Genomic DNA, 144,179 nt, shown 5'->3' with positions numbered 1-144,179 from the left:
ATATTCATTGGAAAGTTATTAGTGATCACTGCTATGGAGTAAGTGAGGGATATAGATTTGATGTATTTTGGAAGTGTAATTGCTCAAGTGGTGGAAATCACGTACACTAATTTTTGTGTGAAGTTGCTGATTTTTTGTGCCTATTGTGGACACTGTTCTCTGAGCAAATTAATGAAGTTTACTTGGTAAATATGTGAATCATTTAAAGTTGAAGTTGGAAAGGGTAGTGAAGAGGTTGTGAAATTTGTGTATCAAGTGTGTACCAAGATATTTGGGAGCAGCACTAAGTCATTGAATTATTTATATGAATTTAAGAAGCTCGGAATTATTGAAACAATGAAACAGTGAAGGAGATTTAAGGAACTGGAACTGAAAAGTGAGTGAGCTATGGCATTAAAAGAAAGGAAATAGGATTGGGATCTTAATTGGAGAAGTTCTGGTCCATTCAAGAAGCAAAATGCATTACAAGCTTTAGAAGGCAGTGATTTAGTGAAAAGTAGTCACTTGGCATGTAAAAAAAACAGCGATGATGAAGGCAAGTTGTTGAAGCTTGTTTGATCGAAAAGAGTGCTAATGGAATTGGAAGTTGTTTGTACTTGCCGTTCACATGAAATGAGACCATGTTCCTTCCAATAAAGGAATGAGTTCTAAAGGCAGTAAGCTGGAAAACAAAATGTAATAGTGGCTGGAAAGCAAGCAGAATCCAGAATTACAGTTGTGGCAGTAATAAAAGGGAAACTGAGGTGGCTCTTCAGTGCAGTAATTTAGAGATGGAAATGCTATTTGTATCGGAGAACAAATATGTTGGTTCCTTAACTATTTAGCATTGGAATACATTTTTGAGCTGATTGTGAAGCAAAGGTTAAAGTTACATGAAAGAACAAAGTGTTAGATGCAAGATAGATTTACACAGTAAGAAGAGATGTCATGAATAGAGAAAAAGAATGAAAAGGAAAGAAAAGAGAAGCTGTAATTTCAGAAACTGGACTTGTTGGATCTGTGTTGATTGTTGCTGAATTCTGTAATCAAAGTTGTTGTTGGTGTTCAATAGATTTTGATTTGGTTCTCTACCAATGCAATAGAGAGGCACATCTCTAGCTAGATGGCATTGAGTGTTAGCTGCAAACAAAGAGAAAGAAAATCCGAATGGAAATCCATGTTAACTGATTGTGCTAACATGGCTTTCCCCGTAGAGGGAACAGTAGGCGTCGGGTCGACCTAGGATTTCCGGACGAAAATCCGAAGTCATACCCGAATAGTCCGGAGACTGTCATTACTCTATTTTCTGTTTTATTGTGCTAACTTTGTGTTGCAGGATATAGTTTGGAACAACATATCTTGCAGGCACAAAATAATGAAGTTTTCCCTCGGATGAACAATGTCCGAGGTGCCTCCATGGAGCTTGGAGGCGCCTCGGGTGCAAGGCAGGAGCTGGCTGCGAAGCATCCATGGAGGCGCCTTAAAGGGAGTATAAGGCGCCTTGGAAGGCGCCTTGGGTAGGGTATAAGACGCCTTAAGCAGATGAAGTTCGACCAGTTCAAGCCTGATCCAAGCGGAGGACTCGGCAGCATGGAGGCGCCTTGTGTTAGGATCGATGATCGCGGCTAGAGAGGGGGGTGTGAATAGCCGATCCCAAATTCTTCGTTTCTTTCTACAAGTCGAGTTATCGCAGCAGAAATAACAAATAGAAAGGAGAAAGGAGAAAGGAGAAGCAAACCTCAACACGAAGATGTAATGAGGTTCGGAGATGATACTCCTACTCCTCGGCGTGTCCGTAAGGTGGACGAATCCGATCAATCCGTCGGTGGATGAGACCCCGGAGAACCGGCTAATGTAACACTCCTTATGGGTGGAGAAACCTCGCCACAATGTTTTGCAAAAGCAATACAGGAGATACAAAGAAGAGCAAGAACAAAATATACAATGAATGTACAAATACTCGCTTGCCTTCTCGTCGACTGAAGTCCCGGATGAAGCACCAACTTCACGGACGAATGCCAACAAGCAACACAGTCGAAGAAGCTCACACGAAGCTTCGGAGCTCAGCAAAGCTTAAGAGCCCAGCAGTTCAGAGGAGGAAGAAGCAGATCTGTAGAGGCCCTCGATCTCGTTTATATGGCCTCTGATATCCTGAGTCAACCTGCGAACCTGCAAGCAAAAAGGCCAGAACACAGAAGCCCGAAATAGCCTAGTCGTTGAGTCACAACGGCTAGGCCTGGACCGATCAGGCTCCACCCTGATCGGTCCAGAGCCTATCTGATCGGTTATGGGGACCGATCAGGCCCTAGGCTGATCGGTCCCCGGACCGATCAGCTGTTCCTTCCCGAGCCTGTTGCCTCCTTCTGATCGGCCTTCTGATCGATCACTGATCGGTCTGTGGTTACTGATCGGTCACCAGACCGATCAGCCGTATCACTGGATCGGTCCCCAGATCGATCCAGAGCTTGGTTTTTCCCAATACCAAGTCCCAAGTCTCCCACACCAACATCCGGTCAACCTTGACCTGTTGGTACATCATGCTTAGCGTCCGGTCACTCCCTTGACCTGCTAAGACTCCCCACCAAGTGTCCGGTCAATCCCTTTGACCCACTTGGACTTTTCTCTTCGTGCCAAGTATCCGATCACTCCCTTGACCTACTTGACCTTCTCAACACCAGATGTCCGATCACCCTTGATCCACCTGGATTTTCCCTTGCCCGGCTTCACTCACCAGGACTTTCACCTAGCTTCACTCACTAGGATTTTCACCTGGCTTCACTCACCAGGATTTCCAATCTGCCCGGCTTCACTCACCAAGACTTTCCAACTGTCCGGCTTCACTCACCAGGACTTTCCGTCTGCCTGGTTTCACTCACCAGGACTTTCCAATTGCCCGACTTCACTCACCAGGACTTTCCAACTGCCTGGCTTCACTCACCAAGACTTTCCCACTGCCTGGCTTCACTCACCAGGACTTTCCCGTCTGCCTGGCTTCACTAACCAGGACTTTCCACATCCGGTCCAGAGAACGAGCTACCGAGCCCTCTCTGACCTCAGTCCGGAGAACGAGCTACCGAGCCCTCTCCGACTTCCCATGCCAAGTTTCCATACTTGGACTTCTCCGTGCCAAGTCTCCATACTTGGACTTTTTCCGTTTCCCGTGCCAAGCTCCCTGCTTGGACTTTTCACCATGCCAAATTCCCTGCTTGGACTTTTCCCATGCCAAGCTCCCTGCTTGGACTTTTCCCATGCCAAGCTCCCTGCTTGGACTTTTCCCGTGCCAAGCTCCCTGCTTGGACTTTTCCGAGTCAGGTCAACTCACCTCGGGTCAACCAGGTCAACCTTGACCAAGGGTTGCACCCATAAACTTCCATCAAAATACAACTCTTCTGTTTTCGTCAAACATCAAAATACAACTCGAGTCAGGTCAACTCGAGTCGGGTCAACCAGGTCAACCTTGACCTAAGGTTGCACCAACAATCTCCCCCTTTTTGATGTTTGACAAAACCATAACCTAACTTAGGTTTTCTAATGTTCTTCCTTGAACATTCTCCCCAAACCTACACTCTCCCCCTTTTTGACACACATCAAAAAGAGTGAATCAAGGTCAAGAGTTTCTTTCTAATGAAAGTCCCATACCTTTCATTGAAACTCTTAATTTCCCCCTTGATACTAAGGTTCAACAATTAACTTAGTGATAATCTCATATCACTCAAGTCTTTAGGAGTAAAAACTCCCCCTAAAAGTCAACTCCCCTTGACTAATACGTAAAACTCCCCCTAAAGATCAACTCCCTTTTGACCATTGCACCAACAATGTCTTGGAGAGTTTCAAACCTTTAGAACTCTAAAACACCACTTCCACAGCTGCAATTTCAGACAAACAGTCGAAATTCAGCAGGTTGGCACTCCCTGATCGGTCACCAGACCGATCAGGCTCCCTCTAGATCGGTCCAGTGACCGATCCACACAGACCTGGACCGATCAGGGAACCTCCTGATCGGTCCACAACTCTGATTTCTGATTTCTGAATTTTTCTTCTCCCGAAATTCAGAAACCTCTAGAAAATCACAGAAAATTCAAAAAATTGTGAAATTTTGATGATACATTCCTCATAACATATACTATCATGGAAAAATAATTTTCTATGAAAATAACTTCCATTTTTCAATCTTGATACAAAGTTCAAAAGTCTTTGAAATAGCTCAAAGTTAACTTATCTTTGTATCAACTTGTTCAATGATGAATGCTATTACTAGAAAAGCTCCATCAAGGTTTTTCAAATTAATTTTGAAATGATTTTAAACTCTTTAATTTAGGACCATAATCTTTGGGCTAAATGTACATGACTTGTACATAAGCTTTCCCTATGATCCTCAATTTCGAATTAGGCTCATCTAGGTACAAGAACTATGCACCTTGATCCTAACTCATCATCCTAATATCTCACACACATCTAAGGTGTATCAAAAACACATCCAAGTCAATTTTGATGTGAGATATGGATTTAGGTTAGCTTATTCTAAGTTCTCATGCATTTTTCTAAACAACAATTTGATCTCCATATCAAATTGTGTTTCTTATCCTTAAATCAAGTTAATTGATCATTAATGTACAAGATGATGACATGGCATATAATTGTATCATAAATGGAAACATGTGCCAATGTCATAATGTCATGGCATAAAGTATGAAACTTAAATAAAGCATGACATTTAACTAACCTAAGCATTATCATGACATTTTAAATGATCATGAATTAAATATGATGTCATGACATGGCATATGACAAACAATATATGGCAAATAACATGTCAAGGTATAGAAAATACCTAATTCTAGCCTTAGTTACCATTTTTAATAATTTTGATCATTTTGCCATAAATTCTATATTCCTAAGTGTAATAGACCTAAAATCACATACCAAGGATGTTTAGATCACTATGTGCCAATTAAATTGACCTAAGAGAACTCCTCAAATGTGATTGGCACATCCTAATCACCTTAGGAATAATTTTCAATTTCATTTTCAAAGCTTGATTGCACCTTGAAAATTCCTAAAGTGCCACCTTTTGCCATGATTAGGTTAACTACCTAGTCAAGTAAGGTTGGCACACCCTAACTCATCTAGCGTGATGAAATCACGCTCCTAGGAACCCAATACCTATTGGAGCTCATTGGGTTCACTAAGTATTCACTAGGGATGACTTCCCTAGCAACCCTTCTAATGACCCTCCTAGGCTTTGAAGCCTTGGTCATTTGGGACTCATCAAGATCAACTCTAGGGGTGACTCCCCTTGTGACCTTGGTGATAGTCTTCCTTGCCCTAGATTTTGTTCCATAATCGAATGGAACATTGTGATAAGTGGGCTTGACCATTTGGGACTTAGGTTTGTGACCCAAACCTCTCTTGTCCTTTGACATTGGTTTTTGACCCTTAAACCCTAGAGATGACTTCTCCAAGTTCTTAAGAGCCTTTTCCAAAGTATCAAGTCTTGACCTCAAGACTTGATTCTCCTTCTCTAATACCTCAATTTTTAATTTTTCATTTTTCTTTGAGGTATTCCTAGGCATGTGTCTAGTTGATTTGGGATTTCTACCTAGGTTCTCCTTAGCCTTAGATGAGTTAGTCCTAGGGTTGGCTTTCCTAGTGTTATCCTTATCTAGGCTCACATGTTTGGCACCTAAACATGTGTATTGATTCCTATAACATGCTTATCATTATTAGCAATTGCAATAAGGCTACTAGCATGTGTTCTATTTGAATTGCAAAAATGAGCCTTAGAGATTACCTTAGGGTTTGCCTTAGCTCCCCCTATCGATGTGCTCGTCTTCTTGTCCTTGTGAGGTTGTCTCCCCCTCGGACATTGGCTCCGATAATGTCCCCTTCGCTTGCATTGAAATCACACCACGTGCTCTTTGCCTTTGCGTATCGGGACTCCGGCTTTCTTGACCTTTGGCGCCGGTGGAGTCTTTCTAACCCTCTTTGGACACTTACTCTTGTAGTGCCCAAATTCCCTACACTCAAAGCACATTATGTGTAATTTGCTAGAAATTAAAATGCTTGAGTTACCTAGGTTTGAGGTGGGATGTATGCTTTCTTCTTCATCCCTTCCGGAGGTAGAAGTTTCTTCCTCTTGCTCCATTCTTGAAGAAGAACTCTCCTCCTCTTCTTCCTTAGATGTTGAGTAGCCCTCAACTTCTAATTCCTCTTCTCCATGATGTGAACTACTTGGCTCACTTAACTCCTCTTCATGGCTTGAAGTGGAGTTCCCCTCATGGAACTTAGCCAAGTTGTTCCACAACTCCTTGGCATTGTTGTATCCACCTATCCTACATAATATATCGTTAGGTAATGAGAATTCAAATATTTTCATTACCTCGTCGTTGATTGTGGATTGGTGGATTTGCTCCTTCGTCCACTTCTTCTTCTCAAGAGGTTTTCCTTCTTTATCCATCGGAGGAGTGAAACCTAATTGTACACAACTCCAATTTTCAATGTTAGTCATAAGGAAATACTTCATCCTTACCTTCCAATACGTGAAGTCGTCGCGATCGTAGAAGGGTGGAATGGTGATGTCTTCTCCGAGTTGATCCATCTCTAGCTTGTGCTCCCTCGGGTGTTAATCCGGCGAAGAGCGACCTTGCTCTGATACCACTTGTTAGGATCGATGATCGCGGCTAGAGAGGGGGGTGTGAATAGCCGATCCCAAATTCTTCGTTTCTTTCTACAAGTCGAGTTAGCGCAGCGGAAATAACAAATAGAAACGAGAAAGGAGAAGCAAACCTCAACACGAAGATGTAACGAGGTTCGGAGATGATACTCTTACTCCTCAGCGTGTCCGTAAGGTGGACGAATCCGATCAATCCGTCGATGGATGAGACCCCGGAGAACCGGCTAATATAACACTCCTTCTGGGTGGAGAAACCTCGCCACAATGTTTTGCAAAAGCAATACAGGAGATACAAAGAAGAGCAAGAACAAAATATACAATGAATGTACAAATACTCGCTTGCCTTCTCGTCGACTGAAGTCCCGGATGAAGCACCAACTTCACGGATGAATGCCAACAAGCAACACAGTCGAAGAAGCTCACACGAAGCTTCAGAGCTCAGCAAAGCTCAAGAGCACAGCAGTTCAGAGGAGGAAGAAGCAGATCTGTAGAGGCCCTCGATCTCGTTTATATGGCCTCTGATATCCTGAGTCAACCTGCGAACCTGCAAGTAAAAAGGCTAGAACACAGAAGCCCGAAATAGCCTAGCCGTTGAGTCACAACGGCTAGGCCTGGACCGATCAGGCTCCACCCTGATCGGTCCAGAGCCTATCTGATCGGTCATGGGGACCGATCGGGGATCGGTCCCGGACCGATCAGTATTCCTTCCGAGCCTATTGCCTCCTTCGATCGGCCTTGATCGGTCTCGGACCGATCAGATAACCTGAGTTCATCTTGTGAGTTCTTGATCGGTCACCGACCGATCGATCGTATCAGATCGGTCCCGGATCGATCGAGCTTAATTTTCCAATACCAAGTCCCAAGTCTCCCACACCAACATCCGGTCAACCTTGACTGTTGGTACATCATGCCTCATCCAGAGCGCCTCTGTGCTCTCGGTAAAATGCCTGGATCGATCAGCTGATCGATCCAGGGCTTATCGTGCGAAATCGCAGCTCCCAATCGATCAACTGATCGATTGGGATACCTGGATCGATCGACCGATCGATTCAGCTCTGTTCTGTGCGATCGCACACTTGTCCCAATCAATCCACTGATCGATTGGGAGGAGGTTGTCGCGAAGACTCGCCCAATCGATCGGCCGATCGATTTGGCATGAGCCAATCGATCGGCTGATCAATCCAGCTCATGATTTCTCCCTAAAATCAAGTCTAACGCCTCCTTAACCAACATCTGGTCAACCATGACTTGTTGGTTCATCGTGCCTAGCATCCGGTCACCCTTAACCTGCTAAAACTCGCTCACCAGTGTCCGGTCAATCCCTTTGACCCACTTGGACTTTTCTCTTCGTGCCAAGTATCCGGTCACTCCCTTGACCTACTTGACCTTCTCAACACCAGATGTCCGATCACCCTTGATACACCTGGATTTTCCCTTGCCCGGCTTCACTCACCAGGACTTTCACCTAGCTTCACTCACTAGGATTTTCACCTGGCTTCACTCACCAGGATTTCCAATCTGCCCGGCTTCACTCACCAGGACTTTCCAACTGCCCGGCTTCACTCACAAGGACTTTCCGTCTGCCTGGCTTCACTCACCAGGACTTTCCAACTGCCCGGCTTCACTCACCAGGACTTTCCCACTGCCTGGCTTCACTCACCAAGACTTTCCCATCTGCCTGGCTTCACTAACCAGGACTTTCCACATCCGGTCCAGAGAACGAGCTACCGAGCCCTCTCTGACCTCAGTCCGGAGAACGAGCTACCGAGCCCTCTCCGACTTCCCATGCCAAGTTTCCATACTTGGACTTCTCCGTGCCAAGTCTCCATACTTGGACTTTTTCCGTTTCCCGTGCCAAGCTCCCTGCTTGGACTTTTCACCATGCCAAACTCCCTGCTTGGACTTTTCCCATGCCAAGCTCCCTGCTTGGACTTTTCCCGTGCCAAGCTCCCTGCTTGGACTTTTCCGAGTCAGGTCAACTCACCTCGGGTCAACCAGGTCAACCTTGACCAAGGGTTGCACCCACAAACTTCCATCAAAATACAACTCTTCTGTTTTCGTCAAATATCAAAATACAACTCGAGTCAGGTCAACTCGAGTCAGGTCAACCAGGTCAACCTTGACCTAAAGTTGCACCAACACCTTGAACAGCCTTCAAGGCGCCTTGAACACCCTTTATAAGGGGGTTTCGACCAGTACTTTAGATCATCAAGTTCCAGGCTTTCTTTCTTCAACGTGCTGCTAACAAAATCATTCTGAAGTACTGCTGCAACATTCCGACGACCCGGAGCTCTGTTTTCTTCTTCTTTAAGTTGTCGGTACAAAGTTATTTTAATACTTTCATTGTAATTTGTAATTCTTATCGAGCTTATAGTTGTTGCCCACCGGAAGTGATCAAGGATTGCGGGCCTTCAGTAGGAGTCGCCTTAGGCTCCGAACGAAGTAAATCCCTTTGCGTCTGTGTGTGTTTCTCTATTTCATTTCCGCTGCATTAATTTCTGAACGAGGTTTTAACTACTCCGATAGTTTTCTGATAATCGAACGAAATAGCCGCAAGCGCTATTCACCCCCTCTCTAGCGCGGTCTCGATCCAACAATTGGTATCAGAGCGGGGTCGCTTCGAATAGGTGAAACCACCATTCGAGCATTTCTTTTGTGGCTTTTTCGTCTATTTAGGCTAAAATTATTTTCCCTCCAAAATTATTTTTGAAAAATTGATTTTCATCTCTTCACGGTTTATTAGTATTAAAAAAATATTGAATTTGGCAAAATTTGAAATACTATTTTTTAATATTTTTTTAATAATATTTTAATATTATTTTATTATTTTTTTCCCCAAAATTCATGAATTTTTATTTCTATCCTTATACCGCACTACTAATCCAGGATTAAGTCCTGGGACAAGTTTTTTGTTCATTTTTGTGCTAGGTTTTTAAATGGCCTATGAAGATGGATACAACACTGCAAGCCTATCACTCTTGTCCAGCGAAAATTTTAGTTACTGGAAAGACCAGATTGAGCACCAACTAAAAATACAAGAGGAGATATGGACCATAGTTCAGATCGGACTCATTTCCCCCATCGAAGATGGAGTACCCATCACCTGTGACAAGTGGGATGCACAAGCGATAAGAAACTTCGAGACAAATGCAAAAGCAACCTGTATTCTCCTATGCGGGCTGACAAATTCAGACCTTGATCGAGTTGGAAGGTTCAACACTGCTAAGGAGCTTTGGGAGAAACTGCTCAAGCTTCATGAGACTCCTTCAGAAGTTGAACAAGACTGCGAACCCGAATTCGAATATCTAGAGTCAACCTCTGAACCAGACTCAGAAGAAACAGATCAGACCGATTTCATAGCACTAATGGCCAAAGAGGAAATTGCTGAATCTGAGTTTGAACTCGAGACAGCAACAGTCAAGGGGGAGGATCCTATCATGTATCTAAAAGGTAAAATTGTAAATTCAAATTGTAAATCTCGCATAATCTGTTTTAAGTGTAGGGAGAGAGGGCACTATAAAAACGAATGCCCCACTCGTAAAACTCGACTGGCACAATCGGAGGAGAAGGAGAAAATGATCAGGAGAGGGAAGAAATACATTAAATGCTCCAAATGCAAACTAATGGGTCACTGCAAAAGACAATGCCCAGAAAGAAGATCCAAGAATCCAGAGGGAGAAATCAAGGTTAGTACATTTACATTATATGAAAATCCAGTTTTTGCAACACATGATTGCGCTAGTTTAACTAATCTTGCTTGCTCTAGTATAGATTTCTCTTCAAAATTAGATATGCATGCTAATAATGTAATGAATAAAATTAATTCAAATAAAAATAAGAAATTAACTCTTAGAAAATTAGAAGTATAAAAAAATATTTTAAAAGATAAAATTGATAAATTAGAGAAGATTGTTAATAATTTAGTCAAGTCATGAAATCTAGACTTGGGTTATAAGTCTAAAGTAAAACTTAAACAGTACAAACCAAGCTATAATCAAGTATACTTTATTTACTAAATAAAACATAAATCAATAACATAGGAGGAGGCTCCAGAATAGCTGGCACCTCCGAAATTAATCCACCCGATAAGGGTAAACAAGAATAAACTACCCGACAGGGTAATTAAGGTTAAAAAAAAAATGGGCTAAGTTTAACATGACCCACGGTACTGGTGAAGTTTTTGGATGATAGTACGTTAGGGAAGCTTGGGCATCGCATGTCTAGGAAGATATGGCTTCCACCTAGTGCATTTGGCCAAGTGGAACTGACCGAAGCTACCCTTAAATGGATCCTAACTAGTTAGACCAAGGTTTAGTATTATGTTCAATGGGTAGGACTATTTGGAAAACCTCGAAGGCATGGTTACTTTAATGAGTTCCTTGTGACTCACCATAGCCCAGAAGTTTATCCAAAGAACGCCTACTTGTTGAACCCAAAGCTAAACCTGAATCTAACACAAAGTTAAACTAAACCATAAAATTGAACCTCAATTCATTTCTCAACAATTATAGGAGTACCTGATTGAAAATTTAGATAGGGTGAGATGATTAAAGATTTTTGAAATTCAAAGTGAAAATTAAATTCGTAATTAATATTATTTTTTCAATTTCAAAATTATTTTCAAATTCAATTACAAAATTATTTAAAAATCCTTTCAAAATTAATTTCAAAATTATTTAAAAATCCTTCCAAAATTAATTTCAAAATTTTTAAAAATCCTTCCAAAATTAATTTCAAATTATTTAAAAATCCTTTCAAAATTAATTTCAAAATTATTTAAAAATCCTTTCAAAATTATTTAAAAATCTTTTCAAAATTATTTAAGAATCATTTCAAAATTAATTTCAAAATTATTTAAAAATCCTTTCAAAATTAATTTCAAAATTATTTTAAAAATTATTTGAAAAATCATTTTAAAAATTATTTGAAAAATTCTTGAAAAATCATTTTAAAAATTATTTGAAAAATTATTTAAAAATCATTTTAAAATTTATTTGAAAAATTCTTTCAAAACCATTTTAAAATTTATTTGAAAAATCATTTTAAAAATTATTTGAAAAATTCTTGAAAAATCATTTGCTACCTGTAAAAAAACCCATCAATAGTAAGAGAATGCCCTTGCAAAAGGCAATATAGGGAGCAGACCCCCCTTTTTCCTGTTTGTTTACTCTTCTTTGCTGCCTCCAACTTACCTTGTAGAGTGACTAAAAGATCTTCATGTGGAACTGCATAGTCATCTCCTTCCAATCCATTACAACTTTCCCCAATGTTTTCAATTAAGAAACTCCCAATTCTAATACATATGCCTCTGTTTTCAACTCAAAAGTTCCCAAGTGAATGTATAACTCCGGGCACTTACCTTTAGTAAACACTTTATGCCCATCACCAAGTTTAATTCCCAATTTCCTTGTCTCTTGCACCTTCAATCCGAGAGCTACAATTAATTGAGGAGAAATAAAATTATGGTTGGCTCCACTATCTATAAGCACCACAATATCAATCCCTATTATTTTGCCTTCTAAATTCATGGTTCTACCTGAATTCATACCCAATAATCCCATAAATTTACACTCTAACTCCTCATCTTCTGAAGTCTTTGCCTCAAGACTCACTATCTCTCCATCTGAATTTAATCTATCATTTTCTTTTAACACTAATAACTTCAATTGTTTCTATGCACATTGGTAAAGGGGGTGGAATTTTTCACCACATTTGAAGCATAATCCCTTGGCCCTTTGTGCCAATAATTTTAAGTAAGAAATGGAATGAATTCCTCTGAATTTTTCCATGAACCCTAGCTTATCTCATTCTCCTTTTTGTGCTGTAGAGGCTTGGGAGAAAAAAGGATTTTTATTGGATGCAGAACCTGCAATACTAGCTTCCTTAGAGTTACGAATCTTTTTGGAACCCCATCCTGATGTTGTACTAGTTCTGCCCATTTGAAAAGACTGACCCAATTTATTTTGAATTGAATTATTCCCAACATATGGTCTAAAACTGCCCGGACCCTAGCCAAAATTGCTCCATAACTTCTCCTTCCCAAATATCTTTTGTGAAACCCCCCTTTCCTCTAACAGTTCCTCTTCAACATCCTTTGCCATACACATTAATTGCCCTCTAGAGAATGGATTTAGCATTCGTACTCTTCTTCGGATATGAGATTGCAATCCACTCATGAAATAGCCAATATACTGCTCTTCTGGTAGACGTGGAACTTGTGAAGAAATCAACTCAAAGGCTTTAATAAATTCTTCTACATTTCCAATTTGTTTTAATGTTGCCAATTCTTCAAAAGGATTTCCATGTCTATGCCTTCCATAATGAGCAATTCGAGATGAAGCAGATATAACCCGTCTATTGTTATAGTATAGAACTCCTTGTTGCATCTCAAAACCTAGATGAGAGAACCTGGATTATTGGTTAAATCAGCCATAATATCTTGCAATTGATGGTCTTGTTTAGTTTATTCAATAAGATTTTCACCTTCCTCCCATGTAGGGTAAGACACTAAAGTGTGATATTCACCTTCTTCATATATTCTAGATAATGAATCAGCAACAAACTGATTTAAATAACTTCAAATTGGTAACCTAATAATTTGGCCATCCAATATTGTTGATTTATGGTTGTGATCCACTGTTGTAGTAAATGTTTAAGGCTCTTTTAATCAGTATAGACTGTTAAAGGTCTCCCAAGAAGATAGGGACGCCAATGTTGAATAGACAAAACCAAAGCCATCAATTCTTTTATATATGCAGATTTTGACAAATTCCCTTTTAATAAAGCTTTACTAAAATAACCAATTGGTCTTCTATTTTGCATTAATACAGTGCCAATTCCTCTTCCAGAGGCGTTACACTCAATCTCAAAAGGCTTGAAAAAATCTGGAAATGCAATAACTGGGAAACTAGTCAAGAGTATTTTGAGTTCCAAGAAAGACTCTAAAGAAGTTGATCTCTAGTGAAAATTATCCTTCTTAGCCAATTATGTCAAAGGCTTAGCTACCTTAACATAATTTTCTACAAATTAACCCGTCAGACCCAAAAAAACTGTCACGCCCCGGAGGAGTCCCTGTCCGAAGAAATTTCGGCAGCATCTCCCCTGTACGGCGGACAATCTGAAACTTTCTACATATCCACATACCTCAGCCACATGCGGCTGGAATAATAGCAGAAATAAAATACAATCACAGACATTCCACGCAGTTTATATAACAAGTAAACAGAACAATAATACTCTGACTCGAAATCAACCCTACTCAACTACACTCGTAAAGCTCAAATCTGATTTTTCCTACTCCACTACACTCATAAAACACAAATCCGACAAACTCACCTCTTCTGCCATCCAGGCAGGCATGTAGTAAAACATATCAAATAAAAATTCATCAACAAGGACAATCCATACAATATCCAGGTATCAAACAAAACCAAGTGTAAACATGGTCAAATAAGAAGCAAAACAAAACCAAAAGATCCATAAGTCTTCGGGGTCTTCAGGGAACCAGCAACTAGAACTCTCTCCTGACAGCATCATCCTGAAATATAACAACAATGGAGGCGGGGTGAGTCCAACACTCAGCAGGTACAATTGATATGCAAAGTAAGGAAATTTACAAGTTGCATTAATTATGTTCCTCATTTGTTTCGGTTAATCACTACCCGATACCTGTTATCTGCTTGATTGATTGTTTGTTTCGCATTTCATGTTGTTATGTACCTGATTACACATGCTCATAGGGGTAGTGATATAACCATGTTTCACCATGTTCAGGACCTAGGTTTGATACCTTATTTGATCAGTGTACTTTGATATGATTTATTCACTATGGTGCACATCATTATATGTCCAGAGATTGGTTTAGTATATTACCATGCTTAGTGACATGCACCATTCGCATAATTGCATGCTGTGTGATAGATTGCTCCATTATTGTCGAGCACTTAGCCAGTTTCATCACTGTTCGGTGCTCCGTTGTGACGCTCACGGGTAGCATGACACAGCGTGGTAGCACGTCAGTTTGGCTCTTCCGGTACTCCGTTGGTCCGCTCACGGGTAGTGTGACGCAGCGTGTAGCACGTTAGAGATCCCTCCCCGTCATAGCGTACCGGAAGATGAGAGCATTGCGCTCCCCCATTTATGATTTGGGGTAGGAGTACGTGTGTACTCCGACAGCATCCCGTCCACTCGGTCACTCATCAGGGGTAGTGATGCAGAGTGCACGGTTGTCACAGCTCTACCCATTCGGTCCCACTTTTGTTATGAGTTGGCTGACTGGCGTCAGGGGTGACCATGACATTGGCATCATATGCATGATGCATTTATTGTTTGTGATTGTGTTTGCTGCATTTATATGCTGCATATTGTTTGGATACCTATGTTTGACATGCATACAGGTCTTCTATACCTTTCGGACTATTTGTCCTTATACCGGGTCCTAGTTAGTACAGATTCTCTCCTGTCTACTTCGGTTTGCATTTATCTTTATTTTTATCAGGAGACTGTACGCATGATTAGTGTTAGGTGTTATTTCTTTACTTTGCATATCAATTGTACCTGCTGAGTGTTGCACTCACCCCGCCTCCATTGTTGATATTTTCAGGTTGATGCTGTCAGGAGAGAGTTCCAGTTGTTGGTCCCTGCAGACCTCGAGGATATGATTGGTTTTCTTTTGGTTTCTTTTATGTTCTAGACTGTTTTGAACTTGTTATGTTTTGGATTATTTTACTTATAGACATTGTATGGATTTTATTATGTCGATGGATTTGGATTTAGATTTATTCTACTACATGCCTGCCTGGACGGCAGAAGAGGTGAGTTCATCAGATTTGAGCTTTACGAGTGTAGTGGAGTAGGGTTGATTTCGAGTCAGGGTAATATCTTTCTGTTTACTTGTTATATAAACTGCGTGGAATGTGTGGTTGTATTTTTATTGGTTTTTATTATTCCAGCCGCCTGTGGCTGAGGTATGTGAGGATGTAGAAAAGTTTCAGATTGTCCACCGTACAGGGGAGATGCTGCCGAAATTTTCTCGGACAGGGACTCCTCTGGGGTGTCCAAAAAAACCCTCTTACTCCTTTGCCATTCTTTGGAATCGGTCAATCCAAAATATATTGAATTTAGAAGGATCAACTGAAACACCTTGTCCGGAAATGATATGACCCAAATATTCCACTTTTGTCGTGCCAAAAGTACACTTCTTGGAGTTAGCCACAAACTGATTCAAAAGAAGAACTTCCAACACCATAGAAAGATGAGACAAATGTGTAGGCCAATTGGAACTGTACACTAAAATATCATCAAAGAAAACCAGTACAAACTTACGAAGGAGCAATCTAAATAAATCATTCATTGTTACTTGAAAGGTTGAAGGGGCATTAGTGAGCCCAAAAGGCATAACTAAGAACTTATAATTTCCATTGTGAGTGCGAAATGCAGTCTTATGAATGTCTTCCTCCTTTACTCTAATCTAATGATACTCCAATTTCAAGTCAATTTTTGAAAAAATCATAGCTCCAAATAACTTATCAAGTAGTTCAACTACCACAAGGCTAGGATATTTATCTAGAATTGTGACCTTATTTAATGATCTATAATCAACACACATTCTCCATGATGAATCCTTTTTTTTACCAATAAAACATGACTAGAGAAAGAACTTACACTAGGTTAAATAACCCCGATTGCAACATTTCTTGAATCTGTCTTTTGATTTCCTCCTTTTGATGGTGTGGGTAACGGTATGGATGCACACTAATAGGAGTCTACACTTCTTGCAACAATATAGCATGTTGTTGACTTCGCTTAGGTGGCAACCTGCTTCCTTCTTTGAAAACTGCAGAAAATCTTTCCAATAACTGCGATAATTCCAGTTGTTGTGATGCATTCAATTCTAATTCTGATAGTAATGTTGTGTCAGAAGGAACTCCCTCTACTACATCAATAGTAAGAGAATGCCCTTGCAAAAGGCAATATAGGGAGCATACACTGATGTGAGCTTGAGTGTCGTGCTACAGGAGCTTATCAAATTACAATTAAAGTTTACCGAACCTCTCGACACTAAAGTAGTATAGAGATAACTCGGGTCGTCTCCCAAAGAATGTAACGATAGGATGATAACTTCAGGATTGGTTATGGCTTTTGGATTTTTGATATGAAACTGGGGTTTGGGTTTTGAATTTTGACCTATGATATGAAATAACAAAACAAGTACAAAATTAAACCTAAGGAACAAAAGAGCAAAGCAAGTATGAAATCTAATCCTAATTAATGAAAGACATCTTATCTATCCATTAATAGTGATCTCATAGTGCATTGTCACTCTACGCTACGATTTCACCATTAATGAATTAAACTACGGAATAAAATAGCAAAGCATTAAATGAAACTTAGTCTAGTAAATGAAAGACAGTGCATGTAAGAAAACCTAGTCTAGCTTAAACTATGATTGCAAGGAAATTAGAGACAACATAGAGTAAACAAATAATGAAACTAAGCATGGAATGTAACTTAGAGCATTAAAGAAAGCTAATCTACCCTAACCTAATTGCATTCAAACGAAGAACAAAACTTATAGCAATTGCAAAAGACAAGATAAGCAAACATTAAGTGATTAAAATGCACAAATTTAACCCTACTGTTGTAAGAAACATTTTGTCAAACACCTTACGAGCATAAATCGAAATGACATGAGTACGTGCACTAAAACATGGGAGAACAATTTAGTACAAGCATCAAACAATCAACCACACAAATCAACATATCAATACGATTCAAGTGAAGAAATGCAACAATCAAAAGCTTATGGAATCTGTCCGGAAGAAGAATCTTCTGCTTGGAAGAAAAGGTGGAGCTGTGACTGGCCAAATCTGGTGAAGATATGCTGCTTGGACTCGCCGGATCCCTTAGAAGAAGTCGCCGATAGAATCTGTCACGAACCCTAGCCACGCGAAGAAGAAGAAAAGAGGAAGCCGAGAAGAAGATGTTGCTGTTGCGATCTGTGAAGATGTGGAGGAAATCGCTGATGATGGTGGAAGAGATCGAACCTTCCTCCTCTAACCCGAAGAGGAAGATGGTGACCGGCCGGCGGCAGTGGTTGAACGGAGGTGGCCGCCGGCCGTTGGTGAAGGAGGAAGAAGTAGAAGGCGGTGTCGGCGAGCCCTAGCTCCTGTAGAAGTCGTGATCGGGAATCCGCAGAAGAAACGAGAGAGGAAGAGAGAAAAGCTTATTTCCCCCAAATCTGATCCAACGGCCGTGATGACTCCAGATCTGATGGACGGTTGAGATCAAATATGAGTAAATGGTCGAGATCAACTGGAACCCATTGAATGGTCAGGATGGGTAGATCAAGATGAGCGTCTCAGATCATGCCAGATCTACACAGATTGGTCAAAATCAATCAGATCTTGGTGAACGGATAGAATTTAATCAGATTCAAATCTTTCATTTAATTTACTTCAGATTTGATCCAATGGCTCAGATTTCTTCAGATTGGACTTCTCATTAACTCAAGATTTTATGTTCAATTTGGTTCAACTTGAGCTCAATTCCAAAAAAATAAAAGTACACAATTATAAATAGAAATCCATAAAAATAGGAAGAATTATAACAAAACTCATAACATGAATCCAACTCAATAAACATGATAAGAATCAACAATTAATCATATGAAAGGATTAAAACATGAAAATTAAGGACAGAAATAATACATCAAAATGTTAATTATCAGACACCCCTTTTTCCTGTTTGTTTACTCTTCTTCATTGCCTCCAACTTACCTTGTAGAGTTATTAAAAGATCTTCATGTGGAACTACATAGTCATCTCCTTCCAATCCATTACAACTTTCCCCAATGTTTTCAATTAAGAAACTCCCAATTCTAATACATATGCCTCTGTTTTCAACTCAAAAATTCCCAAGTGAATGTATAACTCCGGGCACTTACCTTTAGTAAACACTTTATGCCCCTCACCAAGTTTAATTCCCAATTTCCTTGTCTCTTGCACCTTCAATCCGAGAGCTACAGGTAATTGAGGAGAAATAAAATTAAGGTTGGCTCCACTATCTATAAGCACCACAATATCAATCCCTATTATTCTGCCTTCTAACTTCATGGTTCTACCTGAATTCATACACAATAATCCCATAAATTTACACTCTAACCCCTCATCTTCTGAAGTCTTTGCCTCAAGACTCACTATCTCTCCATTTGAATTTAATCTTTCATTTTCTTTTAACACCAATAACTTCAATTGTTTCTCTGTACATTGGTGAAGTGGGTGGAATTTTTCACCACATTTGAAGCATAATCCCTTGGTCCTTTGTTCCAATAATTCTAAGTAAGAAATGGAACGAATTCCTCTGAATTTTTCCATGAACTCTCGCTTATGTCCTTCTCTTTTTCGTGTTGTAGAGGCTTGGGAAAAGGATTTTTATTGGATGCAGAACCTGCAATACTAACTTCCTTAGAGGCACGAATCTTTTTGGAACCCCATCCTGATGTTGTACTAGTTCTGCCCATTTGAAAAGACTGACCTAATTTCTTTTGAATTGAATTATTCCTAACATATGGTCTAAAACTGCCCGAACCCCAGCCAAAATTGCTTCATAACTTCTCCTTCCCAAATGTCTTTTGTGAAATCTCCCTTTCCTCTAACAGTTCCACTTCAACATCCTTTGCCATGCACATTAATTGCCCTCTAGACAATGGATTTAGCATTCGAACTCTTCTTCATATATGAGGTTGTAATCCACGCATGAAATAGCCAATACACAGCTCTTCTGGTAGATGTGGAATTTGTGAAGAAATCAACTCAAAGGCTTTAATAAATTCTTCCACATTTCCAATTTGTTTTAATGTTGCCAATTCTTCAAAAGGATTTTCATGTCTACGCCTTCCATAACGAGCAATGAGAGTGAGTTTATTCAGTCTCCTTAAGAAGATTAAACCAATGAATGATAGGGCCTTCCATACTTACATGTGCCAACTTGACCTTAACTTCCTCAAAAGTATTTTGGACTTCTAAAGAAATTTCAGCCCTAGTAATCCATGCCACGAATCCCAACCATCGAACATTGATAATTCTACTTTCTTAATAGACATCCTGTTGTAACGACCCGCCTTCTACTGACTAGGCTGTGAGGCCGATCGCTACATTATGCTGTGCTAAATTACTATTGCGGAAATCTGGATTGATTAAAATTTTACTAAACTGATTACTGTAAAATCTGAACTTAATATTCTAGGTGTACCTAGGAGTTGTACACATGCTAGGGAAGATAATCTATGCCTCTCGGATGTCCTGCTAGCTGTAATCAGGCATTTCAATCGATCCATGAATCGATTGGGCTGTCGGATCGATCCAAGGAGTTGATACACATGCTACGGAAGAAAATCCAGGTCTGAAAGTGCATAAAGGTACTTGAGATAAGAAACTATGTTCTCGATTGCTGAACTCCCTAAGGATCTTCATTCCAGGTTCCGCCACGCACACCATCACTTCATTGACCGTCAGCTTCCTCTGCTAACTCTATTTTCCCTTTACCGTATCTGCAGTATACACTTCTGATCGATCTGTAGATCGATCAGGTTTCTGATTTCGAATCAGAACCCCGGATTTCAGCACTTGTTCGTGCCAAAATCTCACACAACAATTATATAATGCATGGAAAACGTTCTAATATCTATCAACTAGCATTCTAACATGATATAGTGCGAGGTTTATTAATTTATAGCATTTAAGCCACTAGAAATGCATAAAGGTATCTTAAGAAAAGAAACTAAGTTCTTAATTTGCTAAACTCCCTAAGGATCTTCGTTCCAGGTTCCTGCCACACACACCATCTCTGCATTGACCTCCAGCTTCCTCTGCTAGTCCATCTTCCCTTTACCTTTATCTGCAGTATAAGGGAAAATAGTATCTGTAAGCTTTAAGCTTAGTAAGAAACCAACTACCTCACTAAAACATGCAACGATGCAAACATGTTTTTAAAGAATGCTATTTAAAAACATGCACTGAATTTGTTAAAGCATGGCATACTGAAGTTACATGGCATAAATACTGAAACATGGCATGCATAATAAAATCTAAGCATGGAGCTATTTCATGGTATCAACTAGGAGAACTAAACTGAAACTGAAACTAAAACTGAGCTAACACTATATTCACATAACTAGATTACGAGTTTGAAAGCTATTATCATAATAAGTGAAAATAGTAATCATGCTGCTGTTTGGGCCCGACAACTGTACCGGGTTTGCAAGTCCCGCATTTAGTAGGGTTTACTAGGTTATCTAAACCTAGGGACCGACTATGGGAGTCCATCCCAATGGATATCTAATCCTGTACAGTGCCCCTAAATAAAATACTGAATCATAACTAATTAATTTATCTTGCTTTTACTAGGTTATCTGAACCTAGAGGCGACTGTGGGTGCCCACCCATTGGACCGTAGCCCCATATAAGCTGTAGCAAGACTAACTAAATTATTTAAATGCTTCTATTGCATTTACTGAGCTATTAGAAATGTCTACTGTAGCATTTTACTGAGCTAAGCATTTTATCGAACACTTGGTGTGCTCCAACTCTCCTCTCTATTAGGGAGACCACCTCTAGGCACCCGACAAAGTCTAGAATCTCCAACTGAAAGGAGAAAACGTGTCTGGCCCATCTAGAGGTGCTCAACTAGATCCCTAAACCTGAAAAGGAGGGTTAAATACATCCTATGCGTCGAAAAGTCTACATATAGCTAATTTAAAAACATTCAATCGTACGAAAAGCTACTTATACTGCAGGTGAGGGGTTTCTTACCTCCTGTTTGGATTTCTTACGATTCTAATCGCTGGATTTCTGGAGGAGACGATCCTTTCGACGATCTTCTCGCGTCTATGCGTTCCTCTCGCGGAGGGGAGCGTCCTCGTGTCGAAGTCGTCGCCGGAAAGTGTCCTTGGGCCGAACCTCAGCCTTCCTTGTGGTTGGCGCCGAGAGAGGGAGAGGAGAAGTGGGCGGCGGAATTAGGTTAGGGTGGAGAAAGCTACGATCCAAGAAAATAACTCTTCACCTAATTATTTCCTATTTATATTAAGTGATAATTCCGGCCCAACTCCAACTTAAATAAAATTATTTCCCTTTCCTTTCAGCACGGCTCTGCTGGGTTCAACTGGTTACTAGAGTTATCCGTAAACCATAGGTCTCGGGTTCAATTCCCGCTTAGGCCGTTTTTGTTTTCTATTTGTTTTTGCTACCTCCGCTACTCTAAAAATTCTGTAAAAATATCCTAAAATTCCTGAAAAATCATAGAATATTTCTAAAATAGTTTTGAGAATTTTTGGGCGTTACAATCCCCCATACCTTATAAAAAGTTCGTCCTCAAACTTAGAATAATTCTGGGTACTTCTGTCTCATGCTGGCTTCTGTCTCCCAAGTTGCCTCTTCTATTGTGTGACTGTGCCAAATAACCTTGACTAATGGTACTTCCTTGTTCCGTAATTTCTTAACTGCTCGGTCTATTATCTGAATAGGTCGACTGTCATAGCTGAGGTCTTCGCGGATCTGTACCGACTGGGGCTCAATCACCTGGGTGACATCTGGAATATGCTTCTTCAGCATAGAGACATGAAATACATTGTGGACAGCTGACATTTCCTGGGGTAGCTCTAGCTCATATGCTACCTTGCCCACTCTTCTGCTGATAAGGTATGGTCCCACATATCGGGGACTTAGCTTGCCCTTCTGCCCAAAGCATTACTCCTTCATGGGAGCTACTCTAAGAACACTTCAACTGAAAACTCCAAAGGTCTCTGTCTCGATCAGCATAGCTTCTCTGAATTGTCTCTATCCTCTGGCGGATCTGGTGTATAGCTGCTGTGGTATCTGCCACTAGATCTCTCTGAAATTCTAACTCTTTCACCACTCTCATACCACCAGATTGGAGATCTACACCTCCGCCCATAGAGAGCCTCATAAGATGCCATACCAATAGTGGCACGATAGTGTTGTATGCAAATTCCGCTAAACTCAGATATTTGCACCAACTTCCTTGAAATCTAGGGCACATGCCTGGAGCATATCCTCGAGTACTGATTTACTCGCTCGTCCATCTGCGGATGGAAGGCATGCTAAACTTTAACCGTGCCCAAATGCATACACACTCCCAGTGTGCGTGAACTTCTTGTCTCGTCCGAAATAATGGTTCGTGGGACTCCATGTAATCTAACGATCTCCTTGAGATACAAGTGAGTTGTTCCATGGAGTAGGATATCACGATAGCTAAGAAGTGGGTGATTTAGTCAATCTGTCGACTATTACCCGGATGGTATCAAAACCATTCGTGGTTCCGGTAATCCCACTATAAAATCCATAGAAATGTCTTCCCACTTCCATTACGGTATCTCGTATGGGCGCAAAACTCCCCAGTCTCGATGTTACGCCTTAACCCTCCGGGTTAGGCGGTCTTGACATATCGGCGATGTCTCTCTTCATCCAGGCCACCAAAACGTTTCTTCATGTCCTGGTACATTTTGGTGGAGCCAGGATGCATCGCATAGGGAGTCTTGTGAGCCTCGTCTAGGATTTTCCTCTGTAGTTCCTCCTGATCCGGAACACATAGTCTGTCACCAAAATACAACACCCCGCTATCTGATATTCTGAACTCTCCACCTTCTGATTCTGCTAAACCTTGCTTGATCCTCTGAATTTCAGGATCCTGCTCCTGAGCTGTCTGGATGTCACCGAACAAGGTAGACTCTAATGTCATAGTAGAGAGCTGTCCGACTATGAGCTCGAGACCGAAATCTAAGATCTCCTTCTGTAGGGGCGGTGACATGGCTGCTAGAGATAATAGGGTAGCGCTGGACTTCCTGTTGAGGGCGTCTGCTACCCTATTCGCTTTTCCTATGTGGTAGAGGATATCTATGTCGTAGTCTTTGACCAATTCTAGTCATCTGCGCTGTCGCATATTCAGATCCTTCTGAGTGAAGAAGTACTTCAGACTCTGATGATCTGTATACACTCTGCACTGAGCTCCATACAAGTAATGTCTCTAAATCTTGAGAGCGAACACCACTGCTGCAAGCTCAAGGTCATGAGTAGGATAGTTCTTCTCATAATCCTTAAGTTGTCTGGAGGCATAGGCGATCACCTTGCCATCTTGCATCAGCACTGCTCCTAATCCCAACTTCGAGGCATCACTATATATGTCAAAGCTATCTGCGTTCTCTGGTAGAGTCAGAATAGGTGCACTAGTCAATCTCCTTTTCAGCTCGCTGAAACTGTTCTCACAGTCCTCTGTCCACTGAAATTTTCTGTTCTTTCTGGTAAGAAATTTTCTATAATAACCTGCTAATCCCAGAAAGCTTCTGATCTCACTGGCGTTCTTGGGCCTTTTCCAGTTACTCACAGCTTCTATCTTACTGGGGTCTACCATGATACCATCCTTTGAGATGATGTGACCCAGGAAGGACACCTGATCTAGCCAAAATTCACATTTGGTGAACTTGGCGTACAGCTGATTCTGCTGAAGGGTCTGCAATACTATTTTCAGGTGCTCTACGTGTTCTTCCTGAGTTCTGGAATAGATAAGGATGTCATCGATGAACACGATAACGAACCTATCTAAATATTCTCTGAATACCCTATTCATAAGGTCCATGAAAGTAGCTGGAGCATTTGTCACGCCAAAGGGCATGACTACGAACTCGTAATGTCCGTATCTGGTCCTGAATGCTGTCTTGGATATTTCCCCTTCTTTAACCTTCACCTGATGATAACCTGATCTGAGGTCTATTTTAGAGAACACTGCTGCTCCCTTTAGCTGATCAAACAGGTCATCTATTCTGGGAAGAGGATACCTGTTCTTGATTGTGACTTGGTTCAGTGCCCGGTAGTCTATACACAGGCGCATGCTCCCGTCTTTCTTCTTCACGAACAATACAGGTGCTCCCCATGGTGAGTGACTAGGACGGATGAAGCCCTTGTCAAGCAGCTCCTGTAGTTGCTCATGAAGTTCCTTGAGTTCTGCTGGAGCCATGCGGTAGGTGCTTTGGAGATAGGATTTGCACCGGAATGAGCTCTATCTCAAATTCGATGTCCAAGTCTGGTAACTCTTCAGGAAAGACTTCTGGTAGTCACATACGACTCGGACCTCTGCTAGCTATTGGTCCTTGTCTTGACTACGTGTGCTAAGAACCCGTACATCCCGAATCCATCAACCTCTGTGCCTTCATAGTGAGAAACTTCTTGGCCTTTCTCTTGGGTTCTCCGATGAACGTGTTTCCGCTTCAGGTTGGAATATGACTTTCTGTTTACGGACTCGATGGAGGCACCGTATTTGATCAAAAGTCCATCCCGAAAATGACGTCGTAGTCGGTCATATTAATCACTATCGGATCGCAAAAGAGCTCTCATGCGCTATAGTGAACCGCCTCGAGCCGCGTAGAGCGCCATGATTTCTCCCGAGGGTAACGTCGTAAGAAACCTACTGAGTACCTCGGAGGTCTTGCTAACTTCTCGGCAAATGTCCCGGATATGTATGAATGGGTTACCAGTATCGAATAAGACAGTTGTACTTTGCTGTAAAATACTAATCTGACCTGTAACAACTGTCGAGGTATTTGCTGCGTCCTCTCCGGTGAGTGAGTAGATCCTCGCATTGGTCGTAGTGGAGGGGCTTCTGCCCTGGCTGATATGTGGACCATCTAAAGCGGCCTGCATCTGATGTAATCGAGTGGTGGCCTCCATACTGAATCGGTTGAGGAAGACTGGTCTTGTTTGGACACTGCTTGGCCATATGCCCTTCCTGTCGCATTCAAAGCATCCTCGTGTGCCCTTACGACAAACTCCGGATGGAATTTCCCCAAGTAGCACATTTTGGATAATGGGTCGCTTGTTGGCTGACCCTCCTTTTGGGTAACTCCACGGTTTGCGCTTGTTGCCTGGAGTTCCTTTCGATTAGAGCCATGGGGCCAGCCCCTGCTTCGAGTGCAGAGCCTCCTTTGACCTTTAGCTTCGAGAGGACTTGCCTGCTTGATGCTATTCGGTAATGCTCGGTGATTAGAGCACTGCTCACTAATTCTTCTGTGGTTTGTGGCTTATGAACGCCACCAGCCACGTTCATTGCTATTTCCGGCCTAAGCATCTTGAGCATCAACCGGATTCGTTCCCTTTCTCTGCTGACATAGACGAGCCAACTGTTGAATTTCTTCACGGCTTCCTCAATTGATAGGTTGCCCTGACGAAACTCGTCGTAGTGGTGGTTGGTGACCCGCACGTGAAAGAATTCCTCAAAGAATTCCTTCTCAAAGTCATGTCATCCGGTTCACTGGGTGCTTCGCTCTAATTCTCTCCCACCACATCGTGCATCTCCGCCGAGGCGACTTCACCTTCTCATGTTCGCCAGGTCCGAGCTCCATCGTACTTTCCGAGTTTTGAACCATGCACAGGCATCCCATGGTTCATTCGCAAGAAATTCTCCGGCTTGACTCCGCCTTTGGATCGATAGGCTTCTCTGCGTTCCTCGCCTGGGCTCTGTGCCAGGGTGGATGTGGAACTCTAAGACCACCGTGTCGCTAAGTTAGGCTCCGGGGTGACGGTGGAGGTGTTACGACTAGCCTTTAAGGTGGCTATTTCTGTTGCTGTTCAGCTAGCTGCTGCTGTAGGCTGGGGCTCAGTGGCTGGTGCCCTTCTAGCTGGGCGTCCTCGTGTCATTTCTAAAGACATGCAGGACATACATGACTAACACAAGCATAATAGAGAAACTATTGTTATCATGTTAACTACTATCATAATCAAGCATGCTTTAGTTATCAATAACAGAAAAGCAATAAACATACAAAGTGAGAGGTATTCTTACTTGGAAGCTGCAGGTACAATGCTGATGTGTGTGTAGGAAGTATGGAATCTCGCTCTGATACCACTCTGTAACGACCCGCCTTCACTGACTAGGCTGTGAGGCCGATCGCTACATTATGCTGTGCTAAATTACTATTGCGGAAATCTGGATTGATTAAAATTTTACTAAACTTATTACTGTAAAATCTGAACTTAATATTCTAGGTGTACCTAGGAGTTGTACACATGCTAGGGAAGATAATCTATGCCTCTCGGATGTCCTGCTAGCTGTAATCAGGCATTTCAATCGATCCATGAATCGATTGGGCTGTCGGATCGATCCAGTGATCGATCCAGCTTGATACTGGCACGGAGAAAAACCCTGGATCGGTCGGCTAACCGATCCATAAGCTATATTGCTTCTGTATGCGGCTGGATCGGTCGGTAGACCGATCCAGTGGCTCACTGATCGGTCGGCTGACCGATCAGTGAGCTTCTGTACTCTCTGCTAACTCTCTGTTCACGACTGGATCGGTCAGCTGACCGATCCAGTGGCACTACCCAATTCTGATCGATCTGTAGATCGATCTGGGTTTCTGATTTCGAATCAGAAGCCCGGATTTCAGCACTTGTTCGTGCCAAAATCTCACACAACAATTATATAATGCATGGAAAACGTTCTAATATCTATCAACTAGCATTCTAACATGATATAGTGCGAGGTTTATTAATTTATAGCATTTAAGCCACTAGAAATGCATAAAGGTATCTTAAGAAAAGAAACTAAGTTCTTAATTTGCTAAACTCCCTAAGGATCTTCGTTCCAGGTTCCTGCCACACACACCATCTCTGCATTGACCTCCAGCTTCCTCTGCTAGTCCATCTTCCCTTTACCTTTATCTGCAGTATAAGGGAAAATAGTATCTGTAAGCTTTAAGCTTAGTAAGAAACCAACTACCTCACTAAAACATGCAACGATGCAAACATGTTTTTAAAGAATGCTATTTAAAAACATGCACTGAATTTGTTAAAGCATGGCATACTGAAGTTACATGGCATAAATACTGAAACATGGCATGCATAATAAAATCTAAGCATGGAGCTATTTCATGGTATCAACTAGGAGAACTAAACTGAAACTGAAACTAAAACTGAGCTAACACTATATTCACATAACTAGATTACGAGTTTGAAAGCTATTATCATAATAAGTGAAAATAGTAATCATGCTGCTGTTTGAGGTGCGCATCCCTAGCTAGACCCGGGTTTGCAAGTCCCGCATTTAGTAGGGTTTACTAGGTTATCTAAACCTAGGGACCGACTATGGGAGCCCAACTCAATGGATATCTAATCCTGTACAGTGCCCCTACTGAAAATAAAATACTGAATCATAGCTAATTAATTTATCTTGCTTTTACTAGGTTATCTGAACCTAGAGGCGACTGTGGGTGCCCACCCATTGGACCGTAGCCCCATATAAGCTGTAGCAAGACTAACTAAACTATTTAAATGCTTCTATTGCATTTACTGAGCTATTAGAAATGTCTACTGTAGCATTTTACTGAGCTAAGCATTTTATCGAACACTTGGTGTGCTCCAACTCTCCTCTCTATTAGGGAGACCACCTCTAGGCACTCGACAACGTCTAGAATCTCCAACTGAAAGGAGAAAACGTGTCTGGCCCATCTAGAGGTGCTCAACTAGATCCCTAAACCTGAAAAGGAGGGTTAAATACATCCTATGCGTCGAAAAGTCTACATATAGCTAATTTAAAAACATTCAATCGTACGAAAAGCTACTTATACTGCAAGTGAAGGGTTTCTTACCTCCTGTTTGGATTTCTTACGATTCTAATCGCTGGATTTCATGAGGAGACGATCCTTTCGACGATCTTCTCACGTCTATGTGTTCCTCTCGCGGAGGGGAGCGTCCTCGTGTCGAAGTCGTCGTCGGAAAGTGTCCTTGGGCCGAACCTCAGCCTTCCTTGTGGTTGGCGCCGAGAGAGGGAGAGGAGAAGTGGGCAGCGGAATTAGGTTGGGGTGGAGAAAGCTACGATCCAAGAAAATAACTCTTCACCTAATTATTTCCTATTTATATTAAGTGATAATTCCGGCCCAACTCCAACTTAAATAAAATTGTTTCCCTTTCTTTTCAGCACGGCCCTGCTGGGTTCAACTGGTTACTAGAGTTATCCGTAAACCATAGGTCTCGGGTTCAATTCTCGCTTAGGCCGTTTTCGTTTTCTATTTGTTTTTGCTACCTCCGCTACTCTAAAAATTCTGTAAAAATATCCTAAAATTCCTGAAAAATCATAGAATATTTCTAAAATAGTTTTGAGAATTTTCGGACGTTACACCTGTACTCCTCCAATTGATCACTTTGATGTTCTTGAGGGTCAAATTGAGATGTCTCATCAACAGAAATTGATGCCTCCTTCAATGGTGTTGCTTCAACCCTTATTCCTAATTGCTTGCTGATCTCTTGTAAAAGAGAACCATGTTGTTGTACTCCATACATCAATTGTTGCATAATACCTCTCATTTCCTCTATACTTCCTTGCGTCGTCACCCTCTCTTCCAAAACATTAATCCACATCTTTGGCATTCCTTCTAAGCATACAACCCCTCTTACATCCAGCAGGTCGGATCAATGTTAGGGTTCCAAAACTCAGAATAAAGGTACACATAGAATTGTATTAGAGTTAACAAAAATAGTACAATAAGAACACTCAAATCTGATAGAGAAACTCTCTCCACCAGCCAAAGACCATACTCGCTTTTAATAATAATTCTTAGATCCCTTCCCCACTAACTTATAATCACACACATACTCTAAACATGAAAACATAACTACCACAGAGACATAACTGGCTCTACAATATAAACTGCCTACTGCCCTTTTTGGTGTTTTAGCCCTCTTGGAATATACAATTCATGTTTTAGGTCTGTTTGCCTCATGATCCAGATAATCCAGCATATTTCCTCCAGAAGCCAGGTTCACATTTGGAACTGGGTTTCTATCACAAACACAATGGAAAAAAAATTAAAAGAAAGGGCATCCTACGGCTCCCATCCTGCCATGATATTTGACATGTAATCATCATAGAGATATGGATAGACATTATCCTAAATTTCAACTGCACAAGGAATCTCAATAATCAAATAAGAATTAAATTTAAAATCATAAATTATTAATGCATAGAACGTAACAAAGCCCTCAGATCAGAGTTCCTGCCTTCAGATCTTGCTTCTTCACCTCATATGCATCAACCTGAAGATGGATTTAGAGAATTGAAATACTAGTAACTAAAATACCCAACAATTTTTGCTTAGAGATGTTGATATTTCTCTTACTAGCATCTTATGAAAGTCACTGTCAGCCTTCTTTCCATTCCATGTCCCATGCTAACGTCCTTCTTTCTGGTAAAAGTGATAGTAAGTTTATTCAGATGGAGTAAATTCCAGATGGAGACATCTCTAATCATTGGAAACGGCAATGAAGTGTATTGAAATAAAAGGAATAACAAAAAGAACACAGAAAAGACATTTGTTGACAAGATCAGCTGACCAGGACCATACAAGTATGTCCAACAGGTAATGGGAATTTACAAAATGCAGGAATTATGAAATCGATATGCATGGATCACATGTATAAGCATAATGAGTGCCTGTACTAGGTTCATTATCTCCATGCCTGACCGAGATTGGAATTGACAAAATGCAGGAATTATGAAATCGATATGCATGGATCACATGTATAAGCACAATGAGTACCTGTAATAGGTTCATTATCTCCATGCCTGACTGAGATTCCTTTTTTTCCTCAACTAACACTTCCTTTAGTCTCTTCTACCAGCCTTCAGTTTGATGAAGCATTTTTTTATGTATTAAACATGAGCCATAACATTCTTATGCAATAAAAAGAAAAGGTTGTGGAAATGAATGAATACAATGGAAATCATAAGCCTTGCAGCTTTATGTATTCGTTTTCCTTCTTCTTCATTTCACGTGTCTATTGTGTACGCACTTGCTTATAAATGAAAAGGAGATACATGGTTGTGAAGAAAAAGAGAAAATAAACACAAATATTATACAACATCAAGGGGCAAATTTAACTAAAATATGTGGTCAGAACTAAAGAAAAATACCCTAAAAACACAATTCCACCTGATTTCCAATGATCATCTTTTGGAATTCATCTCACTCCTGCCACAACTTTTCAATTTGAGCTTTCAGATTTGCATTATTTTTAGCCTCCTGTTTGAACATACTTTTAGTTATTTAAAACAAAAATGTAAATAAATAAATAAATCCAATTTGACGACCGTTCAGGTTAGAGTGGCTAGCTCCCTATCCTTTGTAGCTAATTGTGCCTCAAGTCTTTCAACTTTTGCCTCTAATCTTGAAATATCAAATTGCAATCTGTAGAAAACATCTTAAAAAAAAGATTGAGTGGCTATTTATGACTTCTTAGTTCTGACCAATTATTTGGTTGACATAGTTTTCTGCAGTAAAAATTGAAAATTTTTCCTATGTAAGAACAAGAAGAATGTCAATTTGTTTTACAAGTAGATGTGCAGGGGAAAAGGAAAGGAAAAGGAAGGGAAGAAAATGACATCACTGGTGGACTTGAGGATTTTGAGCACACTGAATAGATGAACAGAAGTTGAGGCAATTGGCAAGGGTTCTTTCAATTCCTTTCCATGCTCAACTAAGAAGAAAGGCATATAGGTAAAAATCATCAAGCATTTATGTGATTGTCGACTATAAGTTCAGACAATTAGTCATGGATCTTTTAATTGCTAACACTCAACTAAGAAAAAAGGAATGGACATGAAAATCATTAGACACTGATTCCTAGTTTGTCAAGTTTAAATCCATGGTCCCTTATAAATCTCATGAATATTGAGTCAACAAATAAAAATCATAACTTGGAACGAGAATAACCAGAAAAATTCACTTCCAGTTACATGCCAACTTAGTAGTCCTTTGCCAATGTTAACCCAAAACAATAGCATAACTAATTTAGTAATAAAAATTGCTAGAAATACCAAATGAACAAAAAAAACACAGTTTCACCTTTGTTTGTGTTCATTAGAGCCTTCTCTAAATTCAATGTCCCGCTGCTTCTGTTGAAGCAAAGAATGAATGCAGTTGCAAGTCCTCGCAATCGAGATCAGTATCTAACATTTCATTCAGAACCGAAAGTTAAAAAAACCTACAAAAAAATTTTTAAAAAAATTAAGCCATGGCCACATGAGTTGAACACACGGGATCCGTGGCAAAGAGATCAAGGGAGGTGGAGAATCCAAAGGTCACTAGAGTCTGGTTTAGGTACTTGGACGCAATGCTCCAGGTTGCCACCGTTCGCAAAGGCGTGCTCCCTGCAATCGAGACATGTATTCAACATTTCATTCAAAACCCCATGGCCACATGAGTTGAACGCACGGGATCTGTGGCAAAGAGATCAAGGGAGGTGGAGAATCCAAAGGCCACTAGAGTCTGGTTTAGGTACTTGACGCAATGTTCCAGGTGTAGTTAACCCCAAGATCGAAGTCAGAGTGAGCCCTCCCCCCCCCCCCCCCCCAAATCAGGGAGGTTTTAGGTTTTGGAACACGGGGTAGCAATTCGAATGCGATTCGACTCTCGTCTCCGATGTAAGTCGATGACGATGAACGAGTATGGACCAGCTTTCTATTTCGAAATAAGGGAAGAGGGCGGCCCATTACCATAAGAGAGGGGGGGGGGGGGGGGGGGTTCACTCTGACTTCGATCTTGGGGCGAACTACACCTGGAGTATTGCGTCAAGTACCTAAACCAGACTCTAGTGGCCTTTGGATTCTCCACCTCCCTTGATCTCTTTGCCACAGATCCCGTGCGTTCATTCAGGAGACTTCGATCTCGGGGCGAACTACACCTGGAGCATTGTGTCAAGTACCTAAACCAGACTCTAGTGGCCTTTGGATTCTCCACCTCCCTTGATCTCTTTGCCACAGATCCCGTGCGTTCATTCAAGGGGGGGGGGGGCTCACTCTGACTTCGATCTCAGGGCGAACTACACTTGGAGCATTGCGTTAAGTACCTAAACTAGACTTTAGTGCCCTTTGAATTATCCACCTCAAGTATCTAACATTTCATTCAGAACCGAAAGTTAAAAAAAAAACCTACAAAAAAATTTTAAAAAAAAATAAAACCATGGCCACATGAGTTGAACACACGAGATCTGTGGCAAAGAGATCAAGGGAGGTGGAGAATCCAAAGGTCGCTAGAGTCTGGTTTAGGTACTTGGACGCAATGCTCCAGGTTGCCACCGTTCGCAAAGGCGTGCTCCCTGCAATCGAGACATGTATTAAACATTTCATTCAAAATCCCATGGCCACATGAGTTGAACGCACGGGATCTGTGGCAAAGAGATCAAGGGAGGTGGAGAATCCAAAGGCCACTAGAGTCTGGTTTAGGTACTTGACGCAATGCTCTAGGTGTAGTTCGTCCCGAGATCGAAGTCAGAGTGAGCCCCCCCCCTGAATGAACGCACGGGATCTGTGGCAAAGAGATCAAGGGAGGTGGGGAATCCAAAGGCCACTAGAGTCTGGTTTAGCTACTTAACGCAATGCTCCAGGTGTAGTTTGCCCCGAGATCGAAGTCTCCTGAATGAACGCACGGGATCCGTGGCAAAGAGATCAAGGGAGGTGGGGAATCCAAAGGCCACTAGAGTCTGGTTTAGGTACTTAACGCAATGCTCCGAGTTCATTCAAAATCCCATGGCCACATGAGTTGAACGCACGGGATATGTGGCAAAGAGATCAAGGGAGGTGGAGAATCCAAAGGCCACTAGAGTCTAGTTTAGGTACTTGGACGCAATGTTCCAGGTTGCCACCGTTCGCAAAGGCGTGCTCCCTGCAATCGAGACATGTATTCAACATTTCATTCAAAACCCCATGGCCACATGAGTTGAACGCACGGGATCTGTGGCAAAGAGATCAAGGGAGGTGGAGAATCCAAAGGCCACTAGAGTCTGGTTTAGGTACTTGACGCAATGCTCCAAGTGTAGTTCTCCCTGAGATCGAAGTCAGAGTGACCCCCCCCCCCCCCCCCATCAGGGAGGTTTTAGGTTTTGATACGTGGGGTAGCAATTCGGATGCGATTCGACTCTCCTCTCCGATGTAAGTCATTGACGATGAACGAGTATGGACCAGTTTTTTATTTAGAAATAAGGGAAGAGGGCGGCCCATTACTAGCTTTTTATTTCGAAATAAGGGAAGAGGGCGGCCCATTAAGAGCATCCACATCAGATACCCTATTCAAAAATTTTACCTTAAATTTTAGATAGGGCAGCTAAAAAATCTTTACATCAACTATCCTATCAATTCCCTAAATTATGCATTTATAAACAGTGCTTCTCTAAATTTAGAGAATGGATTTCATTCCCTAAACATTATAGAGGAGAGAGAAGAAATAGGGAAGCTGATATATGATGTATTGAAAAGTGGATATCTAAATTTAATAAAGTAACTTTTTTTACTCTAAATTATGCATTTTAGATAGGAAAATTGATGTGGATGGTCTTAAAAAGCGCCATGGATCCAATAATAATAATAATAATAATAATAATAATTCTGCAATTCACTTTTTAATTAAAGCACCTTTGTTTTTTTTAAAAAAAAAAATACTCTTTGAGTAACCGCCTGTGTTCGATTAATTAGATCAATGTCAATACATGTACAATATAATTGTTTGTGGATCATCTAGATCTAACAATGGGATCGACCAAAGCAACATCGGTCATTCTAACCTATTCAAATTTGGTTAGGTTGGATTCAAACCGACTGGCTTGTTTTTTTTTCTAGATCTTCGAATTAATGATGACGACGACGATTGTTTAGAGACAACACAAAAGACAAGTGTTTCCCGTTTTAAGTATTTAATTTACAAACAACCAGTGAAGGAATAGTTGAAAGCTCCAATACAACTAAGTTGATGGTGATTCTAATAGTGCACAGCTTCCTAATATCATCTTTAATTTTCTACCGATCATGGATTAACAATCAGTTGGTCTTTGAGCATATGAGAGCAAACGAGTTCATTATACGATACTCAGAAGGCTTCAATTTTTACCATGTTCAGCAATCAGTCATGTACTGTCTTAATAAACTATGAGCGGCTTTTATGATCTTTGGTTAATTATTCGATGTCTTCAGATTACTGGTAATCCAGCATTTGTAGGCCAGAATTGCAAGATGTGATTATAGACAAAAAAAAATTTCTTTGCAGATTCCTGTAATCTAGAGATAGTTTTACATCCCGAGTAGAATTATCCCTATTACAACAAAATTAAAGCTCCAGAATCAAAGCCAAATAAGACAGTGGATGGTAGACAATTGATACCTGCCCATTTTATCTGTATTACAAAGACCTTCCAACATCGGGGCAGAAATAGATAGAATGGTTTCAAGAGCATTTCTCTCATTTTCCTTGTCTATCTGCATAAAGATCTACTACGGTCATTGAGGTTCTTATATTAAAAGTTAAATGTCGTGCGAATGTAAGTTTACAACTCCAAAATTACAATGGAGTTCTGCATTGCATAAGATGACATTATGGAACAATCCAGAGTCTTACATCTTCTCCAGGAATACAAGGGGTAGTCCAGAACCATCAAATTTCAACACAGCGTGTAGATGAGCCAACAGTTGTGGCGGCCATCCATATGCATGTGGCTTATTGGCATTGGACAACCACGTTCCTCGAACCATGTGGATGTTTATACCAATTGCCGCATCCAATGGCTGATTTCCATGGTCACCATCCTGAGGAGTATCAAAATCAACATGTATAAAATTATAAACAATTTACATCTGATGTAGCATGAATTGTCTGGCAAGAACATTATTACATTTCTTTTTCTTTGTCCCTGGCAGGATGTGTTTCTCCTCCATATAAACAGGAGATAGGATTGTCATGAACATAACGTGTGCTTGCAACACCAAAGTTGTGCTCATGGTGCTTTTGCAGAAAAGAGTGTGCAAGCATGTTAAAGATGTTACAAAAATATAACACATAAGAAACACAGACAGGAGATAAACACAATATGATTTGCATGAAAATCTAGGAGAAACACAAGCGAGAAAGGATGTCACACTATGAATAGAGAGAAAACAAGAGAAACCATACAACAGTCAGTCACAGCAGACACAGATGAGTCCTCATACAATGATGAAATGCTCAGTGCAATGTTTCAATGTCATTATTTTTGTCTGTTGTTATATCCATGTGCAGTGCAGCCATATATAGGTGCCACCACAACTCTAAGCAAGACGCGGAAATAGATGAAACCTTAAAACTGGATGAACTTGAATTGTGATGCTACGATAGATGGACCCACTGACTCAGCCTATTGATGATACTCATTGTTCGATGACTCTAGACAGGGTTAGTGAACTTGATTCTATTTAGAGCTTTCTGGTGCACGGTTCCTGATTGAACTGTGTCGTTTTGTGGACCTAACCTGGTCTGTCCTAATCTGCTTACTCTCTAAGGATTGACAACCTAGCATACTGGTCTCAATTGGCTTGAGCGAACCAACATAGATATGATCCAACTGACCAAAGGGACAGGAAACATTACACAAGCAATTCAGCCACTAAAATACCATATGAACCTTTTCACAGTGAAGAAGAAATCAATAACTCGCTTCAGAAGGGTTAACAGACTCGTTGCTACAAAATCCAAGGTCCTACACATTAGCAACAATAACAAAAGGGAAGTTCTCTGGTTTCATGCATTTTTCTAATCGGCTATAAGATGTTGAATGACCATTACAAGCGAGAATCATGATTATTGCAACAAACACAACAAGATGAATTCCAATGTTAAATAAAAGGAATATAGCAAATCTGTACCAAAAATTCAGAGAACAATCCATCTATTAACTCCTGAGTAGATCTAGTCATTCGTGTGCAGGATTGACAAGTATAACCTATACCTCTCAGCCCAATTCAACATGTTTAGTTATCCTGATCTACACTACTTTGATAACAGACTATTAATACGTAGACTCAGATCAATTTAGATATATCATTATCCATTATTTGGAATGTTAAAACAACAAGAAACCTAAAAAGGGCAAATATAACAAGGTCATTATCTGATTGAGTAAGCCAAGTTAATTTCTTGAAGTTAATCCCAATTATTTTATGTATGAGACCAACACAACCACTAATCTTATGTCCAGTTTGGTTATGTCAGAAATCTGGAAAAATAATTATAAATTGACACTATTAGAAAATTTAATTTTGGTGATAGGAAACGTAGCATATATAATCATCATAAATCAAGTTTACAGCCCATGAGATTGAAAAAGAAAATCAATAAAAAAGAATGAGTCAGAATAGAGGTGTAGAATGTAGAAGCAAGTGTGCAATCAATATTGAGGGGCAACCCACCGAGGTAACGGTTTCACCTTTTACTGTCAAGTGTACAATCAATATTTGCAAAGATATTATTTGCTAATCCTTGTCATAAAAGATTAGAAAAAAACAATATGCATTGCTGGCCTATTATTTACTAACATGACAAGAAATTAAATGTGTTTACAGAAAGTGAGTAATTTGAGGAGATTGGAGAATAGAAAAGATAGATAAGTATATTGAGGATCAGACACAGATTCATTCCTATACTACAGAAGGCTTTACTTTTGTTCCTAAAAAGAAAAAGATTAGCACATCGACATCTGAGGCTGTATATAGATATATAGATATATATATTGATACAGATATAGAAACCAAAAAAAGCCAAAACGTGGAAATTGGTTGTTTCTTTAGATATGACCTCATAATAAGTTCACTAACAGAAACTTCAACAACATAATGTGGAAAGGAAAAGGGATGAAAGCCTTGTGCAGTTTGTAGATATAAGGTAATATCTCACAAATGCATCCTCTGTGTAACCACCTGAAAAGATAGCCAATATCATACAAACCTTGAGCAACAGATTGCATCATGATCAAATTTGCTAAACAAGCATAATCATACCGAATGAAGGATAACAAGAATATTACCTAACAGAATAACATCATAGAAGTTATCCCCATTAGGAAGAAAACCATAAAACATAAGGAAGTGTGAACTTGGTAAGTTCCCATAACTAAGGTAGTGTTGGTTTCCTTTTTCACGTGGTAGTGATACCGGCAATTTCAGGGACTTGGTTACTGGGTCTACTCTACCACAATGAACTATGTGTGGGCACAGCTGTAACAAGAATATAATAACAAAATATCAGCAAAGGGGCGAAATCATAACCAATATCACTGGCTCATTTAGAGTGGAAATCCTACTGAGTGGTTCAAGAACCCAGCAATAGGAACTAAGCAAGTTCTTAGCTTTCCATCAGCAAAAATCACCTTCATGCTATTTGAGTACCAAAGCTCACAAGCCCACAGAAATTTATCCCAACTATACAGCTTTCGTTCAAAAATATCAGGGTAATTATCACAGAATTGTGGGCATGATGCATCAAATTGTTGGCGTAAGTGCTGAAATCAGGGAGAAAATTGTTGCATTAAGAACAGTGATTGTTTTTCATGCTGAAAAGAAAAAAAATATGGAAATAAATTACCTCTTTAGATTGCAATAATTCTTCAAAAAGCAGGGTTCCTTCTAATGCAGCAAGTGCATCAACTCGAAAACTCAACCCTGGTCAATAAAAAAAATCACATTAGCCATAACGAGTAAGGATAGAAGAGAACAGAGTTACAGAAGAATAAGCATATAATTTATACAAGATTCAACAAGGAATGATTTCTTTTCTTCTTATCAGATGTACTTATAGGAGCATTACATAAGAATTCAGTAATGCTTTCAGCTCAACAGAACCGACAGGGTGATTCTATAAACAACTAACGGGGAAAAGAAAGCGATACTAAACTAAAATAAAAGGGGCAAATGCTCAAACAAGATCCTTCTTGTTCATAGACATCCAAACCAGACCTTTCCTTCACCCATCATTTTTAAAACTCCCTATAACTGCCAATGAAAAAATAATGCTAAATTTAGCTCCAAAACACTGTTTTAATCCACATACAACTGTTAAATCCTATCAGTAAACCAGGCTTATGGTTACGTGATAAATTTAATTTCTGCATTGCAACCTGCTTACCCCACATAAATTTTATATCATAATAAATGTATACAAATTAAGGTACTTTATTTTGAGTGAGACAATCAATTTGGGCATGCCAAGAGGGTGAAGTAGGTCGAGTAAGCTGAGTAGGTCGAGGTCACATTGTCGGACAAATCATGCTGGTTGAGGGGGTTGAATTGGTCGGATGAGTCAGGTGTACCAAGCAAACTGGGCTGATAGGTTCAGGTTGGGTTAGTTCATCTAGGCATGCTAACAATCCAATCAAGCTGATTGATCTATTTTCGCACAAAAGAGATATTCAGTTATTCCTGTTATTATTCAAACTAACTCTGTTGTGCAACTTAGGTAGACTGAAATGCATGGTTGTGGCAACAAAAATCTAACTACAAGCACACAGCAGAATGTAATAACAAATCCAGGACAAATCTTCTGAGCTTTCCACAAATTAATAATCAAAATTTTCCTTTTTTTAAAGAAAATAGAACATAAGCAGATAGTATATGTAATGTAAGAGCCATTAGATATCATATCGAGCTCAAAAATAAAATTTCATAAATATACACAACAAAACATATTAATGAGCATGTAAGAAGTAACAAGCATATAAAATTAACATCTAGAATATTTATCATTTGGAATGTCTTTTGTTATCATCATACAATTCCCTTTCGCTCCCACCTATTAGTGTAGTTGATACCTGCATGAATATTTATTGCAATAGGATTTGGGGTCAGTAAAAAATATCTTATTAGAGTGTCTGACCTCCCAATACAAAGAGCCGTTGCACTAGAACAAAATTCCCCCCGTAATTTATCCCCTTCCATAATATATGGAGCCGCCTTAGATGGACGGCTAAAATGACAAATTCACTTTTTGCTGCAATTATACAGTTCCCTTTCTCAAACTAACTGTCCTAGGCCTCACATAAAAGATTTGGAATACTTGTGCACTGATCATACATGATATGCTAATAATCTTCAAAATACCAAAGATTGTAAAAGGATCACGGAAATGACAGTGTTGAATTTTGCAATTTCCAAGTTACTTGATATACGACAAGATATTCACAGGTTAAATGACCCAGATTTTCCAAGGTACATACAATATACCAAGTACAATGGTGGATTCAGTGGGCTATTCTGAATCCATGCTACTTGTTAATTTTAACTACGTTAAATATCATTTCTCAGACGTTATACCATCTCAGATGCTTGAAGGTGATTTGGCAATCTAGGTAAAACAAATAAAAAGGCTCCTTAACTCCATCAGCATATCATGGTAATATGAGCGTTTGCACTTTCTAGAATTAAGAAAGATGAGGATTAGTACTTGTATGATGATGAGGATTGCAAAATAGAAAATAATTAGATTTGAAATGATAACAATTTCTAAAGGAAATGACTAGAAATTAATACATAGTTCATGTTATGGTGCTCTGGAATGTATATGGCTATGTGCAATTATGTTTCATGAGAATTTGCAAAAAAAAGTCTTGCTGAGGTACAGACACCAGCTCATGCCAAAATCATTAATGATTTGTTCCCAAAAGATAAAGAAAGTTTCAAGAATGCACAGGCAAAGATTAATCATTCTACAGCAATCAATGTAGGAGTTTAACCCTCGCAAAGCCTAGGCATCTACAATGACAACAATACTGTCGCAACACTGTCACGAATGGTTAGTCTAACTCTAAGAACAATTGATATATCTGTCTCCAATGGTCCAATTGTAATGCTAATTTCACTGTCACAACCATCATAAAAAAAAAAAAGAATAATTGGGACGATTTACCTCACTATCACTATCTGTTGCTGCTCATGATGGTTTTGGAAATCATCGCAAAAACACGCTTTTGTAGTGTGGAAAGAGAAAGAGAAAATTCATAACATACATAATCAGAAAAAGCTGGTGCATATTAGATATGGTACGGTCTATCATGAGTCACACAGATCTTCCTACATTTCTTTGGGGTTATGCTCTATACACGGTAGTTTTTATACTCAACCGAGTTCCATCTAAGGCCATGATAAAGACACCATATAGGATATGGACTGGGAGAGATGCCCAGGTGTCTTTTATGAGGAGTTGAGGTTGTGAGGCTTACGTTAGACGTCAAGTCTCAGACAAACTGGGACTCAAATCTGATAAGTGCTATTTCATTGGATATCCCAAGGAAACTAAGGGATATTACTTCTACATTCCCAGTCAGCACAAGGTAGTTGCGGCAAAGACTGGGGTATTTCTAGAAAGAGATTTTGTTTCTAGAAAGACTAGTGGGAGTACGTTCGATCTTGAAGAAGTTCAAGATATGGACCATAGCACTGAAGCCTTGATGGAAGTTGAACTGGAACCACAAAGTGTTGTGGATGATGTTGTTCCACAAGGAGTTGAGGAACCACAACCAGTTCAAGTAGACCTACCTCTTCGCATATCTGATAGGGTACGTCGTCAGCCTGAGAGATACTCATTTCTCTTGTCTGACCATGATGACATTGTGCTCATTGAGGATGAGCCTACCTCCTATCAGGAAGCTGTGATGAGACAAGATTCTGATAAATGGCTAGAGGCCATGAGATCCGAGATGGAATCCATGTACACCAACCAAGTATGGACTTTGGTTAATCCACCTAATGGCGTCAAACCCGTTGGGTGTAAGTGGGTCTTTAAGAGAAAGACTAACATGGATGAACTTATTTATAAGGGTTGCTTGGTAGCTAAATGTTTCAAGCAAATTCATGGTATTGACTATGATGAAACCTTTTCTCCAGTAGCGATGTTTAAGTCCATTCGGATTATACTTGCTATTGCAACGTACCACGATTATGAGATCTGGCAGATGGATGTCAAAACCGTGTTTCTGAATGGAAACATGTTCGAGGATGTGTACATGACACAACCTGAAGGTTTTGTAGATCCACAGTATACTGGCAGAGTATCCAAGCTGCATAGGTCCATTTATGGACTAAAGCAAGCTTCTCGGAGCTGGAATCTTTGATTCGATGATGCGATCAAACAGTTTAGTTTCATCAAGAATGAAGATGAACCTTGTGTCTACAAGAAGGTTGTAGGGAACATAGTTGTCTTCCTCATATTGTATGTGGATGACATACTACTCATTGGGAAAGACATCCCTTTACTGCAGTCTGTCAAGACTTGGCTAGGGACTTGTTTCTCAATGAAGGACTTAGGTGAAGCATCCCGCATTCTAGGTATACAGATCTATAGAGATAGATCTACGAGAGTGCTTGACATAAGTCAAAGTACATATATTGACAAGGTATTACTTCGGTTTGCCATGCAGAACTCCAAGAAGAGATTTCTGCCAATATCACATGGTGTGAGTTTTTCGAAGACTCAAAGTCCCTCTTCTAGAGAGGAGAGAGACCGCATAGATCAGATCCCTTATGCTTCAGCCATAGGATCTATCATGCATGTCATGCTATGTACTCGTCCCGATGTCTCATATGTTTTGAGCATGACGAGCAGATACCAGTCAGATCCAGGTGAAAGTCACTGGATATAAGTCAAGAATATTCTTAAGTACTTGAGAATGACTAAAGAATATTTCTTGATATATGGAGGCGATGACGAGCTAGCTGTAAAGGATTACAGTGATGCTAGCTTCCAAACTTATCAGGATGATTATCGATCGCCGTCTGGGTTCGTGTTTTGCATAAATGGTGGTGCTGTGAGCTGGAAGAGTTCAAAGCAGGACACAGTCGCTGATTCTACAACAGAAGCCGAGTATATTGCTACATCAGAAGCAGCAAAGGAGGCAGTTTGGATCCGCAAGTTCATTACTGAGCTTGGGGTGGTTCCTAACATAGCTGATCTGATTGAACTCTATTGTGACAACAATGGAGCAATAGCACAGGCTAAGGCTAAGGAACCTCGCTCACACCAGCGGACCAAACACATACTATGGCGCTTCCATCTCATTCGAGAGATCATTGATAGAGGAGATGTGAAGATTTGCAGAGTACCCAAGGCTAACATCGCAGATCCCTTGACCAAGGCTTTGGCACAGAGAAAGCATGATGATCTTTGGGCCTTAGAGCCTATACTGATTGACACTAGTGCTAGTGGGAGATTGTTAGTTAGAGCCCTAGAGCCAATCATTTGATGATTGTTGTATGGACTCGTTGTATCATATTCTTATATATAAAAAGGTATTTATTTATGGTTATTATGCTTACTTGTATGGGTGCCAAATAACTAAGTATAATAGCGTCCTTTAGTAGAAGGTTCTTACCTATATCAATTGGTTAGTTGAATCGATAGTGAGATGATATAGGGAACACTACTCTTAATCATTCCTAGTCAAGTATTAGCATTCAGGGACAATGTTAATGCGACGAGACTAGCATGTAAGTCAACTCGATGACTTGATCTTACAAGTCATGGATATAGAGATATCAAGTTGACACATGGGTATGCATTGGAGAATGTATACTGAATGACCCGCCATGAGAAAGTATCATGGATCGTTATATGAGTGTCATATACTTTTTCATGTGGCTATTAGTATGACTATTAGTCCTTGTACCTGAAGTCACCATGGTTCCCTACATAAGGAGTTACATACTTTGGCTTCGTCAAACGTCACCCGTAACTGGGTGGACTATAAAGGCGATTACTGGGTATGTAACAAATTATGCGGAGGGATGTGAGTGATGTAGATGGGATCTATCCCTCCTATATGACGGGAGAGACATTGATATTCTTGATAGAGTGAGACCACTAAGTGCATGGTCATGCCCAAATGAGTCAATATGAGATGTTGAGCTCATTTGATTAAGTGAGTCTACTTGGGATTCAAGATTTAGATTGATTAGAGAATGACACGGTCTATGTCTCACATTGATCAATCTAGATGTCAAGGATAGAAGGACACTTGTCATATATTGTGAAGAGTCACAATTAGTAGTCACAAGGTGATGTTGGATCTCAATATTTTTATAACTTGGGTAGTAATGATATGTTGCTAGATACCGCTCATTACTTATGATTCTAAATGGGTTTAGGAGCATTGCCAATGTTATAAGAACTTATAGGATCACACACAAAGGGCAATTAGATGGAGATTAGGTTCATTTGATGAACCTAAAGGATTAGGTCCATGTGATGAACCAAATTGGATTAAGAGTAATCCAAATTAGGCTAATTGAGTTGGACTCAATTTGGTTCATGTGTTAGATGAGTCTAATTTGGACTTAGACTCATTGAGTCGATTTAATTCAATGAATAGAGATTCATTAAATTAAAATTGAAGTTTGACTTGACCATTTACCACCTCATTGGTGAGTTGGCAAAGAGTGGACCAATCATGATGCTCCACATCATCATGGTTGCTTAAGTGGAATGCCACCTCATGGGAGTTACCAAGAGTTGTGACTCTTGGTATTCCATGGAGATTATTAACCTCTTAATGTGGCCGGCCACAATTATTCAAGAGAGGAGTTTTTTCATTTTGTGTGTAACTCTCATCTTCTACCTCAAGCTCTCTTCTCTCCCTCTCTTCCTCCATTGCCGAGAGCCACAAAGGGTGCTAGCACACTCTAGTGTCTTTTCTCCATCTCCTTGTTCGTGTGGATACACATAGAGGAGTGTCTACTTTGACATTCTCGAGATCCGGCATCATTTGGACGAGCGGGATTAAGCGAAGGGCATCGCTTCAAAGGTATACCTTCTGATCTTGTAGATCTAATGTAGATCTAGGAGTAGAGAAACTCGTACACGAATTTTAAACTTCGCACGGATCCAGTGGCATAGGAATCGGAGTTTCCGCAATGCAAAAAATAGTTTTTGCGGCTCGAAAATCCTTACACATAAAGTCCATTAACGGATCAACAAGTTTTTATTTTTACTCGTTGAACCTTTTATAGCATAATGTGATTATACTCATTTCATTTCAGATATTTCTTATAACTCATCCTGATTATATGAAAGGAAGTAAATTATGAGGTTAATTTATAATCGATCGTTAAATGGTTAAAAGATTAGAGGAGTCTTTTTTTCTCTAAGAGTATGCATCAGTCGAAAATTTATTCTTACCTTATTATAACAAATTTATTATACTCTAGTCAATTAGATACCCATGAAGATGACTTGTTAAACCTTACTTGCATTGATGTGAGCTCAAGACCAATAGCGAATCCAGGAATTCAATAATGGTGAGATGATTTTTACATAGAATAAGGGACGGTATCCTCTATCTCCACCGGTAGAATCCCATAATACTAAGAGTTCTATTGCCGATAAGGGGAGCGATTGTCGATACCGTCCCTCCCCTGGATCTGTCCCTGCTAAGACCAACATCTTGGAGACTCAACGAAACATTTGCATTGGGAATATGCATCGTAGATGCATAGTCAATATCTTGATGCCCTCAGAGATTTGGTTCTAAAATTGAAGGCCTCTAATTTATGATCGGATCATAAATTAACTATTCACTGATGAATGAACGATACATAAGGAAAATAAGATACAATCGATAAAATTAAACTAGCCTGTGGATAACTATTATATGAATTTAAGTGTTTAGTCTCATACTTATAATGGAATAACATCAAGATTAATAAATTATTAATTAATGGAGTTTAATTTGGATAATTATCAATCAATAAATATATCAAATTTATTAAAAATTCTAATTAAGAGTATTATTTTATTTTTCTTAATCGCTATAACTTACATATTATAATCATTTATTAGTTTGTAAATGACTAAAATATAATTAGGTATATAATATCTACTTAGATCCATTCTAAATGAATATCATGGACACATCATCCAACAATTTTGCACCATGCTCCATGGCATCCATATTGAAATTGGAAATTATATTCGTGGTTGCAAGACAAACTATGTAAAAGAAGCACCTTTTACTTAGTAAATTGGATATAATCATTGGAGACATTAATATGTTGAATTTGTTTTGTGATCTCTATCTCCGTCTTTGTCTAAGAATCCTTCTAATACAGATCGAGTAAAAAAAAGGACAGTTAAGATTTGTTTCGATATTGCTTAACAAATATTGTCAATTTTATTTCAATGGGGTTTGACAAAATTGCAAATAAATAAATAAATAAATTAGAATTAATTGTCATTGCTATAACTAACACCTTTGCTTACTATGTTGAGTTGCTAACTTAGACCCGTATGAACTATTCTGTCCTTACTAGAGTGTGATGTTTCTTTTATTTCTTGTGTTTCCTATATAGAATTTGAGTCATGATCTCTTCCAAACTTACAATTGTCTCCTTCCATTCTTTTTAGCCCTATTGGGTGTTGTCTGTAAAAGTAAAATTTTTTGCTTTTATTTTTTTCAAGACACACGCTCTAATGATAGAAAAGGCTATCCGAAAAGAGTTTGAGGAGCTTTCTTATCTCATATGACTTAAATCACTTTATTGACTAAGTTGCTAGGTTTGATGGGTGTTGTCGGTAAAAGTAAGAAATTTCCACTTCTTTTACCAAGGCACATGCTTTAATGATAAAAAAAAAAAGTTATCTAAAAAGAGTTTGAGAAGTCCCCCTCCCCCCTTATGGCTTGAATCATTTGATTAACTAGGGTTGCTCGGCTTGGCCTATGTTGTTAGTAAAAGTGAAATTTTTTTTTACTTCTTCTGTCAAGACACACACTATAATAATAAAAAAAGTTATCTGAAAAGAATTTAAGGAGCTTGCCCACTCATATGATTTAAATCACTTGATTGACTATTTTTGCTCTGTTTGATTGATGTTGTAGGTAAAAGTGAAGATTTTTTTTTTTTTTTGTCAAGACATATGCTCTGATGATACAAAAAGATATCTTAAAAGAGAGCTTGAGGAGCTTGCCCATCCTATATTTAACTTGAATTACTTGATTAATTAGGATTGTTCGGCTTAATCAATGTTGTCAGTAAAGTGAAGATTTTTTTTATTTTTTTTATATTTTTCATACAATTATGATGATCACATAAACATAATAAAATCAATGCTAACGTCTTAAAGATAATAATAAAGGTGCGTTTGATTCAAGTTATTATGTATAATTTTGATTATGTGATTATCAGATAATCACATAACTAAAATTATGAATAATAAACATAATTAATTATTGTTTGGTTCAACCTTATAATCCAATAAAAATTTATTTGTTTAAAGATTTTAACGAATAATCTAATTTAATATTTTACTATATTACCTGCATTACAAAACTAATATTTTTACGCTTTTTTTTTCATTTTTTTTAACTTTTTATTTTTTTTTACGTTTTTTTAATGTTTTTTATCTTTTATGTTTTTTTAAAACTTTTTAAAGTTTTTTTTTTATTTTGTGACGTTTTTTTTCTATTTTTATTTCTTTACATTTTTTTTTCTATTTTCTTATTTTTTACGTTTTATATTTTTTTTATATTTTTTATTCTATTTTTTTTTACATTTTCTTATTTTTACGTCTTTTTCTTTGTTTAATTTTTTTAATTCATTTTTTCATGTTTTTCAATTATCAAAGAGTATTTTTAGTAAAAAAAATTCATTAACCCCGAAATTAAGAAAAATCTTAATTTTTTGAGATTTTTCAATTTCGGGTTATATGTCTCTTTTGCTGACGTATTGGAATCATTGATTATTTAAATCAAATAAAATTTTTGTTGATAATCTTCGATGTATAATTAAAATTATCAAAAATAATCTCTAACTAAATACACCTTAAAATTAATTTTGTAGTCCGAACTTTGCCTTCTCAGCTTCTCTGATTTTTAGCAAGTGCAAAATACTATTGCTAATTTAGAAAAGGTTAAAGACGTTGATTTAGAAATTACAAATAAAGATTTCATATTAACAGAGTATTAATATTCAATTATTAGACTCGTTTAACACTCTAACAGATTTGTTACAGATGAAACTCATTTAAATCACTTCTTAGATGATGAACTTTTAATTGTAGATTATGAACATCTCAATCATCGATTTTTGCTAATGAGTTTGCAAGTAATAGCCTGGTTTCGAGTTTCAACCTTTTTATTTGGTTTTAATTATCAGATAAAAATTATATGAATGATGATGTATATATTGTCAAGTTTGAATTAATAAATATCCGAGTTTTATGGATTTTAAATTTTGTTAAATTAAATTTAGATTCTGTCAAAGTAAAAAAAAAAAATGATATTTACTGGGTTTTTTTTTTTTTTACGATTTTGTTAAAAAGAAATAAAAATAAAGACATCTTCTCGAAGTCGGCCCAAATAGATTTATTCATCCTTGGAACTTGCACCAAGTAGTGTAACAACGTGGGCTCACCTGCATCGTCAGCAGGGTAATATTATCGGGTGGGTGATAATGATGTTCAACTCATAATTTCTCTTCTCTTCCTATAAATAACCCTCTCATCTCGCATTGCCTGTGCTACTTTTTGCGCCGTTGTTCAAGGATTAGGGTCTTCTGTGCGATTCTAGCTAGATCAGCCGGAGATGGGGATCTCGAACATCTTCAACTCGCATCCCACGAACAATGGCGCTGGATCTTGTTGGTAAGCGATTCTATAATTACTTCTCCTATAAACAGATTTATCTTTTTTTTTTCCTTTGCTCTTTTTTTATCAGGTTCGAATAGATGGAAATTTGTGTTGTGATTCTTGGTGCATGTTTACTTACTATACATCGTTTCCCTGTAAACTTTTGATTGATCTTGTTGACGTGTGTCTTATTGGTTGATGAAAGTGAAGGAGATGGTTTTAATTTTCGCTTTTGGTTTGGAACTAACAACTCTACGTCTTTTTATCATTGTTGACATTCTTTCTTTTATATTTATCATCCGTTTTATTTATCTTTTAGGGTTCTGGTTTATTACTTGCAGAAGGAGAATGATGAGCAACATCACAAGCTTTGTAGTTCTTCTTCTGCGCTTTTCTTTGAATTGCCTCCTTCATTCTGTTTTATGATGATGTTGACTCATCAGTAAAAAAAAAAATCTATTTTTGTCTTCTAAGGTTATTTTTACTTGATTTTGTGCGCTGTGATATTTGTTATATGCTAGTTTTCTTATATGATGCCGTAATGAATGTTGTCTGCTGGTTAAATTTTAAGATCTAAGTTGGCTTCCTTCGTCTTCGTCTCGACCTTTTGTACATGCAATGTTTATCTAATTAGGTTTTTTTTTACAGCGGCGTTTGTGGCAATCCTCTTGTGATTTTAAGGAAGCATGGTCTCATGTGCTGTTGGCAATGCAGCCACCGTCTTGCCAAATCAATTGGCTGTATTAAGGTAGCTAGAGATCTTGTTACTTTTATGTTTTGTGTAAATATTAGATATCCGGCCAACATCATCAAAATAGTTTAGATGTTCTGCCAATACAGTCCTAGTACGATCAACTTATTCGACTATTATTATATTATAATTTTAATTGGTTGTGCTAATTTTTTTCTTTCGGTATCACATATTTTGGGCATGTTACACTTTTTTTATATATCTATTGTGTTTATTCATTATGAAACATAATCACCAATTACTAGAGAGCACTAAGTTTTGTACAATAGGGTGATGTGTTGATATTGAATATAAAATTAGTTGGGTTTAAGATTGGCCTGCTCATTGAAATATTCTAAAGATCTATAAATGTGACTTTACAGTATCTTAGCTATTTCTTTGAGAAAATGCATGGACAAACTTGTTTGCTTCATCCTTGTTGATTGATGTTCATGTTTTTTTTTTTAATTCTCGTCTCATTGCACTCGGTGTTAGATGTCACAAGTGAAATTCCAAAATACTAAGCCAAATACCAGCCATTGTTAGAAACAATAATAGGGTTTTACATCTAGTGTATTTAGTATTTTGTGACTGCCAAGCAATTAGCAGCCTACTATAGGGTGTCATAAGGTCAGTGCTACATGATTATTATGCAAGTAAATGCTTTGCTGAATCTTGATGTTGAATCCTTCTATTGCTTACCTTTCCGTGTATTCATAATCACTGCATGTCAACTGAACATTATAACTTGGGTTGACTATTGTGGACAACTAGACCACTTTGTAGTTGCATTTTCTACAAGTGATATGCAATCACGTTTAGAAATTTTTATTAGACATTTGGGAGGCATTTGATTTTATTTTTGTTGACTATAGGGTTGCTTCTTTCGGTACTATACAATATGTCCATTAAAATTTTTGCTAGCTGTTCAAAGTTTTACTAACGTTTTTTGGTGACTTTCTGATAATACTTAATGTAAAGAACTTGATTTCTAATTTCCTAAGTATTTTTTTGAGATGTAAATAATTAAGAATCCAGAAACTATGTTTTTTTTTCTATATCCATAACCCAAATAATTAATATGTACTTTCTCTACAAGTTCGAAGACTTTGAACAGGTTTTTTGTGTGTGTGTGTGTGTAATGGTGATTTTTATTGGCGCTTATCTTACTGTTTCTAGTTCCTAATTCCATCTTAAATTAAGATTTATAATTTTAAACGTTGAATGAATTAGTAGAATAAACTTTATTGCAACATTTTTTAAATTTTTTTTTAGTTTTCCTGTTGGAAAGTTTCTTATCGAATTTTTTAAGTATTGCCTAATAAATATTCTTTTTTATTTAGTATGCTGATTGATTGCATCATGCAGCTTTAATGTAACAAAACTTAATTAGTCTGTTCAGTTAATCTTAACTAGTCATTAATAAATTAAATATCTAATTATTCTATTCAAATACATCTGCAGAATTCTTGAAGATTGATGTTGAAGCAGAATCAGCAAGAATAGGAGGCTATATATTATATATAATATATAATGAGCAGCTGCAATATTTTAGTTTGAACAATAATATTTAGTATTTGATTTGAATAACTCTTTATGTTTAATTTGTTGCTTTTTTAGCTGATTATTTGAGTACTTAATATAAATATATTAGCAGTATATATTGGAATTATCGAATGTTTTGATTGGAAGAGTTCATATTGTATACATAAATTATAAAAGAAAATTTATTTTAATCTAAATTAATTATAAAAGGAAATCCAGAAACAATATAAAGACTTATTTTAGATAAATACAGTTAAAATATTGTATAACTGAAGAATGAATGATTGAGTTTCTTCAAAATCACGACCTTCCGCTCTTTAACATTCGGAAATGATGGTGGTGGGGATATTAGAAGTTACCGAATATAATTTTGTATCCAGTGATTTTTATTTTAAAAAAATAAAAATACCTTGAAAATATAGCTGTGAAAGTATTTATATTCCATTAAAAAGTTCTTGTGCGGATCGCTCAAAAATGCCCCCTCATTTATTATAATTAATTTTCTCCAAAATCTGAGTAAAATAAAGTTACTAATATATAAATTTCTAATTTAGGTTGTAATTAAACATAATACTCCTTAAGAATATTGATATGATATATTATGAGTGTTCTAAAAATGATGTAACAGATGTAACAGTCAGAGTTAAATAAAGTGATAGTTAGAAGGAAAATGATGTGACTGTTAAAATTAAAAAGTACCTAATTGAGTGAACTACTGTTTAACGGGGTTTAGCTCCTCATATCTCGAGTATAACTCTCCGTATCAATTTGATCGGTCAAAAAGTTGGTCAGATTTTCAAGACTCAGTTTCTCATTATTCACGAGCATGATTTCTAGCATTAATTTGTTCGAACTCAAAGTTGGTCGGACCTTTAGTACTAAACTCCTCATCACATATGATTATGACAATCATCCACTTTGTTCTCTTTTCTACACTTGTTAACACAGCGAATACAAAAATAATACAAGTAATATGAAACCTAACCTAGAAGACTATGAAGACAAGAAGAACAAACTCTAACATGTTTCGTTTAACTTGGTTCGGTGATGACGCTTCTACTCCATGGTTTATCCGTAAGGTGGACAATTTCTCAATTCATTGGTGGATTAGTCCCTGGAATTCTGGCTAGCTCAATTCTCCTTGTCAGTAGAGAAATCTCATCACAAACTCGATCAAGATCACTTGGATTGCTCTAAGCTTTGGAGACTCTAATTGAGGTTAATCATCTTTAATTTCGTCACCCAAGCCAGCCAATTCAAGTTCCATTATATAGAGCTCAAGGGGAAAAACACAAGTTGTGTTTCCGCCACCAGTCAATTGGCTTCTATGGAAATTTGAGTGTTACAATCCAACGACTCGATACAAGTTGACTAGTCACCATGATCTGTCGACTGATCTTCATAGGCAAAGCATATAGAAGCATTCTATTTGCTCTCAGTCAACTGATGAAAACATTAAGCTACTCATAACCCTAGAACCATAAATCTTGAAATTCATTTCAGATTTACGGATTCTCAACTAGACAGAACTTTCAATTAATTTAGGATTGATTGGTTATAATTTTTGAATTAATTTGATTAATTATTAATTTCTAATTAAATTGATTAATTGAAATTATTATTCAGATTTGAACTTTAGTTTAATTAATTTATTAGTTCAGGTTGCTTTTGGATTAGATTAATTTAATTTACATTAAATTTAAATTTAATTAATTACTATAATTGTTAGATTAATTATCTAATTTTAATTAAAGTTGATTATTGTTTTGAGGTGAATTTATTTAGGTGTTGAATTAATTAATGAATTGATTAATTAAGGATTAATTAAATAAATAGTTAATTAAAATTTACTTATCAACCTTTTCGTGAATGAATTTTATTATTGAATTTATGAAAATTTTGAATTAAGGTTGATTTTTGCAGATTAATTAATATTAATTTATTAATTTTGAATTCGTTTTAATTAAATTAAGGTTGATTAATTAATGTTTAATTTTAATTTATTTATTAATTAATTATGGATCAATTAACTTGATTAATTATTAATTTGTCTTGACTTAATTAAGTTAAAATTAGGTTCTAATTTAAGTGATTAATTAATATTTTCAGATTAATTGAATTGATTAATTAATAAGTTAATTAATTAATTTTATATGATTTAAGAATTAAAATTATTTAGGATTAATAGTTAATTGATTGATTATCAATTTAGAATCAAATTGATTAACTGATTTTAAAATTGATTAATTATTAATTGTAATGATATTGTTTAATTAATTAAATTTTACTTTAATTAATTAATTAGTTAAAGTTAATTATGGTTTAGATTAATTAAGTTTACGCTAATTTTAGCTTTAATTAATATAATTGTTAGATTAATTACTACTTGTTAAAGTTAATTAATTTAATTGTCATAAATTATTAAGAATTCTTAAAAAAGTTTGTTCGAACATTGTTAGATTCAAACTTAACTTTGAGTTCATCAATAAAGAGTTTATGGGATATGTTTCTTGGCAATGGTAAGTCACAAAGGACATCATAATAGTAACCACGTGTTTAAGACAACTTCCCAAAAATGACTAACCCAAAGAACTTAATACTAAGTTTTAGTTTAACTTGCTCATGTTTAACTGAAGTACCTTCAACTAGATCCACTAAGTCTAGCGCACTAGGTAGAACACATATGTTTCAACTTAGATATGCCCTCGACAGAGTTTCCTAAGCCTACTATCATCACAATTCATTCTGATGCTATGTTGTCAAGATTGGTTAATTCTTTTTTATTTCTAACCATTCTAAATTAAGCAGGAAAATAAAACTAAGCATGCATATTTAAAATAAAACAATCAATTCAACCCGGATAAATGTTTTTTTATTTTAGCTCCCCCGAATCATAACTTAGATATAGTTTATTTAGGTAATGAATTTGATCCTTGGGAACTCAATATTGATTTGTTCCAATTAAGTTAAGTATACATGCTTTAGGAACCCATGTTTAGACTTGGTTTCTGACATTTTGACTAATAAAAGACAAGTATGACTTGTTTGTTGTGTTACCTTTGTACCTGAGTCTAGATTTGTTGTACACGGCTCGTTGGGACTCAATCATCAGATTTAGACTCTTGGAACCCAAGTTGAACTTTTCAAACATTTTCTTGAGTCCCTTCACTTAACCTTTCAAGCTGAAATTTTCTTTCTCAAGTTTTACAGCTTGAGTCAAAGTTCCATCTCAAACATAGTTAGTTGAGGGATTCAAGTTAACTTATTCCTTAATGTGTTTAACTTTCTTAAGTAGCAACTTAATATGATCATTCGATTTAGTCAATTTTTTAAACAGACATTTTATTATGTTAAGCATTTAAATTTCTGAAAGTGAATTTACCTCATCTAGTCCTTCTAAAATGGATATGGATCTGTAGCTTCTCTCGACCTCGGTGTCGAACTCGTACTCGGACTCAGATTCGGATTTAGCTATTTATTCTCTTGCCATTAGTGCCATGAAGCTTCTTTGCTTTAGTTCCTCTGCTGCTTCTGACTCTTCTGAGGACAATTCTTTGTCCTATATTTTATTATTATAAAAATTATTTAAACTAAGATTACTTTCCGTTACCTTTGGAGTGTGAGTTTCTTGATGAATTTCAACCAACTTATTCCAAAGTTCCTTAGCGTTGTTGAAGTAACCAATTCGATCAAGTTCTTCATTCATCAAACCACATTGGAGGGTGTATGTGGCTCGAGCATCGAGTTGAGCTTTCTTTTTCATCTCTAGATTCTATTTTTTCGAATCTAGTTGTTCTCCGAGTTTATTTACTGGTGTTGCGTATCCTTTCTTGATACTGAACTATATATTAATGTTGAACTTTAGAAAACATTGCATCTTCTGTTTCCAATAATTAAAGTCTTCTAAAGAGTGGTGAATGGATAGTACTATAACTTTATTGATGAGACATCGACATACTAGCAAAAGAATATAAATAAAAAATAATTTCCAAGAATTTGTCCTGCGGTAAATAGTGCTAGATAAAGAAATATGAAAAGAAATAAGGTAAAGAAAAGATTAAAAGAAAAAAGCTAGCAATTTCCAAGACTATTGAGTATTTTCATAGCAACTTGACTCTGATACCAATTGTTGAATCATAATAGATGGGGGAGGGGGGGGTGAATCTCATTCATTTGAAATCTTTTCTTTTTGTAAAATAGATCAAAGTAAATAGCAGCGGAAAATCAAAAACACCTTTATTTTTACTTGGTTCATAGTCTCGTGACTACTACTCTACGGTCCATGATCCTTGACCGCACTCGTTGGGCAATCCACTAATAATAGCTCTTCCAGATGAAGCAAATTTGTACAAGTATGAAAAGAATTTACCAACAACACAAGTATGAAGATTTAGCAAAGCTGTCGAAGAACTTTTCAAGCAAATGTATTGTCACTTACATGAACAGTAGCAACATAGAAGAGATATAATGAATCAAAGAGAAAAGTGTGTCTGGCTCGGTGCTCAAGGGCTTCTTTAATAAGCGGCGTTCGGTTGATTGAAAATGTGTTCGGTCGATTGAAAATGTGCTCAATCGACTGATCCTTTCGGTCAATTGATTTATCTATCGGTTGACTAAACTCCATGCCTTACTTCTTTCCTTTAATCTGAATCGGCCAATCCAATGATTTCCTTTGTTCAGTCGACTAATCAAGCTTATTAGTCGACCGATCCCCTAGATTTCCGTTCCTACGAAGATTTGCTATCATTTCCTTTTATTGTTCGCTTGATTGATAAATTTTATAGGTCGACTGATCATTCTAGCCCGATTGGTCGATTGAACCTCCTGTTCGGTCAACCAAACCCTTAGTTAAATAAAGATCTCTGAGTTTTGAATGCATGGTAACTGACAATGCCTGATTCAGAGTCCTGAGTCAAATGTTATAACCTTTTGAAGTTCAATGGGTCATATTATCCTGCAACACAGAGTTAGATAGATATTGTATTAGTGCGGTTAGCACTAACGGTCTAACTCGAGTTTTGATGAATGACAAAGTAGGTTAACTTAGATTCATTGTGATCTAACATTTTGACCAAGTATGAAGGAGAAGCCCAGACAGGTCAACGGCAGACCGAATATCTGGCACGAAACCCAGCTAGGTTGACGAGCCGACCGGATAGCTGACATGAAGTCTAGACGAGTCGAAAGGCTGGTCGGACGTCTGACACGAAGTCCAAACGAGTCGAAGGGCTGACCAGACGTCTGGCAGGTAAGTTAAGATAAGTCACTGGAGGGGAGTGATTATGAGGACGCGTTACCGGGAAGGGAATTTAGGCGCCAATCCAACTTAGAACCATTTCAGAACTCTAAGTTGAAATCTTGACTAGATTCCGGTCTCGGTGAGACGAAATCTAATTAATACTCTGTTTGTTTATTATAATTGTGCTAACACCTTGTTTTGCAAGATAATATAATTTGCATTTTGCCTCGTACTAACTCTTTCTTGCTAGAGAAGGACTTTCTGAAGAAGAGTGGTCCGAGCGCCCGGAAGGGATCCGGGCGCCCGAAGTGCAAATATTATCTACTCGTCGCTTCGTCACGTAGAGCTTCATGGTTGGCTAGACTATGTCACACTCCTGGCGCCTAGAAGGGATCCGGGCGCCCGGAGCTTCCTATATAAGGAGGATGCACCCTAGAACAAAATATAACTCACAATAAGATCTTCCAACACTTGCTCTGCCGTGTTGTGCTCCTGCGACACTACAAAGCTACTCCAACAACAAGAAGCTTAAGTTTTTCTTTTCAGTGTTGTCGGTATTCCTTTCTAATAATTTATATACTTAGTTTTTGTAATAACTTTGCGAATTATTAGTAATTATCCAACGAAAGCACTCAACGAGTGCGGGCCTTGGAGTAAGAGTCGACCAAGGCTCCGAATCAAGTAAAACGGTCCGTGCTAGCGTTGTGTTTTCATCTTTCCGCTGCGTACTTGCTTAAACGTTTTCGATCGATATTCACCTCCCTCTATCGACTTTCACGATCCAGCAAGTGGTATCAGATCAGGTACCGCTTTGATTTGGTGTAACCACCAGTCAAACAAGGGTGATTTTTTTTTAATTTTTTCCAATTTTTTAATTTTACGTTGTGAATCCAAATTGGTATCATTACATTTTTGGGAATTTTTTTCGTAGTAATTAAGCTGAATTGGTGCAACACCAATTCAGTTTTAGACTTTTTTTTAAGTTTATTCCGCACTGCTAATCCAAGACCAAGTCTTGAGATTTCTTGTTTCTTTATCTATTTGTGTGCAGGATAAAAATGTCTCATGTCGAAGGCTTCGGCACAGTACGTCCCCATATTCAACAAGGACGACTTCCCCTACTGGAAGAAGCGAATGAAGGTCTACTTGAAGACCAACTTCGACCAGTGGTTCAATGTCACCAGAGGATACAAGGTGTCGGTCGACAACTCTAGAAATCAACTAGACCCGGAACAGTGGACTCCGGACATGATAAAGAAATCCTCGACGGACTACAAGGCTCTCAACACGCTGCAATGTGGGCTGACAAAGGAAGAGCTGAACTGAGTGGGACCGCACCAAAATGCGAAAAAGTTATGGAACAAGTTGATCGAACTACACGAAGGAACAAATGACGCAAAGATAACTAAACACGACATTTTGTTAAATAAATTATTTAATATTAAAATGTAGGAAGGAGAAACAACGAGTTAACTTCATGCGAGGATCAAATATATCCTCAACGGACTCCACACGATAGGCCATCAAATGGAAAATCGCGATTTAATCAGGTATGCATTAAATATTTTTCCACAAAATTCATTGTGGGTATCTATCGTGGATGCCTACAAAATTTTAAAAAATTATCTAAATTAAAACAAGATGAATTATTCTGCAAACTTGAATTACACGAGCAAACTAACGCCGGAACAGACCTTATTTGCAGGTTCCTCCAAGGAAATGACAAAGACCAAGCCTGAACCTGAAGCTGAGTCCGATCAAGATTATGAAGACGAAGAGTACCTGGTGAACCCGGTAAGGAAGATGTTCACTAGGAGGAAGAAGAGCTTCAATAAAAAGGACCTGCAAAATATCAACTCCTCGACTGAACCAAGAAATGTGACCTGCTTATGGTGTAATAAGAAAGGTCACTACAAGAACGAGTGTCCTAGATTGAAAAGTGACAAGTCGAAGACATCCAAGAAGAAGGCTCTCAAAGCGACCTAGGACGACTCGTCCTCAGAAGAATCGGAGGCCGAAGATCAGAAGTACCAGAGTCACCTCGCGTTAATGGCCCGCGAAGCAGAATCGGAGGACGAATCGGAAGACGAGTCCGAATCCGAATCGAACCATGAGTCTGTACTCGTTTCGAAGGCCCCAAAGAGATAAATTTTAATTTGAACAAGTAATTTTTTTAAATTATTGCTCGCTTAAATAAGAAATTAACTGCAATTAAAAATGATAATAAGTTGCTCCTTGAGTAAAACCAAAACCTTAAGGAACAAATCACAACTTCTTATCCAACTCAAGACCTAACACTTGAGGAGGAAAATTTATCACTAAAAATATAAAATAATAAATTAAAAAGTCTTTTAAGAAATTTACAACAAGATCTAAAAATTTAGATCTTATCTTAAATAATCAAAAAGCAATCTACAATAAAGTCGGACTTGGTTATAAGTCAAGTTCAAATAAAATGTTTAAATCACTAATAACCCAACATAAACAACAAAATAAAACTTGGGTTCCGAATGTGTGTTTAACCACGCAAGTATGAATCAACCAATATTACATGCATAAAGATAAAATATACTATGTAAAATCTGATAAATCAAATCAAAAACCTAAACACAAACCTAGACCGACAAAATCAAAATTGAAAAATTTTAGAACCTATAAAAATCAGATCATCATCAAGTTAAATATAATTATAAAAGTAATAGACATAAATCTAGAACTAAAACTTAAAAATACAGGCCAATATTTCAAGGGGAGGCTCCAGAATAGCTGGCACCTCCAAAACTAACCTTCCTGGCAAGGTAACCAAAAACTAACCTAACCGGCAGGGTAATTAGGACTAGTTTAAAGGGAAAACAATTTAACTTGACCAATGATACTGGTGAAGTTTTGGATGATAGTACGTTAGGGAAACTTTGTCTATGCATATTTAGGAAGATATGGCTTCGACAAGGTGCATTTGGCTTAGTGGAACTAACCGAAACTACCCTTTACGGATCCTAACTAGTTAGACCATAGTTTTTGTATTAAGTTCAATGGATAGGACTATTTGGAAAACTTTGAAGACATGATTATTCTAATGAAATCCAAGTGACTCACCATAGCCCAGAACTTTATCCAAAGAATGTCTATTTGTTGAGTCCAAAGTTAAACATAAATCTAATACAAAGTTAAACCCAACCCTAAAATTGAACTTAACTTCATCTCACAAAAATTATAGGTTTCCCTGATTGAAAACATAGATTGGGTGAAATGACTAAGGACTTCGAACCGACTCAAATTGAATCGAACCGAATCGAACCAAATCGATCAAATTTAATTAAAAATTAAATTAAATTAAATTAAATCATAATCAATTAAATTAAATTAAAATAATTAAATCAAATTAATTGAAAATTAAAATAAACTAAACTAAATTAAATTAACTTAATTCAAATTAAATTAAATTAAATTATTTTATTTTATATTAAAATTTTCTTTTTTAACTTAAAATCTATTTTAATTTTTTTAAAACTTAAATTTTATTTTAAAAATCTTTTTAACATAAAAAATTATTTAACTTAAAAATTTATTTTAAAAATCTTTTTAACTTAAAATCTATTTTAATTTTTTTTAAAAAAAAATCTTTTTAACTTAAAATCTATTTTAAATTTATTCAACTTAAAATTTATTTTAAATCCTTTAACTTAAAATTTATTTTAAAAATCTTTTCAACTTAAAATTTATTTAAAACATTATTTTAAATAAAAAATCTTTTTAACTTAAAAAAATTATTTTAAAACCTAAAAATCACTTTAAGTAAAAACTCAGACCAACCCCAATTCTTACCTATAGTACGAAACCAAGTAGATCTTAGACAGTAGTTGCTCCAAACATTTGACTAGAGATCACATCAATTTCACCCAACTTACCTACAAAAAGCTTAGGAACAGTTGCCTTTGGAAACAATGACAAACTCACGGTAATTGGTATAAGTAACATTGTGCTTAAAATTGACTTTATCATTACAAATGTATTATTTGTTGAAAATTTCAAATATAATCTTTTTAGTATTAGTCAATTGTGTGACACTAGATATAATGTTAGGTTATTATCTTTAGAATGCTTAATCAAATACTTAGATAACCGTACGATAAGTCTAAAAGGGTTTAGAAAAGATAACATCTTTGCAATTAACTTAATCACTTCTTCAATTAAGTGTTATTTAACACAAAAAGAAGAAACTTGGTTTTGATATAGAAGAATGTCATACACAAATTTCAAAAATATAAGTAAATTAAAAGGACTAGTTAGAGGATTACCAAAATTACCTAACTTAGACTCAACAATATGTAATGTTTGTTAATAAGGAAAACAAACAAAATCTACTCACAAACCAACTAATCTCAAACCAACTAAATACTAGAACTTCTACATTTAGACTTATTTGACTCCCATGGGGTCAAATCAATAAATGGAAGTTTGTATTGTCTAGTAATAATAGACGACTATTCTAGGTTCATCTGGGTAAAATTTTTAAAAAATAAGGATGAAATTTTTGAAGTCTTTACAAACTTTTGCAAGTAAGTTGAAAATGAAAAAGACCTTAAAATTAAAAGAATTAGAAGTGACAATGGAGATAAATTTAAAAATCATAACTTTAATAAATTTTGTCTTCAAAACGGACATCATCATGAATTTTCAAGACCTAAAACACCTCAACAAAATAGAATTGTAGAAAGAAAAAATTGAACACTACTTGAAGCCTCTAGGACAATACTAAATGAGTATAATCTACCTAAGTACTTTTGGGTAGAGGCTGTTAGTACAGCCTGTTATGTGCAAAATAGAACAACGCTAAATAAAACTCATAACAAAATCTCCTTCGAAATATATTATAATAAACAACCCAATATAAAATACTTTAAAATATTTGGATGTCCGACCTTCATTCTAAACACAAGAGAACATTTAGGAAAATTCATTTCTAAAATAGAAAATGGAATCTTTTTAGGATATTCACTAAATAGTAGGGGCTACAAAATATACAATAAGGTTACACTTAGAATTAAAGAAACCATAAATGTAAAATTTGAGGAATCCAAACAAAACTTAGAACAAACCCAAATTAAGCCAATTGAGTTTATTTAAGGCAACGATAATCAAGAAAGACCCAATGAATATTTAAATCATGAAGAAGATGGAGAACCTCAAGAGAATCAACCTCCTAGAACCATAAAAGTCAACCCAAATCATCCAATTGATCAAATGATTGGTGATCCAGACTTAAGGGTTCAAACTAGGTCATCCTTTAGAAACCTAAGTCAAATCTCTCTTATTTCAAAATTTGAACCTAAAACCATAGCTGAATCTTTACTTGATCCAGACTGGGTTATAGCTATGCAAGAGGAACTAGCTCAATTTGAAAGAAATGAAGTTTGAGACTCAGTACCACCACCAAATAATAAGAAGATAATAGAAACAAAATGAGTGTTTAGAAATAAATTAAGCGAAACTGGGGAAATTACTAGAAACAAAGCTAGACTAGTTGCTAAGGGGTTTAGTCAAGTAGAGGGACTTGACTATGATGAAACTTATGCCCAGTAACAAGATTAGAGTCCATTAGAATGTTACTCAGTTATGCAACCCATAAAGGATTCAGACTGTATCAAATGGAGGTCAAATCCGCCTTTCTAAATGGACTAATAAAAGAAGAAGTCTATGTAGGGCAGCCACCTGAATTTGAAAGTCTAAAATACCCCGACTATGTTTCTAAGCTAAAAAAGGCTTTATACGGACTAATTTAAGCACCTAGGCCATGGTATGAAAGGTTAACCTCTTTCCTAACATCAAAAGGGTTTAATCTAGGTCAAATCGACCCAACCTTATTTGTTAAAACAATAAAAGAGGACATTTTTATAGCCCAATTCTATATAGATGATATAATTTTTTGTTCAACTAACTCATAATTTTTAGAAGAATTTACTAATATAATAGAACAAGAGTTTGAAATGAGTCTAGTAGGAAATTAACCTACTTTTTAGGATTACAAATTAAATAAACAAATAAGGGAAATTATATTTATCACCAAAAATACACCAAAGAATTACTTAAAAAAATTTGGAATGGAAACACTAAAGAAATAAAAATACCTATGGCAGTTAACACAATTCTAGATGACGATCCTAATGGAAAATCAATTGACTTAAAATACTATAGGAGTGTCATAGGTAGCCTACTGTACTTAACTGCAGGTCGACCCAATATTTTATTTGCAGTTAGTATGCTTGCTAGATACCAAACTTGTGCCAAAGAATCTCATTTGACTCAAGTCAAAAGAATCTTTAGATACCTTAAAGGAACATTAAATGTAGGAATTTGGTATCCTAGGACTAACAATTTTGAATTAATTGTTGGTGCAACCTTAGGTCAAGGTTGACCTGGTTGACCTGACTCGAGTTGACCTGACTCGAGTTGTATTTTGATGTTTGACGAAAACAGAAGAGTTGTATTTTGATGGGAGATTGTTGGTGCAACCTTAGGTCAAGGTTGACCTGGTTGACCTGACTCGAGTTGACCTGATCTCAAGTTGTATCTTGATGTTTGACAAGAACAGAAACTTGGGAGGTTGTGGGTGCAACCCTTGGTCAAGGTTGACCTGGTTGACCCGAGGTGAGTTGACTTGGCACGGAAAAGTCCAAGCAGGGAGCTTGGCACGGGAGAAAGTCCAAGTATGGAGACTTGACACGGAGAAGTCCAAGTATGGGAACTTGGCAAGTGGAAGTCGGAGAGGGCTCGGTAGCTCGTTCTCCGGACTAGGTCAGAGAGGGCTCGGTAGCTCGTTCTCTGGACCGGAAGTGAAAGACGGAGAGGGCTCGGTAGCTCGTTCTCTAGATCAGGAAGGCAGATGGAAAATCCTGGTGAGTGAACCCAGGTGAAAATCCTGGTGAGTGAAGCCAGGTGGAAGTCCTGGTGAGTGAAGCCAGGCAGATGGAAAGTCTTGGTGAGTGAAGTCAGGCAGATGGAAAGTCCTGGTGAGTGAAGCCAGGCAGACGGAAAAGTCCTGGTGAGTGAAGCCAGGCAGATTGGAAATCCTGGTGAGTGAAGCCAGGTGAAAACCCTAGTGAGTGAAGCTAGGTGAAAGTGAAAGTCCTGGTGAGTGAAGCCAGACAGTTGGTGAAAGTCCTGGTGAGTGAAGCCAGGCAAGAGAAAGTCCTGGTGAGTGAAGCCAGGCAGTTTGGAAGTCCTGGTGAGTGAAGCCAGGCAGATTGAAAATCCTGGTGAGTGAAGCCAGGTGAAAACCCTAGTGAGTGAAGCTAGGTGAAAGTCCTGGTGAGTGAAGTCGGGCAAGGAAAAATCCAGATGGATCAAGGATGATTGGACATATGGTGTTGAGAAGGTCAAGTAGGTCAAGGGAGTGACCGGATACTTGGCACGAAGAGAAAAGTCCAAGTGGGTCAAAGGGATTGACCGGACACTTGGTGGGGAGTCTTAGCAGGTCAAGGGAGTGACCGGATGCTAAACATGATGTACCAACAAGTCAAGGTTGACCGGATGTTGGTGTGGGAGACTTGGGACTTGGTATTGGGAAAAACCAAGCTCTGGATCGATCTGGGGACCGATCCAGTGATACGGCTGATCGGTCTGGTGACCGATTAGTAACCAAACAGAATGTTTCTGTGGGTTAACTGATCGGTCTGCAGACCGATCAGGAAACGAACAGAGGCAGAGAAAAGGAAGGGGGATCGGTCTGTGGACCGATCCACCTATAGGCTGGTCGGTCCACAGCCCGATCAGAATCATGCCAGACCGATCAGGATACCGATCAGCCTAGGGCCTGATCGGTCCACAGACCGATCAGGGACTTCCTGGACCGATCAGGATGGAGCCTGATCGGTCCAGGCTTAGCCGTTGTGACACAACGGCTAGATTTCTCTGTGTCTTCTTTGTCTTCTTCGCAGGTGCAAATCATATAAAAGCCTCTACAGTGAAGGTGGACGAACACTTCTTCTTCCTCACTACTACGATTTGAGCTTTGCTGAGCTCCTCTTTGCTGAAGCTTCGCGTGAGCTTCGTGCTGGTTTTCTAGCTGCTGGAGCCGTGAAGCTGCTGCTTCATCAACGGACTCCGACGAGAAGGCAAGCAAGTGTGTTTACAATTTCTATTGTTCTTGTTTGTTTCCTCTATTGTTGTACTCCTCTGTTTTGCTGTTGCAAAGACTTTGTGGTGAGGTTTCTCCACCCAGAAGGAGTTTATATTAGCCGGTTATCCGGGGTTTCATCCACCGACGGATTGATAGGCTTCGTCCACCTTACGAACACGCCGAGGAGTAGGAGTATCATCTCCGAACCTCGTTACATCGCTGCATCTAAGGTTTGATCATCTTCGTTTCATTTCTATTGTTTTATTTCCGCTGCGCTAACTTGATTTGTAGAAAGAAACGATAATTTGGGGTCGGCTATTCACACCCCCCTCTCTAACCGCGACCATCAATCCTAACAAGTGGTATCAGAGCGAGGTCGCTCTTCGTTGGATCAACACCCGGGGGAGCACGAGCTAGAGAATGGAGTTATTTGGAGAAGACGTCACAATTCCACCTTTCTCTGATCGCGACGACTTCGCGTTTTGGAAGGTAAGAATGAAGTACTTTCTTATGACTAACCTAGAAAATTGGAGGTGTGTGCAATTAGGTTTTACTCCTCCATTGGATAAAGAAGGAGAACTTTTGGAGAATAAGAAGTGGACGAAGGAGCAAATCCACCAACAACCATCAATGATAAGGTAACGAAAATCATTGAATTTTCTTTACCTAATGATGTTTTGTGTAGGATAGGTGGATATAACGATGACAAGGAGTTGTGGAATAACTTGGCAAAGTTCCATGAGGAGAACTCCACTTCAAGTCATGAAGAGGAGTCAAGTGAGCCAAGTAGCTCACTTCATGGAGGCATGGATTTAGAGGTTGAGGGCTACTCAACATCTAAGGAAGAAGAGGAGGAGAGTTCCTCTTCGAGATCGGAGCAAGAAGAAGAAGCTTCTATCTCCGGAAGAGATGAAGAAGAGAGCTCACATCCATCCTCAACCCTAGGTAACTCAAGCCATTTAATTTCAAATAAATTACACATAATGTGCTTTGAGTGTAGGGAATTTGGGCATTACAAGAGTAAGTGTCCAAAGAGGGTTAGGAAGACTCCACCGGCGCCAAAGGTCAAGGAAGCTGGAGTCCCGACACGCAAAGGCAAGGAGCACGTGGTGTGCTTCCAATGCAAGCGAAAGGGACACTATAGGAGTCAATGTCCGAGGGGGAGGCAACCTCACAAGGACAAGAGACAGAGCACGTCTATAGGAGGAGCTAAGGCAAACCCTAAGGTAATCTCTAAGGCACATTCTTGCAATTCTAGTAGGATGCATGCTAGTAGCCTTATTGCGATTGTCAATAAAGATAGACATGATAACAATAGAAATCAATACATGTGCTTAGATGCCAAACATGTTAGCGTAGGTAAGAACAATACTAGAAATGCCAATCCTAGGACTAACTCATCTAAGGTTAAGGAAAACCTAGGTAGGAATCCCAAAACAACTAGACATATGCCTAGGAATACCTCAAAGAAAAATGATAAATTAAAACTTGAGGTATTAGAAAAGGAAAATCAAGTCTTGAGGTCAAGACTTGATACTTTAGAAAAGACCCTTAAGAATTTGGAGAAATCATCTCTAGGGTCTAGGGGTCAAAAACCCAAGTCCAAGGACAAGAAAGGTTTGGGTCACAAACCTAAGTCCCAAGTGGTCAAGCCCACTTACCATAATGTTCCATTCAATTATGGAACAAAACCTAGGACTAGGAAGACCATCACCAAGGTCACAAGGGGAGTCACCCCTAGAGTTGATCTTGATGAGTCCCAAATGACCAAGGCTTCAAAGCCTAGGAGGGTCATTAGGAGGGTTGCTAGGGAAGTCATCCCTAGTGAATATTTAGTGAACCTAATGAGTTCAAATAGGTATTGAGTTCCTAGGAGCGTGATTTCATCACGCTAGATGGTTTAGGGTGTGCCAACCTTAATTGGATAGGTAGTTAACCTACTCATGGCAAAAGGTGGCATTTTAAGAATTTTTCAAGGTGTAATCAAGCCTTGAAAATGAAATTAACAATTATTCCTAAGGTGATTAGGATGTGCCAACCACATTTGAGGAATTTTCTAGGGTCAATCTAATTGGCACATAGTGATCTAAAAATCTTTAGTATATGATTTTAGGTCTATTACACTTAGGAATATATAATTTATGGCAAAATGATCAAAATTATCAAAATGGCAACTAAGGCTAGAATTAGGTATTTTCTATACCTTTATATGTTATTTGTCATAAATTGTTTGTCATATGTCATGTCATGACATCATATTTAATTTATTATCATTTGAAATGTCATGATAATGCTTAGGTTAGTTATATGTCATGCATTATTTAAGTTTCATATTTTATGCCATGACATCATGACATTGGCACATATGTTCACTTGTGATATTATTTTATGTCATGTCATCATCTCTTGCATTTATGATCAATTAAATTGATTTAAGGATAAAAACATAATTTGATATGGAGATCAAGTTGTTGTTTAGAAAATGCATGAGAACTTAGATTAAGATGACCTAAACCCATATCTCGCATCAAAATTGACTTGGATGTGTTTGATACACTTTAGATGTGTGTGAGATATTAGGATGATGAGTTAGGATCATGGTGCATAGTTCTTGTACCTAGATGAGCCTAATTCAAAATTGAGGATCATAGGGAAAGCTTGTGTACAAGTCATGTACATTTAGCCCTAAGATTATGGTCCTAAATTAAAGGGTTTAAAATCATTTCAAAATTGATTTGAAAAACCTTGATGAAGTTTTTCTAGTGATAGCATTCATCATTGAGCAAGTTGATACAAAGTTGAGGTAAACTTGAACTATTTCAAAGTTTTTAAACTTTGTATCAAGATTTGAAAATGAAAGTTATTTTCATAAAAAACTATTTTTCCATGATAGTATATGTTATGAGGAATGTATCCTCAAAATTTTATAATTTTTGGAATTTTCTGTAATTTTGTAGAGGTTTCTGAATTTCGGGAGGAAGAAATTCAGAAATCAAGACCGATCGGGAGGGTTGCTGATCGGTCCAGGGGATGCTGCATCGGTCACTGGACCGATCCAGGGAGATCCTGATCGGTCAGGTGACCGATCAGCGCGTGCCAACTTGCTGATTTTCGACTGTTTTGTCTGAAATTTCAGCTGGGAGTTGGTGTTTTGGATTTCTAAAGGCTTGAAACTCTCCAAGACATTGTTGGTGCAATGGTCAAGGGGGAGTTGACCTTTAGGGGGAGTTTTACCTATTAGTCAAGGGGGAGTTGACTTTTAGGGGGAGTTTTTACTCCTAAAGACTTGAGTGATATGGGATTATCACTAAGTTAATTGTTGACCTTAGTATCAAGTGGGAAATTAAGGGTTTCAATGAAAGGTATGGGACCTTCATTAAAAAGAAACTCTTGACCTTGATTCACTCTTTTTTGATGTGTGTCAAAAAGGGGGAGAGTGTAGGTTTGGGGAGAATGTTCAAGGAAGAACATTAGAAAACCTAAGTTAGGTTATAGTTTTGTCAAACATCAAAAAGGGAGAGATTGTTGGTGCAACATTAGGTCAAGGTTGACCTGGTTGACCCGACTCGAGTTGACCTGACTCGAGTTGTATTTTGATGTTTGACGAAAACAGAAGAGTTGTATTTTGATGGGAGATTGTTGGTGTAACCTTAGGTCAAGGTTGACCTGGTTGACCTGACTCGAGTTTACCTGATCTCAAGTTGTATCTTGATGTTTGACAAGAACAGAAACTTGGGAGGTTGTGGGTGCAACCCTTGGTCAAGGTTGACCTGGTTGACCCGAGGTGAGTTGACTTGGCACGGAAAAGTCCAAGCAGGGAGCTTGGCACGGGAAAAGTCCAAGCAGGGAGCTTGGCACGGGAGAAAGTCCAAGTATGGAGACTTGGCACGGAGAAGTCCAAGTATGGGAACTTGGCAAGTGGAAGTCGGAGAGGGCTCGGTAGCTCGTTCTCCGGACTAGGTCAGAGAGGGCTCGGTAGCTCGTTCTTCGGACTAGGTCAGAGAGGGCTCGGTAGCTCGTTCTCTAGATCAGGAAGGCAGATGGAAAATCCTGGTGAGTGAAGCCAGGTGAAAATCCTGGTGAGTGAAGCCAGGTGAAAGTCCTGGTGAGTGAAGCCAGGCAGATGGAAAGTCCTGGTGAGTGAAGCCAGGCAGACGGAAAAGTCCTGGTGAGTGAAGCCAGGCAGATTGGAAATCCTGGTGAGTGAAGTCAGGTGAAAACCCTAGTGAGTGAAGCTAGGTGAAAGTGAAAGTCCTGGTGAGTGAAGCCAAGCAGTTGGTGAAAGTCCTGGTGAGTGAAGCTAGGCAAGGGAAAGTCCTGGTGAGTGAAGCCAGGCAGTTTGGAAGTCCTGGTGAGTGAAGCCAGGCAGATTGGAAATCCTGGTGAGTGAAGCCAGGTGAAAACCCTAGTGAGTGAAGCTAGGTGAAAGTCCTGGTGAGTGAAGCCGGGCAAGGAAAAATCCAGATGGATCAAGGATGATCGGACATATGGTATTGAGAAGGTCAAGTAGGTCAAGGTAGTGACCGGATACTTGGCACGAAGAGAAAAGTCCAAGTGTGTCAAAGGGATTGACCGGACACTTGGTGGGGAGTCTTAGCAGGTCAAGGGAGTGACCGGATGCTAAACATGATGTACCAACAAGTCAAGGTTGACCGGATGTTGGTGTGGGAGACTTGGGACTTGGTATTGGGAAAAACCAAGCTCTGGATCGATCTGGGGACCGATCCAGTGATACGGCTGATCGGTCTGGTGACCGATTAGTAACCAAACAGAATGTTTCTGTGGGTTAACTGATCGGTCTGCAGACCGATCAGGAAACGAACAGAGGCAGAGAAAAGGAAGGGGGATCGGTCTGTGGACCGATCCACCTATAGGCTGATCGGTCCACAGACCGATCAGGCCTCGAAGCCAACTCTCACAGAGAGTTGGCTGATCGGTCTGGGGACCAATCAGCCTAGGGCCTGATCGGTCCACAGACCGATCAGGGACTTCCTGGACCGATCAGGATGGAGCCTGATCGGTCCAGGCTTAGCCGTTGTGACACAACGGCTAGATTTCTCTGTGTCTTCTTTGTCTTCTTCGCAGGTGCAGATCATATAAAAGCCTCTACAGTGAAGGTGGACGAACACTTCTTCTTCTTCCTCGCTACTGCGATTTGAGCTTTGCTGAGCTCCTCTTTGCTGAAGCTTCGCGTGAGCTTCGTGCTGGTTTTCTAGCTGCTGGAGCCGTGAAGCTGCTGCTTCATCAACGAACTCCGACGAGAAGGCAAGCAAATGTGTTTACAATTTCTATTGTTCTTGTTTGTTTCCTCTATTGTTGTACTCCTCTGTTTTGTTGTTGCAAAGACTTTGTGGTGAGGTTTCTCCACCCAGAAGGAGTTCATATTAGCCGGTTATCCGGGGTTTCATCCACCGACGGATTGATAGGCTTCGTCCACCTTACGGACACGCCGAGGAGTAGGAGTATCATCTCCGAACCTCGTTACATCGCTGCATCTAAGGTTTGATCATCTTCGTTTTGTTTCTATTGTTTTATTTCCGCTGCGCTAACTTGATTTGTAGAAAGAAATGATAATTTGGGGTCGGCTATTCACACCCCCCTCTCTAGCCGCAACCATCGATCCTAACATTAATAACCTATTCTGACTCAGATTATGTTGGGTGTAAATTAGACCGCTAAAGTATAAGTGGTGGATGTCAACTACTAGGTCCATCACTTGTCAGTTGGTTTAGTATAAAGCAACACTGTGTTGCTCTATCTACAACTGAGTCAAAGTATACACTACAACAAAAACTGCAAACGACAACACCCCTACGACAACGATTTTAAGAGAAAGCGTGGCGTATTTGCTCAAAGACAACAGTTTTTGCCAAAACCGTTGTCTTTGAGCTCCCCATTAAATATAAAAGACAACGGTTTTGACAAAACTATTGTCATTGAGCGATTTTTTTTAAAAATGACAGCACTTTTTACAACGGTTTTATAAACCGTTGTCTTTATCCGCGTTTTTAGTGGCTACGACAACAGTTTTGAAAAAATCATTGTAATTGAATTTGGTCATTTTCCCCCCTCGCTGTTTTCCTTTCCCTCGCTGTTTTCTTTTCGGCGCCGTGTTTTTCCTTCGCGCTCCCGAACCTAAGGCAATTTTCTTTCCCTCTCCTCATACAATCTCTTCAAGCCTCCGCTGGATCTTCCTCCACGACGGTGTGCTCCTCTCGTTTCTTGGTGAGCGGGTTTCTGAGTTCGATGAGGCCCTCTGACCTTCCACTGCTGCTTCTTTCACTCGTGGAACCTTTTGATCGGACGAGGTGTATTTCTTTGCCAAAGGTGGCACTCCTACTCCATCGATTCATAACTTAGGTTTTGTCTTCTTTGAATTTGTGCTAGAGCCATAGTCAAGGTAGATTTATAACCTAGGTCTTGTCTTCATTCATAAATTTTGTCTCAAAAAATGAAACCTACTTTTGATTCCACTATGCTTATATTTGCAAGCGCAACATTCTCTTTTCTTCTTCTTTTTAGCTTTTGATTTGTTTCATCATGCCCTTTACCTGCTCATATGTCAAAGTTTGTGGTGTTTGATCTCTGAAGGTGTCGGTTTTGAGCATCGATTTATGTTTATTATTCACTTTTATTGGTCGAAATAGTGTGTTCGGATAGGTTTTCTAGGTCTTGCACGACTCGCCACTTTTATTGGAATAGTGGACACAGTCGTATCTGTGCTAACTGAGAGGTTGACTTATTGTTGTATTCTTGCAACTCCAGTGTGTTAGGATGTATACTAAAAGCCTAGCTTTTGGTATAAACATTTATCTAGAAATAAGAATCACATTGGTCAAATATCTACATTTATGATAAATGTAATTGTTCAATTAATTTATATTGTAGGTAACATGGTGTGTGGTGTCACACACAGAGGATCATGTTATCAGTACCTTATAAATTATAAACAGTAGCTCACGACCAAGATGGAAAGGAACAAACCATTGGAAGGTCGTAGTGTAATTAGGTATTAGTTTATCTTAACTATATAATTATACTAGTACACTTAGAGTGTATTGAGTAGGACTATTAGAGGTCGTTTCTTTTATACTGACTTTATAAATGAACAAAGACCTCAGTTATTATGGAAGTGTGTGCTCTTAATCCTAATATAATAACAAGCACATATATTTGATATTTATTTCTTTAATTTATCAATGGGTGAGATTTAGTTCGATAAATCAATAAGCCCTATAAGTTGGGAAATGATATCACTTATAGTGTGTGTTGTTGATTATAGAAGGAAACTGTGTCCTAATAATGTAGGTTGAGAATGTTCCCAAGAGGAGCTCATAAGGATTGTTATGTTAAACCCTGCAGGTGGACTTAGTCCGACATGACAATAAAGTTGAGTGGTACTACTCTTGGAGCTAGATATTAATTAAGTGGGTTATCAGTAACTTACTTAATTAGTGGACATTTGTTATCTTAAACACAGGGAGACTAACACACTCATAATAAGAAGGAGCATAAAATGTAATTTGGGATGGGTGCGGTAGTTCAATAATAGTTCTTTAGTGGAATGAATTATTATTGATGAAATTAAGTTGTGTGTTCGGGGCGAACACGGGATGCTTAATTTCATCGGGAGACCAAAATCAATTCCTCCTCTCGGTCCCTATCGTAGCCTCTTGTATATAGAGATTTATACCCACCACATACCCACCTTCTTACCCATCCAATGGGGCCGGCCAAGCTAGCTTGGAACCCAAGCTAGGGCCGGCCAAGACCAAATGGATAAGCCAAGTTGATGGTCGGCCAAAGCTTGGGTCCCAAGCTTAGGTGGCCGGCCACTAGAATATTAAAAAGGATTTTTATTAAAATTATTTCTTATGTGGATATCATGATTTTAAAAGAGAGTTTAAAAATTAAAAAATTTCCTTTTATAGCTTTCTACAAAAGATTAAGAGAAGAGATTAATCTCTTTCCTTATTTGTAGATTAAAAGGATGGTTTTAATTTTTGGTAAAAACTTTCCTTATTTGTAAATCATCTGCATGTTTAAAAGAGGTTTAAAATTTGAAATCTTTCCTTATTTGTTGACTAAAAGGTGGATTTTAAATTTTAAGAAAACTTTCCTTTTTAACCATGTTCATGATTTAAAAGAGAGTTTAAAATTAAATATTCTCTTTTATAAGTTTCTACAAGAGATTAAGAAAAGATTTGATATCTTTCCTTAATTGTAGATTAAAAGATATTTTAATTTTAGAGATAACTTTCTTTTTATCCACATGTTTAAAAGAAAGATTTTAATTTATTAAATTTTCTTTTTATAAACCAATCATGAAGGGATAAAAATTATTAGAGAAATTTTATTTTTCCGGAAACAAATTAGGAAGGTTTTAATTCTTGATTGAATTAAATTTCCTTTGCTTAGATTATTGTGGCCGACCATGTTGATTAATAAAAGAGAAATTGATTTTATATCAATTAAATTTATTTTTCATGGCAAAGGAATTAAGGAAGTTTTTATTAAAATTTCCTAATTTGCCAAGACCAAGGATTATAAAAGAGGGGGTAGAGGTGTCTTCATGAGAAGAACTCTATTCTATTTTCTCCCTCTTTTTCTTCCTTGGTGTGGCCGGCCATCCTCTCCTCCTCCCTTCTCTTTGATGGCCGAACCTCATCCTTCTTGTGGAGATTCATATGGTGGCCGGATCAAGTTTAGAGAAGAAGAAGAAGAAGAAGGAGAGAAAGAAAGCTTTGTTTCTAGCATCCCTTGGAGCATGGTGGTGGTGGCCAAACCTCTTCATCCTAGGAGAAGTTTTGATGGCCGAAACATGCAAGGAAGAAGAAGGTACTTGGTGGTTCTCGTCTCGAAAGATCGTTGCCCACACAACGTCCGGGATTAGAAGAGGAATACGGTAGAAGACCTAGAGGTTTTTGTTTGCAAAAGAAAAAGTATACTAGTATTTTATTTCCGCATCATACTAGTTTTATCTTCATATAAAAATACCAAATACAAGAGGCATACGATTCTAATATTTCGAATTTGTTTTCGATGTTGTGTTCTTTTGTTTTTCTTTTCCTTGTGATTTGATTATTCTTTTCGGTTGACCTAAAGTTATTTAAGGAAATTAAATATTAGCTTTCCTTAAAAGGCTTTGTCTAGGCGGTGGTGGTTGTTCCCATATCCAAGAAGGTCATGTGCCTCGCCATGCAGTCCTGGAAGTCGATTTTGGAAATTAATATTTAATGAAATTAATAACCTAGGTGATTTGGATCGAACGTGTTAAGTTCCGCAGGAGATCCAAGTCTAAACCTAAAAGAACAAATAGATTAAACTTTGGATCAAACATGTTAAGTTCCGTAGGTGATCCAAGTTTAATTTAAAAGAACACATGGTAGCTAGGAAAAGGTTCAGACGTTTGTATAAAATTTTTTGTACAGTGGAACCATTAGGTTTTCCGAGTAGCAACCAACACAGTGATGGCAAGCTAGAGATAGTGGTACCATCATTTGTCCATTACCTCGAAGTATTGGAGGGTTCTGATGGTGATAAAATGCCAGGTATCTCTTTAATGTTATTTCTGTTATCTAGTCATTTATCTATAAATTTCAATATCTTGTTGGTAGCTCCTTTGCATGCTTTTTGTAGTTACTCAACACATAATAGCATATAGTTTCCATTGATGTGAAAATTCCAAATTCATCAGGATGGCCTGCTTTTCACCAATCGACAGCCCATTCCAGCCCTCTCTTATATGATATAGACAAGGATGGTACAAGAGAAATAACGTTAGCTACCTATGATGGAGTTGTAAATTTTTTCAGGTAAGTAGCTTCAACAATTGTTTGGTGGATTGCTGCACGTTGACATAAATCTGGTGGCTATAATAGGGTCTCTGGCTATCTGATGATGGATAAACTAGAAGTACCTCGTAGAAAGGTTCGTAAAAACTGGTATGCTGGCTTGGATCCAGATCCAGTGGATCGTTCACATCCAGATGTCCATGATGATTCAATTTCCAAGGAGGCTTCTGCTAAGAACTCAATATCTCGCATGTGATCACAACCCAACTGCAATCACCTTTGCTTTTATTTCTATTTCCTGAGGATGTTGGCCAATTAGCCATATTATAATTGTGCTGATTGTTGTTATTCGTGAACTTTTTGCGTTTGCATTTTTATACATATTTAAATGTGAAACACTGTGTTTTGCAACTCCTGTAACATATTTAAGATGTCTTAAATAGCTTTGCTATGGTAAATATATTAGGATTAACATGTCAAATTTTGTAAGTATGTTATACGTGATTGAGAAATTAGCATATGGGTTTATAAACTAATATTCCAAGTATCACATATTCCTTTTTGAAATTCTGATTATGAATCAAATTAGGAAAATTCTGTTGCATTTTATCCAGATATAAATGGGAGCATGAATGGGTCAAATAATTATGATTCTACAAACATTGTGAACAACCTCTCAATGAATACATCTAAGCTTGAGGACAGAGGAAAACTTGATTTTGCCTAAACTAGTCAATACAATGGAGTGTCAAGCAATCTTAATGACACAATTAAAAGGGACGCTTCATTGGAAAATGGTACAGAGGAAAATCAAACACAGACGCAAAGAAGGCTTCTTGAAGAAATTGATAATCAAGGGGCCCACGATGGACATTCGAAAGACCATAACACTAGTGATGGAGTGCAAGGAGCAACTGTGGAAAATGACCAAGAACTAGAAGAAGAAGCTGATTCATCTTTTGATTTGTTTAGAGATACAGATGAGTTAGCTGATGAGTATAATTATGACTATGATGATTATATTGATGAATCAATGTGGGGGGATGAAAATTGGACAGAAGAGAGCCATGAGACAGCAGAAGATTATGTTAGCATAGATTCACACATACTTTGCACTCCAGTAAGTTCCATTGGAGTTGATCATACAGAAAAGGAAAAAAATCAGGGAATTTAATTCCTAAAAGCTTGACCCACATTTTTAATATTCTATGAATGTAATTGCTGACATAGATAATGATGGTACTAAAGAAATGGTTGTGGCTGTTTCATACTTCTTTGACCGCGAGTAAGAATTTTTACTTTATACATTTGTGGTATTTTTACATGAAAAATTGCCCATAATGATACGAAAACTATTTCTGGTACTTTCTTTTGGATGTAATTATTCTGTGGAAAAGTTTGTGGTAAGCAACTTCTCTACTTTTTGTTTAAAAAATTTTCTTCTACGATGATATTATCTTCCTAGACATTCTGTTTCTTGAAATGAAAATTGGTGCCAAAGTCATAGACTAATTTGATACTTTCTACATCTAACATATGATATATTAATCTTATGTAGGTTACAATGTTACAATAACAACTCAATATTGATGGAAGTTTATTACAGGAAGAATCATCATACTTTTTTACACTGCTTTTCATGCAATTTTCAGAAATTTAATGGTTGTATGCGAGCCGTGTGTAATTATTCTTACCGGTCTTAGTCTTAGGTCATGATTCTCACAATGTTGGCTTGTCTAATTGATTCTTCATCTGCCCAAACTATGGTTGTATTCAACTGAGATACTACTATCATTTTGTTCTTGTATATTTAATGCATTTGTACTGATTTTTTTGGTGAATGCCATATATATCTAAGGTTGTTTGTGCATTCAATTCTTTCTTATTACAGTTGATAAGTTGGCAGGTATTATGATAATCCAGAGCATTCAGCTGAGTTAGGGGGTATCAACATTGAAAAATATGTAGCAAGTGGGATTGTAGTTTTCAACCTTGATACAAAGCAAGTCAAATGGATTCAAGATCTTGATTTAAGTGTCGATTCGGGGAATTTCCATGCATATGTTTATTCTTCTCCTACTGTGGTTGACTTGGATGGTGATGGAAAATTGGACATTCTTGTTGGCACTTCCTATGGCTTGTTTTATATTTTGGATCATCATGGTAATTTTTTTTTGTTTCATTTTATAGTTGTAATTATTATCTTTGGTAAGTCAATGTGTTCTTTGTAATGTAATTAACTGCAACATCTTCATGTTTATACTGCAATTTACCCAATATATATTGGAGGAATTGCATCTTTACTATTGTGTAAATTTTGTAGTTTGAGTAGGATTTTCTATTAGAACTTGTAGAAATTTAGAATACAAACTGAAACCTCTCTGAATAGAAGCCAGTGAATTATTTAGCAGAAATAGGAATTTGACATGAGATCAAATTTTGTGGTTGTGTATCCTAAGGGTGGATTTAGTTTAGTTGTTGACATTAGAGTTTGTGGTATATGTTTGGGAATTAGGGTCCTCACCAAGTTTCACTAATCTTGAACTGAAATGGACTAGGTCTAATGGCAAACTCGTGCCTTTATTTACTTAAGACTTTCCTATATGTGACACTTATGTGACATTAATATTTCTTGTATTTCATTTTCAAAAAGAGAAGATAATGTAAATTTAAAGGATATTATTAACATGTCTCTTGCTCTTTCTCTATCTCAAATATGCAATTATGTAATCTTAAATTATCAGAACCGAGCACAAAGCTTCGATTTCTTGATTTTATTTTTGAAAGCAATTTCGTGTAGGCCAAGTGAGAAACAAATTTTCTCTTGAGATGGCTGAGATTCAAGCACCAGCTGTGGCAGCTGATATTAATGATGATGGCAAAATTGAAATAGTGATAGTTGACACTCATGGAAATGTTGCAGTATGGACTGCACAAGGAGAAGAAATTTGGGAAGTGCGTCTTAAGAGTCTAATACCACAGGTAAGTTTATTTCATTTTTATCTGGATGCCATTTAAACTTGATTCATTTCTTCTTAAGGTGATCTTACCTGTACTTGTGCATATGTATGCTGGATTTGATTGTATATACTCCATGTAGGATAAATAGTATTTTTTAAAAAAATATTTTGATTTGAACAAAGAATTTCAAATCCGATGGAACTTATATAGAGAATCATAGTGTTATAATACTAAATGCCATTTTGTTCATGTGGCATGAATATGACTTCGATTGCCATTTTTCTCTCTCCACTAATACTGAGATCTGCATTTCACAGTGTTCTGTATGATAATATTAAAATATTATTGTTCATAGAGATTTATAGCAAGCATGTTTTACCAAATGAAATACCTTTCACTAAACAAGCATGTTCTGAGGCAGATGTGAAACCTTGATTTACCCTATGAGCTTGCCCTATGCATGTTAGTGATTGCTTGAGAATGAAATGAAGAGCTTGTAAAGGCATTTTGTGTATGATCCATAGTATATTGATATAGAAAACATCTATATACTGCAGTTTGATTTCTTAATAGTTCGCTCTATATACTGCATGTTAGTTTCGTCAAACGAGTGACAAGGAGGTATAATTCTCAAGGAAGAAAAGATCATTCCTTCTTTTGTGTTGAGTATAATGGAATTTTGTCCCGCGTGAATGGATGTTGCCGATTGTTTCTTGATACACACTGATTTGTATCGTTTTGTTTGACTTGTGTAGCATGAAACAACACCTAATATCTGTTCTATCTTGTATTGCTTGTTTTCCAGAAATTCTAAAATTTGATATGGAATTCCAGAAATTCCATAAATTTGTGTTGTCATATAGACTATAATATGGAATTCTGAAATTTGATAAGTTTTGTTAAATTTTTTTCTTACAAGTCCGGCAATTCGTGAGGCTTGAGTTTTTTTTTTATGCAAGAAGTGAGCTTTGTTAGGATGTAGCTTACCTTGCTAATTTGTAAATTAAAAGTCATATGGAGAACAGCAAATGGAAAACATGTGATTTAATGTATATGGAGAACAGTAATGGAAAACATGTGTATTTTGATGAGTAACAACTCATTTTTGTATATTTTTGTATATGTGTGGCTACAAGATGAATTATATATGGATGTTTATTTTGGATTTAATGTAGTAGATATTTAGTTTTGTATTGGTGGTTTGCTTATATTAAAAAAAGCAAAACGAGTAAATATTATCTACCACAACGGTTTATATCTGTTGTAAAAAAAGTCTACCATAACGGTTTATTTCTGTTGTTGAAATTATCTACCACAACGGTTTTAAAACGTTGTCGTATCCTTCGTAAACACATTTTGAGCATATAAACAACAACGGATAAAAATCGTTGTCAAATGTCTACAAAGACAACAGATTCAAATCGTTGTCGTAGGGCAATACATTCTACAACACCCTCAGTTACAATGGTTTTTTAACCCTACGACAACGGATAATATCCATTGTCGTTTGCAGTTTTTGTTGTAGTGATATAGCAATAGGAGAGTGTGTCGCACAACTATTATGGATGATGAACACCTTAACAAATTTTAATTTAAATCTTACAAATGTAAAAGTATTAATTGACAATATTAGCTCAATTAATTTTCTTTTGTATCATTCAAGAACCAAACACATTGAAATTAGACATCACTTTATCAGGGATCATGTCACTAAAGGAGATATTGAACTCAAATACATTGAGTCCAAGTTTAATTTAGCTGACATATTTACCAAACCCCTCCCTAAAAGTGAGTTTAGCAATCTACGTCGAAAATTAGGAATGTGTTTAATAGACTAGGATTCTTAAAAGTTTAAAATTATTTTCAAAGTTTTTTTAAAATTCTAGGATAAAAACTTTTATGCTTTCAAAATTTTCTATTTTTAGAATTTCAAAAATCAGTTCTAGCCTTAGATTAGATCAATCCCTTAGAAAGCATGTTCCTATAGAGCTAGAATTTTAGCATCTCACCAACACACTAGGACTACCTTTTTTGTGATTGTTAAACATAGAAAGGGGTGAGATGCATAGACAGATTGCCTAGACTTAAGATGCTTATTTCAGTGTATTGATATAAGTCTGGGCATTAAATACAAAATAAATATCAATTAGGTTAAGTTATTCAGTTTAGTCAAACACTAACTGATTACAGTTGACTTAATCTGACTAACCAAGTAAAAACTGTTATCCTTTGATAGTTAGTAAGTAACTAATTGGTTAGACAATTTTTGTTATGTCAAGTTCAGATGGAGGATTAATTGTTTTAATAATTATTTTGAATTTAGTTTTTAAAAAATATTTCCTTAAATTTTGTTTTTTTTAAAAAACTAACTAAGATTTTTTAAAATTGAATCTTATTAGCTTTGAAAATTGAAGTTTAACTTGATTTTGAAAATTAGGATTTGAAAATTGGAGTTTGCAAACTTTTAGAAATTGGATTTTCCAAAGTTAGTTTTGAAAATTATATTTTACTTAGTTTAAAAATTAGATTTTACAAACTTTTAGAAATTGAATTTTCCAAACTTAGTTTTGAAATTTGGATTTTACTTAATTTTGAAAATTAAATTTTACAAACTTTAAAAATTAGATTTTCCAAAGTTAGTTTTGAAAATTAGATTTTACTTAGTTTTGAAAATTGAATTTTACAAACTTAAGTTTGAAAATTGAGTTATTGCTTGAAAATAAGGTTAATTTTACAAAGTTTATATTTAAAATACTCTAAAGTTTACAAAGTCATATTTCTAAATTATTTTTCTAAACTTAGCTATTTTGAAAAAGATTTTTTTAAAAGCAAACTTTTCAAAAATTTTCTATGTTAGACTCCCCAAAGTCAATCTGACCTTAATTTAAATTTTCTATTGCACTATCTATTACTTTCTTAATCGTTTATGTTTGTATGTTCTGTGTCGTTTTTTGATGAATGTCAAAGAGGGAGGGTTAGGTGGTTTAAGTTAGTTAAACAACAAAATACCACAAATAAACACAACAACAACAACAACCAATCTTTGTTTTACTTGTATATTTTTCACTAACTTAACCCAGGTTGACATTGCTTCAAAAAGGGGAAGATTGTTGGTGCAGTCAGCACTAGCGGTCTAACTCGAATTTTGATGAATGACAAAGTAGGTTAAGTTATATTCATTGCGATTTATCACTTTGACCAAGTGTGAAGGAAAAGCCCAGACAGGTCAACGGGCAGACTGGATGTCTGGCACGAAGACTAGCAAGGTTGACAGACCGATCGGATAGCTGACACGAAGTCCAGACGGGTTGAAGGGCTGACCGGACGTCTGACATGAAGTCCAGACGGGTCGAAGGGCTGGCCATACGTCTATCACGAAATCCAGACGGGTCGAAGGGCTGACCAAAAGTCTGGCAGGTAAGTTAAGGTAAGTCACTGGAGGGGAGTGACTGTGAGGACGCGTTCCTGGGAAGGGAACTTAGACGTCAATCTAACTTAGAACCATTTCGAAACTCTAAGTTGAGATCTTGACTAGATTCCGGTCTCGGTGAGACAGAATCTAATTAATACTCTGTTTGTTTATTATAGCTATGCTAACACCTTGTTTTGCAGGGTAATATAATTTGCATTTTGCCTCGGACTAACTTTTTCTTGTAGGAGAAGGACTTTCTGGAGAAGAGTGGTCCTGGCGCTAGGAGTGCTACTCGTCGCTTCGCCACGTCGAGCTTCATGGTTGGCTGGGCTACGTCACACTCCAAGCACTCGGAAGGGATTCGGGCGCCCGGAGCCTCCTATATAAGGAGGATGCACCTTGGAGCAAAATATTACTCACAACAAGATCTTCTAACTTTTGCTCTGCCGTGCTGTGCTCCTGTGACGCTGCGAAGCTACTCCGACAACAAGCGGCTCAAGTTTTTCTTTTCAGTGTTGTCGGTATTCCTTTCTAATAATTCATGTACTTTGTTTTTGTAATAACTTTACGAATTATTAGTAATTGTCCAACGAAAGCACTCAACGAGTGCGGGACTTGGAGTAGGAGTCGACCAAGGCTCCGAACCAAGTAAAACAGTTAGTGTTAGCGTTGTGTTTTCATCTTTCCGCTACGTACTTGTTTAAACGTTTTCGATTGATATTCATCCCCCCCCCCCTCTATCGACTTTCACGGTCCAACATATTGATCCTATAAAATAGAGTTAGATAGATATATAAATGCATGAGTAAGATAGTACGAACTGTCCTGATCTCAACTTAGAAATCTCCGTCAGTTTCTTTGGTTGGATCAACGCCTAAGGTTTATTCCTTGCGGAAACATAACCTCACTACGCTCTTTCCAAGAACTTACCATAATTTACCTGCCAAACATCGAGTCCTCTATTCCTGTTTGGACTTTAACTGCTCAGCATTGGATCGGCCTACTAAGGCTTTCACTTTATTTTATATCGGATCCTCTAGACCTATCAAATCCACCTACTATTTGTCAGGTCCACTTGACCCATCTGGACTTCCTGCCTGGTTCCACATTCTGTTGAGACTTGCCCTACCTAGTATCAGGTTCAGCTGACCTACTAAGACTTTGTAAGTTGAGTTTCCTGCACACTTGTTCAGTTCATCGAATAATACTAAAACTTAACTTGAACCTTTAACAATATCAAAACGTAGGTTTGATTATGGTGTTCCCTGCACTAACAGTATCTGAGCCGTCAAATCGGAAGGGATGAATCGTTGTCGATTCATATGAAGAGGCGTGCATCAACTATCGCATCGAAGAGAGAGGAGTTGGTGGAACATGTGACAGTTGCTCAGAAAATGACATTTATGATAGAAAAGACAAATAAATCATTTCACTTATACACTCTCACGCGTATCACCAAGCACCTTACCTTGCATTTAAAGCAGCTGATAGACATCCTTTTGAGAAAGATAGTGTTGACGATAATATTAAGTTGTCAGCCGAGCGGATAATCGTACGGCAAAGGGACTCGGGGTCTAGTCAGTCATGAACCTCCTTCGACTAGATTTAAATGAGAGACTTGTGATATAGTGTGTTGTGAGGGGGTCCCAAAGGTGATGTGGCAGTAAAGGTCAAGGTAAGGTGACTGTCAGAGTCAAGGTGATATGACAGTCAAAGTCAAGAAGTACATAGTCAAGCGGACCACTTTCAATAGGGTTCAGCTCCTCACTCCTCAAGTATGGCTCCTAGCATCAACTTGATCCAAGAGCCGGTCGGACTTCCAGGACTCAGCTCCTCATCATTTATGAGCATGGCTCCCAGCATCAACCCGACCAGACCCAGAGCCAGTCAGACCTCTAGTGCTCAGCTCCTCATCACTTATGAGCACGACTCCCAACATCAACTCGACCAGACCCAAAGCTGGTTGAACCTCCAATACTCAGCTCCTCATCACTTATGAGCACAACTCCCAACATTACCCTGATCAATCCCTTGGTCGGTCGGACCTCCAGAGTTCAGCTCCTTATCACTTATGAGCACGGTCTCCAGCATTAACACGACCAGGCCCATAGCCAGTCGGACATCTAGAGTTCCTCTCCTCATCACTTATGAGCACGGTCTCCAGCATCGACTCGACCGATCCTAGAGCCGGCCAGACCTTTAGAATTCGGCTCCTCACTCCTTATGAGTAGGGCTCTCAGCATCAACCCGACAGGCCTCAGAGACAGTCGGACCTCTAGGAGACAACATTGTCATTATTGTGGAAATTATAAGAGGCGTTATAAAAGAGGGTCGTCCTCTCTGTCGGCTAGGTATACTCACACTCGCGCTCACACGCATAAGCTACTGTTCATTTCTACCATACTAGCTTGCAGTTTTTATTTTATTATCTGTCTGACTTGAGCGTCGGAGTACTTGAACTGGTGACCCTTTCTCTTGCTCGATTATTGATGTTTTCTTTCTCCTAGCTTTCTCCTTGATACACAGGAAGGAGAGTGACAATGAATACGTTTTCTCATAGTCATATCACAGTCAACCTCGAAATCGTATCGTCCACCTCGTCGTTCCCTCCGATTTCAAACGTCATCGAATACTATATATATATATATATATATATATATATATATATATATATATATAACATAATGTATTTATTTTAAAAATAATATTTAGAGTGAACTAGAATATATTAGTAATATGATTTAAAATTAGGTATTTTTTATTTTATTTTATACATTTGCATCGAGTCAAGAGGGACTTGAATAATACAAATGAAACTAGTTAACTCAATGACATTGAGTTGTAGAATTAAGTATGACTTTTTCTAATTAATAATAATTTCCGTTTATAGATCTGGCAGAAGGGCTTGGTCGCTCGATTCTCTTGTTTCGAAGATGTAACCATCCCCGTCGGATCTTCATATGGTCTCTCATCCGATGCACGCATCGTAAAGTTGGATGCATGCTATCCATCCCACGCTCCGCACCTCGGTCCAGTCTCGCCTACAGATCCGAGGAAAGGTTTCCGTATCTATCGTCTCGTCGCGAGGCGGGCGGAGCAAGCAATGGAGAAGGGGAAAGGCGTTGCACGGCGATGGGCGGTGGAATTCGCCGATAATTCTTCATATTCATCGCCTTCTGACATCCCAGATCCCATCGGTTTCGCCCAATCTTCTTCTGATCCCGTACTGCCCTCTGTCTGCTCTCCTTCTTCGATCTGTTTACCTACGTCACTTGGTCCGTTACAGTGACTTGTTTTGGACGTTGGTTCTCGTCTCAGGATGATGCAAATGCCAGCCGGCAGAAGAAGGACGCTGAAGCGGCTTGGAAGTTGCAGGTTCTAATATTTAGGGTTTTGATTGTCCTTGTGCTCGATTGCAGTTTATTTAAGTTCCGGGTGAAAATTTTCAAAAATTGAGGAAATTGTTTTTGGGATGTTTTCATATAACTGATAGGAAAAAAGTATATTTGTGCAATGCATATGAAGTTTGCGCTCTGTCAATTTTCAACAAATGAGTTTGAAAATTCTATGAGCGCTATGTAATGAAATGGTATACATACGCAACAAACAAAAGCTTTTAGTGTTAGTGAGAGGTATGGTGGTTAAAATGAGTTTAACACAACTCGGATATGTAGCATACAATCCAAATACTAAATTTAATCTATCATCTGAAGAGTACAGATTTTTTTGTACATATCTGCATTAATCATAACAGAATCTGTCATATCTATTTGCATTAATTAAACTACCTTAGGTAAATGCCAGTAACCTTGACACCTTGAGAAGGGAGCAACACTTTCAATATATTCTTGCATAAGACATCCAGATTAACACACTCTGTTATGTGCTTATATGCTATATCATTAGGACTCCATGTCAACAAATGATTATTTTTAGACTTATGCTTTAAACTAATTGTAATGAGTTTTAATATTGGTTCACCATGGACCAAGTTATTAAAAATAATTTGTTTTACAATTAGTTTACTTTTATTTGAAGATGTCCAGATAGATGATTCTTTAAACAAAGCTTCAAAGTTTAATTAAAATAATCATCCCTTTTTCTTTCAATCTTTAGTGATCAACATCCATGATACCTGGGCCTTGGTGGTTAAAACATTATAACATTTTTCAGTTTCAAAAATTGGAATCTAACGTTGACCAAATTTGTAACTGATTTATATCAAACCAGAATCGAGACTGGCATGGAAAGATATATAATGCCCTTGTTTCACATTCATATAAATGCTTACTATTTTTTTTGCTCGTTATACTTTTTGCCTATATAATTCTTATACAAAAGACTTGAACTGAGTTGTTTGATTTTGGTTTTAAACTATCAATTCATGTGGGTATGCCAAACTAAAATGTGGGCACATGAATTTTGTTTGGGTTATTTACTATAGGTTCGTTTTTTGATGGATTGCTTTATTTGTCTGTGAGTGAAGCATAGATTTATGGATGTTTTTGTGGGTTAATATCATAACAAGATTTCAGATAGGCAGAAAATAAGATTTAACTAAAATATAGTTGCTCCTTTATATAAAAAATTGTGAAAGTTAATGAAATCTTTTATTCTAAAATTGTAGTATCTGTGCTCGTGCATATTATAGACTCAACTTTGTCATGTTTCTGATAATTAACACTTCATTACCCTCTTTCCCATATCCGATATTGACACTCTAACAACGTTACTCCACACCTAATATCCATGTTTCCAAATTAGCACCTTCTGAGGACTACTTTTTGTGGCACAGACCAAGTGGTTCAGATCATGGTAAAGGCTTTCTAATGACTTAATTTTATAGTCCCCATAACTTTGTACATGGCACCCAAGATGGATTTGGTTTGGGAAGGTCCACAAGGAAGATTAACAAACCCACAAGTCATACTCGCCCCCTAGTAGTGCTTTTTTTACTAGTTTAATGAAATATAATTATGGACGCAATGAAAAGATTCTGTATGCTTGTTCAAATAATAATAATAATAATAATAGACTTAGCCATGATTAATAAATATAAAAAAAAGAGCAACTCTTAAAGAAAATACACGAACATGAATTTTTTGTGTTTGGGGCTACATCACTTTGTATTGCTTGAGCAAAATGGTTGTTGTAGCATGTACACTCAGGATTAAGCTGACTTTTACATGCAACTGTTTTTTTTCCAATTATTATTAATCTATGTTTATAGTTGATACGGAATAAACCTATTCCCTTCAAAGGAAGGAAATTGCTAAGGGGAAAAAAGTAGTGAAAATAAATCAAATAATTGCAAAATATTTTCCATCCAACTAATTTCTTGGAGGAAAGAAAAGACTGAGGGAAACTTAAATCTTAATTTTTTTAATTTAAAACATAGAAAAAAACATTAATGAAAAGCAGATTTGAAAAGGAAAAGTAATTTTGAACTTTTTTATGTATGAATTTGAGTTTCATTGCTCTTGGAAGTGAGGTTTCCTAACAAATTGGATAGAAACAATAAAGAGGAAAGCTTGTGAAAATTATTTCCTTTATATTTTCCTCCTATCCTTTATTTTTCCGAAAGGAAATAGAGGGAAAGTGTGACAAGAAAATCTCTATGCATCCTTATTTCTTTCTCAGTTTGCTTCCCTTAATTGTAGATACAACTAGGTATGTTTATTTGTATTGCACCTATGAACAACACATTTTTGTTCCGTCTATTTACATTCTTGATGGGGAAGGTGACAATACAATCATTGTGCTTTTTATTTTACTCTGACTACTGGATTCTGAAGTAATTGATAATGCAAATGCTTTGTGATTAATTGTTAATCATCATCATTAGGATAGTACTTGTCTATCTTCTTGAATTTATAGGTTGCAATAATTATTTTTGTTGCCATTAAGTATTGCACTTAGTGACATGTCTAGTTTCATTTTTCTTGTTTTACTCGATTTCCTTAACTGCACAGCATCATCATTAGACTGTGTTTTTCTTTTCCTGTCATGCATCTTTTTAATTTGTGCCATATGTTCCCCTTTTTCTTATGAAGAAAGCTTGGGAAGTGGCTCAAGCCCCTTTCAAGAACTTGTTAATGATGGGGTTTATGATGTGGATGGCTGGAAGTACAGTTCATTTATTCAGTATTGGTATCACCTTCTCGGCCCTTTGGCAACCAATAAGTGCTCTTCAAGGAGTTGGAAAAGGTTTGTAATAATTAGTATTGTTATTTTTGATATAATAATGTGCAAATCTTTTGCTTTTATGTAGCATTTATTTATTTTATCACTCCATGCATTGTGGTTTTTCTTACATTGGCTATATCGTTTTTTTAATCTTTCAGCCATATACATGTATGCTAACTCTTTTCTACACATTCAATTTAGTTAGTATTAAGATCTACTAAACTTAATAACTACAATATTGATAACAAGATATATATCTCAATTTTGGCACCAACTTGGATCATACCTCGAAGAATAGTGTATTGTTGCCAATTTCTACCAATACATGTTATATAGGTCAATGACAATCCAACATTATCAACCTAGGTTTTCTTGCATCGTTTGCAATTTACACATTGTTATAATCTCTCGACTCTTTAATCAATCATATTCTTCATCTCTCTTAAAAAAAATTCTTAAAAACAACTTAGCCCTCTATAACAACTTGATTAGCTCAAAATCAGCTTGCAGCCATTCAGTTCCAGCACACCAAGTTCACGTGCACTAGCTGATTTGTTAATCATCTCGCGGTCAAATTTTGAAAACTATGTTTTTTTTGGTTTTGGCTTTAATACAAGTGTAAGTTCAGATTATAGCTCTAAAAATGTTAGAAATTTTGAATTTATGAGGTATGCTGATTTGTACTCGCACCTTGGAATTTGACATTGTTTGCAATCTCTGCTTGTGGTGAAAATTTGAGACAAATAAGGGGGCGTTTGGTTCTTTCCTAGGAATAGGAATCGGAATGGGAATCATTATATTGTGGAATGGGAATGGGTATGAGCATGGATATCACTCTTAAAAACAATGTTTGGTTAGTTGCATATTTTCTATCGGAATAAATCAAAATTTCCTTTTTTACCCTTAAAGGAAAATAAGAGAAAAAACTAGATGTGAGAAAAAGATGAATATGAGAGAAAAATATGATGAAAGAGAATGATGAGAGAGAAAGTATGATAAGAGAGAAAGTGTGATGAGAGAGAATGAAGAGAGAGATAGTGTGATGAGAGAAAATGAGAAAAGAGAGTGTGATAGGAGAGAGAATGATGAGAGAGAAAATATGATGTGAGAGAAAGTATAATGGGAGAGGATGAAGAGAGAGAAAATGTAATGAGAAAAAAGAGGAGAGAGAGTGGGATGAGAGAGATTGAGGAGAGAGGAAGTATGGTGAGAGAGAAAGTATGATGAGAGAGATTGAGGAGAGAGAAAGTATGATGAAAGAGAATGTATGTTGAGGAAAAAAAAGAGGAAATGTGACAAGAGAAATTGAGGAGAGAGAAAGTGTGATGAGAGCGAAAAAAGAGAGTGTGATGGGAGAGATTGAGGAGAGAGAAAGTACGATGAGAGAGAAAGTGTAATGAGGAAAAAAGAGGAAGGAGAGTGTGATAGGAGAGAGAAAGTGTGTGATAAAATGATGAGAGAGAAAATGTGATGAGAGAGAACAATGAGAGAGAAGTGATATTAAAGAAAAAATAAATAAATATATTTTGATATTTGATATTAAGGGAGAAAATTTTAATTTTAGGTCAAGGGTATTTTTGGAATAAGGAAATATTTTGATTGATGGAAATAGGGTAATGGCTCATTGAAGGGGAGGTACATGAGAATGAGTTATTACCCAATTTCAAGGATTCATTCCCTTATTTGTATTCCTATTCCTATAATCCAAACATTAACAATGGCAATCAATGATTCCCATTCCCATTCCCCACTCCTATTCCCCTAAACCAAACGCCCCCTAAACTTTTCTAGGTTCTTGACACAAGTCATAATATGTGTTTGGGACTACAAAAATATTGTAAATCTTGGATTTATAAGGTGCAAGTTGAGTTACAAATCACTTTGTGCCCTAGTTTGCACACTAGAGACAATGAACTTTGTTAGGATTTAATAGGGCAAGGATATTTCGGCAGTGTATCTCTAGGGGCACTCCAGAAATGCATCAAATTGTGAAGAGCAAAATGACTTTTTCTCTTACAAATATTTTCTATTAATCCGTCTTTCCGGTATCGTTATATATATTCAAACTCCCAACCTTTAGCTGGAAACTCTCTGGATCTAGATTGGTTACCACTAGACAAAGCAACTGTTGGTTACACACATTTAAACCAGTTTTTTAAACTTCTTTCTTTTTTATATGCTGCAAGTCTACAATTTCCAATTCTTGGTAGTTTGCATTTATTTTCTCAGATGTGGTGTTATTTCTCTTGCCATTTTTGTAAACCTAGGCTCCCAATGGTTAACATTCAATTCTCCCGCATTTTTTATATGAATGCTGTTTTTTCTATCTTCAGTTTTCGAACCTTACAAGGATCCAAGGGTGGATACTCTTGCACCCAAATTGCTCTTTATTGCCCTTAACTTGGCTGCGATGGCATTGGGTGTCTGGAAAGTAAAAATCTGACCATCTAAACTATGTAGTTTGTCCAAGTTGTTACAAGGAACCTTCAAAAAGTTATCTGACTCTTTGACAGCTGAACTCATTGGGTCTTCTCCCTACACACGCATCGGACTGGGTTTCTTCACTACCTACTGCTCCAGTATGTTGCAATTTCATGCAATTCCCCTGCATCATTTCATTGAGATATTATCTCTACTGAAATAGTGCTGGATAAATGATTCAGAAGCATCTTGAAAACAAAAATCCAGTTTATCTTTTTGCTGATCATTTGTGTAACTATTCTTCAGGAAGTTGAATATTCTAGCGGGGGACTTCCTTTCCACTAATGTGCTTCTTCATCCTTGGCTTTGTTTGACGCTAACATGGATTCTCATGGCGTAGTGGAAATTTTTCTGCCGGTCACAGATTTTTTATTCAGTCATGTGAAATGTGATGAACTTCATATATTGCCCTGTTTGAGTGCTTAAAGACTTATTGAACATTGTATTAGAGCTTGGTTACCAAGTGTTTTAGATTTTTGGCTTAAACTTCATCGAGTCTAGAAATTTCTGTTAACAATGTGATTTTTCGTTGATTGTCTACATTTTTATGTTTGCCACATAGATACAATGTGTTTCTTGATGGGGTCACGCAAGAGCAGTTGCATTCTATTTATCATGCAGCCAGTTCTATGATTTTGGTGTTAGAACCATTAATGTCATATAATTTCCATATGCTCTTGTAAATATAATTTAGATTCTCATTACGTATGTTAGCTGTGACCATCGCATGATGCAAAAAATTATGGCTGGTACTAAGGAATAGGTCAGAAAATAGAGTGGTCTGTTCTTATTTAGAGTTATTCCTTTGTTTGGTTTGACATTCCACCCGATATTCTGGATTGAGTCACTACCCAATACCTGATTTCAGAACCGAGAACTTGCACTCTTTTTCATTTGTGGCTCGATCTCAGCCTGGACAACTCGCGTTCCTATTCGTCCATCCACTGATCAAAAATTAAAATCTAGCAGCACCCTATACTCGTGTTGATATTCTCTTTTGCCACTCTTCCTCTAACCATTGATCTGTTTTGTAACTCTTATCGTGTGAGAGCAGAGCCATAGTAGAGGCACGAGACCGCTGAGGAGCTGTTGCTTTAGGTGGCGAATGATATATTGAACACGACGAGGACATGACATCAAAGCAGTTGGGATGATAGGAAAGGACGTGACAAGGGTAATGATCCTGTCCGAGTGTGAGTAGACAGACGTTGGAAAAGTGACGCTTATGTTGACTGGATGTCGATTGAAGATGGCGTGGACCTTCGACGAGCTAAGCCTGCAACCACAGAGTCGTTAGTGCTGAGCCAGGGAGGGATTTTCCGACGATAATTCTCCGACGTTCAAGTCAGTCACCGGCAAACAAGCGAAGAATGAAGTAGAGAAAAAGGAGCAGCAGTGTAACTGTGGCTACAGTAGTAAAAACATACCTCCGATGAAGCTTTGGGACTTCTTATATAGAGCTCCCAGGAGGCGCGCGTACACTTCCCAAAGCATATCTGGAAAGGCCGTGTCATAAAAGCGTGTCCGACGTCATACCTTAACAGGCCGAGCATATCCCTGACGTGATAGTGGAAGCTTTCACCGTACGATCCTTCGTCTGCTTCCCAAAGCATATCTGGAAAGGCCGTGTAAGCATATCCCTGACGTGATAGTGGAAGCTTCCACCGTACGATCCTCTGTCTGACCATGTCGTCGACCATGCCACCTGTCGATGACACTGAACCCTAGGAAGATATTGCCAACTGCTCACTTTGTCTGTTATTGGGCCGAGTGGGAGAGCCGCTTGGTCAGTCTGTCGTCCGGGCGACGCGACAGTCGGGCCGAGCGTCCGCTCGACCGATGAGCTACTGCCGGCTCCACCCCGCTGGACGAGGGAGTCCTGCCTGTCGGGTCAAGGCCGCGTCCACTGCCTAGCCGAGCAGGATGACCGCTCGACTTTCGTCTCTCCCTGCTTTGAGCTTTATGAGCGTCGGAAGCTCGATGTTCAACCGAGCTGTCGGAGTGTCGGGCCGACTATTCTTCCTGTTGATCGGGAAGGTAGTTCACCCGATCGGATGTCTGCCTAGGATGTTAACCATTTTGACTCCCGACCGGACGGGCCGCCCCACCTTATCAACGGATCAGGTAAGATGATGTTCCAAAGATTGTGGAGATGCTGGAGATAGGGAAGATAGAGGAGAGCTGTGAGTTTTGTCATTGAACTATAATTTTCTTTATAATTTTAATCATATAGATTATAAGACAATTTATATGATTTTCGGGATGAAATAGTAAATATTCAATTACAGTGTATCTTTAGATTTTGTTCTACAGTGCAACCAAAAATTACAAATTATTTTTACGATTTCTCTCCAATTTATTTGATTTTTCATCTTTATTTCCATTTTAATTATGATATTATTTCATTCTCTTCAATCACGCGTATCTCTACAAGTTAATGTTACTCTAAAAAGTTATACATAACCGTTACAATATTATTTCATTTCATTTTCATTCCTTTAAATTATGATTCTATTACATTCATATACAAGGTAAACGTATCAAAACTTGATTTGCAAGGCAATGTTGGCGCACCTCCTGAACTCTAGGATGAATATCACGACTCCGAAGTGTTACGGTCCAAACCGTTATATTTCTCGATTTCTTTTTATCTCATATAAATATCCTAAAATGAGCGTGCTGGAGCATGCTCTTCTTCAACGCGCTCCCGCCGCTACGCTACCTTGTCGGCCCTAGGTTTAGGGTTAGCGTCTCCATCTACTCCACCGTTGCCTCCGCTTTCAAATCGGCGGCGCCTGCGACGAATATGGATCACCAAGCGGCGCCGGTGGAGTGGCCCGCGGACAAGGTGAGGGAGACCTTCTTCCGGTTCTTCGAGAGCAAGGAGCACGTGGAATGGCGGTCGAGCCCTGTGGTTCCTCTGGATGACCCTACCCTTCTCTTTGCCAACGCCGGGATGAACCAATTCAAACCGATCTTCCTTGGGACGGTGAACCCCACGACTCCGCTCGGACGGCTCAAGCGGGCGTATAATACTCAGAAATGCATTCGCGCTGGAGGGAAGCACAACGACCTCGATGACGTTGGGAAGGATACCTATCATCATACGTTCTTTGAGATGCTTGGCAACTGGTCGTTCGGTGATTACTTCAAGACCGAGGCCATCTCTTGGGCGTGGGAGCTTCTAACCGAGGTCTTCTATTTTTCCCTATTCGTCTCCTACTTTCCAATAATAAAGTCTCGATCTTTAGCATTTCATATTCGTCTTCAATTGTTTTACTAATTCGAACTATATCTTTCAGAAAAATAGCATTGCTTATTGATTTTCAATCCAATTACCAGTCTTTCAATATAAAGTCCAACGCCGGTTGAGTATGTTTGAATATTCATGGTGCTTGTCGGAGGCTGAAATTGTTTCCTTGATTTTATTTAATTTGAGTTTTTACAAGTCAATGCTTGTATGTTCAGGTGTTCCAAATCATTAACTTTTACTGGTTCACATAAAATGTATGATAGGTTCTGCATATTAATTGCTCAGTGCTAAGTCAACTCATAGTTATTTATTGACTTGCAGGTATATAAATTGCCTAAAGATAGGCTATATGCTACTTATTTTGGCGGTGATGAGAAGCTGGGACTTCCAGCGGATTTTGAAGCTAGAGATACATGGCTAAAATTTTTGCCACCTGTTCGGGTGTTGCCTTTTGGATGTAAGGTAAGATACAATTAGTAACATAAGTTAGTGCTTTTTTTCATATTAACTGTTTATTTGAAACTTGAAATGCCTTGGGACTTTCCAATCTGCTTTAAAATTGATTTGTTTGTAAATTCTGCATTTGCTTTTGTGAATAAGGTTATCAGGAGACTCAATTTTGAAAAAACTTTACTAAGTATTAGCACTGTGTAACGAATACTCATAATGAATTGTGAATATATCTTATTTCATTCTTCTATTTGAGTAAAACTTCTCTAGTTGAGAATTCCTGTTTTCCAAAGAATACAACCTTACATAACTTCTCATACTGTGAATCAAAAGAAAGAAATTGTGATGCAAAGATGAAATTGTATTCTGGAATCTTCAACTATATTAAGGTTTTTGTCTACTGAGGAAAAAAAAATGGGCGAAAAGGGTTATGTTAACTATTTTGCAAAAACTAATTTCTATCAGCTCAAGAAAAACTTACCTATCTGAAAATCTGCAGCACCAGCTGTTAGTTGACATTTGACTGCTTCCACAAGTCTTTAATAATTTTAAACTATTTTGCTGATATTTAGCCCACATAATAGCAATATGCTTAAGGTAGTAGCTATATTTCAACAGAAGGGAAAATGCACAGTTTTTTTTTGTCTATCTCACTCCTATCACGTGTTTATGGAATAGTACATAATTAGAATATCCACATATGAAAGCTTCAATTATATGGACATGCAATTTTCCTATTCATCATTAATACGTCCCTTACATTGACAACCAATTCTATGCATAACAATGATGATTTGACAAAATATCATTTCTTAAATTTGGCTATAATATCTTAACATTTATTTCAAGGCATGAATAAGGTAATTTACCTATGTAACACAAGAATCAAAGTCTCAAATGAATAAAAGGATGAAATATACTTAGGGTGTAAAATCAAAGTGTCATATCTTTTTACACTAGTTATGTATGAACTCATTGAACACATCTAAGACACGCTATCATGTTTGCTTGCAGATGATATTGTTTTGGTTGATGAAAGTTGTGAAGGAGTAAATGCTAAGTTTGAACCTTTGCAAGAAAAATTAGAAGAAAAAGTAAAAGGCTTTAAGTTTAATAGATGAAAGACAAAGTACATGGACTTTAAATTTAATAGTAATAGATGTAGCAAGACAATTGTTGAGATAGAAGATGACAAATTACCCGTAATTAACTTAAAGGAGATGATGAATTACTTGTAATTGATAAATTTAAATATTTAGGATTGTTATTGTAAAAGGATGGAGGAGTTGATAGAGATGTTTCATATCGGATACAAGTAGGATAGTTGAAATGGAGGAGGGTGTCAGGTGTTTTTTGTGGCCGTAAGGTATCTCTAAACCTTAAAGGGAAATTTTATAAAATGGTGGTTAGACTTGTTATGTTATATGAAGTTGAATGTTAGATTACGAATCGAGTACAATAAAAGATGAGAGTCGCAGAGAGGAGGATGTCAAGGTGGATCTGCGGACATAAGTGGATGTGCGAATATATGAGGATGGACAGAAATAAGAAATGAGAATATTAGTAGAAAGACATGTTTAAGATGATATGAACATGCATTTAGGTGACCAATAAATATCCTAGTTTAGGAGATGTGAGACCATGACAAATATGTACATCAATCAAGAAAGAGAAAAACGAAAGAAGACTCAGTTAACAATGAGAAAACAAAATAAAATTCATTTAAATATAGATGAAGATACAGTAGGGGGATCGAGCCTAGTGACATAAAAGTATCCATATAGCCGACCCCACTTAGTGAAATAAGGATTGGTTGTTCTTGTTGTAGATGAATTCCTTTCTCTTATTCATATCGTCATTCTGCTATTCCAAATTTTTTTCTAGAACAGTTGCATAATTTGTGATTATTATATGTACTCATCACCTTTCTTACCTGACCAGTTTTTGTTCCCTCTTCTGTTTACTTCATATGTATTGATTAAATTCTAGATTAATTCTTATGTCATGCAACACAATTCTCAAAAGGGCGGATCAAATTTTGAGTGGAAAGGCCCAAATTGGAATTAAAAAAAAAACTTAAACAGTTAAACTTGTTTTGCATTACTATGTTATCTGTAAGTGTCTTTTCCAATTTGGTTCTTGATTACTTTGTTCAATTTCTTGTGCTCCATTTCTGTTTTTGCTCAAGTTATGATTAAGCTTCATTTTTAGCTTGATCTATATGGATTGCCAATCTGTTTCATAACAATTATAAAAAGTTTTCCTTATGTAATTCTTTGTAATATCAACAGGACAACTTCTGGGAAATGGGTGATACTGGTCCTTGTGGCCCTTGCACAGAAATACATTTTGATCGTCTTGGTAATCGTGATGCCGCATCTTTGGTTAACAATGATGATCCTACATGCATTGAAATTTGGAATCTCGTGTTTATTCAAGTATGATTTTATTTTTATTTTGCCTTTTTTTATTAATATTTGAAAATATTATTTTCTTTTTTAATTGATTCTCCTTCTTTATATTTCTTTCTATACACTTTCACAGTTCAACCGGGAAGCTGATGGAAGTCTGAGGTCTTTGCCTGCTAAACATGTTGATACAGGCTTGGGTTTTGAAAGATTGACTTCTATTCTTCAAAACAAAATGAGCAATTATGATACAGATGTATTCATGCCTATATTTGATGCCATTCAACAAGTATGTTATTATCAAACTCCTTTGTTTATTTTTGAAATACATTGAAATTTTGATGAAATCTCCCTGTTAATGTTTACAGGTGACAGGGGCTCGTCCTTACTCAGGCAAGATAGGATCTGATGATATGGACAAAGTCGACATGGCTTATAGAGTGGTTGCTGATCACATAAGAACACTTTCTATTGCTATTGCCGATGGTTCCCGTCCTGGTAAATATTTCAAAATTTGTGTTTCTGAACCATATGGTTTTATCTATTAGAACTCTTAAAGTCTGTTTGAAGTTTTCAGATCACCATAAGTTGTTAGAAGCGAGTAAGTTCCAGTATTTTTCCAAACAGGGCGTCTAGCTGATTCCGATTGTAATATAGATCATTATGTTATTCCATATTTTCATGCCTAAATATGCATTTGAGGTATGGGGAATCCTCGAGCCCTGGAAATTAATATTTTTGCTCACTGGAAGTCTATGCTGTTTTTTCTAATCCTTAAATATTGTTGTTAGCTACTTGATTTGAGTAGGTAAAATGAACCACACAACTCTCTATTGCTAATGTCACCTGGGGTTATGAATATTGTCAATGTATTCACTTCTTGATAAATTTAACGGCACTTTCTTCTCAATATGGTATCTAGAAGTTGCAAACTTTCTTGCTCTTTATGCTGCACCTCTAGTCATTCCACTCAATATCATCAATTCAGTCCATCTATCTCAGCATCTTCACCAATCATTTAGCCAGGTAATGTTGCTCAACGTTACATTGCTTTCCTTTTGTGTGTGTTGACCAAAGCTTCCATAGCCATTCCCTAGAGCTTTTCAGACGATTTTCTAGCAGCAAGGCCAGTTTGAATTATCATCTTTGTCATCTTCAACAACTTAGCCGACCTCATTTAGTGGGATAAAGACTTGGTTATTGTTGTTGTCGTCGTCATCTTCAACAACTAAGATGCATATATAAATTCTTAGATAGAACAAACATACATGATGTACTGTTCAAACAGACGTTTCTAGTATTCTGTACCTGACATTTGGTCGTTATGCACTGTGTCAAAAGTAGTTGTCTGATGTTTTGTAATGGAAGGGTACCAGACAAAGCTACCAGTCAAGCATAATTGATTCTCTCTAGTAGCCAAGATTGTATGCTTAGCACACCTGCAGCCTAAACTTGCCCTGTTGTAACATCTTAACTTTAGTTATGGTATGCCATGATTTTGATAGTTTGTGTGCATGTAATAAGATATCTCAGTTGTCAACTTCTTATTTGTGAATGACCTTTGATTGCATATCGTTCGCATATGTATTTTTTTCTAATCTGTTCACTTTTGCTTGTGTTTCATATCATTTAAATACCTCAACAAGTTGTTATATCTACAGGAAATGAGGGACGGGAATATGTTCTTAGGCGTATTCTTCGACGAGCTGTCCGATATGGTAGAGAAGTTTTAAATGCACAAGAAGGATTCTTTAGTGGGTAAGGTGTAATCAAGACAGTGCTTGATCATCATTCATCATCATGCACACATCTTGTGTTGAAGCGTTATGCTTAAGTGATGGATGTTAATTTCTCATGTCTTCATGTTTGATTTTCTCTAACAGACAACCCTAAATATGTTGGCAAACTACCCGTTGAAGAAGTGGATCAAAGCACAAAGGCCTTTCTCTATGCATATTTCTTGTTTTTACCATTATAAGAATGTTAATGTGGGAAAACTTTTTTTGTCAGATAAAAAACAGTCAAAAAAGGTCTATATTGCTGGGATTTGAATAAATTATTTTTTATAAATACAATTAAAATTTCTCCGCCATCATGTTAATATTTCTAATAATCATGTATCAAGTTTATAGAGCTTATTGTGCATTTGAGCGTTGTGTTATTATCAATATCCTTATGGATATGAAAGTCCATGGCCTCCAACTATGATACTTGAAGATTCCATAGTAGATGCCTTGTTGAGAATGATTATATGATCTTTATTGTGATTGGGTGGACATGAATTTGTTGATGGTGAGCAGTCTTTATGCACAAATGATTGATGCTAGGCAATTTAGAACTGCATGCCCTAAGTAATTCTATCTTATCAATATCCTAATGGATATGAAAGTCCATGGCCTCCAACTATGACACTTGAAGATTCCATAGTAGATGCATTGTTGAGAATGATTATATGATCTTTATTGTGATTGGGTGGACATGAATTTGTTGATGGCGAGCAGTCTTTATGCACAAACGATTGATGCTAGGCAATTTAACTGCTAAGCTGTGTGTTGGTATTATGATTAAAAAAAATTAAACTCTGCTACCTAAGTGCTTTATGAAACTATCTGGAAAAGGCTTTCTTTCACAATAGGATTACTCGTGTTGAGGACTATTTCAATGCTAGATCAATCTCATATTGCCTTTGTTATCATTAGGATATAGACATTCATAAATGTAACTTTGATCTTGTTTTCTATGTTTGTTATTTTTTGTCTCATGATTGCAATGATATCTAGTCTTGTAGGTATTGTTGCTAAAGTGATGGGCGATGTATTCCCAGAGCTGAAGCAATATCAGTCTAAGATACAAGAGATAATAGCAGAGGAGGAAGCAAGTTTTGGAAGGACAATAGTAAAGGTAAATGTTTTATTCATGTAATTATAGATGCCAAATTGAAGCCATGCATCATATTTTTCTTTTTTCTCCCTCTGAAAAATATTTCTTTTGTTATAATATTATTATCTTACCTATTTGGTTCTTGTTAATTCAATTTCATGTCATTAATTTGGTTTTGACAATCCATGAGTATAGGTCGTATAATTGCATTTTATTCAACTTGCCTTTCTGTTTGACCGTTATTTGAATTGCATTTCTCTGTTTGTGAATATTCAAGATCTTATTATTGTGAAGTCTGTGAAAGAAGTATATCAATCTGGAGCAGGGATGAAAATGCCATTAATTTAGTTGCGTTCTCATCATATTCATTTGTTAAACATGTGAGCAGCATTATCTTCATTTATATGTAAATTCCTCCAGTTAGATGTCCACATACTGTGAATGCTGCCCCACTCAATTTGGCTGTCCATGTCATCTTCATATATTTGATGAGCAATGAGCTTAGAAGGTGGTACAGCAATAGTAACAAGGATCACAGCAACCAATTAGTTTCTTGTTGTTTATTACTATATATTATTTGATCATTTATCAAATTTTTGTATTGGTAAATAATACGTAATGGAGCGCATTATTTCCAGGGAATTGAGAAGTTTAAGAAGGCTGCGCAGGATGTTCAAGGCACTACAATAAGTGGGCAGGCATGTACTGTTAGTTGTCGATTAATTTTGTTGTATGATCATTTATGTAAATAGATTTGTTTTATGCTCTCTTTGTTGTCACATTTCATGTAGCATTCATGAGTGAGAGAAGTGAGCTAGGGGAAACAGTTTGCAGGGAGATGATAGAGAAACTGATCTCTCAGATCGTGTTCCCTTGAAAATCTGTTCCACATATCCTTGGAGGAAACAACGAAGGAGTGAGGGAAACTTTATTTTCTAAACTTAATTGCTAAAAATGAGAAATAAACTTAAGATAAACAAGAAATAAAATAATATTTTACTGAAATGAGTGAATTTTTGCCCAAATAAACACTTTCTGTTTGATTTTTGGGAGAAAGAGAAAACTGCAGTAGGTTTGAGAAACCTTTCCTATCCCTCCAGTTTTGCTCAAGGAAATGGACGGAAACGAGTGACATGGGAATTCTCTTCTCCATCGCATTTCATCCATCTCATTTTTTTGCTTGGATGAAATATTCAATTTCTTACTTGGTCTTAATGTGACTATTGTTTCTTACAGTCAATTACTTATTTCCCAGTTAATTTCAAACTTTGTTGTTATTCATTTCTTTTTCCTTTTCAGATTGCCATTTCTTCTAATTTTATAATTGGGACTTTATAGAAAAAGTAAATGGTTTTCTATTTTCCCTTATTAAGTGAGCAGGTAATATTGATATCATCCTTTGAAAAGAGGGCTATTACATGGTATATAGAGTATGCACCACATAATCTAAATCTAAGACATTTGAGGTGGGATTAAGCCCCTTGCACCTATAACTTTTAACTGAAAACTCAACAATTCTCGGCACTCCCTTCAATCAGGAATGAAGATACTATATATGTATAGCTTGTTACTGAGTGGAGGAGGGTTGCGTTAGGTTGCCAGCCAGCGTCAAACTATGGCAAAATTTCATGAATGAATCCATTAAACTATTGTGCTAATGCTAGGTTGTTCCCCGGAAGGAACGCGTTGCAGGGTCCGACTGTAACGTCTCGGCAAGGACCGCTACATCTCCAGAACTCGGGTGTAGTGATAAATATGCAAGAGTTCGCGTTATAGGGTCCGACTGTAACGTCTCAGCAAGGACCGCTACATCTCCATGAGAACTTGGGTGTAGTGTTAAATAGGCAAGAGTTCTCACACCATAGGTTAGATAAGAACAAATATGATAGGAAAACTAATAATCTAAGATTTGGAACATGGAATATAGGGACTCTCACTGGTAAATCAATGGAGATAGTAGATATGATGATTAGGAGCAAAATTAGTATTTTGTGTGTACAAGAGACAAAATGGATAGGCGAGAAGGCAAAGATGATAGAGAACTCGGGTTTTAAGTTATGGTACACTGGAAAAAGTAAAGCAAGAAATGGAGTGGGTATCATTGTAGATAATTTGTTAAAGGATGAAGTTGTAGGAGTAGTTAGAAAAGGGGATAGAATTATAGCTCTTAAGATAATAGTGACGAAAGAAACTATGAACATAATTAGCGTATGTGCACCACAAGTAGGATTAGATGAAGCTACCAAATCAAGGTTTTGGGAGGACTTAGATGAAATATTACAAAATATTCCATCAAATGAAATGATTTTAATAAGAGGTGATCTAAATGGACATGTCGGAGTGAAAAATGAGAAATATGAGAGAGTACATGGGAGTTATGGGTTTGGAACGAGGAATGAGGAAGGGAAAACTATATTAGATTTTGCGATAGCATATGACCTTATATTAGCTAATACGTTTTTTAAGAAAAGAGAAGAACACTTAGTCACATTCAAAAGTGGGAATAATAAATCGCAAATTGACTTTCTTATAGTTAGGAAAAAGGATAGAAAGATTTGTAAAGATTGCAAAGTTATCCCAGGAGAAAGCTTAACTACCCAACATAGGGTAGTAGTGTTGGATATACGCTTCAAACATAGTATCAATAGAAAGAAAATATATACAATTCCTAGAATTAAGTGGTGGAAGTTAAAGGATGGGAAGCAACATATATTTAAGGAGAAGGTAGAAGTACAAGCATTAGGTGAAATATACGATGACTCTAATACAACATGGGATAAGATGGTATCAAAGTTGAAAATAGTAGCTAAGAGTGTCCTCGGTGAGTCAAAGGGGCATGCACCGCTAAGTAAAGAATCTTGGTGGTGGAATGAGAAAGTACAAGAGAAAGTGAAGGAAAAACGAATAGCTTATAAGGAATTATATATTTGTAAGAACGAGGAAAATTTAAAAAAATATACAATAGCCAAGAAAGAAACTAAGAAAGTAGTGAGTAAAGCAAAAATGAAACTTTTGAGTGGTTATATCAAAAATTAGATGCAAAAGAAGGGGAAAAAGATATTTATAGAATAACTAAAGCTAGAAAGAAGACAAGAAATTTTATCCAAATAAGATGCATTAAAAATAAATATAATAGAATATTATTAAATGATAAGGAAATAAGAGAGTGATGGAAGAGGTATTTTTTTTCAATTTTTTAGTTAAAGTTTAGATGACCAACTTAACTTAGGTAATTTAAGTTGGTTAAATGAGTATAAAAACTTAATTTTTTATCATAGAATTTAAACTTTAGAAGTAGAATAATATTTAAATGAGATGTAAAATAAAAAAAATAGTTAGATTAGATGATATTCCGATAGATGTATAGAAGTGCCTAGGAAAATAAGACATTAAATGATTTACAAAATTATTCAACTTTTATATTGACAATGAAAAAAACACATTATTAGTGGAGGGTAAGTACTCTAATTCCCTTATAGAGAATAAATGAGACGTACAAAATTATGCAAACTATAGGGGTATTAAACTAATAAGTCATACCATGAAATTTTGAAAAAGAGTAATAAAAAAAATAAAAGGAAATCACGGTGATCGAAAATCAATTTGGATTTATGTCTACAATATAAACTATACAAAAATATTGAGTACAAAAGCAAGATTACACATGGTATTATCTTAGAAAAGACGTATGATAGAGTCCCAAGAGAAATTATATGGAGAATTTTAGAAAGAGAGGTGTTAGCAGAATATATATTTAACTAATTAATGATATGTATGAGGATGTAACGACCAAAGTAAAGACTTCTGGCGGAGTAACTGAAGCATTTTCAATAAAGATAGGGTTACATCAAGGATCAGCTCTAAGTCCCTATCTTTTTACGCTAATTATGGACGAACTCACTACACACATTCAAGATACTGTACCATGGTGCATGTTGTTTGCAGATAATACTATTTTGGTAGATGAAACACGTGAAGAAGTAAATGCTAAACTGGAATCTTGGAGGAAAACACTAGAAAGGAACGGTTTTAAGCTTAGTAGATTAAAGATAGAATATATGGAATTTAAATTTAGTAATATTAGAAGTAATGAAACAATTGTTAAGATAGGAGAGGACGAGTTACCCGGAACCGAGAGATTTAAATATTTAGGATCATTTTTACAAAACGATGGATGGATTGAGAGAGATGTCTTACATAGAATACAAGAAGAATGGGTGAGCGTCGAATGTTTTATGTGATCATAAAATACCTCTTAAACTTAAAGGTAAGTTATATAAAACCGCAGTCAGACATGCTATGTTATATAGAGCTAAATGTTGGGCTATGACTCGAGCACATGAGCAGAAGATGAGAGTTGCAGAGATGAAGATGTTAAGGTGGATGTGTAGACATACGAGGATGGACAAAATAAGAAATGAGAGCATTAGAGAGAAAGTCAGAGTTGCATCTATTGAGGAAAAACTCCGAAAGACACGTTTAAGATGGTACGGACATGTACTTAGACGACTAATAAATGCTCCGGTTAGACGATGTAAAACTATGATAAACATGCATATCAAACGAGGAAGAGGAAGACCAAAAAAGACTTGGTTAGCAACAATAAAACAAGATAAAATTTATTTAAATATAGATGATGATATAATAGGAGATAGAGCTCAATGGCGTAAAAGGATTCATACAGCCGACCCCACTTAGTGGGAAAAGGCTTGGTTGTTGTTGTTGTTGTTGTTGTTGTTACTGAGTGGAGGAAGAGGAGAAAAAAAGAAAGAGTGTTGAGGTAGGGAAGAGGGAATGAAGAGATTGGGGGTGGGGGTGTTGATTTCCTTTGTTTCCTTTACTTGAAAGTAAAGGAGGGAAGAGGAATGAGAGAAAAAGACACCTTTAACCTTCAATTTATCATTCTTGATATTTGAGATAAAAAGAATCCTTACACTTTTTGAATAGTAAGGCATATTTATATATAAACAAGGGGTCTATTTTATGAAACTATAATTAGGTTAATTGTTAATTAGCCTAATTGGTAGATATATAGTAATTAATATATACGGATATTATGATAACTAATATATCTAGATATGGTATCTAATATATATATATATATATATAATACTCCCCTTTAAGTTGAAGCATAGATATTAATTATACCCAACTTATTATAAAGATAATTAACCTGAACCCTATTTAAAGCTTTTGTGAAGATGTCTCCGAGTTATTTTTCAGTCTTCACATATCTTATAGAAATCAAGCTTGGTTGAATTTTCTTATGAACAAAATGACAATCAATTTTAATGTGCTTAGTTTGCTCATGAAATAGGATTCGATGCAATATGAATAGTAACTTGGTTATCACACTACAATTTTGTTGGTACTGAAATTTTAAATCCTATTTCAGTCAAGAGTTGATATATCCACCTTATCTCACATACAGACTGTGCGCCCTATATTTTGACTTAAAACTGGATCGTGACACAACATTTTGTTTCTTACTCTTCCATAAGACTAAATTTTCTCCAATAAAGATACAATAACCTAAAGTAGATCTTCTATCCATTTTGAAACCTGCTCTGCCCAATCTACATCTGAAAAACATTCAATATGAGTGTGCCCATGATTTGCATATATGATACCTCGTCCGGGTGTTCCTTTCAAGTAACACAAAATTTGCTCTAACGTTGTCCAATGATGAACAGTTGGAGATGACATGAACTGATTGACAACATTAACCGAATATGTAATATCTGGATGAGTTACGGTAAAATAATTTAACTTTTCAACCAACCTTCAATATCTCTCAGGATGTTCAAATAGTTCTTCATCTCTTGTGAGGTATATGTTCTGAGTCATTGGAGCACTACAAGGTTTTGCTCCCAATTTTCCTGTTTCAGTTAATAGATCGAGGATATTTTCTCCGAGATAGAAATATACCTTTTTTACTCTAACTTCATATTTTAGCATCTCCAAGTCTTTTGTGTGAAATTGAGCAATGAAAGATTTGAGAGATAAGATTCTCATAATATCAGTACCAGTGATAACAATATCATCCATTTATACAACTAATAAAATAATACCAGCTCCAGATTGCTTGTAGAACACAGAATGGTCAGATTTGTTTTTCATTATATCAAATTTTTCAACAACCTGACTAAATTTCCAAACCAAGCACGAGGACTTTGTTTCAAACCATATAAGATTTTTGAAGATGACAAATTCTCCCTGACTCCCCCTGAGCAACAAAACTAGGAGGTTGCTCAATATACACCTCTTCCAAAAGATCACCCTGAAGAAAAGCATTCTTGATATCAAGTTGATGTAAAGGCTAATGATGAGTAGCGACCATTGAAATAAACAACTGAACAGATGTCAACTTTGCAACAGGAGAACAAGTGTCAGAATAATCTATACCATAGGTCTAAACATAGCCTTTAGCGATAAGACGAGCTTTTAATTTGGCTACTGAGCCATCTGAATTGACTTTAACTGTGAATACTCATTTGTATTTAATAGCCCGTTTCCCTGAAGGTAGATCAACCAAGTCCCAAGTGTCATTGTCATCTAAAGCATTCATCTCCTCTATCATTGCATCTTTCCAACCAGGATGAGATATGACCTCATGGATAGTTTTAGGAATAGAGATAGAATCAAGTGAAGCAATAAAAGAATAAGAGGAAGATGATAAGCCGTTATAAGAAACAAATGAAGTAGGATAAGTACACTAGCGTTTACGTTTGCGTAACGCAATAGGAAGATCATCGCTTGGGACTGGGTTGCGAACTAGGTGTAGGACATGAATCAAGAGGTTGACGCCTGGAATAGACTTGAATAATAGGTGGCTTAACAAGAGCTAGTTCCGGTTTTGGGTGCAGAGGATGTGATAGAATTTACCAACAAATCATCATCCTCCATTTGACGAGTCGGAATAGGTGGGGACAGGAAATAAGGTGTGTCTTCCATAAAGGTAACATCAATTGAAACAAGATATTTGTTAATACTCAGATAATAACACCTATAACCTTTCTGAAGACGAGAATAACAAAGGAAGATACACTTCAAAGACTTGGGATCTAATTTAATGTCATGCGGACGAAAATCTCGAACAAAACAACTGCTACCAAATATCCTAGGGTTAATAGGAAACAATGACATATTAGGAAAAAGGATTTTGTAAGGGATCTCATCGTGAAGAACTATTGATGGCATGCGGTTAATAAGAAAACATGCTGTAGAAACTGCATCGGCCCAAAAAGGTTTAGGAATATTCATTTGAAATAAAAGGTCTTGTGTAGTTTCAAGAAGATATTTATTTTTAAGCCACACTATTTTGGGATGGAGTATCAATAAAAGAAGTTTCATGGAGCATGCCATTCTGACTCATATACGATTGGAATAAATTGGACGTATATTCCTTGGCATCATCACTTGGCAAAGTACGGATGGATGCATTGAATTGAGTTTTAATTTCCGTAAAAAAGGCATAAAATAGAGAAAATAACTCAGAATGATTTTTTTATTAAGTATAGTCATGTTACACGAGAATAATCTTCCATAAAAGTAACAAAATATCTAAAATCAGTTTAGACAAAATAGGACAAGGACCTAAATATCAGAATGAACTAATTCAAAAGGAATAGTGGCTCGTTTATTTACTCCAGGACTCAAACTAAGACGGTGATGTTTTGCAAACTGACACCATTCACAATCTAATAAGACACCTTACCATTTTGTGGATAAAGCTTTTTGAGCAAAGGGAGAGATGGATGCCCCAACCTACAATGAGCCTCGAAAGGAGAAATGACACGAGCAAACAAAAGAATTTGAGAGCGGTGTGTTAAGAATATAGAGGCCTCTAGACTCATGTCTTTTTCCAATAATCTTCTTCGTCAAAAGATCCTGAAATAAGCAATGATTAGGAAAAAAAATGAGATGCAACAGTTAAGATTACGAGTTAGTTGACTGATAGTGCACAAATTAAAAGATAAATTAGGTAAATGTAAGACAGAAGATAAAGAAAGCAAATGGGTAGGATTGATAGTGCTAGATCCACGAACACAAGATGGAGACCCATCGGCTAAAGTAACGGTAGGAGTGTTAGCTTTTGACTGAAAAAGTAGAAAAGAGACTAGAATATCTGTCATATGATTCGTGGTACCAGAATCAATGACCCATTTGAAAGATGAGGAAAGAAGACGTGCATTTAGCAATACTAGTGACAGAGCGAGATGAAGACTTGATATTTTGAGAACTTGGCAAATTCATTTGCAGAGATAAGAATTGATTTTTATACTGAAGTTTTCTACACTCAAATTTCATGTCCTGGCCTATGATAGTAGTTGCACACAATACCATCCGAATTCGGCATTCGAGTTTCAAAGTCCTGTGAGCCACTTCCTTTATTTCCACTGCGACTAGTTGATCATCTAGGCATATAATTAGTATTACGACTCATCAAAGCATCACTAAGAGGAATAGGTGCTGTACTTTCTGTACGGGGAGCATGACTAAATACATATTGTAAAGAGACCTCAGAACCAGAGAGAACTTGTGAATTAACAAACTCAAAATCAGGAGATAGGCCAGCAAGGAAGCTCATGATAGCCATCTGCTCCCGTTGGCATTGTTCTACCTTCACATCAAGGCTAAAGGGCAACAACATATTAAGCTCTTCTTATGTCTTCTTGAATGCAATAAAATAATTGATCAGTTCTTGTTTTTCCATATAATAAAATGCTTTGCAAACCTCATACATGCCGGAGAGATTCTCTTTTCCAAAGTGCAGAAATTCCAAGTAATCTATTAGTTCTTTAACAAATTCACAGTGATTGATCAAACCAATTATCTCACTATCAATACAATTCCGAATCTGAAGGAACAAACGAGCATCCCCTCTAAGTCATGCCTGCTTCGAATTATCTTGAGGAGGGTCATCAATCGAATGACCATCTTTGTCAATACTTAATAGATAAAGATGAATAGTCTTACTCCAATCCAAATAATTTGAACCATTTAGCTTATAGTATGTGATGTTAGACATCACAGACATCACATCTGTCACAATAGAAGACTTATTTTCCGCTATAAGACTTTATCTCAAAGGAAGTTAAATAAAAGAATTTGAGACCGTCACTGGGATCCGAAGGTAGCCGTGCGCAGGCGCGCGTGTGTTAGGAGGGAGACGACGCCGAATCAAAACTTAGGGTGTGCGTGAGGATGCAGAGCAGTGGCGATGGAACCCGACCCGTCGGTGTTGAAATTGGCAGCAGGGGCGTCGGCGCCGACATCGTTAGCAAGGGGCGTCCATGATGAAATCGGCAGCAAGGGGCATCGACACCGAAATCAGCAGCAAGGAGGGAGAGGGAGAATAGAAAATGAGTAGATGCTCCCGAAGAGACGGCAACAATGACCTAAGAGAGATTGGGAATAGGTAAAACCCTAATTTCTAATCCCTAATTTTGACTGCGGCTTTGATACCATGATATTTGAGATAAAAAGAATCCTTACACTTTATGGAATGGTGAAACATTTATATACAAACAAGGGGTCTATTTTAGAAAATTATAATTAGGCTAATTGTTAATTAGTCTAATTGACAGATATATATTAACTAATAGATACGGATATTATGGTAACTAATATATACAGATATGGTATCTAATATATATTGATAATAATTCTCAAGACATGCAATGGTAAACTTTTTTATTTTTGACAATTTTCTTCTTTTTTCTCCTCTCACACACGCTTTCAAGTAAACAAAAGTGAGGAAAAGCGATTCAAATTGATCCTATCTTTTCCCTTACTTTTTTTTTTGTTTTCTAATCCAGGTAGACAAGGCAAATTGCTGCTTTGCTTCTCCTGTTCCTATCTTGAGTCCCCTTCCTCTTAAGTTAACACAACATTAAGCTAGAAAATGCTTCACAAGGAGAAAAGATAAAACTAAGACATGACCATGATAAAGAAATGCAATACTAAGGCATCCAGATAGAGAGAGAGCATGAGGTTAGATTGCAGGAGACAATACTTTGTTTATTCTCAAGGGGCTTCCTCTATGACAGTGTGGATAACATGCGATGGACTGATGAAAGGAGAGAAATAAATCATTTGATGACAGTATCGTTGGTAACATGCAGGGATTGACAAAGTGGGAGAAGGAAAGTACTTGATGAAGTCCTCCTGGTGACTGAGAATGAAGTGAGTATTCCATTGAATAAATATAAAGAAGAAGCAGGATACCAATCTTGATCTGGACCTGGATCTGATTGGTTGTCAATAGATGGAGGAAGGTCTGAGAAGAAGTAACTAGATGCTTGTCTTGACCCCAAAGATGAAGATCTAATACAAGGAGGAAGAAAAATCTTACTTGCCGTGAGGCAAGTGCAAGTCTGAGTACTAGATGGATTGCAGTTGTAGAGAAGCAACAATTAGACAAGATAACTGAGATTGTTGGTTTTGCACTAGTTGCTCCACTAGTTTAGGCTGTCAGAATAGGTTGACTGCTTTCATTCAGATAGCAGTTTTTTTGGCATGATTCATGCAGAGGAGTTGGCAGCTAGTGATGAAGGAGAAGAGGTAGTAGGTGAAAATAATATTGTCCGGGGAGTGCACTGCTGGAGATGCCAATGGTGCGCTGCCACAGTTTGTGCTTGGTGAAAGTACTGGAGGAAGAACCACAATGAAAAGAAGAGGGGGAATAGATCTTGTCAGGAAAGAAGAACAACTGTTTCAGTAGGAAGAACTCCCTCTTTGCTGATTACAAATAGAGAGCTTTGTCCCTAGGAGGGAGTAATCATAGGGTATACAACTGGCCACGGTGCTGCCCACTGACTGGATCTGGTGTCAGACCTACTCTCTTGTGTCTGTGAACACTTAAGAATGAGCAGTGTAGAACTTGATCTCCAGGTTGATGATGTTGAAAAGAGACAGTTAGCGCAGTCGAAGCGAGGTGTAAAAAAATGCATAACAGAGGTTCAATTCCTAGAGGAGCAGATACCTTGTGGATCTCTATTAATGGCCACCATTATACTGGGTTAGATTTGTGGTTTTGGAACAACTAGAAATGAAGGTACTGCCTTCCTGCTCCCTCTTGGAGAGGATAACAATTACTGAAGCTTGTGATTCCCTTGCTGAGCTTTGGTCAGGTGTATTTTTTGAGGAAGACAATGTAGGGTGGTGAAAGATTAATGGATGAATGGAAGCTGTCATCAAAATTGTCGCCCTCTCCCTGAGGGGATTGCTTTAAAGAAACTAACCCTAGATCACTTCTGATAGCATGCTAAGTGGACTACTACATCATGTATATATAGGATGCAATAATTTTTCACTTTTTTTTTGCTCCTGTCTTTATGATTGTTGCCAGTTAGAACTTTCTTCCTTTTGGTTTCTACTTTTATTTAATACTATGTTACAGTTCATACATCAAGTTAATTTCTTTCTTGTGCTTTACTTGGAGACCCCTATTTTTGGCAGGAGGCATTTATTTTGTGGGATACCTATGGGTTTCCTATTGATTTAACTCAGGTGAAGTGTTTTAGTCAATGCATATGTTTTACAATCTCTTCTTGTTATTGAAGTTTTTCCCCAATATCTATTTCCTTAGTTAATGGCTGAAGAAAGGGGACTTACAGTTGATGTGGAAGGTTTTAACATTGCTATGGAAGAAGCCAGACAGAAGGCCAGGAGTGCTCGCAGTAAGGTGTGTGTGTTTTATTTGGAAGATGGACTCAATGATTATGATGCGTTAATAATGCTTGCTCATCTTGATTTTTTGTGAGGAATATCTCATTGTTCATTAACTTATCGGATGTTAAGGTAATGAATAACTGCCTGAGATTTTATTGATTTGATTAAATTTGAAGACTTACTACAGATAAAACACATTGTTGGCCTAGGATAAGAAAGGGATATGGTACTTGAATTGAACAGGATTACATATTTGAGTTATGTCACTGTCTTGGTTCCATGTTAACTGATTATGTACTAATATAATTTTTAGACACAGCTGCAAGATTCTCTTCTCAACTAGTAAGTGATAATTTGAAAGAGTATATTTACTTTTTCTCACCTTAGTCTTTGTGGTAGTTTCACTACATGATATTGTAGTTGAAATCAATTGTCAATATGAATTATGGAGACTTGCTTCTATTACTTGGGTTGATGATGACCAAACTCATGAATGCCTCTTGAACGACATCAGAGAATTTAGATGCTAACTAGAAATTATAGGCACAAGAAACTTCTAGAAGTAGAAAATTGACATCGCTATTTATTAGGAATGCCATCTTGATGGATAACGTAGTTCATTCTTGTAACTAGCATAATTTATCTACAGACATGATGAAATTGCATTGATGTACTGAACCTTAATCCTCTTGATTTTAAATTCAATTCAATCTACTTAAAGGTTGTAAATTTAGCTTATGGTGTTGTTTGGACTGGATTGCCATCAGCAACGTGCTACCTTGGAACTAGTATGGATGCCAGTGGTTCGGAAACTAAGGTTGACTTGTATAACCACTTGTACTGAAATCCACTTTGGTTTCAAATTCAATTCAATCTGCTTAAAGCTTGTAAAGTTAGTTTACGGTGTGGTTTGGACTGGATTGCCATCAGCGACAATGTACTGTAACATTGGAACTAGTATGGATGATAGTGGTTGGGAAACTAAGGTTGACTTGTATAACCACTTGCACTGAAATTCCCTTTTTGTTTTAAATTCAATTCTATCTGCTTAAAGCTTGTAAATTTAGTTTATGCTGTTGTTGGGACTGAATTGCCATCAGCAACAATGTACTACCTTGGAATTACTATGGATGCTAGTGGTTGGGAAACGAAGGTTGACTTGTATAACCACTTGTACTGATTTTGAATTCACTTATCTCCTCTGTTTGTCAATGCTATTTTGTGAATTGCATCTGCTGTATCATGCATATTTTTAATGAACAATTTTCATTTTTAGATTGATCCTTTCCAGACTTGTTCCATATCTACCTGAACCTTATTGTAAACTTTTCCGAGGCTGTTTAAGATATTCTAAATTTATTGCATTTCAGTTGTCATTATGATATTTCTGTTGCTTTATGTGCTTGGCAGGTGGTTGGGGAATCCATTGTAATGGATGCCGATGCTACATCTGAGTTGCATAAGAATGGTGTGGCTACAACAAATGATAGTTACAAATTTATATGGAACCAGGTTTAAAAGAAAAATAAGTTTTGTTTTTTCTTTGGCTAGCAATAGTTTATTTATTGACAAGAATAAAGTAGAAATTTTCTTAGTTGCATTCTTTTGAATTATATGATCATTTGTACTGGACTTTTTCCTGTTTCCATTTCTACAATAGATGTTATCTTTTCATATTTGGTGCTTAGCATTTGATATGCACGCCTAGGTTTTCTACTAAGAAAAACTCAAAATTGTAATTTTTTTTCTTGGTTGTTTATGCTTGTTATCTCAGGCCAATTCAGTTGCTATGCTAGCTTAGAAACCCTGTTGACTTATATTGCAATTAGGTTATCTGTTCCTGCTTGGGCAAAGTTTTGGCTATTGCAATTGAAGATAAGTAATTAATACAGAATCTATTTTTAATTAGGAGCATGAAAGTGTGGTTAAAGCTATATACACTGGTAGTGAGTTCATAGAGATTGCTCCTGATAGAGCTGACATTGGCATCGTGCTGGAAAGTACAAGCTTCTATGCTGAACAGGGAGGACAGGTAACATGTGCTTCTCAACTGATAAAATATCTTCAGATTTTGTAAATAAATTCCTTTTGATTGTATCTTACTAAAAGTTAAATTGTTTCTCCTGTTTTCTACTTCCATTTGCATTTCTGAATAGTCTTTTGCCTTGTGCACAATTTTTTTCTTGTCCAAAGCATTTGTGTGAGCTAGGAATTAAATTGTTTCTGTCTCACATTTGTGTGTGGATATGGAAGTTGTATTCAGTGGGCATAAAGTAATGGCATGAGACATATTTTGCTGTGGGCATGGACGTTTTTTTCAGTTGGCACAATGTAATGGCTTGTTGAATCATCAAAACAGTGATATCCAATGTTGTCATAATCCAGATCCTACTTTTAAACGTAAATAGGTTCATATGATCAGACTGTAGGATTGTTATGTAAAATCTAAGATTCTATACTTTTATTAAAATATTTTGGAGCTATTTTTTGATTTCTATGTTTTATCATGTATATTAAATTAAAATATATAACATAATATGCATATTTTATACACTATCATTACAATATCACAATGCATAAATAAACTTATTCAAATAGTAGATATATACAAAATAAAAAGAGTTGTTCCATATTTATATAGCTAGTAAATTCTATAAGATGGACAGTAATGACATGCATGAAAAAGAGTTGTTCTACTTAGTTCTTATCTTATGTAATTTAAAATTTCCTCAAATGATATGAAATGGAAAAAATATTCGTTGCAGTAAATATTAATTTTTAAATGTCTAATTGTATGTGCATTTTTTCTATTTATTCATGGTTGGGACCAAGATACCATATTGGAACAGTAATCAAGTATAGGATCGGATCTTAGGATTATAAGATTTTAGCCCAATTAAGATTCTATTTAGGATGTGGATCTTTTAGGTCAGTTTGGAACATAGGATCTTGAACTCCTAAGGTCCAAAACACAATTTTGACCACTATGGTTATATCCATTTCATGAATTTAAGTGTATAAGAAATCATTATATGAGTTTGTGCATGAAAAACGTAGTATGGAACATGCCCTGAGACAATGATATGAAGCTCAATTCCCATGAAATTGGAAAGAAAACGATGAAGGTCTCAGGATGAAATAGAAACTAGTATAATAAAATGATAAATCTCTTCCATCTGCACATGTGTTATAAACTAATCCTATAGCTTCATGTACTGGAGTGTGTCATGTTGACAGCATCACATAACCCCAAAATTTCGAACATAGGCCTGTTAGTGATTGAGTATCATGATTAAGTGATCAACTATTTAGCTGAGTGGATGATGTCCTAAGTTATGAATATACTAGCAATTGTGACATCTTTACTTTAGATGCCTTTTAGTGTATATCAAAAATAATAAATATATGGTTTGATCAGGTGGATTGTATTAACTTCCTTTTGAATTAACACTATTTTTGTATTTTTGTCATCCTTGTGTTTTTGTTTATTATTGTGGTGTTTCAATTTACTTTAGAGTTTGCTTGGCGGGTCTGTTTCCGAATTCTACTGATCAAATATGGCATTTGACATTTGTTCCCATCCTCAGATCCTCAGATCTACTTTGACATTTGTTCAAGAAACATAATCTTTCACTTCTTTGCTGTAGATATATGATACTGGGTCAATTGAAGGGTCATTTGGATCATTTATAGTAAACAATGTTCAAGTTTATGGAGGCTTTGTTCTTCATATTGGATCTGTTAATGGAGGGAAGGGATTGTATGTTGGTGATAAAGTAACATGCAAGGTTAAGTATACCCATTATTTGAATGTCCTTATGTTGGTTTCCTAGACCAATATAAAAGTATTTGTTGTCCTAGCAGGTTGACTATGATAGACGGTCTCTGATTTCTCCTAACCACACATGTACTCACATGCTTAACTTTGCTCTCAGGGTATGGCTTAATCCTGATTTTCATGTTTCTGGCTTTGTGGTATTAGCCTTGCTATTTGTTATCTATGCTTATTTTTGACTGAAAGTAGGAAGTGCTTGGGGACCATGTTGATCAAAAAGGTTCAATTGTTCTTCCTGAGAAGTTGAGATTTGATTTCTCTCATGGTACTAGTCACTTCAAATTTATGTAATTCTTTTTGCCAAATTTGACCATTCAGGGACTTTATTTGTTACCAAAAATTTAACAGGAAAACCTGTGCATCCTGAAGATTTGAGAAAAATTGAGTCAATTGTAAACCAACAGATCACAGATGAATTAGATGTGTATGCAAATGAAGTAACCTTGCCAGCTGCGAAGCGCATAAATGGATTAAGAGCAGTTTTTGGTGAAGTAAGAGCTATCTTGTTCTGAAAAATCTAGCTTTAATTTTTAACTTGCCTTAGGTTTTTGTAAAAAATTTGGGGTGTTCTGTGAACGTAAATACAATGTATATTGTGCTCATTCTTAGATCTATCCTGATCCTGTGAGGGTTGTTTCAATTGGACGTAAGGTGGAAGATCTTCTACAAGATCCCGACAATAAAGAATGGTTATCCATATCAACAGAATTATGTGGAGGTGTGATATTCTTTTTGACATTTATGGTCATTTCCTGTGTTATGTAGACACTAGTTTTCTTTGCCAGGAACTCATATATCAAACACACGAGAAGCTAAGGCATTTGCCCTTTTATCGGAGGAGGGAATTGCTAAGGGAGTAAGAAGAATAACAGCTGTCACAACTGAATGTGCATTCAAGGCATTAGAGTTGGCTTCCTCTATCTCTGCAGAAATTAGTGAAGCGTCCAAATCAGAAGGAAGCTTACTGGAGAAGGTATGGATGCCACTTTGATCTGTGAGTTTCTGTATGCAGATCCTGTCACAGCAATCTGTCACTTGCTGTGGACAAATAATACTTGTTAAGCTCATGTCTTCAATTCTGGATAAGTGGGGTCATATATTCACTATTGAATTGTTGAGAAGTTTTATCTTCAAGGTCAAGGTTAATACCTGCACCCCTAACTCAGGAAAATAATTGACCTTATTTTGGATCTTGGGCATGGATAACCATAGCAGGATTGCAATACCCTACAATCTATTGAAAATTGTTCACCAAAATATCATCTCAAAGTTGTCTTTTAATTTATAATCCATAAACTGCAGTTAATTGCTCTATATGCTAGGTTATTATATATAAATTTTCCATTATATTAAGTTGTTTAAGTGGCATATTATTCAATTAAAGGTGTTTGATATTTAAATTTTAGTTGATTTCCAATAGTTGGCACTCATGGTTGCTTCTTGTTTATACATGTTTTAATAATAAAATTTGGATGAAGAAATGAACTGAAAATAGCTGGCTCATGACTGCTTGTTTATTTAAGTATTTACAAAATTAAAATGAAGCAATCGACAGCATGTGCTTTCTGTCATGTATTATAGTTGACAAAAAATAATAATTAGAATCAGGTAATATAACAAAATATCATTAAAGTTTTTGGCCTGAAAGGGCCTCTTTAATGCAAGCTCTATTGAAGAATTACCACTACAACAACTATTACTGCTTTTACCATAACACTAGCATTGCTTGCCTACTATACTTTTGATGTTCAAATCAGCTTCTTTCAAATCCACATTAGATTGGTCAGAGCAAGTGGAGAATTCTGAGATGTTATTTGTTCCCATCATGATGTTTGCATTTAACAATGAAGTAAGTGGAAGTCAGCAGTGGAGAAATATCTTGTTATATTTCTACTCTACTTCTCTACCTTTCTCTACTTTCTCGCTCCGTTTTCCTCTCTTTATTGTGTGATTCTTCCCTTAATCATTTCAGACAGTGGGTAAGCAAATCCATGTTTGATATCGAGCTTACCCAACCATCAAATTTTAATCTTATCCTAGTTAATTTCTACCATCCCAGTTTAACTATAATCTGGATCCTGATTTTGTCAGAAGATTATCCTATTAACAGAATTATATATGCTGACAGCCAAAAGTCTGTTGTGCTTCTTGCTTCGAAACTTTTCACACATAATGTGAACTACAAATTTGTATTGATGCTGGTACTCGTGCAGTGCAATTTCTATTAAACTATTGCCTGTTCTTCAGGATAAGGCGAATTTTATCCTAGTACATTCGGTAGCATATTTTCTTGTGAGGGCATAAACTCACATCATTCTTTCTGCCTTTTCTGGCATAAGTACTTGCAATAAATTTACTGCTTAATGTTGAGAACTTGTGATATTGCACTTCATTCTCTCTGTTATATGTTTTTCTTAATTCTCAATTAGATTGGCAAATAGCTTTCCTATGTTTTTTTTTCTTTCTATTCTTCGTCAAAAATCATGCTTCCTCAAGCTGTGTATCTAGATGATGCACAGTTCATTATCTCATTCTCGTATATGTTAATACTTAGCTAACATGATGTAGATTGGCAATTAACTTCACAGTGTTATTGTCTCCTATTTTGTAACATAAATCATGTCTCCTCAAGCTGTATTTAATTACTTCGCATAAGGAATAGAATCCATAATAGATAGCTAACGGAAGGGATACTGATGCTCGTCCCAGTTCCCTAATTATGATTGGTCTTCCAGAATGATGCTCACCAACATCCTAAACTCCAATTTTTACTTAGTTTCTTGCGTTGCCTATATTTTTATACTTAAATATCTTTGTAAGGTATATCAAACTTTGTTTTTCTGTCTTTTTGCAGAAAGTTGCTGCTCTGAAAAGTAAAATAGATGCAGCTGCCATTCCAGCAGCCTTAAAAGCGGATCTCAGAACCAAGATTTCCCAATTGGAGGTACGTATGGTGTTTTGCGGATCCTTAAACTTCTTCCAGAGTGGTCCATAAGGAAACTTATTTTTTTGTAACACATCTGACCAGGATGGCATTAGAAAGTTGAAAAAGAAGATTGCTGAAGAAAATGTTCAGAAAGCAGTTAAAGCAGCAATTGATGTTGCAAAAATCGCTGCTTCTGAAGGAAAAACTTTTTGCATCACTCGAGTGGATGTAGGACTGGATACTGCTGCAGTGCGTGAAGCAGTCTTGAAGGTTTTGGAACAACAGGTGAATCTCTTTGAACGCCTAACTATATGTTTGAAAGAACTAAGTACTTGCAGAAGCATTTTTTAAATAAGCTCCAGTAGGAGGAAATTTAAATTTCTTGTGTAGAATCTACCCTTTGATATATTGGTACATTGCCAATGACTGTTGCAAGCATGAGATGGTCTCAACCTCTTGGTACTGCTGTATGTTTAACTGAATAGAAAAATTGCTTCTGTAGTATGCTTCTATTAAGGGACTTATTTCCTTGTCTCTCTTGCATTTTGTGACACTTCCATATACACTTGCAGAAACAATTTACCATTATTATAGCTTAGTTCTATTTTAACTTCATAATTCCTCACTTATATACATTTCACTTTTCTATGTATCATTGATATTTTTTTGTACATACTGGTGGGTTTATTGTAGGGGTTACCAATTATGGTATTCAGCACTGATGAGACATTGAACAAAGCTGTGGTGTACGCTGGAGTACCAAACACTGGTCCAAAGAATGGGCAAGTAGTTTTGGAGTGGCTTAATGAAGTTATGAAGCCTCTTAAAGGAAAGGGTGGTGGTGGGAAAAACGGCATTGCCCAGGGCCAAGTGAGTTGTTCGATGCTTATTAACACTAGCAGATATCAAAATGGATTTGTTTTCTAGTTAAAAATTCTTACCATGGCATGTTTTTGCAGGGGAGTGACGCATCTTGCCTCAGTGAGGCAATGGACATTGCTGCAAAGTTTGCTTCGCTGAAGCTGTAGCGTATCTGGATTAGAACAATGGAAGCTGATTAATTTGTAAGATATTTGCCTAGTGACCAGTGGTTTCAAATCAGTACCAGTTCTAGCTTTTGCAGCTGAACATTCTTAACGGCAAAGCATGATATTTTATCAGTATTTATTGGCGTCTTTTTCTCGTTCCAAAACATTCTCCTACTGTATGGGATAGTTTTTTCTTTCATTTTAGCATTATAATTTTTTGCTCATTCTGGTTTTTGTTTGTTGACGAGTCAAGTAAAATTTACATTATAGTGGTGGGTTTTCTCTATAATGACAAAGTCACAAGTCGTCTATTAACCTGCCTACCTTCTTTTTAATTGCTTCTATTTATTATTTGTTTCTTGTAGAAAAATGCCCCCAAATATTCTTCAAATTGTAATACGTTTATGCCGAATGTTTTATACGTTGATTTCAACATGAACTCTGCGAGTTATTGCCCTTTTTGAAGAAATTTGCATGCTAATGATTCTGAAACAATTCATCCACGGATTCTTGGGATAAATTTGTATGGTCAACTTACTAGCGTTAATTCTGAAATCAATTTATGATTTGTGATAGTATTTTCACTTAAGGTCTTGTGTAAGATCGTTTCGCTTAAATGTACATGCACACTTTGGGATATCGAATTACTCATTTGAAATGAGAATTGCAAAAAAAAATAAAAAAAATAAAAAAAATAAAAAGTCATGTTTGGGTAAAATTTTTCAAGCATGCTTGTAACACATGCACTTGGCATCACCTCCTTGGCAACAGCCACACCTTGTATGATGATGCTGATGATGAAGTGAAAACGTTGTGAGGTTGGTGATACAAGGCATGATGGAGCTGCAAGGAGACGCGAGGAGTTAAAAAGAAGGGGGCAAATTAAATTAGCTTTTCGAATACGTTCAATTCCGCTTTCGTCTTTGCTTTAACAAAAGGAAACGAGGAATGATGGGCGATCATTCTATCCATTTTTTTTACCGGCCAGTAGTTTCATCGAGGAATCTAATTCCACTTTTGTTATCCCACGGTGGATAAACAAAGCCTAAAACAAACAGGCCTTTAATTCCATTCTAAACCCACACAGAATGCTAATTGTAGTAAGCATTCCAAATTTAGATCAATGTGAAAAATGGAAAAAAAAAAAGTTGCGTTATAGTTCACAAACTAGAATGGCCAAGCCCCTGGATACTAACTGAGGTGAATTCAGTCTAAAAAGATACGATGTATTAATTGATCAATAGATTCTAAACATCGAAATTAAGGTTTGAGGCTGGTTCGTCGGAACTGACACAGAACGCCTAGAATTAGCGTTCTAACACAGGATCGTCTTATGTCGTGTCAAATTTTCAGTAAATAACATTAATTGTTATAAAATGATGTTTTTGGTTGTTATAATGGCAAAAAAGGCATGGAACAGAATGGAAGAAGAATGAGGCTTTTCGACGTCTCTCGACGTTTATTGATTCGGAATGGAGGATGAATGAAGAATTATTATTTTCCAGCGTTGAGTAAAGAAGGATTTTCCGTGAGATTTACCCATTTAGGATTTTGGCTCCGTGTGCAAGAGGAAAGAAGGTTACGGGTTTAAGGGAAAAATAAAATTAACTAAGGGGAAAACTTAAGGAAGGTGAAAATAAGAAAAAGAAGAAAAATAGTATAAATAAAATAATGAAATTTTTTTAATGAAAATAAAATAGGGAAAACTGTACCTTATTTCACTGAAAAAGATCATATCATATAGAAGAGTGAGAGATTTAAAATTTGTATATCTGATGAATACTAAATAGTGGTTACCATTCTTATGTCGTCAAATTTATAAATTTACCATTCTATGTCATCAAATTTATAAATTTAAATATTCCCCCATCTTTGAAAAGATTTCTTTGATGCCTGTAGGATTTTTAGAAAGTTCTGGTGTTACTGAAGAATAAGTTCTTCAATTTCTTTTGAGAAATATGGTTCACTTGGTTTTGTTTTTACAGGGGCTTTAAGGTAGTGTTCTTTTCATAAATTCCTGGTTATATATGGTGATGAACTACATTACCATTACTGGGCTTTTCCGGGCAAACTTCTAATTGTTGTCCTAGTCCTTTATGCCATTTTTTTTTTATACTTTTCAATCCTATCAGCTTTCCATTTAGTTTTGCTTGCAACGATTTCTTTTAAGTAGTGTTTGTATGTTTGGCGTTCTCCATACAAAATCAATTCTTCTATGGAATTTTTCTATACACTTATTGCTTGATATTATTTCTAGCAAGAACAAAACAAGGTTGATTACACTGGGTTAAAGAAGACTTCTGTCAAACTTAAGCTAACGAGTGAAACAAATCATGTTGAAGTCAGTGTAAGTTTCAATTCTTTCCATATACTCTTCTCTTATTTAATCTCCTGGCATCAGTATAGCACTAGTTTTGATTGGTGATTACAAAGTTTGTCTGATAGTAATACATCTCATTGACATGAGCAGACCAAAAAGTTGATGCCTATAAATTTTTTAGGCTTCGGACAAGAAAACACTTCTTTAAATCTGTATAATTTTTTTAACAAAATTAATTAATCATAAATGATATTGTTGTTTCAATCCATTATCAATATCAAGGTTTAAATCTTATTTTTAACTAGAGCTTCAGTGACAAAATCATACTGTGCGGATGCAATATGAGTGGTGAATTAGTGGTAGCACTAAAAAAAATTATGATTTAGGGATAATTTTTTCCCCAAATGTACAACAAATTTAGCGATAAAAAAAGAAATCATCATAAATTAGCAACGAAATTTACAACCAAATAGTTTCTTCGTTAATTAACAGCAAATAATATTTTATCTCCAAATTCATTGCCAAATAACAACTAAATTCGATATTCTTTACAAACTCTGCGACAAATAACATATTCATTGCAAATTTCGCAACGAAAATGAGATTCTTTGACAACTCTGCAACAAATTTAAAATTCATCGCAGAAGCTTGCAATATTTATGAAATTGAGGCATCCAAATCTGGGACGAATTCATGAATTCGTCACAAAATATAGGACGAATCGATGATTCACTGCAGATTTAAAAAAAAATAAAAATAAAAATAAATGAGTCCGAAACCCTAAATGGATCTCGAATTGACATGAAACCAGTACTTATGTTTTGTTTTGTTCTCCTGATTATATAAATGTATTCAAAAATTAATTTGACCTAATGTATATATTTTTCATAGCTAAGTGGATTGTGTGTGTGCGTACGAAATTTCTTGATGGATGTAGAGTGCTTGGAATTACATGAAATCAGTTAATATGTGTTTGTCTCGTTCTCTTGATTATATAATTGTCCTCAAACATCAATTTGACCAAATATACTGAGAGCAGTAATTTTTTTTAATACGAATTTGACCTAATTTATATTAAAAAAATTACTGCACTCAATATATTGGGTCAAAATAATGTATGAGAACATTTATATAATTAGGAGAATATAATGATTAACCAGGCTGGGTAACGTCGAGCCTGGGGTGACCGGCCCGGTCCCACGGAAGTTTTCCACCGACCATCAGGGTAAATCGGGAAGCGCACGTGGCGGCCAACCCAGAAGCCCAGCATCCTTTGATTACGCCCCCCCATTTTGAGGAAAAATTCATGCAAATACGCCGTAGCTGTGGTTCGAACCGCGGGTACCTGGGAGACAACCTGGATGTCCTACCATTAGGAGAATATAATGAACACATAGAAACTGATTTTATGTCATTTCGAGATTTTTAGGTCCATATTTAGGGTTTTAAACTCATTTATTTTAATTTTTTTTTTTTTAACGAATCCATGGATTTGTCGCCAAATTTGGGATGAATTCATGGATTCGTTGCCAAATCTAGGGCAAATCCAGGATTCGTTGCAGATTAGAAAAAATGAAAATTAAAAATAAATGAGTCCAAAACCCTAAATATGAACCTAGAGATCTCGTAATGACATGAAATCAGTTATTATGTGGTCGTCTTGTTCTCCTAATTATATAAATATCTTCAAAATCAATTTAACCTAATATATTTTTTTTCATAGCTAAGTGGGTTAGTTGTATTTTAATTTTAAAAAGAGTTATTGATTGAACATATATATACATATATGTGTGTCTGAAACTAGTAGATGGACCTAGAGAGTTCGGAATTACATGGAACCAGTTCTTATATGTTCGCCTCGTTCTCTTGATTATATAATTGCCCTCAAACATCAATTTGACCTAATATTTTGAGTCCAGTGATTTTTTAACATGAATATGATCCAATTTAACCTAATTCATGTTAAAAAAATTAATGCACTAATATATTGGGTCAAAATGATGTACGAGAGTATTTATATAATCAGGAGAATAAGATGAATGTATAGGAATTGGTTTCATATTATTCTGAGATCTCTAGGTCCATATTTAAAAGTTCAGACTCATTTATTTTTATTTAAATTTTTTTTCGAATCTTAGATGATTCCATGGATTCATTGCCAAATTTAGGATGAATATATGAATTTGTCACCAAATCTGGGACAAATTCAAGATTTATTGCAGATTAGAAAAAAAATTAAAAGTAAAAATAAATAAGTCCGAAGCTCTAAATATGAACTTAGAGATCTCGGAATGATATGAAATCAGTTACTATGTGTTCGTCTCATTCTCTTAATTATATAATTATCTTCAAATATCAATTTGACCTAATATATTGAGAGCGGTGATTTTTTTTAACATGAATGTAACCCAATTTGACCTAATTCGTGTTAAAAAAATCATTGCACTCAATATATTGAGTCAAAATAATGTATGAGGGTATTTATATATTTAGGAGAATAAAACAAATACATAGAAACTAATTTCATATTTTTGCTTAATCTCTATAGGTCCATGTTTATTAAATTTGGGTTGAATTTGAGTTGTTTAAATATTATTGAGTTTTTAATTAATTACTTTAATTGTTTAAAATTTTTATATTATAAATTTTTTTGGTTGATTATTGAGTTTAATAATATAAATTTATTTTTTTATTTTAATTTTTTTCATAAATATGTTCATTAACTTTATTCATAAATATTGTTCACCAATTTTGTTTATGAATACTATTTATGAAACGAATATTGTTTACGAACTATTTTTAGTTCGTGAAGAATTAAATACATGTGTTCAAGTTTGTAAGTTATTTATTTAATTGATGTTATATGTATTGAATGAATATAAATAATTTTTGTCAAATTGAATAATTAATTTGTTCAGAGATATATGGTTCACTTATAGTCAAACAAAGTTAAATATTATCTGACTGATAAATAAGAATAATTTTGAAACATGTTATATCTTTTTATCTTTTCTCAACAAACAAACGATACCAAATTAATTAGAGGGAGATAAGATCAATTTCGGATACATGCATGTCTTCTGAAAAAATTTCTCTCACCTCTAGTAATTTAGCGGTTGTCTATAAATTAATATTATGATTTATCTTCTTTCATGCAATTTTGAGGACTAAGGGTGCCTATAATTTATTAACCTTTCTTAATAATGAGAATATTATATCTTTTAGAAATATTTAAAATTAAATATGTAATCAAATAATATTAAAGTAGGGTCACGTCGGAAGTAGACTTTATTGATATTTTAAATTTGTTTAAAAATTAGTAATTATAATCAATAAAAAAATATTAAATTATATATTATAAAAATTATTAACTTATAAACACATGAAATAAAAAATAATACTAAATTAATATTTATAAAAACAATTAACCTAAATTACCTTATCCTTTGATATGTAGGCATATATCTACACTCATGTGATGCAAAAGTGATGAGCTTAGGGGTAAACAATTACTTTAAAATCAAATGGATTTAATTGAAATTGTATAAACTAATTTTTTTTTAACTAATAATACCCATCTAACTTTTAATAAAAATTAAATAAATAGAATTGATAAAATATCAATTAATTTAATTTTCTATTAAATTAATTATTATTTTTAACAATTATATATTTCTATTTAATTTTAATTTTTTTATTTGATTAATTCAGAATTAAGGATTTAAAATTTTTCAATCTAACAATTTAAGACTCGACTTATTCAATTTAACCATATTAAAATTTTTAAAATTGAAATCATATTAAATTAATTAAAATAATAGATATTTTACCTTATGAGGTGCTCAGGATATCCTTTGCCGCATAAAAAAACAAAGCATAAACCGCATAGATCACATGAAATTACACCAAGTTACAATAATTATAATACATTCATAAAAATTTATATATAAATTAAATTTTGAAAGTCAATAATGTTATCTTTCTCATCCAAGTTACACTATGTTGATTCGGCGTACTTGCCATCATTACTACTCTTTCCTCTGATATCCACATCGCCTCCACTCTCTATGCAGTTCCCATCTCTTTTAGCCGCCGCCATCACGAAATCCGCAGTGCCCATCGCTCCATCTCTCTCAACAGCCACAATAGCGGAATCCAGATCAAATCTTGTGTCCCGAAATTCTCCCTGTCCCTCTGTCCCACGCAGAAAACGATAACCGACTCGTGAGAAACACGTGACGAAGGCGGAAACCAAAAGAGCTTCGGTCAGCAGACCGATCCTCTAGACCGATCAGGACATATCCTGATTGGTCTGGGAGGTTTCTGATCGGTCTGTGGACTGATCAGCCTATAGGTGGATCGGTCCACAGACCGATCCCTATTGTCCTATAGACCGATCCTCTGGACCGATCAGGACATATCCTGATCGGTCTGGGAGGCTTCTGATCGGTCTGTGGACCGATCAGCCTATGGGTGGATCGGTCCACAGACCGATCCCCCCTCTCGCTCTGAGTCCCAGCGTCTTCTGATCACTTCTTGCTGATCGATCTGTAGAAAACGACAAGGTTGTTTCGTGAGAAACACTGGATATGGAGAAAAATATACTTTTGCCCCGAAAACCTCTTCGGCTAAAACCTCTTCGCGACTTTTCCCTCTGCCCTAACCTTCCTGTGCCCTAACCTTCCTCACGAGACAACCTTCCGCCTCCCGACAACCTTCCGCTATCCCTCCGAAGCCCCGCCGGTGCGAAATCCCGACGTCTTCCAACTGTCGACGGCAACAGTGATCCCAACGAGGCGCCGCCCTTCTCCTTCCAACCTTCGACGCGAATCCTTCCCACCTTCGACAGACAGGTGCAGGCAACACCCCGCCGAACCAGTTCGAAGATCCTACTAAGTCGCCTTTCAGTTATAAAGGTTCTAGCAAATTCAAATGCATTGCTTCAGTTCTTTACCCGATTTATGGCACGTTAATGCTGGAATCTGTGTTCTTTATTTGTGCTGTGTTTCTGTATCTGTTTCTTGTGCCAATTACTTCCTTCATATGCTGATCGTATAAGGCAGTTTCAAGTTCTCTGGCATTAATGCAACAGTTTCTCTCATATCACATATCCAGTGCATCCATTTCTTAATAAAGACTAAGGGATCACTTGTGAATTTTCAAGATTTAAGTGCAAAACGAAATAGCTTTTTGTTTCTGTTTAAGGAATTCAATTTGCACTTAATCTTGCTGTTTTTGTTTATTGTGCCAATTTGCACTTGTGCTAATTCCTTGGTCAAAAAATATGATATGTAGGAGATCATATGCTTCTGAGTTGCCAATTTCTGTGCCAATTTGCACAGAAATATGATCTGTAATTTTTGTGCCAATTTGCACAGAGATATAATTGGTTCTAGCCAGTGTTTTCTTGACATGATGGCCCTACAATATGATATGTGTAACCATTATCTATAACCATTTTGTCATCACATTGTAGAATTTGTATTGTGAAATGTGTAAAAAAATATATACATCTCTTGATTGTTTTTTTTTTGTTCAGGATTAAAGTAATTATCATGGACTTGTCGTTGGTTGAATCTACGAGTTGTCGTAGGTTAAATTTTGATGTAAACGAAGATTGTCGAGATAATGAGTTTGATGTTATTGATGAGGGTACAGACTCTACCATGTTATTGATGAATTCTGACACATCTATCATAGAAGAATTGATGCCAAAAATCGGTATGGAATTTAAGACGGAAGAGGATGCCTATCAATTTTATTTGAAATATGCTAAACAAGTTGGATTTGGCATAAGAAGGAGTAAAAGCCACAATGATAAATCGGGTAAATTAATTGACAGGATTTTTTGTTGTTGTGCACAAGGAAAAAGGGGAAAAGACAAACGAGATGTTTATGTGAAATCTCATCGTCCTGAAACAAGGTTTGGTTGTGAGGCTAAAATGAAGATTAGTTGTCGAAAAAATGGCAAATTGAGTGTGGAGCAATTTGTTAAAGAGCATAATCATTATCTTTCAAGTCCAAACAAAACTCATCTCTACAGAAGTCATAGAAATATTTCTTCTTCTGCTGCAATACAAATTGAGATGGCAAGTGATGTGGGAATCCCCCCAAAAGCATCTCATGATCTTATGGTGAAAGAAGTTGGTGGGAGGGATAATTTATGTTTTATTCCGCAATATTACAACAACTACTTGCGATCCAAAAGAACAAGAAATATTAGAGTTGGTGATACAGGAGGTGTATTGGAATATTTGCAGAAAATGCAATTTGTTGATCCTAATTTTTTTTATGCTATTCAAGTTGATGAAGATGATTTGATAACTAATATTTTTTGGTGTGATGCTAAGATGAGAGCTGATTATGACAATTTTGGAGATGTTGTTTGCTTTGACACAACATACAGGAAGAACAATGAAGGTCGTCCAATTGCGTTATTTGTGGGTGTTAATCATCATAAGCAGTCCATAATTTTTGGTGCAGCTTTATTATATGATGAAACATCTTTGACATTCGAGTGGTTGTTTGATACATTTACTAAAGCTATGTGTGAAAAAAAACCAATAACTATTCTTACAGATCAAGATGCAGCAATGGCAAAGGCTTTGACTTCCAAATGGCCTGAAACACATCATCGTTTGTGTATTTGGCACATTTATCAGAATGCGGCAATACATTTGAGTGAAGTTTTTTCTGAGTTCAAAGAGTTTACTAAAGATTTTGCCTCGTGTATATATGATTTTGATGAAGAAGAAGATTTTATTTTAGCTTGGAACATGATGTTGACCAAGTATGCACTTGAAGACAATGATTGGTTGAGACGTATGTTTTGCATAAAAGAAAAATGGGCTTTAGTATATGGACGACATATGTTTTGTGCAGATATGACTACAACCCAAAGAAGTGAGAGCATGAATAGTATTCTGAAAAGATATGTCTCTTATCAACACAAGTTTTTAGACTTTTTCAATCACTTCCAAAGGTTGCTTGATGATCGTCGATATGAGGAGTTAAAAGTTGATTTTAGATCATATACAAGTGTTCCATGTCTATTGTATCCAATTGAAATTTTAAAGCATGCATGTTCTATTTATACTCCTGAGGTATATAAGTGTTTTGAACAAGAGTGGTACAAATCTCATGATTCTATTATACACATTTATGAGGATGTTGGATCACATACAAAATACAAAGTTACTTCTCACAAAAAGAGTTACCATCATATAGTTACACTTTATTCATGGGGTCAAAAGATCGAGTGTAGCTGTAGAAAATATAATTTTTCTGGGATTTTGTGTTCTCATATTTTGAAAGTATTTACGATGAAAAATATCATGAAAATCCCAAGTGAGTATGTATTGAAAAGGTGGACACGGAAAGCAAAAGATGGATACTCTGGAGTTATTGAACTTGTTGCAGACAAAGGTAGTTTGAATCCAAAAACTTGCAACAGTATGCGATATAAAGAATTGAGTGGATTATATGTTCAACTGGTTACCAAGGCAGCAGAGAGGGAAGATACTTACAAGGTTGTTAAAGATGGTTTGTTGAGTATGTTTCAGATGGTGGATGAGAGGTTACAAGTTAATGAACCAACTTCCCAACACTCTATTGAAAGAGAGTTTGAAAGTGGCGAAGGAAACTCTCTTGGAGTCAAAGGAATTAAAACAAAGAAGAAACCGGTTTCAGGTAAGAGATTGAAAAGTGGCTTAGATAAGATTTCAAAGAAAAGAAAAGCGGCGAGGAAAAATAATCAAACTTCAACAATTCTTAAGGTTTCACCTCTTTTCTTATTAAAGTGTTGTTTATTTGTTGTCATTTCATTTGAAAAAATATATAGAATTAAATCATTATATTTTTGTATACCAGGCTAGAGAAGATCATTATGAAAGTACAAGTTGCATGCCTAGTGTTGAAGGTTTGAGTATGGCCGAAACTCAATTTCAACCACTTTTGTCAACACAACTATCTCAGGTTAACTCTGATATTGGTTATTTTCAAACAAATGACTCGGAATGATGGTAAGAAACTAACTCTTATAATGGATATTTGTATCTTTGTACCAGAATCTTTTTGGAAACTATCTCAGGCTTTAGTGCTGTTAACTATACCAGAATCTTTGTATCTTCGAACATACCAAAATCTTGATATCACTAATATAACTAAAGTATTGTTGGTTTCTAACTCTTTTCCCTTGCATTGCAGTTTCTACAGCGGGTTTTCAGCATAGATACAATTGTGAAACCTCTTCCTCCTGCTATGCAATATACGTCTCCAGGAATATGAGTTTTTTTACTCGGATCTTTACACAATTTTGGGGTAAGTCTTTGGTATGGTTAACTTATTAAAAGTGTATGATTATACAGATCAACTTCTGTAGCTGTTAGCTAACTCTAGATTCTTGGTAACCTGATCCAACCATGGCGAGGTTTGCTTAGTTAGGCTTTGGTGGACTGATCTAGTGTGTGATCATCAAATGGAGATTTCATAAGGCGCTGCCTGGCAGATTTATTGCAATGTAGACTGATCTTTTGTCTTTAAATAGCATCAGAAAATTTATTGCAATGAGAAAATTTATTTCTTTTGTCTTTCTTTTCATGAGCCGCTGGCTAGTAGATTTATTGCAATGAGAAGTTAGCATTGATGATGAACTTTGGAGTTTAACACTGCAACGCTGAAAAAGGCAAAATTGAGGCTTAATATGGGAGTTGTTTCTTAATTTTGAAGAGCTGTTTCTTAATATGGGAGGCTTAATTGCAACGTTGGCAAATCTTATTTTTTTAAAATAAAGTTTTTTCTTAATTTTGAAGAGCTGTTAAAACAATTTATTTTATGATTTATTTTTTAAAAAAATCATTATTGTTGTATGGGTTTGGTGAATTTAAATTGGGCTTTAGATAAAAAACAAAAATAAAGTTCACTGTCCGAAATCTACGCACCAAAATTCATGCCTTGCTTCACAAAATTCATATACAATTTTCTTAGTATGAAGGCAGCAAAAGTGAAGCAGGTAAAATCAAGATTCAGGTCAAGCTAGGGATAGAATATGTGATTCTTCTTAAATGTAATCAAGTGGAAGAAATTTTACACATCAAATGCGTTGATTTTGCTATGAACTTTGGCCAACAATTAGGAGAGTTTTGAGTCCAGTTAATGCATCATAACTACATAAACCTTGATCCAAAACTAACACAAGGTCATTGGATCGGTCTGTTGACCGATCCAGTGATACTCTGGTTATCTGGATCGGTCGGCAGACCGATCCAGTGATACGGTAGTCACCTGATCGGTCTCGTGACCGATCAGTGACCACACAGAAAGTCTCTATGGGTTATCTGATCGGTCTGGGGACCGATCAGTAACCACACAGAAGCATTCTGTGGGTTATCTGATCGGTCTACAGACCGATCAGCAAGAAGTGATCAGAAGACGCTGGGACTCAAAGCGGGAGGGGGGATCGGTTTGTGGACCGATCCACCCATAGGCTGATCGGTCCACAGACCGATCAGAAGCCTCCCAGACCGATCAGGACATATCCTGATCGGTCCAGAGGATCGGTCTATAGGACAATAGGGATCGGTCTGTGGACCGATCCACCTATAGGCTGATCGGTCCACAGACCGATCAGAAGCCTCCCAGACCGATCAGGATATGTCCTGATCGGTCCAGAGGATCGGTCTGCTGACCGAAGCTCTTTTGGTTTCCGCCTTCGTCACGTGTTTCTCACGAGTCGGTTGTCGTTTTCTGCGTGAAGATTTGATCTGAATCAGCCCTGTCAATCGTGTCTCTCTCAGCAGTCTCCATCAGACAAAATAATTGTAAAAATCTAATTCGAAATCAAGAATCAAGATTAAAAGATTTGAATTCAACATCAGATCATTATTATCTGTAAATAGAAATAGGAAAAGAAAATCTTTTGTATTGGACTACAGTGATTCGATTAAGTCAACAGTAATAATCTAACAAAGGAAAGAAGAAATAGAACTAGATCTGGAAAGAAATAGAGTATAATTTCACTGGGCTGGGATCCCTCAAGCACTCACAAAGCTGGAAAAACTATTACTAAACTATGATGAAGAAACTCTAACCCAGATCTGGAATACGAACAACTCGATTATCATTTCCCAGATCCAAATGACAAAACGAGAGTAGATCAGCATCTTCCTCCCATATCAGTGACACCAGAGAGGAGTTGTTGAAGATGGAAGCCAGCGCTTGTTCCAATCTCTAGTTCTTCCTGCTCGCCAGAGAAAATCGCCGATCCCTTTCCTGTAGCCTCCCTCCCATATTTATAATCTTGCCAGAGTTTAGATTTCCTGTATGGCTCAGATCCTTCAAAGCTTAGATCCTACGATCCAAGAACTCCAAAGCTTAAGTCTGGATGAAAGCCTTCTCTTCAATACTCTACAAAGATTAATTAAAATTTTGTCAACAAAATGCCCCACAATTACTGCTTACATCATAGTTCCAGATAATGACTAGAATTATTAAACATAAACGAAAATGCACTTAAAACTTGATGAAAGAGTGAGATTCCAAAGAAAACAACTGAAAAAGTTTAACCACAAATAAACACTATCAAAATCTCCCACACTTACTTTTGACCGTCCCAACAAATCAAAATGACTCTTAAGAAAATTTAATATCACTTCTTTAAACCATACTGACAACATATTAAGGATTGCAAAAAGTAATTATCTATGTCCAGCAATATAATCAAAACATTCAAGTTCTACGAACTTCATAATTCAATCAGTACAATGGTTTGAGATGCTTAAACAATTGGCATAAACTAAAACTAAACAAAGTATTAAATTCAAAAACTTTTTGAGACATTGTAAGACCCTAGAAGCTTTGAGGCAAATCTTTGAAAAATTATTCATAAATTTCCACGAGTTTAGTTAGAAAGTGCGACAATGGGTTAACAATGATAAAAGATGAAGTCAATAGATAAAAATTGATTAAACAGGTAGATAACGTTGAATAAATTTGGAATAGATAACGTTGAATAAATTTGGAATGATCGATTCGGAATTAGAAGACAAAATATACATTGCAAGTGGTGCAATAATGAATGGGATGCAAAATTAATCAAATTTTAGTTAATCCTGGAGACAATAAAGTTTGTCCTCGGGGTCATGGTATAACGGTAGGATATTTAGATTGTTACTTAGGTACTCATGGTTCGAACTCTAGTTACGACGTATTTGTAGAAAATTTTTCTCCAAATGGAAAGATGTAATTAAAGGATGCTGGGTTTCTGCACTGACCACCGTGTGCGCTTTTCGATTTATCCTGATGACCAATGGGAAACTTTCGTGGGATCAAATTGATCACCCTAAAAATAATTAATAAAATTAATTAGGATTATTATTTTTTTTATTGGGGCATTTGATAAAGTATGGAAGAGCCAGTTTTTTTACATAATCTTAAAAATATACTTTTTAGATTATTTTGGTTAAAAAAATGCCCTTTAATTACCTAAACAATTATTTTAATAAAAATATTTTATTTATACTGATTTATAAATTAGAGAAATGATATTCTTAAGAAAAAATCGTAAGAAAACTCTTCAGGATAGACACAAAAATGATAGGACCAAAAAAAAAAATGGTGGATCATATCATTTATGTGTCTATTCTTAAGAGTTTTCCTTGAGATTTTTCTTTAAGAATATCATAATTCTATAAATTAATTATAGTGAGTGTTAGAAAATTTCTAAATTCTACCAGGATCTCAAAGCTTTAAAAATATCGGCAGGAAAAAAATAGATTAAAATAACGATAAAGTAGAGAAAAATCCCCAATGACAACTTGAATTTTACATGTAATCCCCACTCATAAAAAACTTTATTTCCACTTCCTGCATGCAAAGTTTTATTTGCTTCAACTCGCTCATGCAAATATTGTGACCTAATTGCCCCTCAGATTTTTAGGTACAAAAGGTCCAAAAATGAGTATAATTCTTCTTAAATTCAGCACTTTACATTAGAATCGAGTATATTTTCTATTAAATTGAGTATATTTTTTTCCTGTTTTAATATGATTCCTCTTAAATTCAGTACCATGTAAAAAGAAAATCTAGTATATTTTCTATCCAATTAAGTATCATTTAAAGAAAATCTAGTATATTTTCGATCCAATTGAGCATCATTTAAAGAAAATCTAGTATATTCGAGTATATTTTCTATTAAAATTGCCCTTCATATTTTTTAGGTATAAATAATCTAAAAATGAGTATAATTCCTATTAAATTCAGCATTTAAAACTAGAAATCGAGTATATTTTCTATTTAATTGAGTACGATTTTTTCCCTATTTAATATAATTCCTCCTAAATTCAGTACCATTTGAAAAAAATCTAGTATATTTTTTATCCAATTGAGTATCATTTAAAGAAAATCTAGTATATTTTCCATCCAATTGTGTACCATTTAAAGAAAATCTAGTATATTTTTCATCCAATTAGGTGGAAAAAGAATCATAATAGAAAATATACTAGATTCTAGTTTAATGTACTGAATTTAAGAGGATTTATACTCATTTTTAGACTTTTTATACTTAAAATATCAAGGGCAATTAGGTAAGTATATTAAATTAGGGAGTAAAACAAAGAATTTTTCCAATGGGGAGTGCATGCAAAGTTGTGTTTGCCAATGGAGGCTGCATACAAATTTTCCCTTAAAATAAAATCTTCCCTTAGCAGAAGTCAGTGTCAGTGTATGCGTTGATGGTATTGAATATCGGGCAATGCGAATCGGACAGTACTAGTATTTTTCGTCGTGATATAAAAAATACATAAATAATAATTTTTTCTAATTAATATAATAAAATAGAAATAAATTTGAAACATAATTTTAAAAATTGTCTTTACCCTTCTGACACTCTGAATCAGTGTGTAAAATGGGCAAGGAAGTTAAAGCTTTAGGGTTTAGGGTTCGTGTTCAACGCCGCTTCTCTGAGCTAAGTAGTTCTCCGACGGCATAGAGAAGGAATTCCAGACGCTCCTCCGAAAATCTCCTCTTACTTCCTCCGCTGCCCTCAGCCGAAACTCTAGAAATCCTTATATTTCCCTAAACCTTCTTTCCAGAGCATCTGCTAACCCACGCCGTTGGGCTCTCAGTGCCCTCGCCTGCTGACTTTTCAGTACTCGATGAATAGGACCGATGGTGCGGATCTGGAGGTGGATCCATTGGTGGAGGAGTCCAAGGTGGTAGGAGGGGGAACGGAGAACTGCGAGGAAAAAAGATCGGAGCTGGATGGACTTAGCGTCAGGATCGGCGTGCTTGCTACTCTTAGCAAATAAGATCGCACCGGTTGAGCTTAGGAGATCAGGCATTCTTCCTGCTGTTCATTGCTTGCACAGTAAGATATATTTGCTTCAAGCAGCCTAGTCCAAAGGAATTCAAATAGAACTATTATGATGCATTATTTTCAATTTTCAATAATCTTCTTTGGTGGATTATGTCGCGTATTAGATTTACTTTTCTATAATCTATATGTTTGTTTGCTACAAACTATTACTAAGTTTCTTTTAGTAATCTCATAATATTATGCCTGTAGAAATTCCAAACAATCTTAATATCTGCTACATCAAGTTTTGAATTTTCCCTTACATTCTTATGGTTACATTTAATTTAAGATTTTCCTGATCAATATAAAATATGTTACAGATAGCTGAGACTGTATATGAGTTGGAAACATTGGTGAAATAAGAAGATAGTGAGGTACTTATATTTGTTGAACACTTAGTAACCAGATCATATGTTGATATGTTATATGAATAATTGAGTGTCCATTTGAATTGGTTAATGTTCACACGTAAACTCAATTTCTGGGAATGGGATTTATTTCCTTTGTTTAGGCTGAAAGTGCTATGTAGGCGTTGGCGGTTAGATGTGATAATGTTGTAATTTTAAATTATTCTTTTTCCTCTAATAGTTATGGTTCTAATGTTATATTACAATAAGCTTTCGGTTTGCCTGCTTGCTTTTGCAAGATTTATATATTGCCGTATCTATCCAATTGTATGTCCATGTCAATCTCCCAACTATGTTCATTGCGTTATATGAATCTTATGCTCCATTGAGTTTGCAAGGCTATATTTCTAGTAATATTTAAATCAATTAAATATATTTTTTATTTCATTGACTAATGTATTATTTGGTCTCCCTCTAGCCATTAAATCTTCTACTCTAATAGATTCATACATGCTAATCTAAATTTGATGGTGTAGGGGAAGCTCTTTTGCTTATAACATAAAGATAGTATTTGCCTCAAACTAGGATTCTGGAAGTGTATGTTATAATCTCCTATTAATATAATGTTATTATTTTAAAGCTGGCCTTTTATTCCACAATTGGTTCTAGTTACTGCTTTTAGTGTGGGTTTGTGGGAGAGATGAAAATGCTTATTGTGCTCTCGTCCAGCTATTCCACTAACCCTTTTTTGAAACCTACACAACTAACCTATCTGAAGAAGTGTATGTTGCATAAGCAAAGCCATAACTTCCATCTGTTTAGTTTTCTTACAGTTTGTTTTCTGTTTCATTTGCATGTTCAGATTTAACAATTGTGTTTCCTTTGAACCAGTGTTGAAATAGCTGATGAATTGTTAAATTGGGTTAACTTATAAGCTGATATTATGCTGCTTTACTGATCATTTCATAGTGCAGTTGGACTGAAGATTTTATTTTATTTTCTTCTTTCTCTTTGGATGTAGACCTCGGTAGCATTTACTAGCTTCATAATTGCAGCCATCCCAACTCTTATCATAAGCATTTACATTACTCTGCCCAAGATAATCTAATATGAAAGATGTATTATGTTTTCCTAAACTTTTCTGAATTTTTATCATGCCATTTCTTTATGAATTTATATAAGCCCAGTTCATTTTATGAAATTTTATTAGACAATTCCATCTTATATGGCAGAATTCTCTCTGTTTTAGCTCCATTCTATCATGGTCCTATTGCAGTTTGTACCAGTTATATGAATTGGTAGTTATCAGTCTTAAGTGAATGCTAGTACATAAAACTCTAATTGAGATTGTATTGATCTATTCAATATTTTCTGAGTGCTACCCTTGTACAAACAAGGGATGCAAGTCTGATGTTTCTGCTGAATTGTATACAAATTAGAATCTCCTCTTGTTGAAGATAATAAAGAGCTAAAGATTCTTCACCTACGGAGAAAAGCCCCCCAAAACAAAATCCAGACATATAGCAAAGAATGCTAAAAGTTTGGGCAGCAATGCAATTGTGGCTCTCACTTGACTAATAGTTATGGAGTTTTGATTAGATCCAAATGAGGTTATATTTTGAAGGTCAATGTTTTAAATGAGAGTAGTTGGTTTATTAGAACATAATTTGTGAATAACGTTCATGTTGTCTGTTGAGAAGTGTTGGAAATATGTTCCTTCTTCTGTAGGCAATGATGTGAGCTGCAATATCTCTTACAAGTCTTGCAGAAACTACACGAGAGGAACTTCCTAGTACCATGGCTGCAATAAGACTCTCAGGCATGGAGATCAGTGATCTTACTTTGGAGTTGAGTGATTTAAGGTGCATACTTAAGCTTATGGTTCCTAAAAAGAGCAATATTGACATTCATGTTTCTTGTTTTCAAAAAATGACTTTCTTGTACAATTGTGAGTCATGATTTAGTTTTGAATATTCCAGGAAACACAAGCAAGTAATGTGCATATGTAACGCCCGAAAATTCTCAAAACTATTTTAGAAATATTCTATAATTATTCTGAAATTTTTAGATATTTTTCCGGAATTTTTAGAGTAGCGGAAGTAGCAAAAATAATTAGAAAAGCAAAATAGCCTAAGCGGGGATTGAACCCGAGATCTATGGCTTAGGGATAATACTAGTAACCAGTTGAACCCAGCAGGGCCGTGCTGAAAGAGAAGGGAAACATTTATATTTAAGTTTAAGTTGGGCCGAAATTACCCTCTTAATTTAAATAAGAAATTAGAAGAGGAGTTATTAGATTTTTGATTCGTAACTTTCTTCTCCTAACCCTAACTCACGCCGACACCCTCCTCCCTCTTCCTCTCGGCGCCCAAACAAACCACAAGGAGACCTAGGGTTCTCTCCCTAGGGCCCCAAGGACACCTTCCGGCGACAACTCCGGCACGAGGACGCACTCCTTCGCGAGAGGAACGCATAGACGCGAGAAGTTTATCGAAGGGGTCATCTCCACCGGAATTCTAGCGAAAAGAATTGTAAGGAAATTAGCGTACGAGGTAAGAAACCCCTCACCTACAGTATAAGTAGCTTCCGTTTGGTTTTCTATGCATTAGTTTAGTTATATGCAGATTTTTCGACATATAGGGTGTATTTAACCCTCCTCGCAGGTTTAGGGATTTAGTGAGTACCTTTAGATGGGCCAGACACGTCTTTTCCCCTTCAGTTGGAGGTTTAGATGCTGTTGGGTGCCTAAAGGTAGTCTCCCTAATGGAGAGGGGAGTTAAAGTACACTAGGTGTTCGATTAAATGACTTGCTTAGAAAAATGCAACTTAGGCATTTTTGATAGCTCAGAAGATGCAATGGGAGCATTTAAAATAGCTTAGTTAGCCTTACTACAGCTTTCATGGGACTACGGTCCAATGGGTGGGCTCCCACAGTCGCCTCTAGGTTCAGACAACCTAGCACTAGGTTTAGATAACCTAGTGATAGCAAGATAAGTAAATTCAACTATATCAGTATTTTATTTTCAGCGGCACTGTACTAAATTAGATATCCATTGGGCTGGGCTCCCATAGTCGGTCCCTAGGTTTAGATAACCTAGTTCTAGGTTCAGACAACCTAGTAACCCTACTAAATTCGGGACTTGCAAACCCGGGTCTAGTTAGGGATACGCGTACAGCACGTACAGTTGCCGGGCCCAAATAGCAACATGATTATGTATTTTCACTTATTATGATAATAGCTTTCAAACTCATAAACTAATTAAGTGATTATAGTTTAAGATCAGTTTTAGTTTAGTTTCAGTTTCAATTTCAGTATCATGCTCCAGCTTAATTTTTCCCCGAGAATATGCATGATAACTCTATGTTCAGTTCGTTATACATGTTTGGATGATTGTATGCCATGCCATGTTTTATATGTTTAGCATATGTTTTAAATAGCATGTTTTCAAAGCATCATTAGCATCGTATGCATGTTTTGTGAGGTAGTTGGTTTCTTACTAAGCTTTAAGCTTACAGATTCTATTTTCCTTATACTGCAGATAAAGGTAAGGGAAAAATGGACTAGCAGAGGAAGCTGGAGGCCAATGCAGAGATGGTGTGTGTGGCAGGAACTTGGAATAAAAGATTCTAAGGGATTTTAGCAAGTTTTATTTAAGCATTAGAACTTTACAGTATTTTGTTATTTGCACTCTAGTTGTTAATCACTATGAATTAGTTAGCTATGCACCCTATTATGCTTAGAACCCTTCTTTTATGATGTGAGAATGTTAGTTGCCATTGTTAGAGTGTTTCCTAGTCTTGTTAGAACTCATGTATCTGGTTTTGGCACGCCCAAGTGCTGAAATCAGAGTTTCAGGCTGAAATCAGAGTTTCAGGCTGAAATCAGAGTTTCAGGCTGAAATCAGAACTCTGATCGGTCTACAGACCGATCAGAGAGTGTGGGTTGTGCCGCTGGATCGGTCAGCTGACCGATCCATGCGCGAACAGAGAGTTAGCGTCTGGGAACAGAGAGTACCAAAGCTCACTGATCGGTCAGCCGACCGATCAGTGAGCCACTGGATCGGTCTGCCGACCGATCAGTGTACTCCTGGATCGGTCGGTAGACCGATCCAGCCGCGTACAGAAGCAATGTGTATTCCTGGATCGGTCGGTAGACCGATCCAGCCGCATACAGAAACGAGAAAGCATATGGATCGGTCTGCCGACCGATCCAGAGGGTTTTTCTGTGCCAGTATCAAGCTGGATCGATCACGGGATCGATCCGACAGCCCAATCGACCCATGGATCGATTGAAATGTCTGATTACAGCTAGCAGGACATCCGAGAGGCATAGAATATCTCCCCTAGCACGTGTACAACTCCTAGGTACACCTAGAATATTAAGTTCAGTTTACAGTAATCAGTTTAGTAAAATTTTAATCAATCCAGTTTTTCCGCAATAGTAATTTAGCAAAGCATGAACTGTAGCGATCGGCCTCGCAGCCTAGCCAGTAGGAGGCGGGTGGTTACAGCATCTATTGCTGATAATAGAGTCAAGGCATCAGTTTTCCTCAAATACTTTGCTAGGAATACTATTGGATATCTATGATTTGGTATTTGCTTCTTCTTGAGTTGATTTGGTTAGAGTGTAAGGTAAAAGAGATAAAGAGACATCAAGAAAAATGTTATTAGTGCAATTGTGTCCTAAGTGATCATACTCAATTATAGATTTTGACGTTTGGACTAAGGGTTTAAGTTGGACTTTTACTTGTATATTTGATATGTGTGTTAAGTTATGCATGGATTTGACAGGATGCACATGGAGCTCACTGAGCTTGTGACTTGATTAGGTCAAGTGTGGATGATGATGATTTGGTGCGACCAAGGAGATCTGCTTAATGGATCGAAGGTCGGATGAAATTTGGAGTAGGATTACATGAGGCATCTGAGGGATTCTAGGATGAGAAGCATCAAGTTGGTGTTGGTGAAGTTCGTGGAGCTTCACTTTGCATGACCAAGTTAGTTGGCTTTCGACTTGAGGTCTGATGGAGTTCAAAGAAAGATGGAATGCGACATCTGAAGGACCGCAAGACGAGGAGCGTCATGGTGCATTGTTAATAGTAGCTAAATGAAGGCGAACTATGTAGGTAGGAAATGAAGAATGACATGTGAAGCGATCTGTTGGCTTGGTGCATCTAAGGTACATAAAACTTGATGGGGGACAATCTTGTGGGTGGAGTCAAGTTGCACCGCTAAGTGATGTTAGGACCGGTGTAGAGATGGTCGAGTTAGCAAGAAGAGGATGAATAGTAGTTCCTACCAAGTTATACTTGAAGAAAATACATAATGGAATTTAAACAAAAAAAATGAATGCTAGCAATCAACTTAATGTGGTTTGGAACTCTCATTTCTATGATTTATTGTCCTTGAGTCGATTACTCCCGAAAATACCACTAATTTTTTTTACTTCTTAGACAACTTTAGAAGGTTGAAGATGAAGACACCTCTTACAAGCACTTGGAGTTATTACAATTGAAGCTCAAATATGAAGGAAAGGGAGTGTACAATAAGGCTCAAAATATTTGCAATTTAATATTGGAACACTGACGCTTGATTCTTCCGTCTGACTCTTTTTTGAGCCTTCATCCAACTTCTCTTGCTCTTGACCATTCTGCTGTGTTGATGTTGATTAGTCAATTAAAATGCACTATCATTTGACTAATGTATTGTATCCTTTAGATCATCTAACATTGTCGTGCAATTTTTTTTCATATCAAGGGCTCTCTCCAGCTTTTCTATTGTCACATCAATCGACTAGATTCTTTTATGTGTCAATTGATCCCAATCAGTTGATTATCGAATTAGCCATAAATAGAAATATTCTGTTTGCTAGCTAATTATCCTCTAGTTGACTCAACTACAATAAGTTGGCTAACTCCAAACTTAATTCCAAACAAAAATATTCTATTCGCTTGCTAATTCACTTAAGTCGATTACTTGGTCGACTCAACCACCAGTGAACTAAAGGCACCCTTCAATAGTTGGATCATCGATTACAACCATTTTAAAGGTTAAGTCCGTCTAAGTTAAGATCTACCCTCTCCTAGGCATATATCTGTCAATTCATCAAAGAATTTTATATTGTCTTGATGCTATCGCTCGTCAGGCACTCGTCCCTTAGATGCACCTGAGCCCTTAGCTTGCTTTGTGTCATTGTTCACGCCTTCATCTACATTTCGCCTCCTTTAGCTTAGTTGCACTCCGATGCTCGTCCTATGGTCCCTTGGATGTGTCATGTTGTACTTCTTCAATCTTCATGGACCGTAAGCTATCAAGTCATGAGTACCCTTTGCCAAGCCAAGTCTCCAAGTATATCTGGATCATGTCCTGCATGACTTGGTAGTATATCAAATACAATTATTGAAACGTCCCTGACTATTTTTTTTTAAACATGCGAATGCTCCGAATCATAAATGCACTTACAACCATAACATATTTTCGATTTAACTAAGGTACTTGAATAGTTCTTAAAACAATTAACTACTAGCACATTAGGTACTGGTCATATAGTTCTAGAAATTGTTCTACAAAAGGGAACATTTAACTAATGCGGAAGCTAAATTGGAAGTTTTTCGGGTTGTACTGTCATGGTCCTGAACCTGCTCACTTGTCAACGCCTCTTGCCTCATTCGTCTTATTAACTGAAATAGTTAAAATCTATGAGTCGAGGGACTCAGCTCATTCAAACCATACCATGCATTAATTACTTTCTATAACCATGTGTTCTAACGGGGAACACATCCTACTAATTTCTCTTGACCATAAATTTCTTACATTGCATGATCACAACCTGAACATGAACATAATCACCCTAATTGCAGAGCATATACATAACGTAAGTAAAGCGTGACAAAAGCATAATCACAAACATGACTGATACATAAATGTAAGCATGACTTAAACATGAACATGACTAGAGCATAAACATAAGAGTGCATAAATATAAGCATGACTGGTGCATAAACATAAACAGTACTAGGGCATGAATGTGAACATAACCATAACAGAAATCTACACATAATCATAAACATGAACCTAATCATATACGTAAACCTGAACATAATCGTAAATGTAAACATAAACATGAACCCGAACATAATCATGACATAACTGGAGCATAAAATCACATAACTTAAAACATAATCATTTTCTTTCCGTAAATATGGTTTAGCTTCATAAAGGTGGCACCATAATCGAATGGTTGATCAAACGTTTACCCAAATACTAGATTGGTAAGGTTCCTGACTCTTCTTAAGCCGAATTCTCAAACCTCCTTTGTCTAGCTCAACCCATTCCTACTTATTGAGCTTAACCCAAGTCAAACCCACCTCAACAAAACCCTAATGCTGCATTTGAACCTAACCTAAACCCCCAAATAAACCCATTTTAAACAAAGGGATAAAACCTAGTTTTTAGCGGATGAACAATGGCTTGGTTTTACTGTTCATCCACGACCTTCTTCATTGAGTGACGCACTACAACGCACCATCTTCTTCCAGATCTTCTCCTCCGCAAGTTTCATTGGCGTTGAGGTTCCCAACTACTGGCGTCCAGTTTCCAATCATCTGAGTTCTCTGATAGGTGTTCCTCCGGTGACAATTCTGTTTCCGCGATTCTCTGCTTCTGCCACTTTTCGGCGGCGTTCCTCCGGTGACAGTGGCTCCGCTTTCCATCAGTGAGCATCTGCAGCGTTCCTCTGGTGCTACTGAGTCCCTTCCGACGACACTCCATCCATCATCATCCATCCAACAGATCCAGAGAGTCCAGATCGCAGAATTGTAGATTTTCTGAGTTTGGCAACTCGATTCTTCATCAGCATCGCTCGGAGAGGTCTCCTTTGGTGCTGGTGAAGGTTGAGTTGATTATAGTGGCTGTGAGCTTCTTCTTCGATTGCCGAAGTGAGGTTTCACCGAGCTTCCTTGTGTGACGGCAAGGAGAGACTTGTTTGAGATGTGGTTTGGTGTGGAGATGGTTTCTTTGTTTCCTGCATTTCTTCAATTCGAGAATAGATTTCAATTTGCATTTGTTATGTTCTTTTCAAGTCATCTAGCATTTCTTTATCTTGTGATGTTTTATTCGAGTTAAGTAGCTAGTACATCATTTGTGCAATTTAGTTTAAGTTCTTGTTAAAGCTTGGTTAATTGTTAAGTTGCTAAGTTTTAAGTTAGAGTTTAATTTTGCTTTAGATTAGAATTCATTTGTGTCTTGCTATGTCATTTTTTAGTTTAATTGTGTTGATAGTGAAACCCATAGCGTAGAGTGATAATACGTTTTGGATTAATTGTTGGCACTTAGTTAGATTTTATTCTAGCATTAAAATAGTTTTCTACTTGTCTTGCTTTTAATTCGTTAGGTTTAGAATAAAAAATCAAACAACTCCCCATTTTAATGATGAAAACTCCAAAAATAGTTCTAAGTCTAAGACAAACATCCGATTGTTAGTTCAGAGATTGGCTCTTTATTACGACATCATGATATAGTTAAGGGGTTTATTGGAATTACATTGTTAATTTGATAAGTATACTCGTGACGCTCAATTTTGACCTTATCAAATTTTGGTGCCGTTGCCGGGACTTTTACGGTGTTTGGTGATCTTAGGATTGTTTTACTAAATTGTTTGGTGCCTTGATTTTAGAATGTATTATATATCCATGTATTAGGTATTTTGAGCTTCATGCGTCTGGTGATTTTATTTGTATTATTGTTTCAGGTAAGACTAGGATATGTATTCAGTAGTCATGGATACATTTGAGGCTTTGACGGTGGAGGGGACTGAACTTGACAATATTGATCACATGAAGAAGAGACTCACTACCATTAAGTGTATTCCACTTCCATATTGACTCCTATTACTGAACTGCATTCGACTATCATAAATTCAGGGGAGTTTGTTCCATTCCACCCTTTTATTTTTCATTGTAGATACCATGTCTTTACTTTGATGCATGAATAATCTCTTAGTTTACGTTAGTAATTTTATTGGTTTTTGAGTTATCTTGTTGGGTTTGTAAATAATTTTTTTTAGTTTTCAGAAATAAAATGTATCCCTTACATTTCTCTATGTCATTTTAGAGATTTTGAAAACTAATTAAATTTGATTGTTACAACAACAACAACCAAGTCTTTTCCCACTAGGTGGGGTCGGCTAAATTTGATTGTTAAGTTTTGAAATTTATTATCATGAATGGAATCTTAGATTGCATGAAGTTACTACTTAGTGATGGATTCTAGATAGATTTATGTAATTTTATCAGAGCAATGCATGGAGGACTCCGAATTGAGGGTAACACGGTAACTTTTTTATAAAAATCTAACTACTATCAGCACGTTACCTTCTGTGAATGCAGCTATTGAGGAGCTTGACCTTGAGGAAGAAGAGTATATACAAATCAAAGAAATGGTCATTTATTCTGGAAGGATTAATTCAACGTTTGAACAAAAATTTAGTCCCTTGCTACAAGAGCTGAAAAAGCAAGGAGTTATTGGGGAAAATCCTCTCCAACATTGGCAGAAGAATAAAATCTTGTGTCAATTGGATATTAAAAATCCTGAATTTATTATTGAGGATAGGCCTTTGAAGCACTTGACTCCAGCACAAAAGGAAGCATTCTCTAAACATGTAAAGGCCCTATTAGATTTGGGTATTATTCGGCCCAGCAAAAGCAGGCATAGAACAACGGCCATCATAGTTAACTCAGGTACCACTATTGATCCAGAAACTGGAAAAGAAAAGAAAGGGAATGAGAGACTGGTATTCAACTATAAACATCTTAATGATATTACTCATAAAGACCAATACAGTCTCCCGGGCATCAATACCATTTTGAAAAAGGTTAGCAATAGTTGTATATTTTCTAAATTTGATCTTAAAAGCGGATTTCATCAGGTTGCCATGCATCCTGACTCAATAGAATGGATCGCTTTCTGGGTACCCGATGGATTATATAAATGACTTGTTATGCCATTTGGTCTCAAAAATGCCCCTGCAATATTTCAAAGGAAGATGGATCTCTGTTTTAAAGGAACAGAAGACTTTATTGCTGTTTATATTGATGATATTCTAGTTTTCTCTCCAGATGAAAAAAGTCATGAGAAACACCTTCAGCATATGCTTAATATTTGCCAGTTGAATGGGCTTATCTTAAGCCCCACTAAAATGAAATTTGCAGTATCAGAAATTGAATTTCTAGGAGCAATTATTGGAAATTGCAGAATCAAACTTCAACCGCATGTGATCTCAAAAATCGCTGACTTCAAGGATAATGAACTAAAAACCACTAAAGGTATGCGGTCTTGGCTTGGTCTTCTAAATTATGCCAGAAACTATATTCCTAATTTAGGAAAACTTCTGGGACCTCTATATGCGAAAACTTCACCTAATGGTGAGAAGAAGCTAAATCAACAAGATTGGGATCGGATACAACAAATAAAAGAAAAGGTTAAACAACTCCCAGATCTTGAAATACCTCCATTAGAATGTTACATCATTCTGGAAGTTGATGGATGCATGGATGGATGGGGAGGTATATGCAAATGGAAGAAGAGCAAATTTGACTCAGTATCCTCAGAAAAAATTTGTGCATATGCAAGTGGGAAATTTAACCCCTCCAAATCAACTATTGATGCTGAAATTCATGCTGTACAAAATACAATGGAAGCTCTGAAGATTTATTTCCTTGACAAAACTGGACTTCTAATAAGGACAGATTGTCAAGCCATTATAAGTTTCTTTGGGAAAACAGCTAATCACAAATCATCCAGAGTACGATGGCTCTCATTTACTGATTATATCACTGGAGCTGGACCATTGGTGAAATTCAAACACATCGATGGCAAGAATAACCAGGTAGCAGACTCTCTATCTCGCCTAATTTCAGTGTTAATTTTTACAGAATGGTCGGAACAAGACCTAGGCAGGCAAGCCTTGGTACCACTAGCATTCAAGGAGCTCGAGAGGAAGCCCAACCAAGAGGCCCAGGAGATGTTGATCAAGGCCCTGAAAGCCCTCTCCGCCTCGCTGAACAGTACCAACGGGAGTCTAATAAACGCCATGGTCATCCAGTTCCACTCAATGTGTTCCATCAAA

General features: G+C 36.8%; 3 protein-coding genes and 2 pseudogenes across 3 annotated transcripts; 4 read left to right on the top strand and 1 right to left on the bottom strand.

Moving 5' to 3' along the window:
- Positions 1-29,640: 29,640 nt before the first annotated feature.
- Positions 29,641-35,476, bottom strand: LOC122050210 (annotated as a pseudogene).
- Positions 35,477-39,626: 4,150 nt separating this feature from the next.
- LOC122050209 lies at positions 39,627-76,640 on the top strand (annotated as a pseudogene).
- Positions 76,641-82,934: 6,294 nt separating this feature from the next.
- LOC122051179 (ER membrane protein complex subunit 4-like) lies at positions 82,935-89,141 on the top strand. The gene is made up of 6 exons (XM_042612159.1): positions 82,935-83,136; positions 83,232-83,288; positions 85,967-86,120; positions 88,433-88,530; positions 88,613-88,678; positions 88,827-89,141. The coding sequence occupies exons 1-6, from the start codon at positions 83,017-83,019 to the stop codon at positions 88,863-88,865; spliced, it is 534 nt and encodes a 177-aa protein (XP_042468093.1). The 5' UTR covers positions 82,935-83,016; the 3' UTR covers positions 88,866-89,141.
- A 2,096-nt stretch (positions 89,142-91,237) lies between these two features.
- LOC122051176 (alanine--tRNA ligase-like) lies at positions 91,238-117,357 on the top strand. The gene is made up of 22 exons (XM_042612157.1): positions 91,238-91,773; positions 92,155-92,295; positions 94,575-94,721; positions 94,828-94,980; positions 95,060-95,189; positions 96,353-96,449; positions 97,472-97,592; positions 98,210-98,269; positions 109,035-109,085; positions 109,165-109,260; positions 110,658-110,759; positions 111,157-111,279; positions 112,895-113,035; positions 113,112-113,183; positions 113,272-113,347; positions 113,431-113,573; positions 113,692-113,800; positions 113,868-114,055; positions 115,937-116,026; positions 116,111-116,293; positions 116,702-116,878; positions 116,968-117,357. Exons 1-22 carry the CDS (start codon positions 91,267-91,269, stop codon positions 117,034-117,036), a joined length of 2,976 nt encoding a protein of 991 aa, XP_042468091.1. The 5' UTR covers positions 91,238-91,266; the 3' UTR covers positions 117,037-117,357.
- Positions 117,358-124,911: 7,554 nt separating this feature from the next.
- On the top strand, positions 124,912-127,642 carry LOC122050208 (protein FAR1-RELATED SEQUENCE 5-like). Its single transcript, XM_042611138.1, has 5 exons — positions 124,912-125,596; positions 125,660-126,178; positions 126,776-127,045; positions 127,446-127,477; positions 127,562-127,642. Exons 1-5 carry the CDS (start codon positions 124,912-124,914, stop codon positions 127,640-127,642), a joined length of 1,587 nt encoding a protein of 528 aa, XP_042467072.1.
- The last annotated feature ends 16,537 nt before the right edge of the window (positions 127,643-144,179 follow it).

Source organism: Zingiber officinale, chromosome 3A (genome assembly GCF_018446385.1).
Source record: "Zingiber officinale cultivar Zhangliang chromosome 3A, Zo_v1.1, whole genome shotgun sequence".
In the NCBI taxonomy this organism is placed as follows: domain Eukaryota; kingdom Viridiplantae; phylum Streptophyta; class Magnoliopsida; order Zingiberales; family Zingiberaceae; genus Zingiber; species Zingiber officinale.
This window is presented reverse-complemented; position numbering and strand designations above follow the sequence as displayed.

What these genes read in the sequence shown, in the direction of transcription:
- LOC122051179 (XM_042612159.1), top strand. Translation starts at nt 83,017, where the DNA reads ATGGAGAAGGGGAAAGGCGTTGCACGGCGATGGGCGGTGGAATTCGCC. An exon ending in AAGCGGCTTGGAAGTTGCAG is followed by an intron (nt 83,289 to 85,966) that starts GTTCTAATATTT and finishes TTTCTTATGAAG; the next exon opens with AAAGCTTGGGAAGTGGCTCA. An exon ending in TCTTCAAGGAGTTGGAAAAG is followed by an intron (nt 86,121 to 88,432) that starts GTTTGTAATAAT and finishes TTCTATCTTCAG; the next exon opens with TTTTCGAACCTTACAAGGAT.
- LOC122051176 (XM_042612157.1), top strand. Translation starts at nt 91,267, where the DNA reads ATGCTCTTCTTCAACGCGCTCCCGCCGCTACGCTACCTTGTCGGCCCT. An exon ending in TGTTGCCTTTTGGATGTAAG is followed by an intron (nt 92,296 to 94,574) that starts GTAAGATACAAT and finishes TAATATCAACAG; the next exon opens with GACAACTTCTGGGAAATGGG. An exon ending in TGCCGATGGTTCCCGTCCTG is followed by an intron (nt 95,190 to 96,352) that starts GTAAATATTTCA and finishes TTATATCTACAG; the next exon opens with GAAATGAGGGACGGGAATAT.
- LOC122050208 (XM_042611138.1), top strand. Translation starts at nt 124,912, where the DNA reads ATGGACTTGTCGTTGGTTGAATCTACGAGTTGTCGTAGGTTAAATTTT. An exon ending in TAGAGTTGGTGATACAGGAG is followed by an intron (nt 125,597 to 125,659) that starts GTGTATTGGAAT and finishes ATGCTATTCAAG; the next exon opens with TTGATGAAGATGATTTGATA. An exon ending in AGACAATGATTGGTTGAGAC is followed by an intron (nt 126,179 to 126,775) that starts GTATGTTTTGCA and finishes AACTTGTTGCAG; the next exon opens with ACAAAGGTAGTTTGAATCCA.